Source organism: Agelaius tricolor, unplaced genomic scaffold, assembly GCF_023055355.1.
Source record: "Agelaius tricolor isolate 1412-34295 unplaced genomic scaffold, bAgeTri1.0.p SCAF_10, whole genome shotgun sequence".
NCBI classification, from domain to species: domain Eukaryota; kingdom Metazoa; phylum Chordata; class Aves; order Passeriformes; family Icteridae; genus Agelaius; species Agelaius tricolor.
In genome coordinates this window covers 12,564,322-12,708,500 of record NW_027269270.1, presented here as the reverse complement: position 1 = coordinate 12,708,500, position 144,179 = coordinate 12,564,322, and the positions used below count along the sequence as shown (strand labels likewise).

The following is a 144,179-nucleotide window of genomic DNA, read 5'->3' as shown; positions in this document are numbered from 1 at the left end:
CTGAAAACAGAAGCAAAAGAACCACCCACAGCATTTCAGGAAACTCCTGGTATTTAAAGGAAATTTGAGTCAGTGACTTATACACTAAAAAGCTGTCTCTTGAATTCTGCTTACCCAGATGTTCCTAGCTAATGATTTTTACTATTGAGCACATGCTGTCAAACTTACATATCAAAGAAACAAAACAATATTATAAGGTAACCATTGTGAGACAAAACCCCAGGAACTATAACTAAGGATGTATGAAGGAAGAGAGTACTCAAAAATAATAGTAGAACTTTATTCAAGGAGACACCAGATGGCTCAAGAAGAGTGCAGCAATGGAGGAATCTACCATTTATACTTTCTGTCTGAATGTGTACAACATTCTCAAAGAGGGCAATAAATGCTAATCTTGTGCACAGCATCTGTTTCTCTAATAGAAACACAGGAAAACTGATGACTTTTTTATTTATAGGGCACATTTATTGTGTCCTATAAATAAAAAAGTGTATTATTTTATTATGAATAAAAACTTATTAATGGTAATAGATTTTTTCTTTTTTTTTTTTTCTTTGCAGTAAGGCTGGATTGTTTTGCTTATCTTCTTTCAATAGGATTCTTTCCCCCTCAGTCCCATTTGGGGACTTTGGGAAGCATTTCCAAGGTCGTTACAGATGTGTTACATCTGCAATATATACCTTATTATTGCAGCCTGTCAGCCATACTCCAGGAGCTGCCAGGTTGACTCTTCACCTTAACTTCACTTCAGAATTCTTGTTTAGGCTAGTTTCTCCAGAATATAGAGCAAAACCAGAAAATTTGTATATCTCTTACTGAGGGAATAACTTCTTCAGTAATCCCACAGAGCAAAACCACCTCTTTTAAGTCTCATTTGTGAAATCTTCTTCCCTGCATTGGCTTGAAAGTGTTACTTCCTGCTAGTACATCCAATTCAGCTAATAAGGTCATGTGCTTGAAACAATTTCCCAAACTATCTAGAACTGCTCTCTAATACTTAGCCTTTCTTACTGCTGAATATTGTTGTTTCAAAGAAGGGTTAAAACAACCACCATTAGGAAACCAGCCTTGCAGATGACACAAATGAGGAGGAAGTCAGACCAAAAGTATGAAGTCAGGGCAAAGATACACACAGCAGGCCCATGCAACCGCCTCACAGCCAGCCCTGAAGCTGTAATAGCCAAAAGGTATTACCCACAAACAGGTCAGCTGCATTCACTGGGAGGGATGTAGGTGTAGAGCAGCAGGGAGATTACATAAAGCAGCTTTGCAGTGCTGTGAAAAAACAACAGAGAAATACTGATCTCATGGACTGAAGACAGGGAAAGAGAGACTCTCCACATCTGATTAAAAGCATAACTTTTAAGTCTTTCATTGAAACAGAAGCAACTTATTTCAGGACAGCGTTATACAGACTACATCTGTCACAACTAAGGAAAGGTTTTTGCCAGAGGGACTGTCAGTAGTCAGCTGGCAGACAGACATGATTTCTGGGATTAATGACAGCTAGAAAAGCATCACATTTTGTGGCAAGGAACATGAGACGGATGGACATGCAAAAGACATCAACAATTGCAGAATTAAGTGGGCATGGCCTTCCCTCTTGTGATGGGATAAAAGACTTGCTGAGAGGGAAGACAATTTCCATGCAGCAGAGTTAAAAATAAAGTGAGAAATCTATGTATTGCAAGGGTACTGAGGCAGTTCCAGGACACAGAGTTAAGACTATGTGGGTATGTACTTTAACTCACATTAGCTTCCTCTTTTTCATATCTATGCACCTGCAACTTCCTCATATGTGTCTTATCAAAAAGCAGGAAAGACAGTTACAAATATTTCTGGTTTGACCTCTTAACTATTTGATCAGAGATGGAGGGAGATTAGGGCCCTTAATGACACAAGAAGGAAGAGCTTCTGTTTGCAGAAACCACTGGCTAGCAGATAAAATCATAAATCTCTACCATTGAACAGGGTTTCACCAAAAGCGTGTATTTATCACTTGGTTATATATTCAAAACACAAAAAGTGGGATTTTCTCTGTTTGCTGAATTCATGCAAGGTCTTGCAAATAACACATTACTGAAGTCAGAAAAGCATTTTGTTTCTGTTCATATCTCTGAAACAGGCCAGTAACCGCAAAGTGCAGCCATCACTCTGGAAGGCAAAAAGGCTCCAAGGACACAATTGGTAAGAGTAAAAAATTCTAATAGCTAAGTGCTATTAAGGTGTGCAGATGAAATGTAGAAAGGACACACATGGTGCCTCTTGGCAGTGAACTGGTGCACATAACTCACTGGAATTAAGGGCACATGCAAGCACTGGTGCAACACCCTTCAGGAAAGGGCACTCAGGGTATGTCAACCAAAGGCTGAGAAAGAAGCATTCAAATTCTGATAGCAGCAAAAGTTTAGTGCCAACAGAAAATGATTAATTGTTCATATCTGTGATAAAACATCTTTTTTTCCCCCCAAACAACCAAAAATTGATCAAGTGAAAAGCTGCCAAAACTACACCCACAAAGATGATTTCAAGGACAAGTTCTAACTAGAATACTCATGCACTCACAGTAAGGGAATAATCACACTCCAGGCTACTTTTTTATGTAACATATATATCTACACACAAAGCTGAACAGGCTGAACTTCTCACAGTTTGAAATGTGGAATTCAGATGAAGTCCCTGTTACCACAGCTGATTCACCAGCCCTTAATTAAGGAGCCCATACCACACAAAAGCCTGATCAAGCCCTGGAATAAGGCATGGCACAGCATTTTTGCACTGCCAGGGTAAGGGGTGTGTTCCACAGAGGAGCATAGAAAGCTTGAAAGGGGCTTGTGTTTCTTGGGAAAGAGGAGCTAGGAATTAAGAAAGAACAGAAGAGCGATGAGAAAATTGCTGGAAAAAGAAACTTGCCAAGAAAATCTCTGGGAGCTATAGAAAACCAGTGACAGTAATCTGGTTCATCTGTTCTTTCCCCACATCTCCAGCAACAGAGATCTGGAAACGATGAGCTCACAGCACCTCTGGTATTTGAAGTGTATAATTTCTCAGTCAGCCAAGCTTGCATTTTCAGACTGGAACAATCTGACAGTATTTCCTTGGGACAGAGGCAAGAATATCCTATACAAATTCAGTAAGAATTATGCTGAAAGGATGAGACACAAAAATAAGCATTTTTAGTTAGAAATAGTTAGCAGTTTTAGTTAGAAAGCTTTTTTCCCCCCACTAATTTATACCAGGAGTTGGATGGCCCAGAGCAACATGAAAAGCTAAAAATTGTCACATGCACAGCACAGTCATTCTTTTTGTGGGCTTGGCATCAGCTCCTGCTTTATTTGTCACTTTGGTCCCAGCTCAGAGAGCACAGGAACAGGCAAGAACCAGCCCAGCAGGCTGGGGGGTGGCCAGGACACCCCTGGGGGTGCAGGGGCAGGCTCAGGAGAGCAAGGGCCCTGCCTCAGGGACCCCCCCATCCCTCCCTCTCTGTTTTTATCAAGTCCTGCCCATCTGCAAGTGCTGGGCTTCCCATGCTGAGACACACACAGGGGCACATACGCAGACACTTGTGAACTAACTTTTCAAAAAAGCCCAAAATGTGCCCTTAGGTCAGCAATCATTTCAAGAGAAGGGCTCTGTTAAACATTCATGTAACACCAGATCCAGAGCAAAAAGCAGCAGCAAATAACACATACTACTACTCACCAAAATACTACTTTGCACTACCTTTTTTTTTCCCCATGAGAAATTTTTTTCTGCAACACAAAAAAAATCAAGAGACCCTCTCTCATTGCACTGCTTTCTGGAACACAGGCTGTATATTAAATGAGAAGACCTATACTTTTTGGTGATTCAGAAATCACCTCTTGGACCACAGGGTCTCACAAATGGCTTTCAAGTGCTACTTATTTAAATAACATGACTGCCCAGAAAGGAAAACAGTGATCAAGGAGGATAATGCACCATTTCTGTCAGAAGGTGCAACTTTATTTGCTGCATATCAAAATTAACAAAACCATTTACCTGACCTTTATAGCATCATATATTAAAGTGTAAGATGTAGTTCTGCTTGGAAAAGCAGCCCAAGAAAAATGGTTTATCATTGAGTTAATTCTTTACTGTATTTACTCCATCTTTATTTTTCTCAATTTAGAAAAAAAAAATGTGGAAGAAGTGATAAAGGTGTAGGTTTTCTAGCCTCCACACTTTAAAAATACAGTAGGATCTTCCCACACTTACAACAGGATCAATACAGAGGGTAATGTGCTAACAAGGTTTTAAGAAATGAAAAGGTCATCCTTCTGTCCTTCTTCAGCTTTACATAAAATGCCATGAACAAAATCAGCAACCAAGTCTTTTCAGAAGAGGAGGGTTTTGTTGTCATATTTCAGCTTCACAAATCCTGTTATCACTCCATAAATGCATAATCCACACAACTGGATTTGAAGCTTCCCTTATCTGCTAGCCTGTCCCCAAGACAGAGGGAAGGGCTATGGAAGAGGAGGAGCCCAGGACAAGAGCATTGGTCCTCTCCAGCTCTCACTCACCTGGATCTTCCTTCTATGGAACAGGCACACCAGAGCAAAACAATAAAACACACAGATTATAAACAGAGAGGTCAATTGTGACCTGCAGAAGTCATCTTCTAACCACAAAGCTACCAATGCAGCCTCAGGACTGTAGGTATCATAAGGCTTGCTCAGGAGGTGTTTAAATAAGCTCTCAGTTTTTGTGCTGGCTCCAGTCTGAGCACAACTTAAGTTTACCTGAGCACAGAAATTCATCCCTTTGGTTAAAAAACCCAATAATTTAAGTTAAGTTTCAAGGACTAAATTTGTGAAGAGAGAGCTTCTTTCTGATGGTAGAACTTTGCCTTTTCATCAATAGAAGAGTTTTGCAGCTCCCAGGCATGAAGTAGCCAAGGAACCAAGGAACTCTGGAGGTCCCTATGCAGGAGGCCAGGCCACCAGAGCATCCTGGATCTGCTCCAGAAAAAAAGCTTTTTCTTCTATAAATGCAGCAACAGCTTTTAGTTACCAGAAAATTCTTATTAAACAATCTCATTATTCAACTCTTCAGCTCTATTTATGCAAAACATACTATTATGATTGTTCTAGCCAATGACAGAAGAAATCAGCTTGTTTCATGCAAGGCTGAAAACCAGGGATCAGGAGAATTCAAAGTGTGTAGACCAAGTAGACCAACAGTTGTAACATGTCAGAAAGGAAAGACCCTCAGAAGTTTTAATTACTGCACAAGAATCATCTCTGTCCCTCTTTACCCAGCAGTAGCTAACCACTTTTCACCTATTATTTCACCTGATCCTTTCTAAAAGCCAGCTCATAAAAACACAAAGAATTGATCAGCTGCAAGCTGTGACCCAAGATGAAATCATCTCATCCCCACAAGGTTCTGAAAGAATCATTGGAACACATTTCCAGGAAGAAATGTCAGCCTCTGTCTACTGAAGAAGGCTGCTTGCAACAAAGCCTGTCTCCCACTTAGAACAGCACAAGACCATCCACTTTTGTATCCCAAATCAGCATACTAGAAATCAGACCCAGTGCACTTACACTCTTCTGGAGCAAGTGAGATGGTCACTATACCTCAGGCTGACACCTGAGAAAATCCCACCAATTTACAGGATTTAAATACATGAACTGCATTGGAGAAGTGTTAGACAAAGCTGATCACTTCTGTCATGTTACTAACAAGACTTAGCTTGGTGCCTTTTCCTCTTTTTGTGCCCAAATTAAGTTTAGGAAGTTTGGCTACTGCTGTCAGGAGACTAACAGAAAACAGGATGGTTATCAGAGACAAATCAGAGCAGCTGCAGCTTCATCTTACATTATATCCAACACAGATCAGGTAATGCTGAATTAACTTGAAGCTGTAATGCAGAACAAGTACATTCATAGTGATAGAACTCTTGATGAGACTAGACTGATTGCAAAGACTTCAGCAGGTCAGCTGTAATGAAGCAGTTCAGCCATTATATTCCCTACTTTTGACCTATACTCCCAGTATATTTTAGAGTATATTACAGTCTGGCATTTTAATTGAGAAAATTAATCTGTTCTTACCAGCAGTAGAAAGGTTGAATGGTTTGCAACAGTTCAGTTTGCCCTGCAATAATATTCTAATCCATTTTTTCTTATCTCAACCCTGCACAAGGCTTGCACCCCTAATAGTAGAGAGTTTACTAACATGTCAATGGTCCTTCCTTCCCTTCCCCCAGCAGCCAGGGAAAATTATCCTACGATGATGAATTTCCCTGCTACATTTATATATGGTTACCTTTGGTTTTACTCTCCAAATACACCTCATTTTCATATGTAAATATTTGAAGGAACTACAATTTTATTTGCTAGATCTAAGATCAATGCTCTTGTTTAAGATTTTTAAAACTTGAAGTGATGCATTGATAATAAAAGAAATGAGACTCGCGCAAATAGGCTTAAGATCTAAAAGTATTGAGGGTTAGTGCCTCTGCCTAGTGTAAGTCAGCACACTTCCCTTGATAAAGCTCTTTTAGTTAACAACAGCCAGGATCCAGTCCCACCTGGATTGCCTCTAAAGTTGATAAAAGCGGTGCTGAACTCTGAGGCATGAGCCAGTGCCAAAGAGATTTCAAAGAAACTGCTTCTGTTTCCCAAAAGTTAAACTCTGATTCAAGCTACCCACTACCTCTTAAGAACCTTTTATTCTTTAATTTATTATTTAACTACCGTTTATTCAAGCATACAAAGTCCTTGATGAACTTGCTTGAAAAAATTGTTCATGGAATAGTCCAATAAATACACTTCTGTTTTGCAACGGTATCAAGGATCAGTAATTACATACTCTTACTCTGAAACATATGTGATACTTGATGTAAGAGTGAACACAGCTCTGAGCAGTCATTTAAGAAAGAAAGAGAACCTGTCAAACTAAATATCACAATCCTGTGTAGTCTGATCATAAAATGAAATACTACTGAAAACTGACTGAAGGTTTTGCTATACTATAGGATAAGATCTTGGCAAATAAAGCTGCTGCAAATGTTTGAAAGGATCCTATGCATGTGCTGAATCATGCAACAGTTTAAGGCACTTCCTTCCATTAACAAGCTGGGGCCTCTTTCTGTAACTAACACGCTTGAATTTTATTTTAGGCTGTGTAGGAAACATTCTTTTGCATCACAAAATACTTCAATACTGTACTTCACAAGAGGTTAGAATAAAGTTTACTTACTTGCTTGCTCAATAATGACTGAGAACATTAATTTTCTGGTGGGAAAAAGGTGCGATATTGCCCAGTATTTAATCTGCTAGCTGCATTTCAGCAGTCTCACAGCTTAACAAAAAACAGAAACTAAAAGGCTTGAGTCCTACTCCTGCAGGCAGCCTGTGCACAGTCCCACGCAGGAAGTGACAGTGTGTGCTAAGCTCCCAGCCCTCAGGATAGAGGCCAGGTGTAGCAGTGTGTCCAGCAGCTCCCTGCTGGCATTCCTACCAGGCATAAACGGAGCTTCAAGAAAAAGAGTTGCTTTTTGCTCAGATCTAGCAACAACAAACATCCAACCTTATCTACGCAAGGCAGTGTACACAAAAGCACGGTACAAGGCTACAGGAAAGTCATCTCTATTTCTTGCAGACAACTGAATGGGATTCCAGACAGTGAATGATATAGCCCTTCCTCCTTTCAATGTCTTCAGCTTAGTGAACAACAGTCTAGCTCAATTATTTGTAGATGATATATAAAGGCTATTGCTGAAGGACTACAGATCAGTTATCAGAAACATCATCTGAATATATACAATGCTTTCTGGACTATTCTAAGATTTATCCTTGTGGCAAGCTTATTTGCCAGATGAAATATTTCAAATAATTACACAACTACAGAAACATACATGGAAAGGTTCATTATAGATTATTTCATTTAAATTCACTCTTCATTGCTTCTCAGAATCTCCTAGGCCACTCAATACAACTATATAGCTCAGAAGAAAAGCAAGCCACCTTTTTTAAACTTTAATAGAAATAATTTAGCAGGTTTTATAGATAGAACATATCCAGAATTTATACACTCCTGACTACAATTTAGGGATTTTTTTCTTTGCCTTCTGTTTCCTTGATAGCCTCATGCCTACAGGGATTTTGTTTCTTAATTTGGGAGGGGCTGTGAATGCATGCATGCTGAAAAATACTACGCTATTTACATAATTTTGGCCATTGACTTCAATGAGAATGAGGCTAGAGCCAATAAGGCATGTCATCATAAAAGCAGCTTGCAAACTGTAACTGCTCATTCTTCCCACTCTTCTAGGAAGGTGAGATTAGTGATGCCATTATCCTCGCCTTACGCTGCAGAAAGAATTGTAACAGCAGCTGAGAGCCTGCCAAGGGCCTCAGAGGGAAGCAGCATTTGGACAGGGAAATAGACTCAAAGAAGCTCCTGGCTCAAAGGGCAAAAAGCACTTTTCATTACTCTGAAGAGAAAAGCAAGATTTAACTAATAATAAGCCTGTCAGGTGTTACGGTGGAAAATTAAGATAGGACAAAGACACAATAATAATATCTTCAATCATCTTAGTGGTATCTAGCTTTTTTAACATTCCAAAAAGCATCCGAACTTCTGTAGATAAAGATAATAATGTAATGAGAACAATGTACACTTCCACCACACATTCACATTTAATCTGCTGAGAACATGAAGGAGATGTCTTCACTTTGTGTGTAGGTGTAAGTTTTGAACATTTTAGAAACTTAAGCAACTTGAGTTACATGAGTCTGTACATAGAGTACAGGAATTAGTACATCAAGCACATGAATTACGTTGCCCATTCATATTTACATACATGCTTGGCTATGAATGTCCATAGAAAATGGACATTCATAGCCAACATAGCCACATTAGTGCCACACAAATTGCTTTGAGCACGTGGTTCAAAAATTTCACTGCTTTAACTAGGCTAATGTTTCACTCTTCTGTAGTCTGTAAGGATCTGAACAAACCTTTTCTCCCTTGTGCATTCAGATTTAAACATGAAATTAGTTATATTTAATCAAGGCTGCATTACTATTTGCCCCCTGAAAAGATGACAGCAGCATGGAAGGTTTATTCCTAATTTTTTTTCCAGTGAGTCAGCCTAAAATTAGTACAGTCCCATCCCAGAAATGCACAGAAATTAATACAAAGACTCCGTTTTTAGGCCTGATAGGAAGGCAAGTAAAACCAAACCTTGAAAATTGCATACACATACCTCAGTGTAAAAAACCTGAAAAGAAACTAGTAGAATTTTTTTCTACTGCACGTAGACAAAAAATGAGTTTCAGTGAGCTGCTAAATTTTAGAATAATTTCTAGGAAAGATACTACAGGTGAAGTTCAAAGAGTTCTGAAACCACTAAAAATTAGCATTTCCTCTTTACAGTCCACTTCCCTCTAAACACATTTCTTTTGTCCACTGATAAGTCAAAGCATGTAAATTCCTTTTTCAAAGTATGACCTTTGCATAGTTAAGCGGAACTGCCCCAGCAGCTCAAACAGAAGTAGTTGCAACATTCAGAATTTGCCATCTGACCAGGATTTAAAGATTGATGTTAGGTGGCAAGAGATGGGTCAGAGCTACCTACTCCAAACCAAATTAATCACCCCTCTGCAAAGGAGCTACCTACTTCCATATCATATTCAACTTGAGAATCTATAAAAACACTGGGAAGGCAGTAAGGGGAGGGACATCGAAGTCTTTGCAAGGAAGGAGGAGTTTGGCCATAGCTGCACCACTGGGGGAAGAGGGGATTCTGCAGTAAGGCAACCATGCACACATGTATAAACTACACTGCTGCTGAGCTGTAGCATTCATGAAAAAAAGGATGAACCACAAGTTAGGCATGCAGTCTGTCCCATATGGACCTCTGGATATTTAATGAAACAACAACACAGGAAACAAAACTAACCAATGAAGAGATAATGGCACATCAATTAATAGGAAGCAAAAACAAAGGGTGAAGGGATGTGCAAAAGAGCCAAGAGTGCCTGAAATTCCGAAGGCATTTCAGAACAGAGGAAGCATGCCTTGCCCTTGAGCAAGCTATAAACAAGCACATGTTAGTAGCATCACTGAAAGACAAGACAGAAAGCACAGTCAGGGAAGCATATTTTTGTATGATGTAGATCTCTTGTTCATACTACAAAGGAGGCTGAAACACCTGACCTAAAATGAGGAAGAAGAGGCAAAGACAGGGTTCTATATGTTCAATTCCAGGTCAATACTACTGAAAATGATTCTTCTACAAACCTGAACCCAAAGTAGCAAACAATTTACAATTAAGCAGATTTGCTGATATCTAAGCCTATTGCCTGGTTATGTAGAGCTAGGATGTATGCAACACAAAGACCAGTCTGGTGGTTTATAGCCAGATTTATTTCATGTTACAGCTTCAGCCACTGTGCATGCTAAATCTGTAAAAATCAGATTATAATCAAAATAAAAATAACAATCTTAAGAAAAATGTCTATCCTGAATTATGATAGCATAAGGTCTATAATGGATCAGATAAAATGAGAATCTTTTCATTGCTCAAGTACTAGGTTCAATCTCAGGGACTGTACTACAGACTGGCAATGAAAAAGCAGCTTTTCATCAGCAGGCTGCCTGCTAACTCCTGTCCCATCTACAGAGATCCTCCTTGGCCTTCTGCAGCCAGCAGGCCAGCTGTGCTGCTCCACTTCTTACTGGATGCATTTCAGTATCAGAAAAATGAAACACTGCCTGGAATAGAAACTGCCTGGGCCAGCATTGTCCTCTCACAGGCTGCTGGCCAGCCTGAACACCCAGGTCTAACACAGGACACTTATCACCTCACTTGCTGATAAAAACAGGCAAGCAACTTCAGTTGCACAACTCTATTCCACAACATTCCATTCAGCTACAGAGCACTGTGAGGAACTTCTGAGAAATGAGTGCCTGTCTAAGCCATGCTGCTTTGCCATATTCCTTCCTCTTTTTGGTAATCATACCAATACTGTCTGGCACTTGTATTGCTCTGCCTTGTGCAGAGTCATCTTGCAATTACACTCAATGCTATTTGCTGGGAGGCTGAAAGCTCCAGCTGCAGAGAGGCTGCACAGACCAGCTGCTTGCCAGGAGCAGAAACCTTGGAAAGTTACACAGGGAGTGTAATTAATGATGCCTGTTCCCTTGACCAGGAGAACACTTGGACCCAAGATATGAAGCAGCAATTACTGAAGTGCACTTGCAGAACTGCAGAAGGGAACTCTAATGTAATAATGAGCAACAATATTCTACGAACTGGGTACACGTGATGCATCATTCAAATGATTACTCACACTCATCACAGGCAAAGAGGCAGGGATACCACACACTCAAGGAAACAGTCCCAACCTGGCAGAAAAAACCCTCCAAAATATTTCTAATGAGAAAGGAGACTTATATCTGGAGATGACTGGGCTTCCCAGGACACTCTACCTTCACAGAAATAATGGCTCTATCTGTATCTCCGTATCCTAGAGATGCTAGAACTAGGCAGGTCTTGGCAGGAGCTACTTTTATACTTTCAGGATGCTTTAAAAATTACCATTATTATCATATCTGTGAGCATTTCTTGGTGCCAATGAGGTCAGAAAATGCCAGACAATGGAAGCCACACTTACTCTTTGTTTTACAGTCACAACATTTTTTTAAGACAGAGTAGACACCAAGAAAAAGAAAACTCCCACTCCTCTACTAGCCAGTGGTATAACTGTCTTTCATGTACCTCAAAATCTGGAAGGTACATGAGAAATACATCAGCAACTCAGGAATTTGAGTGCTCCAGGCAAGATGTGCCACTTATCACCAAATTCAGGGTTACTGTGCTGGACTGAATTATATAATTATAAGGAGAGAACACTTTCTGAAGGAGAATTCTCGAACTTGGAACCCTGAGTGCTCAGGGTGCTCACCGCAAACTTCCATGTTCCACTACAAGAGCTATTCCACTAGAGATTCTTTTCCTTTTCTTCTGTCAACCAGCATTCAAGGAACAAGGTGAAAAAGGGAAAGGTGTGGTTTCTGAGGAAGATGCTTAAGTTTCTCCAACTTGCTCTTGCAGTTTTGGGTATGGCGACAGACTCCAAATGTTGGAGAAAAAAAATAAAAATCAGTGGTGGAAGCAATCAAACCTGCTCAAGACAGTTATTGCATGTGATGCTTTTCCTAAGCTGAAGTACAGACTACACCAATCTAAAGATATGAGGTATAAAAAATATACAAAAAAGTGCACTAAAATCTCAAAACTAGTAGGTGGAAACACCTTCCACAAAGCAGTTAAACTGAGGCTGTGGGATTACTCATACCATGTTTGCAATGGCTTGGCAAGTTCCTGTGCACTTGGTGGTTTGAGAAGGGTCCTTGCCAGTCCTGGACACAGCCCCACAGCAGGATGTCTCCACATCTGGCAGTATTTACTATTGCTCTCCTGCCTCTGGCAGGGAAGGGAGGAAGGAATGGGGACTGGCACATGGCCAGGGCTCTTTGGCTGGCCTGAGATCCAAAGGGGGAATGGCTTTCCATCTTCTCAGCCACCAGCTCCAGCTGAGAGCTGCACTGAAACAGCTTCCTTTGCTGGCTTATCCCAACTCTGTAATACTGTAGTTGACATTAGAGATTCATTTAGGCACGATTGCTATCAGTGCTATATTGCTTCCATAAACACATCAAAAACCACACTAAACCAGTGCAGTTCTTAAAACCAAAGTTATTCAGAAAGGGAAAAACTCCAAACAAAAACAGCTAAGCCCAGAAGAACTTTCATTTATTAAGAGTTTGATAAACAAACCATGACAAAGGAGTGTATAGCTCTATCAGACTATAGCTTTTCTTGGTCTCCCAGGGTGAAAATATCTTGACTTGTCAGTTTTCCCATCTATTTATGCAGAAGTGAAAAAAAATAATACGGTAATTAAAAAAAAAAAAAAAAGCACAAAAGCAAAAACACCTATTTGGGCAGGGGAATAAGGGTAACTTCTAGTTTGCTGAAGGTAATAGGCTCTCAACTCTAGAGAAAGAGTATTGAGTGGCATGATATCCTGGAACAGAGAAGTTATAGAAAGTGGTGATTTACAGTACTTGACAAAGGGGGAGAGAGGGTGGAAGCAAGACCTAATTGGCATAGTTTGTCATTTGACCTTTCCACTTACCCACACTTGGGCTGATGTCTCTCTGAGAAGAGACAAAAGTTAGGTTATTTCTGATCTGCAGCGCTGCAGAGTTTTTCAGCAAATCGCCAAACTAATCATAAAACAAATCTCAATGGTCACAAATTCTTCTGGAATGCACCTGTAAAATATTAAACAATGGTCCTTACAAAGGCCCACTCATTAATGTACTCAGACACTACCCATAAAGTCTCAAGTTGGTAAGATTAAGCCAGATTTTTTCCCAAGTTTACATTCATAAACTCTGAGTGTATTTTACAGGTTTTACATCTGATGAGATCACTTCTTGTTTTCCCCTTTTTCAAAGCACACAAAACTCAGGACAAATTCCAACCTCATTTAAAGCCAAACTGGTTGGTTTCAGATGGGAGTAAAGCCTAGGTCAGAACTGGCTCTACTCCTGTATTTCCTGAATGAAAGAGACATGATCTCATCAGGGTATTAAAGATCCTTTATAAGATGAGTCTGCACCTGTCAAACACAAAGCTAGTGTGTACAACATGAACCACATACTACATGAGTCCTCACAGAAATGGCAATATTCTGCTCAACATTCAAATATAAGGAAACCCAAGTGCTACAAACAGCATACTGAAGTTTTAGGGCCGGGGTAATTTGACAAAATTACCTGATGTTGAAAAAATTCTTTTTGCTCCCAAGAAGTACTGGGCAGATTCAGTTTGGCCAGAAAACATTTACCATGATGATTCAGGCATGCAAAAGAGGTGGAAAGGCAGTTTTTACAAGGGCATGGATCTATAGGACATGGGGTAATGACTTAAAACTGAAAGTTAAGTCTAGGTCAGATACAAGACTAAACTCTTCACTATGAGGGTGGTGAAGCACTGGAACAGGTGCCAGCAGAGAAGTGGTGGCTGCCTCATTCCGGGAAGTGTTCAAAGTCAGATTGAATGGGATCTGGTCTAGTGGAAAGTATCTCTTCCTGACAGGGATTGGGAATGGAACTGGATTGTCTTAAAGTTCTATGATTCAAACTGGAAAGTTACTTGAATTGCCAAAATTTAATGCACTTCACACATCCATTTCAAAGTTTTATAGAAAACAATGTTTATAAGGTCTTATTTCAACATGTTCGCAAGGAAGTTTTTCTGCCAGAAACAATCAGATTTAATTCTCCCTTATATAAAGAAAGTTAATATTCAAAGGCAAACAAGTCAGTTATTGTAAAGGAGAGACAATCATACTGAACAATAACAACAAATAACAAATGATCACTTCAATGAAGGGTTGCAAGTTTGCAATGGATTATTTTTTTAAATAAAAATTAAAGAAAAATACAAAATCCTATAACAATTGAATCAAAATCAGTATTCAAATTAAAAAAAAACAAAACTGTTTTTGCTTAGCCAAGCCCCTTCTTCAACAAGATTAAACTAAAGTAAGTGCAGCTACTTTTTGTTTCAGATAATGCTGAATCAGATCTGCTGTCCACTCTAAGATAAATTGCATTTATTCCATCTAAAAGGAAGGTAGGTTTTGACTACATTCTTTCTTCACATTAAGTGTGATGCACTGCTAGTCTCATACAACACTTGGTCTCAGAGCAGCACAGATTGATATGGTCATCCCCCTCTGAAGAAATAAGTGTCCATATGTGGAGCTGCAGACAGGACAGAGGCAGAGAGGACAGAGCTGCAGAGAGGACAGAGCTGGCCAGAACACACAGGTTTTTCAGGCACATGCAGAGGAAATGAAGCTCTTGGCTCTGCACAGATTTTCACTCTTAACCAGACTACAGATGCACATTAATGCCTTTGCTGCTGTACCAGTAAGTGTCAGTATGGAGAGTCATCATCCCTAATTCCAGAGCTCAGCACAGTTATTTGTCAGATACTCTGGGTTAGCACCATTCTGTTTATTCAATCACACTATAATAACTGAGATCTTCAGTACAGTTGACTGGGCATTTATTTTGGACTTAGCATCTCTCATGGATCCAAATGAATAGAGACTAAGTACTGAACCACTGAAGGTACACTAATTCTTTGGAGTATTTCTGGTGATGGACAAAATTACTTATGGCTGCAATTTTAAGAAACAGGGTAGGTGATTTCCTAGTGGATCAATTTTGGGATGACAGCTTCCCATGATCACCTTTTCAGCTTCCACTGGGAAACTCCTATTTCTTCCCAGTCAGAAAAATGAGGTGCCTAGGACCTTGCATGCAACCTTGGGGCTAATACTGGCAGGGGTGAGTACTGCTCTTGGTGTCATATTTGATCAGCAAGAACTCCCATAGTAGTTTGATCCCGCTTCTTTAACATGATATCCTACTCAGTGACAAGCAGCTAAGCCTTACTGATAATATTTCTAGACAGAGATTAGAAACAGCCTTTGTATTTTGTGGTTTCAAAAAAAAAGCTTTCCCAGCTTTGGTCTTCTACATCCCAATTTATTTGGCTCCCCATGGCCCTTCCCCATGTTCACCAACAGGAAGCCTTGTAAATTATACAGATGTTAAATTGTCCCTCCTGCTTCCCTCTGCACTGACCTGGCTGCAGTACCACCTACAAGGCAGCCAGGTTACAGACCTGTCATTCTACCACACAGCACCAGGAACCACTGGGGTGATGGAAACCAAAAATCCAGCTCACATGTAAAGGCATTTAAGACATGGGAGAACAAGTATAGAGCTTTCACTTTTTATTATGCCTGACTTTTCCACCCCAATTCCTCAGACAAATTCCAACAGCACTGCCCTATGTCAATAGCTACTTTTACCTTGCACTTGACTGTGTCACCTTCACTGCAGGCTCACAAATTGATCTATGATTCCCTTTTTCTCCTGATAGTTAGACAGTAGCAGATTCTGAACACATCTCAGTTAAGCAGGAAATTCTATAGTTTGACATAAAGGCAGGGGTATCCCCCACAGAACACCTTCCCTTCTTTTATCTCCAGAGGGTCTCTGTTTTTCCCTACTATTTTGCCAGGTCTGAATCATCAAGTGTCTCAGTGTGGTGCCCTGTTATAGCTTTATCAGTTAAAGGTATAAATGCATTTTATACACAGTAATCCTCACAAATTCTCTATAACACAGGAGTATTATTCATGTTCCTTTTATTTCTACTCAAAAATATTTTATTCCTACTCTAATATAATGCTACACAAAGCTGATAAGAACAAAGCCCAATTACTATAACAGGACAACATGCTCAGAACTCGAGCAAGGCTGATAAGCAGCCAGATAACACACTTATGAGTAAAATTCCTGTCTTCTATTAAGTGGCTAATGAAAGTATCCAGGACACCTGTAGCACTTTACAAAGGAAAATATAAAAAGGTCCAAATACAGCATTTAAAAAAAAATACACAAACTCGTGGTGTATTAATTTGCCCACTTTGGATGTGGATTAAAAAATAGCAAAAAATAATCCTTTGATGATACAATCCTTATCTGGTTATATAAAACTACATAATGGAAATTGGTCAACAGAAGTATGAGAGATACAACAGGTGAAGACTGCTGAACACTCAGATATCACTGCATGCATGAATTATTTGTTCACCAAAACACATTATTGTACTTGGCCTCCATCTGTCCTGACTAAACAAGTACACTTGCAAAGTGGAGCAAGGCTGAGCCTTAGGAGAGAAGGTGTGGAAAGACTCTGGAGCAGTTGTTGTGGTCAGAGGCAAGCATCTCCTCCCAGAACTGCATTTAAGTGATTCTGTTACTGCAAATAATGCAGTGGGAGACAAAGATGCTGGAAAAAATAAACAATACCAGCACTACAGCTGTTCTGTTTTCTCCACAGAAGTGATTTGGACATGAAGATAGTGGTGAGAGGAGTAAGGCAAATGTGGACCAAAGCTGAGATTTGTATATGACACCAAAGTAATGACCACAAATAGCATCTGCAGCACAGCTTATGTAAGCAATACTATCCACCTTAACAAATATCCTAAGGGTTATAAAGTCTGCAACTATCATAACTTCTACTCTGAAGATTTGTTTCTCTACCTAACAGTGATAATTGTGCATATTTCTTCCTGTTTGTTAGGTAAATGACTAGCAGTGACAGACCAAAAGCCAATCATGACAAACCTTAAAAAAGGCTTGTGACAAATGGCAGCAGTTAAGGCCATTGGAAAATAATTCTACAGGTAGTGATGCTCTCTAGCTCCCCATCCAGTTTGCCCTCACAAGGTGTGGTGAAAAACATCCATCCCAGTAACAGCCATGAGAAAGACAAGCAGTGTTTTCCATCTAAAACTAGGCAGAGCAGCCAGCAGGCAGAAGCATTACAGAACACAAGTATGCTTGGTTTTTCCTGCTTTTTTCCTCTGCGACCTTGGCCATGTCTTTGTCTGACTCTGCTTCTCCTCTGCAAAAGTGGAGGTAACTACACAAGAGCTCATCAGAATTAACTAACTCTTGAGTATCAAGTACTAGATGGAGCCAGCAAGAAGTACAAGAGAAGGCTGGCAGGCTGCCTTTTCCACAGGATGGGGTAATGTCTTTGACTACATGTAAAGAAATTTTTAACAAGCACAGTGAGACACTGGAACAGACTAGCCAGAGAGGTGATAGAAGCCCCATCCCAGGAAACATCCAAGGTCATACTGGACAAGGCTCCTAGAAACCTGCTCTAGTTGAAGATATCCCTGCTCATTGAAATGGAGTTGAACTAGATGACCTTTAAAGGTCTTTTCCAACACAAATCTTGGTATGGTACTTTAAGCTGTAATTTCACTGCCCTTGGTGTTTTCTCCTCTTGTCCACTCTAAGATAAAAATCTGCTACTGATTTAATCACCAGAAAAGGAGAATCAGTTTAACAGGCAGTAGTTTAATACCTTGAGAGAGCTTAAATAAAAACCTCCCAATAATGAAGCACTGACTTGGGTCTAGTAACCTCATACTCTGATCTCAACAGGGTAAATGAAGAGCGAGGCTGCTACATGCTGGCCTTAACATCAATTTGTCCTCCCTCTCAAAGGTCTGCATTTAGGCCTCAAACACTCAGAAAGATGACATTTGTGCTACAGAACATAATCAGTATTGCTGTTTTAGGCATACCAAGTTGAGGTTTCTATGCCTGTCAGTGTTCGATACAGAGATGGTTTATTAAGGACAAGAGCTGCAGCCAGAAGAGAGGGCAATCACACCAGGGGCTTGCCTGCTCTGCAGCACATCCCTCTGTCCCCCCTTCCAGGCTCTGCCATGACTGCCCAGAGAACAGCACAAGACAAAGTCCCCACAGAAATGGGGCCTCTTCTGCACCCTCTTCCACAAGGCCAATGGGAACTGCTCAGACAAAGCTGCTTTTGGAGCCACAGCCAAAATCCTCACCTGAGTCAAATGGGAATGTGCCAATGACTCCCAAAAGGCCAAACTTCAGCCTTTGCTGAGACTATGAAGTATCCACAGCCTTGAGTCACTTCCAACACCACACTGATATTTGGAGGCTGCAGAAGCATGCCCATGTTCATTGTCCTGTATCACTTAAACTGTATCAATCTCCATTTTTAGTTCAAAACAATTTCCAGAAGCAGGATGATATTTTAAAATTTTATTTCATATTGAATTATACTTTAAAATAAATCCTTATAGTTAATTTTATAGTTACTATTCATATTATTTTATGACACAGGTCAAAGATAACACTAAATACAACCCATGGTACTGGGCCACGTCACAAGTTTTATAAACGTGTCAGATTAAGTCACACATAAATATTCTCATTTTTAAGGGTGACTACTGGTACTTAGAACTCTTGAAACTCCTTACTTTACTTTCTAGGTCAAAAGATTTCCTTTTACCCTCTGGAATAAGTCTTATTGTTATTTTCCAGATCAAATTATTTCTAAACTGAAGAACAGCTGCTTTCAATAACTTTGAGCTTCTAGTATGAAACTAAACCAGCTTCTTTCAACTATGGGATCTTTCAGGGACTGCAATTACTCAGAAACAATGCAAACTCTGTTTGTATGTTTTAGTCATATATAAAAGCACATTTCAAACTCAAGTGCTCTTTTAGTCAATTTAAAGTTTCAAGTGCCTTCTAATATACTTAATTTCAAGAAAAATTGTAATGTAACTTTTTTCTGTCTATGGAAAGAAAACATAATAACACATTCTGACTTCTAACACAAAATGTTTCCATGTAAATCAGCTCTATGTCTGAGATAAGAAATGGAAGAAGTTGAAAAAATCCAGTTTATTAGAAAAGGATACTTCAAATTTTGATTTAATAACTTGGAACTGGTAAAAGTTATCATTTTTCCTCCACAGCAGAAAAGTTGCTAAAAGTTTCAAGTTTCTATGTGACTCTGCTTTTCCAATACTTCCAGGTTTTGATTTATTATTATCCAGGAACAAGCTTCTAAAATCAGGTTTTTGCCAATAATGCTGTAGCCACAAGGAGGAACATTTTACAGAAGGGAGTCAGAGCAGTGCAGTGCCAGGGAAAGATGAGAAGTATCTGCTCAGACCTGAGCCATGCTCTGGCCATTAACAAATTTTCCATGAGCATAGGGATTTCCAGAGTAAATAAGTTACTTACTGGACCTGCAAGTTCTCCCACTGCAGGTGGTCATTTTCTTTTTTATAAGGTATGTCATCACTTTGAATACCAAATGACATTCTGTAACCAGCTTCCCATCCAAAACATTGGCATATGATTTTACTCACACTGCTTTCCCATCATGCAGCCTCAACAACACTGCCCTGGAGTTCCCAGGAAATCAGCTCCCTTGAGAAAAGGACTTGGACAGAATAGTGAAATCCCAGCTCCTTTGCTCACCACAGGCTGTAGCACCCCTCATTTCTTTTGACTTGCTCCAGCAATACCAAAAGGAGGAAAAATAATTCCTAACTTGCAAACCTAGTAAGTTAGGAATCAAAGCACTACACATCCATTTTGACTAAGTGGAAGAGCACAGGCCTTCTCCTTGCCTCCTAAGTGCAGAACACTCTTGGTACAGAGTGAAAAAATCACTGCCAGAGAATCAGAAACCATTTTGTAGGCAAAATAATGCATATAGACAGAAGTGTGCTGAAATTGAATTCTACACATCAGACCATGGTTTTATCTGGGGCTTCTCTCGTTATTTGGAACAACCCAGGAAAAGAAAGATCAGGGCAGAGGAGAGAAGGCTGGGCAGCATGCACAACAGGAAGAAACAGCAGAACATTTAGAGGAGGAGTAGTTTCAGCCAAAGCTGAAGAAGAACCAACCCCTGTCTCCAGGCTCAGACCCAAGCATTCCCAATCACAACCATCAGTGGCCACAGAGAACAGCCTTGCTGTGGGGACACCCTGCATCTCCCACTGCCCACCCCAGGGGACAGCAGCCACACTGCTCCCAAACATACTCTATAACCACTCACACAGGAACCTCCACACAGCTTAGTCTGCACTAAATCCTCATCAGCATTTACTCTGAGGAATTAAAGGATTACTTCACTAGAACTGCCTGAAATAAATACCCTGAAGACAACTTCTTTAATAGTTTACTAAATGAACAAGTCCAGTTTAGTTGATGCATCCCTAAGAGCTGAACAAGATTAAGCAATGGCCTCCTGATGCCCTCTCCTAATCCCCATCAACCTCACCCCAGCAGAGGCCAGAGCAGGCATCAGGCTCCTCCTGCACCACATCTCAGGCTCCACCAGAGCCCTCACCTGCCTTCCCTCTGGGGCAGCACCCAACCTGCCTCTCCTGCTTTTGAGCACCAAGAACTCCCTTCTGCTTTAGCCAGCACCAGCCCTAAGAGCCAGGCTGCACATCTCTCTGTCAGCACACTACAGGGCTGATCCCATAACCCTTTACTGCTGCAAACAGCTCTGCCAAGCTTTCATTTACACCAGGAGCCAGACAGCTCAGGAGAACCAAGAAGAGTGCAAGGAGGCACAGAAAAGGTTGGGCTCTTGCAGTCCAATTGCTGTAAGCATGCAACAAATGTACATTAATCTAAGATTCAAGCTCATTTGGATTTTTTTTTACATCCAAACCATTATATGAAGTCTGAAAAACTTCTAAGCGTTCTTTTCTTTAAATCAAGCGTAGCTTATGCCCAAATGCTTCCAGAACATAAACTGAAAGCCCAACCAAGCCAAACTCTAGACTGCAGATATTCAGCACCATTACTGAGATTATAGAGATTCCTAAATGCCATAGTTTGTGTGGCATTCAAGCAACACCAAAAAAAAAAAAAAACCCCACAATAGAGAGATGTTACAATTTACAATTTTTTTTAAGTAAAAGAAAATCTAGCCATCCTCTCACCTTCTTTGTTATCTGAAATGCACTTGTCCAGAAAGGGAAATCAACACATCCAGTGGAGTCATCTCAGCTGGGAATTGATTATTAAAATTCAGTTATTAGTGATCGCCTATCCTTTTAACCAATGTTGTCTCAATTTCATGGCATAAGCTTCAGACCAGACCACAGTAACTCAGATGACCACTCAATACCAGTCAAATGCCTTGAGGCATCCCTAGATACTTATAGAAGTTGCAGGAGGCAGAAAAGGAATGTCCTATCCAAGGGGATTTCTGCATGTGAACCATGGAGACCCCTGCACCACTGGCCTCATCTCTCCCATCTACTTCTCTTGTGTGGAAGGCCAGAAGCTCCATGCTCATGCTTATTCCAGACCAGGTGCACCTAAAGTTAAGATCTCTAAGTCCAAATTAACACTATTCAATCTGTCATTCATTAATGGAAATACACTAACTTCCCAGATGCTGTAATTCAACATAGGAAGGGTTCTGACTTATGGCTTGAGCTAATGCCAGAAGCTAAGGAAATACCCAGGCTCTCCAGGGATTCCATTTTGTCTCCTCCAGACAATGATCCAGACCTGGACTAAGCCCTGTGCCAGCTGTTACTAACAATAGCCATCAACCCAGCCACAGCCATGTCAACCATCTCCACAAATGCCCAGTGATAAAACAAGCAGAAATCCACACACTCTGCCCCACTATAAGAGAAGTCAATTTCTGGAGCCTTAAAAAAAAAAAAACAAAACCACTGGAACTCTAATGAATTTAGTGGTACTCTCCCATACTTGCACCATAATTACAGTGTCTATATATGCACTGTATAATAATATAAATTACCATAAAAATTTTGGCTACTCTGCTTCTTCCTACAATCATCAGGATTATGGATTATTCCTGTGTTATGAAAAATAACTTTTGGAACACATGGTAGTAAAAATAAAATATTAACAGCACAACTGCAGGCACTTTTTCTGCAGCTACAGTCTTTTTTTTGTATTTTTTCTTGGGTTGTCCCTTCAATAAATCTTTGAGCCAGTACAATATATCAGCATGGTCTTCATATAAATTTAAATTAAGAGAAAAAGTAATTCTCAATAATTTCTAATAGCAGCAGAAACATTTCATTTCCCTTATGAGGCTTCCACACAGACCGCATAGAAGCAAAACTGTGAGGAGCCAATTTCATCTATTTTGTTTGCAATTTTGAAACAAGAGGAGTTTTGGCATCTGCTGCTAACAGCTCAAGTTCACAACCATTTGCAGTTCCCCTTGAGAAGTGTCAGGCAGTAGCTACAAAAATGTTCTGTGGGATCTTGGAGATTTCAGTACAGGTTATGTACGGGTACTTTCATCACTTTTCATGAAGTGTTCTAAGTGTTAATAATGAAATCGGCCAGACCCTATTAAACACTGCCTGAAGTGACAGCTCTGCTATATTATTACAGTGTTTGCACAGCAATCATTCTGCAGGTTAAGTTATTTTAGGATGAGTGGTGTTCAAATTAAATATAGTCCCCTGTGTTCTTGTTTCATTTAAAGTCTACCACAGACTGCCTGTCTCAATATTGTGCAGTGTCAGTAAGTTTTGCTGAGTCTCATTTGTTTGTTTTGCTTTTACCCCTTAGTATTCTTTTTGTCAGGCAAGATGAGGAATTTGAAAGAGTCCTGCTGTAATATTTCACAGGTTTTCATAGCAGAAACCACCACAGAGCATGAATGATGGTGGAAACCAGGCTTAAATAATTTAACCCAAACAGCACACACAAACAGTGCACACTATCTTAGCCAATCTAAGTATCCAACTTCTTCTACAAAAGTCAGTGCCACATTGGGCCAAAGTGAACAAGGACAGCAAATCCCAGGTCTGTTCTATCCAGGTCTTTCTCTATAAGCGTAGATAACAGAGATACCGTATTTAAGTTCTTTAAGAACAGCTTCCATCTCTGCTATGTTATTAACATGGCTGTACACAAGTACTTACCTACTTAAGAGCATTTTTCAGAGGCATATTATCTCCTTCAGACAATTTATGGCATTAATGAGATTTAACTAATAGTTTTCTTGAAAAGTGAGCACACTGCAGTAGTTTTAATCCACCTATTTCTCAACAGGGAAATATTTAAAGTTGCAGTTTATACTCCACTTTCCCCAGTGGGTTGAAAACCCATAACAAAGATTAGCATTGTATCCATTATTAATACTTACTCAAGCACATTTTAATAAACACCACATACATATGCATATAAGTACATACTCTACAACAGCCTTTGAATGCTCATGGCAAGGTATTCCCAGAGCATACACTGATCCTGCTATGGCACCAAGTACATTTACTGTTAGCTGAGAGACAGTCCAATTTGTAGGAGCAGAAAGAGTACAGAGACCAGCAGAAGAACAAAGATGGAAATAGAGCAATGGCTGGGATGGAGGTCTGAAGGATGGGCCCTTCCTAAAGGCACTGGTGAAGAACAAGCACAGCCCACAGTGGGTGAGCAGGTCACAGCCAGTCACAGGGTTTATTTCAGATTTAACATGAAATAACTATACTAAGGCTGGGGTGGATGAGGGCAGAATAACAATATTTTTTATTACCATAAGAGCTAACAAGACTAAACCCAATGGAAACAATAAGAAGGATAAAAATCTCTCCCTAACACCTGAAGATACTCCAGCAGTGCAGGGACCACTACATTCAACTCAGCAAAGTTCAAGCAAATCAAACGCCAGCACCAGTAGTTTTTCAGAAACAGGACAGACCACAACCAAAAATACTCTGACCTGCACTCAACACTATAATTCCATATCTATACAGCCATATTAAAAAAAAATTAAAACCAAGCACTTCAAAAGACATTTGCTTAGGAAAGAGTTGTGGTATCCTAAGGCACTTCAGCCCCTACTTTTTCTATCAAAGCTACTCATCCATCATCCAGAACCTGACAGCCTCAGAGACATAAAACCACAATAACTTACCTACCCATCCTGTGGAAAGGAGCCTGCACAAATCTGAGGAGAACTCCATGCTCCCAGCAGCTCCTGTACTGCAGCCAAACCCCCACTCGCCCCCAGGCACTGGGAAAAGCCCCAGGCTGTGCCCATCCCAACCAATCAGGCTCTGGCACAGCTCATCACAAACAGCTGGGCAGTGGGAGCAGCCCAACCAGCCCCAGCTGGCAACCAGGGCCAGAAGCAAAGGCAGGCACAGAGCCCACACCTGAAGCACCACAATGCAATGGGGACTAGCCTGAATGTCAGACAGCTGGGAGCAAGAGCACTGCAAGTGAGCACAGCTGAAATGGGTAAAGCAAAGTGCTGTGTCACAAGTTTTACTGAGGCAGTAGTTTCAAAGTACATTCTGATTTTTTTTCCTTTTATGTGAAAATTAAGTGTGTGGATCTCTAAAGCCACAGTATGGAAAGAGCATGTGGATGCTCCTGAAGGAGCAGAAGGCAGAAAGGAAAAGGCAGTCCAGGGAATGCCAGGTGAGGGACACCAATAACAATCAAGAAACTGAAAAATTTGTGGCATTTTAATACATGTTAAATCACCTATTCTATGAAAAAGGACACTCCTACAATTCAAGATGAATAGCGGATTTTATTCACCTCCTTTTTGAAACATTGAACCATGGAAAGCTGGGCTTCAAGTGGTTGGGCAGGAATGACATGAAATTACCAAAACAGCTACTTCACATTTACCTAATTTGTATTTTCACAATAGTAAGGCCTTTGGAAATCATCTTAAAAAATATTTGTCTTGTGGATGCTCAAAGTAACACCTTAGAATGATTCTGCAGCTCTGAGCAGACAAGATTGTCACTCCTAGAGCTAGATTCCTTTTAGCTGTTATGAGATGAGGTTTCAAATTCCCAGCTAACTGAAAATCTTGACACACACCACATGTTCCCAGAGTCTGCCATGCTAGAAACACTGCTGAACATAGTAGGCCCCCCTCAGCTGAGTATTATTTAAGTCATGTGTAGATATTTGTAGGGTCAGGGGCCTGAGCTATAAAGAGCTCATGGGATATACTGTAATAAAAACTGGAACTAGCAAATTCTTACTTGAGTAGCATTTATGAAGATTTATTGTAAATATATGTAAACATTAAGTAATAAATGTTGTAAAATATCAGAATGTTACAAGCTTTAGCTGCTCTGTGTGAAAACATTTTACCTAAGATAGCTTTTAAAATAGCCCATGAATATCCATGCTTTGCCATCTGCTTTCGAATTGAATGATCCCTCGAAAGCAGCACCATAAATATTTCCACAAATGAGTGATCTGTTCACACTATATCCCCTAATGCTATCTTATGGCAGAGCAAACAAATAACTCACATGTCACATCACTGCACACAGCAACAATAAGGTGTACTCTGACTGGGTTTTAGCACATTACTAAGAACTGCATCACTGGTTATCTCTGAGGATCTAACCTGGCTTTTTAGAGACATATTTCTTGACAGCCTGTCAAGAAAGGCTGGAGATGCACACTGAAGAAAGAATACCTTTATCATCTCATTTCTTTAGACATGATGAATTCTAATCTGGGCTGAGTCTCAAAAAGATCTGAACAAAAGGATGAATAGGAAGTAGAAAAAGAGGATTTACAAAGGTGTTTTTATAAAATGAAGTGTTAAAGGCAGAATATGCAAAAGAAAATTTTTATGCATCAGTTATAAAATCTTCTAGTCTAGTCAGTATTTTAAAATATAAGAAATTAATTTGCTGCATTTATACAATTGTTAGCTTTTTCAAAATGCTCTCAAGAGTTTCTTTGGAGACAATGACAATTGTAGCAGCCAGACAAACGCACACACAACGTTCACTGAAGTTCAGTGACTGAAGAAAATATTTCCTGGTTGATGTTCACAAAACTCCAGGTCTCTGCTTGATCTTTCCCGCAATGGGTTCAGGCTGAAAAGGAGGCTTTGGCATCCTTTAGGCATTTTTTGTTCTGTCTGGCATTGAGCAGATCAGTGGGTCCTGAGGAGAGAGGTGCTGAACAGTGTGGGGAGCATGTTCACCCTCCCTTCGAGCTTTTGCTCTCCAAAGCCCCACTGTCAGCCAGGTTTGATGAAATCAGCAGCTTTGCCCTGGAAATGGGCTGCTTTGGGTGCCTACACAGAGGCAAGGAGAGCATAAAACGGTCCTTGTACCTGGTGTGGCAAGACCAGGGAGGTTTTCCAAGGCTCTGTAGCACCAAGTGCTGTGGCACCTGCTGAGTCTGCCCAATGTCTGCAGCTCCCTAGTGGGAAGCTCTGTGGGAAACCCCTGTTATTCCTTTTATTTTAAAGTAAACACTGAAGAAAGTCATGTGGTGGGGAGTGATGTCAAATGCCAAAGGGAGATGAACAAAATCAGTCTGGTCTACCCTTGACGCCACATCACTTATTGGTTTTTTATTTCAAAAATGAATGAAGTAAAACACTGCTTTAATAAGGCTCCTTTGTCAGAAATAAAGCATAAAGCATTCAGAGGCACAAGTAGGGAAATTATGAAGGAAGAGGAGTTAAAGTCCACTTAATGCAGTTTTCCTTATAGAAGCCATTCTTGAGACAGATGGCCTGGTCTCCCTCCTCTCCTAAAAGGAAAGAAATAGTCCTGCAGGTGGACAGCAAACAAAACTTCATCTAGATTGATTGTTTCAGGAGACACACCCTATGCTGTCAGGGCTGGCTGACTGACCTCAAAGCCAGTCCTTCCTGTGAGGAAAGACCTTTCCCTTTATGCTGCTGCTGGGGAGTGTCCTCTGGGGCTAACTCTGCCTGGCAATTAGGAAGCTGACTTTAACATCACAGCATCCAATGTTATTTCTAACTTTGCCCCTGGGTCAACTGGTAGCATCAAGGACATTACCTATTGGCTAACAAATAACAAAATGAGGCGTGGTTGTAGAAATAATAATACTCATACAATGGCACAAAGACCTATAGGTTGTAAGAAAATTAAGAATACCAGATGTTACTGTTCTTTCCAGTTGCCATGCAACCACAGCCACCCTGCTATGCTTCACCCTCCTAATCTCCTTAACAGCTAACTCTAAAACAAGTACAATTAATTCCCCCATGAGCAAGACAGGACATGACCCTGTCCTGTGGTTACAGGAGTACTTTGATTGTTTGTATGTAAACACTGAACAGATACAGCACCAGAACACAGCGTGGCACAGAGCTGGCATTCTGTACAACAAACACAAGTCATTGTTGCAAACCATGAACTTTGCTGTAGCACAGGTTTTTACAACTACTCCCAACTCCTATTCCTTCTGCTGCTTAGGAGACACTCTGCCAGCTCTCTGGTGATCCAGGCAGCCTCTTACCCTAGAAACCCAGATAGAAATGAGTGTACTGCACTTCAGCTGAGCAGCATGTAGAGGCATTAGGACACATAGAGCCCTCTGAAAATAGCTTTATGAATAATGATCATATTTTCTCTTTTAAGAGCAATGTCTCAGGTAATCTGCTCTGTTGTGGTTTTAAAAAAATAGCTTCTGTACCAAATGTATAAAAACATGATTTTTATAGCTGTGCTAAATCAGATCACTTCCATTATCAAAAAAATGGATCGTGAACAGTTGCTTCTGCTTCTAACAAATATTTGTGCATGTTTATAGAATTAGAGAAAGTAACCCTTTGATTCTGATTTGACACAAAAATCCCTTTGATTCTGGTTTGTTCTCATTTGCACCAGGCCTAGACCCATGATACTAATATTTCTACATAGCTTCCTGACAGTACAGAGCTGGTGAGCAGCCACAGAAATTATTCAATTAGCACTGAATACAAAGATATCCCAGGGTTTCTGATTCAGCATTTAAGATTTTATTGTAATAACTGTAGATTGTACAAGTGGCATGCCAGTTTTGTGCAATGTCTTATTTCACAATATGGGGGGAAAATACATGAAAGGGGAAAAAAGCCATTACAATTAATTTTCTGTGAATTCAAGCTTGGGGGGAAGCATGTATTTGCATATAAACTGTGTAGCAATAATAATGATGACATTTCATATTTCAAAAATTATAGCTTTCTGATATTTTTAAAGGTGTTCTTAAGTGATAAATACTTCAGTTAAGTACATGATAGATATGCTCTCAAACATTTACAAGTGGTGAAAATTCTCTGTGCATCAGCTGTAGAAAATACTGTATTGGAAAGAGGAACATATTTGGCTGAGCAGTAGGGTAGTGTTAAATGCTTTCTTTTTCACACCTCCTGTGAATGTCCTGTTCCCTCTCAAAACTTCTCATGATGGATTGCTATTCCTTCTTTTGGCCCACAGCCAGAAGTCACCACATTGTCCCAACATAATCAGATTTCCAAGGCCAACCTGTCCACTTTTGATATAGAGACCTTGACAGTCCTGCAAAAACCAGGAAAGAATGAAACAGCTACATGTGCCAGGGCCTCATCTTCAGAATACCAAAATGATATGTTGACTAAAGCACCCAGAGTACACCCATGCCTGGAACTCTTCTTCCAAAGATTTCCACCAAAGGCTTCCAAGGCATGGTTGGAAATGCAGCATATAGCCTGTTGTGTTGGCCAGTGAAGAGAAGAGCAGAACTGATTGGTTACTCCCAAAAAATATCAATAAGTGGAAGGTTACTTGTCAGTTTGGGGCTTTTAAGATGGAGGCAAGTTGGCATGGGCAGGGATGTCAGAATTTAGTTGGTCTGACAGGGAGTAGCATCTGAACTATGTTGTGTCTAAGTCAAATAGATCCTACCCTTGGCTTCATAGCACAAGTATGTACTTGTCCAAATTATGGTTTCATGAGCTCATCAGGTTTTTGGGCTTGCCAGTTTTCATGCACTGTTATTCAAAGCAAAGTTCACAGAAAAAGAATCATGCTGTCTGCATAAAAGCTCTGCATAGCTGTGTTCTAGAGCCAACTCACACTTCAAAGTCAGACATGGTCGTGTTAGGCTATAACTTTTCAAAGCAGCAAGCACTGGTGCCACAATTTCCTATTACTGTTTCTCAAGCACATGGAAATGCACAAAGTAATTTTTCAGTGTCATACAAACTAATACCCAAATCAGTTAAAACAATATTTTAACATTCTGATTATATACTTAGATTATTAATTGCTAGTCCTGTCCTCCTTATATTTTCCCATCTTGTCATTATCTTGTTATTGCAGTGGATGGATGATAAGGGAGAAAGACAGGCAAATCTGAGTGGTATTGTAGCCAGAGGGGCATTTAAAATATTGCTCTGCACCTGGGAAATAGGTTTAATTACTGCTGCTGTCAAAATGTTTTAATGTAAACAGGTTTCCTGATGGATCACATTTGCTTACTGAGAACTATCATCCCCCCAAACACAATCCACTTTATGGTGGGGCTTAAAAGGCAGGTATCATAAATTAGAGCAATGAAGCTTTTATGATTAAAGATGCTTCATCTGCTTTTAATGCCTCAAATTATAGAAACTATAGCAAGCCTTCATGTTAAAATTTAAATAGGATTAAGAGTCTGAAATTCTCTATAAAGTAGGTGTCATAGGCCTGATTCTTCCTGACTTGGTACAGACAAAGGAGAAAGGCAGCTCCTACTCTCTTTTGGGCAGTTTGGAATTGGTCTGGCTGTTGGTGTGCATTGCAGAGACTGAGTGCCCTAAGCTGTACACCAGAGGCAGTGATGGATGTGCCCTGGCAGTGCTGGGGCTGCCCCAGCCATGCAGTGCCTGTGGCTGGTGCTGCTGGAGGCAGCACAGCACAGAGCCTGCTCTCTGCTGCTCTCTGCCCTGCCCCTGCGCCCCAGGGCACCTCGGCACCTCTGGGACAGGCAGCACACCTCCCTGCACCTGCTCCAAAGGAGAATCCACCACCAAAATACCTGCACCCAAATTCAGAGATGATTCTGATTACTCTGTTGTGTTTGATTTATGTAAGCACCTTATCTTATTCACGCTACTCCTGGTAATAATTCTGAGAGCAGGTTTCATATTAAGCGGTGTTTGTCAAAAGTAGATTTAAAATCTGTAATTATAACATCTGCTTCCACAGCATATTTATATTCTGCTCATCCATTCAAGATACAGAAACATGGATCTTATTTGACCAAGCACCATTAGGTAAGGAAGCTCTGCTTTCAGATCTGCATATTACCTCAGAATTTAAAGGGGAAAAAAAAGTAAAATAAATGAAATTATTTCACGTAGGTGGTACATGAAAGAGGAACCTCAATTCATCTTATAAATTATTCATGGTGAATTATTCACTTGACTCATATAGAGACAAAGAAGGTGCTTTTTTATACTATAAAATCTACTCAGACTTAAAACCTGCATTAATATGAAGTAACATGTGATTATAGTTGGAGATGTACTTTTAAATAATTATTGTGAAATTTGACTTTACTAAGGACACTTACTAAGGGTGCACTCTATTCCCTGGTAAGAGCACTCACGTGGAAAGCATGCAAATGCCAAATTCAAGAAAAACTAAATGTCACACAACTTGGTAGACCAAAGTTCTTTCATTCTTTTGAGGGATGAAGCAAACAAGAAAAGTCCAAAACACTTTAAGGGCATTCCTCAAGATTTCTGATTTCTGTTGTGAGACCCCAACCTTCTCTGTACCTTCTGTGTGTACCACAGAAGACTTTAGCAACTGATTGCATTTTTGGCAATATTTACTAGTTCAGACATATAAGATCCTTATGCTAAATTATAGAAAGCCAAAGCCCTGATCCTTCCAGCCTTTAATCATGTTAACAATGGAACTATGAATATTCCCACTGATTTATGACCAGATTTATAGCTCAGGTAAGTGAAAAAACATACATACCTGCACATTAGAAGCCTCAGAAACATAAGATGGAAACTTTTAGTCAAACAAGGCCAGTATTTCAGCACTGAAACACTGCTATCAATCAATGCCCTACTGAAACAGAGTTCTGAATTCAAGACAATCCTTCTCTTAGTAGAAATCTCTCTCAGAGCTTCACTGCTATAGGAATTTGGAACATTTTCCCCTTATTTTTGTTATATATTCATTCATATTTGTACCATTTTGGCCTGCTACAGCATGTTAGGATCAGGACTGAACTTGAAAATACTCTAAGTTTGATTAATACCTCATTTTCTTAGCTGAGATCCAAAGTCACACATCTCACATTTGACTAAACACCCCTCTATCAGTGAAAACTCACCTCCAATAACTAAAATCCTTTGCTGATCAAACATAACTCTGCTAAATGAGAGAAATTGAAGTATTCAACAGCTCCAGAAACCTGTTTACATCTAACAGCACAGACTGGAGAGATGTAATAACAGCTTGCCACCTCCCTACCACACACAACAACTAGTTTTCATGATTATCTCATTTTTTAGGGAAATTATTAACACTAGGAAAACTGGATAGCTGGTGAAGCCACCTAGATGGTGGGATGACATGGGAAATAACTTTTCACTAGTGATGACAGCAGTAAACCCTTCCAAAATTAGAAGATTATTGACATATTTTGTCTTTCCCAGAAGGTTCTGGCCTACCAACTCAACAGTCAGAAACCAATGTCATACTTTACTGTCCCTCTCTCCAGTGAACAGGATGTCAGTGTAATATTGCTGGGCATGGTATGGGCTCCTCTTGCTCCAGTTTACCAGATCACCAATAGCTAGCCCAGGCAGCTAACAACAGATTATACCACACCATGTAAAATATTACCCTCGGTCTGCTATTAGACTTTTATGCTAACAGAGTCCATGTTTCCTGAGGAAATAGAAGCTAAAATTCAGTATTTTATGAATGAAGGGAAAAAGAAGAGAAAGTGTAGTTTTTAGAAAGTTTACCATTTAAAATGAAAACTGTACTTGCAATACACTTATAAGAATGGGGGTCAAATTGCAATGCCAGACTTGTTTAAAATCACTCGATATTCAAATTCATATGTTTTTTTCTGAATGTTAGGATACTTTATTTGTTTTAATCAGGGTCCTTTCTATTGCCTCTGTTAACCAGTGGGATTAAGGCCAGTATGAACTTTAGGCATGTGCAGTCACGCTTCATTGCAATAGCAGGATTGTCACTAAGAAGATTGATAAATTGATGCAAAAGAAACCTGATATACAAAGTTATACCCAGACCTCTTCAACAGGATATCAGATATTTTATTCAGTTCCCTGCATTTTTATCATTTTAGTGATACAAATTTTGTTCTGAAGACACCTTTCCGCTTCAACTTACAAATAAGATCTAAAATTACCTACATAAGATCTAAAATTACCTTTTTTATAATACATTAATATTAATAGGTTTGAACTTCATCCAGAGAATTTAGAGAACTTCTTATTTTCAAGGAAATAGTGTAAATCAGTAAGATAATTATCATTAAGTTGTGATGCTATTGTATTGATTTATGATATCGTTCAATTCTAGCAGAGACATGGCTCAGAATCAGAAATTCATCAAGTTTTTGAGTCCCAACCAGATGACCTTCTGTCTTTAAACAGTATTTTTGCTTAAAAGTATGCTTTTTAAAAATGGTATGCCTTAGAATTGGCAATTAGAAATTTTAATTATAATGCAGAGTCTTAGCATAATTTGTCTCACCTCACCTTCTTCTTTCTGCCAAGAACACTGCATCTTTTTCCCTTTCAGATATATTTCTATTAATTACTATGAATCGGAAGTACAAAGTCTTTTTATGCTTTACTTTCACCTTTCAACTTTTAATCCAAAGAATTAAATGCACTTACAAAGGATTTTTCCTTCAATGGACACATATTAGAGACAGGCTTAAGCTGCAATGTTTCCATCTGTACCTTCATTTTCTTTATAGGCACTAGGGAAACAACCAATAACCTGCATAATTTTGGAAAAGAAACAACTTCATGACAATTAAGAAGACAATTTCAATCACTTAAAAAAGGATTTCTTCTAGCAAAAGATTACTATAAGTTTCCACTCTTGAAATCCAAAATTCAGCTATGAGATCCATAGCTGATCATCTCCTAACCAAGGCAAAGCAGAGAGCAGGAAGCTCTGTGCCTCTGGTCCTTTCCTGCAGCTAAGCAGCCACTCTGCTCCTTCTAAAAGTAATCAAAAGGGATTTGGACATTGCTAGCAGACAGACATAGAACTGTCATCACAATATTAAAACACAGAAATAAATGTAGAACAATCTGAGAAAGTCTAGCCTTGAAAAATCAGCTTTTATCTTTCAGCTAATTACTTCTGGAGAAAATTTTTGATCAAATCTCATTTTTAACCTTGCTGTCAGTTGGTGAATTGGCCTGTTTTTCTCAAGTGGGTGTTGGCTGATAGCAATGTCTTATCTTATCTCATACATCTTCAAAGACTTCTATTTTTTAAAAGAAGACTTACATTGGGAAAGGACAGGAGGTGTTTCAAGATGTATGTGTCCCATGATGTGCCTCTCACAAAAAATTTTTTTGATTTATCACTGAAGCAACAATTTGAATGTCCTTTTCAGAAAGGACAACTTTTTGTAGAACGAATTGTTTCATAAATACCAAGAAAAGTCATTACTTTTGTGTTCTTAACCCAAAACTTCTATATTTTGGGAGGAAGTAGGGAAGGAGGGGGAGAGGGTAGGAGAATACTGATCAGCTAGAAATTATTACTAAAAAGAAAGATAATTACTTTTGCTACTGTGAGAGGGACAACAGCAAAATAGCTTTTGCAACGACTTTCTATGATTCATAGTTACACTGCAGCACTGCACACTGCAAAGTTGTTTTTACACTAAACATCAACTTGGACATGCTCACATTTTTTGGAGTGAAAACAAGTGTGCATTTTTCTCTAGAGGACTGCATTGTGGCAACATTTGCCTTACAAACGTGACATAGAATTTCATATAATTTGGGTGCTTGCTGGAGACTGACCCTGTACCATAGGTTTGAAAATTATTATGTATTAATTATGTTTACACACAGATTAGCAGGCTATCTAGTACTTACATTTTTGCTAAGAAAAATCTTCTGGGAATGTGAAACACTGACTTTGGCAGTTCCTTTACCAGGAGACAGAAATGCAAAAAACTGTGCAAGTTAATCTGCATTTGAACTCCGTCAAAATTTGGATTGCAAGTGTATATGATGCTTACCCAATTACTATTTTGCAAGGGAAGAGTAGAACCACAGTGTTAAAACATTGCACAAAATTCAAAGTTAGCAACTTTTAACAGTTAAAAAGGTGTCTTTGAAAGACCTTTCTACAAATTTTATAGCTTAAATAAAAAACTTAAAAACTTAAAAAAATGTGTGGATTATTTAGGCCTTTCTATTATTGCTAAGTAAGGACATTTTCTGCATGACTCTACGAAAATCCCTTGTTCAGAGGAAAAGTTTTACAAAAGGCAGTAAACAGGCACTTACCTATTGACAGTTACTTTTGCAGGAGGCAAACCTAGTGAACTCCCATTCTTTCAAAGAAAATTTCAGTCCTGAATACAGAAGTTGTATTAAAAGTTAAGATCCATCTCCTGTAAGCTGCAGGTCGTCTGCAAATATCCCCTGAGCCACTGTGTCCTTGGATCCTGCAAAAGAGGACCAGAAGCTTTAATTCATGGTTTATAAATATTGCTCAGGGTACTTGTCTTTTCAGTCCTTCTCTGTAATTTCTTCCTGTGTGAAGTTCCAAGAACCAGCTTTTTCCCACACAAGGGTCAGGGCGGACACAGAGCCAGAGCAGAAACAATGTCTGACCCTGGTAACAAGATGTGGCCCATACCCATGGACTGGAGATAGGCTGAGCACTAAAAGGACTCCCAGCATTTCAGATGCTGGTCCCTACCATTACCTCAGTGCCTCAATGCCCCTGAGCAACTCACTTGTGCAAACTGCTCTGGCTGTGACTGCTCAGAAATAGAAACTTAGACCATCACATACAAATTTCAGAATATTTTTATAACCACACTTGGTAGAAGCCAGATTTCTCATATTTTAGTGAGTGCTAAATATGATCCTCTCCATGGTCCTTGCTGTCAAACAGCAGAATGGTTACAACACCATTAGAAAACCCAGATATCCATCTCTATCATATTTGCTGCATTGCTGCTACCTACCCTGACCCTTCCAGTTAAGCTCAGGAAGTTGGTTGCAGAATAAACCTATTTTAAAAATTGCCATAAGTTTTATTCTAATAAAACACTTTTTTGTTGCTGTAAACACAATACATCTGAAAGGATATTTTTCTGAGTGACAGCTGAAAATCCATTATCTGTAACATGTGCAGCAGAAATTTCACATCCATGCTCATCACAGCATTAAGGGCCTGAGAAAAATCTATCCAGTTCAGTGACCTATTATCCATGCTATTTGATTGGATGCAGCAAATGCTTTTTCCTTAGGACAAAACTCAGCTTTAAAAATTTTTAAGATTTCTTTACCCTTTTAAAGGAAATACAAAAGATATGCTGTACTATTGTTGTATATCATGCTAAAATGCTATGGTGCAAATCATCCAATATGTATTGGAAAAAAAAAGAAAATTCTGTTTCCTGTACATCAAGGGAACCAGTACTTAAGAATGGTGAAAAAACTGGAACCTGCAAAGTATTTTAACACCTGAAATAGAAGCAGTAAGTTGCACAGTTTTGAAACACAGCAGCATCTGTAGATACAGGAAGGAACATTGTGGAATTTCAGAAGTCCCCACACAAGTTTTCAACCCACATTTCTGTCAGTATGAATGTCACAATGGACACATATGTCAGCAGCTTTAAGTTTTGGCCCTTCTACTCCTTTGCTTGTAACATAATACCTCTGCAGACAAACAGCCCAGATAAGAAACAGGGCAATTTCTCACACCCTTATTTCAGGATTTCTGCTGCCTTTTTTCCGTGAATCATTGCTCTGCCTGGATCTGAGCAGGCTCAGTGGGGGGCTGCTCTAAAGGAGCAGAGGGCCAGCCCTGCAAAGCACTCTTGCTTTGGCAGCATTTTTTGCTCTATTGTGTGCAGCAGCAGCTTGTCCTCTGACAAGCAGCAAGTCTGCAGGTTTTGCTTGCAGGGGGATAGAATATAAGTAAATAAAGGTAGTATAGAAAGTAATCTTACCCCCTAAAGAGTTGCAGCTGGGTAAATTATTAAAGATTAGGAGCAGGCCTGACTTTTACAGGCCACAGCTGTAGCTGATAATTAGAAGAGTGTTATAAAAGAGTGGATTGGTTGGATGAGGGAACTGGAGTCAGTTGGCTACTGTGAGAAGAAGGATGAGTCAATGCTTAGAGGAGCTGCCTATGAGAAACATCAAAGAGGTATGAAACTCTTGTACTAAGGAGCCAACAATATGAAATCTTTGCAATATGATGACGACATTTGTTGACTGTGCCTACAGGGAAAAAAATCCCAAATAGCGATGGTTTTGGCTGAAGTCATATTGGAAGGAGCCCAGATATTCCTCTTCTTTCCCCTACTGAGACGGGCAATGTGCACCTCAAGAAGGTGCTGTCCTTGTATAATGCACACAGACTTTGTAGTAGTTATTAGAATATAGAATGAAATTTTGGCAGTGTTCTGTATTGATTATGGATGAACTGCAATGGTATTAATGAAGCTGCCTTAACTACTGATTGCTTCCCATTGCATAAAATAAGACCATTCACAGTTAAAAGCTGTTTCTTCACCTTTCCTCAGGAGCCAGAATTATGGAGGTGCTTGTGTGCCCACTAAAATCAAACTGGCTGTTAATGATTGCAGTGCTCACAAGAAGTCCACTTTTATATTTAATTGTTTATGGCAATATATACCAATAAGATTTGTACCACTCCACTTGAACTTCCAGCTTTTAAGACACACTTTTCAAACCATGAAACCTATGGGTAAATTTTTCAGTGGGTGGGGGTGTACTCAAGAAGAGATTAATAAGACAAGAAAGACAAACAGGTTGCAAAAGGGATTTAAGGGATGAGAATATCAACAAGGATACAGAATCATAGAAACTTCCTTAAATTTCCCATTTAACATGCTAATAAAGGATATTAAGTACAGAAGTGTCCTGAGGGAACAAGACAGATGCAGATATTAAGAATGAAGTAGTAGCTAACCTTCAGGTTTTGGATTAATATGTGCTATGATTCAAGAAAGTCCATGGAAGCCCATCAACCACAGTCTTTACTCCTTTCCTTTCTCCAGGTCTACACAGCAAAGAACAATTTAATACTCAGGATAAGAGGCTTAAGTATTGGCTTTTTACACAATTTTACTGCTTTTCTGTCAGTACAGCTATGACTATTGCTACTACTAGTAAAGAAATAAAAGTTCAGATTTTGCTGAGTGTTTTGAAGTATTTAGGCAGACACAAAAAGAAAATCATCAGTTTCTCCCAGGGAATGTAATGGAAGAATCTAATAGAATTCAAGGTCAACATTTTATAAACAGATTATATAATATTTGTGGATATGACAGAAGAATGGAATGGTAAAGCAGAAAGTCAGAAGTGGCTACCATAAGACATCTTTGTTCAGTTAAAGAGCAATTTGTGATTGGAATGTAATCAATACTGGAATAGAATTATTTTTATTTATCCCATAGAGAAGAAAAAAAAGTAAGTTCAGGTAAGAAAACTGTAAAATTAATTTTCTCTACTGATGGTATTTATTGCTTTTTGTAACTAAATTCAAAGCACTTGAGAGTTCACCACTGCTATCGTATTCATTTTCTAGACACTGAAATTGAGATACTTGATGAGAACAAGTAGGTTACAAAAAATATATATTCAAGAAATTGCCAACACCAAGGAACAGATTGTGGAACCAGCAGGCAAGTGGATATAAAGAAGAGAGGGAGTGCACATGTAAGCCATACTAAGCACCCACATGGTTGCTATTTGTCTATTATCCTCCACACATAATGATCTCAAAGCAAAAAGGTAGCCATACCATCTCTATCTGATTCTTATTGCACATAATTGTTTACCTATATTTGATAAAACAGATTTAAATTACTGCTGCATTCTCAAATTGTTTCTCTGGCCTATTCTATCAAATGCATGGGCTAAATGTGTGTCAAGTGACAATTTTGCCTGGTTGGACCTAATGTGACTGTCAAACATATAGGCCATTTCACCAGTGTCTCCATAAGTAAGGAACACTGTTCCAAAGTCCCAAATAGCTGACAAGTGCACAAAAGGTATATTTTCAGTTCAGCAAACTTGCTATCATCACTTCTGGTTTTTGTTTATTATGCAAACTCAATGGCATTCAGTATTTCTGTTATCAATTAGCAATTGATAATTGCTAATTATGGAAGGAAATGTTATCTGATTGTCAACCATGGAATCAAATGAATTGAAAATATTCCATCAAGCATTTAATGAAAGTGTAGGAAAAAGGCAGACTAAAAATAACAATGAGTGTGTTTTTTGTGTTGAAAGATCATTGGTAGAAGTAAATCACACAAAATTCAGATCCTTATTGCTGAATCATCTCACATTTCATTAACCACAGCTGCCAATTGTCTTGTGCAATGTGAATTGCTTTTCCTAATGAAAAAAATCGTAGGCTAGAAATCAGTTTCACTAAGATGCAGTGTTAGAATGAAAATATTAATTTCTGAATTAATTCATGACAGAGGGCTTGGCCAACCTGAGCTAATCACACCCCTGGGGTCCTCTAATCCTCTAAAGCTGATTATCTCATGATTGTCACACCCACTGGGAGTTGCCTTTGTCATTAGCAAATTCAGACTGTAGTTAAAAAAAAAAAACAAACTTGTTTTGATGCTAAGGTTGGATAGTGAATAGCAGCTCCAGCTCTAATCCTTTGGCTGGCTGACAGGAGGAAATGTACTCTAGAATGTGTTGTTGCTCCCTCAGAATTACTAGGATTGAGGAAGAATGTACAGCTATAAAGTCAGGAGGCAAGATTATATACTGATAAGACAGGTTTGTTCCTCCAAACTTAAAGCAGATACCAGTAATAAATACAAGCTATTATCATTTTTTTTCCCCATTCATTATTTTGAGTTTGTTTTGAAGGCAAATTAGTATCAAGATGAAGCTATTTGTGCAGCAAAAATAATGAATATGGTTGTACAACACAGGTCTCATGGTGTCCTCAACAAAACCTGAATTCTATCAAGACTGTTCAAACTGCAAGTGGAATAGACAAATTCACAGGATGCATTTGAAACAACTGGAAGTGAACAAGTGACATCTGTCTCCAGCATGTACTTCTTAAATCTACTTACTAGACTACATCAGTAGAGAACTAAAGTCAAAGATTAAGGCACACTGCTGGGGCATTTACCCATACACAGCCCCATCGTGAAGGTGTCTTTCCCTGTGAGATAATTTTAGTTGTGTTCTGTGAAACTCATAATGTACAAACACTATAAAATTTGAATCTGTGTCAAGCTGCAAAATTGTGCAGGGAAGCTGGCACTGAGGGTATGATTTCAATTATTCATCACAGTTGTTCAATTTGCATTGTTTTTGTGCCCGCATTTCCAAGCTGCTGGAATTTGTTTGATACATTAGTTGTCTAACCACTGTATTTAAGTGCAGGATAGTGGCTTTCCACTCCCTAATCCAAACACTACTTGTGTCTCATTTGAACTGTTTACATTTCTCATAATGACTCTGTATTTGTGGGATTCTTTTTTCCTCACTGTTTGTTTTAAATAAAAATTGAATAATGGTAGGTGGGCAGAGGTGTGCCTTCACTTGCAGGTATAGGCTATGCTAGAATGTAAAATCTATTAATTTTTGCTGCTGGTATACGAGAACACTGCTGGTACTGCTTTGAAATTCTTAGAAATGCTAGTATGACATATTTATTTTGAATGCATACATACATTTAATGTCTCACTCAGCTGTAGTGTCCAAACTATACTGCAATATGGAGTGAGTCTGCTTAGTGAGATTCACACTTACCTCCTGAAGTTTGAATAGGAGATTTGAGACTCCTTCTGCATGAAAGCTTGGAGGGTGCAATAAAATATGTATTTTGTGAAAACATGTAACATGGTCTGCAATGTGCATAGCATGGCTCATGATGTTCCAGCAATATAAACAAGTGCAAGATCTCCTGTAAAAGTGTAATTGATTGTGCTTTGCAATTAATTTTGCACACAAACTGAACCTTAGGTGACTAAATTTGTGTTCTTTCTTGAATGAGCTGAGAAATTTTTATCAGGTAGGTTAAAATCTATTCTGCCTCACACCCTGATGATCTGCTCTCTGTCTATTGGTACTGCATGTATGCTGCTACTCCTGTGAACATTTGTACTTCCCTCAGGTGTGCTGCAGGGCCTGTACTCAATGGTCCGCATTGGATATGCATGCTGAGAAATCCAAGCTGCACAATGAGAAAGTGGCACTGGATTTCCTGTGAAGGTACTTATCTCTCTCACAAGGTACTCACAACATATACATACTATGAAATTTTCACTGTAAAAAGGACATCAAATTTTACCAAAACAAAGGTAGCACTGTAGTAAAATCGTGCTAAATACACAAAGATACAGATGCACACATAAACAATAAGGTCTTGAATATACCATAGAATTTTACCAAAACTCTACCTACAGTGGTGGCAGGATTTTTTCCTCAAATCTTCCTGATTCTGCATGAAATTGGAAATGTTATTTAACATAAAATATTTTAGGCATATTTTTGTTATAAGCTTTTAATGAACTTGACAATCATAATGAAAGTTTTATAAATTGAGTTGATTCTGAAAAAATTTACTATTATAATTTCAAAAGCAGTGCTGCTAATCTCCCCAAGTCTTTATTTTTCATGCAGCCCCAGCTCCCTCCTGCAAACACAAATAGAATCCTTTAAGCTTTAAGTGAATTACTCATGTTAAAATAGAAAAGCAAGAACTGAAAATGCAAGGCTTTATGCACATGGACCAAATAAAAACCAGCCACCACTGGCCACAGAAAACTTTTTTTTTCATTGTTTTACAGTGACAGAAAAGCTTCTATGCTGGAAATCATAGAGAAATACTAAATACTAATTTCTCTGAATTAAAAGTCATATTTCTCAATCAAGTTATCCATATATTCAAAATGCTGAATTTAAGAGGATGCTTTGCTATGGATTTTAAAGGGTAAGCTTAAAAACCTGAAAAAATCAAAATCTCTAGGATCATGTAAGAAATGGGTATCAGAGTATATGCAAAATCAGAGTTTAAAATAATGTATATTTTTCCTTACATAGCACTTTGATGGGTTTGGTTTTTTAAAAGCTACATATCTGAAGCAAACTATTTATTGCATCTTAATACACTGTGAAATTCTCACAGGAAATGAGGACATCTAAGTTAGTGTCATATGACAGTGAAAACAAGTGAGCTGTAAGAATTGAATTTACAATTGTATTGGTGAACCCAAGTCTTTCCCTGTACTTGCCAGTGATTTAATTCTTCAGCTTGTATTGTAAAAATTGTTTTTTCTGATTGCTTTAGAATCTAAATCTTCAAATGGTTTTGATCATTAAAACTTGTAAATCTCCTAGAAATTTTTCAAAATATTGATGCATTCTACACTCTCTTTTATTCTAGAGAGTGTAAAAGGTGTGTATGCAAGCACAGGTGCTTGTGTGTTAACACACTTTCCTCAATGTGTCACCAACAAATTGAACCGTCTGTCTTTTGAAGTATGACCAGGCTTTTTACAATGTAACTATGGAACAGGAAAGAGAAATAAGATTTTTAAAAACCCCTCTCCCTTCTTTTGAATGCTGTGTATAAACCAATAATTTAGCATGGAGGGAGGAAAGAATTTTGATAGATAGGACAGGTTTGGGCAAACCACTTTTTTTTCTAAAAGGTTTTTTTTTTCAACTATTCTTGGCATTATTGCAGCGCTAAGTCACCTGTTTGGTATCCAAGACAGAATCTGATCTGAATCATCTCTAACAGTTCATGGGTGAGCATGAAGAGATGGATACAATGTTCAGCCATGACATGTCACATTTCTTCACAAGGTGCCTCACGTAGAGAAAAGTCTTGTGATGAAATTGAAACATGTCAACGCTGTAGCGGACTGCATGAGTCAAATGGAAATCAGGTGGCAAAAACATCGTTTAAAGCTGCAAATACACTATTTTTATTTACTTATATTTATTGTGGCAAAACAGAGGCCTCACCAGAAATCAGGCTCACTCTGTGTACGAAACACATTTTCTTGGCTCCAAAGGAGAGGGAGAGCTTGATAGCTTATATTGCATATTCTATAGACAGTTATGTGGACCCTATTGGCTTCTATAATATTTTGAAAATGCATTCACAATAATATTCTATTTCCATGCTAGTAATGTCAGTGGGAGTCCTGGTAGTATGCTATTTAGGCACACTGAGAAAATAATAGGATTTACAATAGCTGGCAATTTGTTTTCTACTGCCACAATGTCGGCTTTTGTTACAGTCTTTGTAGCTCTTAGAAATTTCTTTCTGGCTATTCTGTTCATCTTTTCCACAGAAACATTTCTTCAGTGTGAATTGCTTCAGTATGAATTGGAGTGGTTTTGCTGCCATGAGTCTTTATTACTAGACCTAATACAAATAGTGCAAATGTTTTTTCCAGAAATAGTCATTCACATTTTTAATGTCTGTGGGGCTGATGGATGGTCTTGCCAGCAGTACTAGCATGCTATTTCAGAAGGCAGACAATATTGCCAAATCCTGGTAGAATGCTTGTTGGTTGTTCTTTTGTCCTTAATCACTTCCAGTTATTGGAGGCAGCCGAGCCTCCAGGTCTTCCTTTACCCCTTGCCAGGCCATTTTGAGGAGTTTTTTTCATATGTGATAAATTAAGAAGGAAGGTAAAGGGAAAAATAGTATTTGTCTATTATATCTTATATAGGCAACTGTAGTCCTAAACTTGTTTTTGAAAGTCCAGTCCAATCCCATGGCAAACTGACTGTTGCTCTGGTCACCTGCCACACAAGGATAATAATAATAAACTTTTTAATTGCTTACCATTTTCTTCAGGTTGATCAGTCAGAGTTGTCTTTCTAAATAAATGGCCATCAGAACTCAATCCAGCACTAGGACCCACAGACCTAGCTAGTTTCAAACCCAGACCTACCCAACTCCATCTATTGACCAAAAGATGCTTGCAGCCACTGCCCGAATCCTAAAGGAGTGTTTCGTTCTGTGGCCTCATCACCTGACTCAGCAGCCAATTTTTTCTGATGGACTTCTGATGAGTCCAGAAGTGTGAGGCTATACTTGGGGCTAGCCTAGTCAGATGGCATTTGGGAGGCTCCTAACTGAGCCAGCACCATGGGACACAGCCTTTGGTCCCAAGGCCAGGCTCCAGACAGGGGGCCCAGTGGCACAGTCTCACAAGTGCCCACTGTGCACTGGGGAAAATGCATTTAAATATTCTGTCTTTCCATACTCAAGATAGAAACTCATTTAGTAAAAGATGATTATTAGAAGTTAATTTGCTGTATTTTTTTCTGCCAAATTACCAATTAATGTAGCTGGAAAGAAGTATTTTACAGATGTATAATCAAGCCTTGAAAGGAGAGCTTCAATTGAAGCCTCTAACTATTAATGTATTAAATTATCATGATGTATCTTCAGCTGATTATATCAAGCACTCTTCTAGAATTTGAGGAAGTAGTAATAAATTAAATGATAAATTACTATTGATTATTTTTTAACTTATTATCCTCTAGATTTTGATATGAATATTGCTAGCTGACAGTGAGATATAGTGAACATAGGCAATGGTTTCAAACAGATACTTCTGCATAATAATTGTGTATTAGGGTTGCATTTTTCTCTATGCTCCATTGCTAGGTCATGATGATTTATGGCAATCCTTTTCAGGCATGAATGTATGCATATGTACACAATAGCAAGTTCTCTTCAGATGGAGGAAGAGAGTTAACTACAAGGTTTTAGTTTAATTTTGTTTATCCAAAACCACTATTAACACTAGGTTTTATTTAATGCCAAAAATTACTAAGATAGCTAACAGGTTCTATGATACCTAAAAAGTCATATTTGTATTACTACAGTAATTCTAACAAATATATAACATTAATTTTTGGCATAAAAAATTCAATAATTTTACAGTACATAAGGGTGCTTTATTGGTCATTACAAAACACAATTTCCTTTCAGATAGCTCCCTGAAGTTTTGTCTCTCAATTACAGAAATATTTTTGAATGCATTTTTAAAGAGTCACAGGTCGAACTATTTAAAAAGACCATTTAAAAACTGACTTTTGAAAGTGGCCAGCTACATGATTCTGTTTTCCTTAGCAAATTCAGCCTGGAAATGTAATCACAAATCTAGGTTTCACAGCTTGGTGGAAAAATACCTCTGCATGCTACTTATCCTAGACTGTCCATATAATCAGCTTTTAATAGGGAGGGAAAAGCACATGCCGAAGATTATTGTGTCTTCAAATGTCCATATAAAACAGAGATGAAATAATACAGAAAAATACACTTTTCATATGTATGTCTAGATTAATATTTGTATCTTCTTAAATTTTAGTAAATATTCAGAAACTGCATATACAAAGACTAGACAAAAAGATGAAAGTAAATGCACTGTAGTGTTTGTTGCTTAAGTCAATAATAAAGACCTGTTTTTTAGCTATAACCCTAAGAATTTCACAAAGAAAAAGTCATGTAGTGGAAGTATTAAAATGTCACAAAAGGCAAAAATGGTGTTGAATATAATTAGTAACTTTTGGATTTTAAAAAAGAAACATCTGAAATATTACTTAATTTTATGTAGAAAGCAGCATAAAAAAAAAATCTTCATGAAAAAAATGAAGGCAGCAGAATACAACTCCGAAAAACTTTATTGAATTATTAAATTATCCTGAATGCTTAACATGTAGAAAGCTCCTAAAGTAAATCGGAAGAGTAAGCATCAAAAACCACCAGAAGTCCTTCCTTGGTCTCCCTGTCAGCCCTTGGTTACCAAGATACATCACCTTAATGATCTCAGTCATCATCAGTAAACCTTAACTAGCACCTCTCATGATTATTTTGAATTTTAGGTGGGAAGCCATGAATGTAAAATCAAGTATTGTACATACCAGCACTGCTTTTTTCTTGCAATGTGTGATTATCACCTTCAGAAGCCATGTGAAAATGTTCTGGCCAGAAAGAGAAAAAGTAAAGCTAAATGACAATTCCTTAAAAAAAGGTTTGAGAAAAGCAGAGGAGTGATTCTAGTAAAAAATTAAAAGTTTGGCAATTTTTAAGAAGTCTGATGAGTCAGAAGAACATTCCTGAAAAGGTGTCCTATTCTACAGAAGAGATTTAAATATCTTCTGGTTAATGTGTAAAATCTTGCAAGGCAAAATTGAAGATATTAATCTTATTCAGTGCTTATTAACTTTTAAAATAATAAGTGGATTCAATGACTATCATCAACACTATAATCTGAATTCCTGTTTTCAGTACAGAAAGTGAAAAATTTATTTCCCTATACCAAAGAGCTTTATGAATTTGGGTAAATCAGTGAACCATGACATCAACAGTTCTTGTCATTTCCCTACTTTTTCCTGTTTGCTATACTCTCTTATACCTTTCGCTAAGTATGAAACAGTGGAAGAAATGAAAATCTTGAAAAAGTAGCCTGGCTCACAAAATATTATAATCTAATGTCCACATCAATAAAAATCAAGATTGCAATAGTTCCTGTGAATAAAAGCCTTGTGGATTATGGAATTAACTCTAAGGGCTTGGGACAGGCTGTTTTTCTGGTCCCAGTGGCCTTATTTCCTTCCTGAAGGAAATTACCTCAAAGCAGTAGTAGACATTCAAAAGGTTTTTGCAAAGAGCATGAAAAATGTATTAACTGCTCATGCAATGTGACACCTTACCTGCTGTTATTCATTATTATGTTTAGGAACATGAATAGGAAGTGCTGTAATTACAAGCCCCAGCCCCCAACAGACCCTTCACCCAAAGTTAGTGGAATATTTTTGTGTTCAATGGTTTGTTTTTGTTCTGTTCCAGGGAGTTCTGTAACCATGAGCACACTGGGAGGGATAAGAATCAGAAAGAGGAAAAAAAGAGTACACAGCATGGAGAATCATTCTGCAGCTGACATTCTAACAAGGGGATGACAGCCAGGCACCATTTAAAGCAACAAAACTGTTCAGGAGATATTGTGCACAGCGAAGAGCTGTGTATGTAGTTGATGCATGCAAATAAGAACTGAAGATTGCACCCTTTTCCATTATCTATAAAACTTAGATAACCATTTCTTTTAAACAATTAGATAAAATCAGGATGATCCATCCTGGCTTGAGGCAACCCAAAACAGCAGAGCAAATGTCTACAGAACTATTAGCTTGTTTCCAGCACTGACATTAAAAAATATTGCACAAATTTTTACAGAGTTTTAAAGGCATATTTAGGTAGTTTCTATTAATAAGACATTATTACAACATTGCTATAGCAACCTAAAAGTTATAGTTGAAAGAAATTTTTTAAGCCTTTCTACCCAGGTACTTCTAATTTTCAAAGCTTTTTGAAAATCCTTTAAATTGCTCACTGGTTTTGTTTAAATATTTCAAGTCTGTTGTTAATAGCAAACACTTTAGAAAAGTTTTTTGAGAGGATTGTCGTGCTTGAAAAATCAGAGTGTATGAATATCACACCTTGCATTAAGAGGTATATTCAGAAGATGAGGCAGTATTCAATGAAATAGGTATAAAGGCAGATATTGAAATTATAAGTAAGGCTGTAACTTTATGTCACCCTGGTTTTTTCAGATTTTCTAAGCCTTCTGGTGTTGACATTCTTGTAGTGAACTTTCTCACACACTTTCTGTAAATAACCCATTGTTTTGCATTCCTTTATGGAGGAGGAGAGAGTTGATGGACTGTTGGTTTGACCAGTGTCATTGGAGAGGTGTCACTGTCACCCTCCAATCCACTGTCACTTTTGGAAAATGATAAATGTTAGAGTCAGAAAATAAACTTCCCTTTTTTTCTTCACCTTGAGAATGGTGGTGAGCTTGTGTTCTTTTGTGTCCTATAGTGACAACTTTATACAAGAAGTCAGTAAATTAAAACTGTTAAATCCTTAACACCTGCAATACTGTCCTAAGCAGAGAGGTTAACACAGTACAGAGGGCAGTATTATATGACTAAAGCAGGCAGCATACACAACAATACAAAAGACTATGTAAGCACAGAGTTATTTTGGGAAACAATTTCTCCACTTGTGTGTACAAGCCCTTATGCTGACATAGGGCCAGACTTACTGTGGCAGAAATGCAGCAGAGATGAGAAAAATGCCCACAAGCCTGTCAGTGGGAAGTTTCCCCTTCAACAAGTAGTTTTCACTCAAAAGTAACAACAGTTTTCACCTACAGACCGGTATGCAGGGCCAAGAGCTCAGCTCTGTGGCACACCTTGGCTACCAGGTGAAACAGCTGTGCCTTGTCTGGAGGCACACCTGTGTGGAGATTTCTTCTCCTCCTCCATGAAAGGATCCATAGGCAAGGTGGAATAATCTTGAAAGCCCATTATTTTTGTTATCTGCAAGTGTACCTTGAGGACAAATTGGTCATTCTAACAGCTGTCATTTTCTTTTCTGGCTAAAAGAGAAAAATGTAATTTTCTCATGGATGTCAAATGCTTTAATTTTTCCAATCTTTGAGCCAATGTTGAATTGTGCTCTTCTGGCCACAGGGAGACAATCATGACTGGAATCACAGGAGTATATCTCCCTACTCCAGAGCAGAACTAACCTATTTCTGATAGATGTTTTTCTCTAGCACCTTCTCAGACACACTCCATGACTTACATGCTTTATTGTTGCATTGCACTTAGGAAGGTGTGGTAATCTTAGGGCTAGGAAGTTTTTCCTGATGTCAAACATAAATCTCTCTTTCTGCAATTATGCTGAATTTATCTCTTGAAGATAAACTACTGTGTTCAGCAGGAGATGATGTGTGGATGATGATGTGGTGACTTGTGAAAAGACATCATCACTCCTCAATGTGCTACTCTTACAAGACAGGTGGTTTATATTTTCACTAGAGATCATTCAGTTGAAAAGACATATTCATCTGAAGGAAATAGTCCAGATTTCAAAGAAATATAATTTGCTCCTACTGATTTCTTTTTCAGTTATACACAGGATATATTATACAGTATTGTATACAGTAAAATACAAATAAACAATCTCATGGAGGATTTTGTAGGGAATATTATCTGTTCACACAGAATAAAAATTAGGTCTTGAAGGAAAAATGCAAATTTTTCTTTACACATTTAAAAACTTTTTTCCATATGTACTGAACAGCCTACAGAAAAAGTCCCTTATAAGCAGATCCATACTAATAGACAATAAAGACTGGAGTGTTCTCATACATCTGAAAATTTTCAGGGCGTAAGTTCCTTGATTCTTTCAGAATACACCTAGAAAAAATACTCCATTCATAGCATTTGTTGACAAAAAATGATGATTTCCTATTTTAGATAAATAAAAATTTTACATTTCCTAAGGTTAAAGGTTTCTAAACACAGCTGTTTCTGGCATAATCAGAAAAGAAATACATATGGAAGAGACACCAACTAACATATTCTGTTTATTTCTGCTAAGTGAGTAGTTTATCAAAACATCTGACTTCTTTTCTTCAGGAAAAGATGACCACATTTAATTAGTTAAATGCTTTCTGCACAGCTTGTACTTGCTGGATTTTACACCTCTGGATATTGATTTATACCTCTGGCAAATAATGAATGAGAAATGTAGAGAAGAATATACAGGCTAGCAATGTTCATCTGTGGACTGGAAAAGACTTCAAACTTTGGGGACAGAAGGGGACTTAAGTAAGCTTTTACATCAGAAACAGTGAGTTCAATTTGGAAATCAGTCCTCAAAGAAAACAGTAACACAGGTTTGGCTGGGATAGAGAGGATGTGATCAAAGACATCAATATGTGATGGATGTACACTGCAGCAATGACAATCTCATTTTTAATAAGGGTACTGAAGCTGCTGTTGTTGAAGGTCTAAATTCAGTCATTGTCTCAGCAGCCCAAAGGGATGATAGCAGCGTGCAACACTGTGAATACAGTTAAGAAAAATAAAGGAGCTATTACATCCCAGAATCACAGCTACATTTCTGCATTGAGGCAATTTGGCAATTTAGTGACACCAAAAGCTGACAAAGCAGGAGAGGCAACTGACACACACTGACACAGAGAACCATTGGCAGTACAACTGCTCTTGGCAGGGAATGTGTATCCAGATCCAGACCTGCTGCAGTGTAATTGCAACTCCATGGAAATCAAACATTTAAACTGTGCAAATTGGGTCTGAATTCAATCTTTCAGGTTTTATACCAATTTTAAATGAGCCTCCTCATTTTTTTTTCCCCCAGGATAACAGTATTTGGTCTAAGTACTACCAACAGCATGGAAAGATGACAGTAACAGCATCTGGGATTCTTCGTGGTTCTGTGCTGCTCAAGGAAGTGCTCAATTCATAGAATCATAGAATGTTTTGGGTTGGGAAGGACCTTAAAGTTCATGTAGGTCCAACCCCACTTAGCGGGTCTGTCACAGACATCTTTTCATTAAAAATCTTTTCTTAGGATTTTTCCTTCTGAGAAGCTGAGAAGCTTCAGGAACAAAATGTAAACAATGGTTATCTGCTGCTGTGGAATGCAACAGGTGCATCTGTGATTGGTCTCATCTGCTTGTTTGTAATTAATGGCCAATCACAGCAGAGCTGACTCGGACAGAGAGTCTGAGCCAGCTGCCTTTGTTATCATTCTTTTCTATTCTATTCTTAGCTTAGCTAGCCTTCTGAGATGAAACCTTTCCTTCTATTCTTTTTAGTATAGTTTTAATGTAATATATATCATAAATAATAAATCAAGCCTTCTGAACATGGAGTCAACATTCTCATCTCTTCCCTCACCTGAAAACCCCTGTGAACACTGTCACAGAGGTCCATTAGACCAGGCAGCTCAGGGCCCCCTCCAACCTGGCCTTGAACACTTTCCAGAATGGGGCATCCACAGCTTCTTTGGGAAAGATGTTCTTTTGCCTCACCACCCTCATAGTGAAAAATTCCTTCCTCAGAGCTAACCTAAATCTCCCCTCTATCAGTCTGAAGCCATCACCCCATCTCCTGTCCCTTTATGCCCCTGTACAAAGTGCCACCCCAGCTTTCTTGTAGGCTCATTTAGGTACTGGAAGGTGCTCTAAGGCCTCCTTGGAGCCTTCTCTTCTCCAGGGTGAACAACCTCAACTCTCTCAGCTTGTCCTTAAAGGACAGGAGCTCCAGCCCCCAGATCATCAACTGGTGACTCAACAGGTATCATCATTACATTTTTTTCCTAGCTAAAATAAAAATTCCTAGGGATTCAGCTTTCACAGTAATCTACAAGGAGCTCCATAAAACAGGAATGTGTTGTGGGTTAATTTTCCACATGGAATATTTCACACAGCTTTTTACCTAGAGAAATAATCTTCAAAGGAAAAGCAAACTAATGACTGAAGATGCTGGCTGACAAGGACAGGTTTGTAAAAACAAACTGGTTTTAATTGAAAAGATTTATATTAACCATTTAGTTAACACTGACTCAAAATACAATACATGGGTGCCCCCTCATGATAATCTAGTCATGCCTTTTCCCCTGCAATCCTGTCCATGAAATTCTATGGTGTTCAAGAATTTTAGCAGAGTCAGAGGCCAGAGAGCAATTAAAATTAATAACTAGTCACTTTCTGTGAAGAAGGTTATATAGGAATATGCTTGCTGTCATAAGTGCTAATTTATCACTTACATGACACCTAGGGTATGCTAAATCATGAAAACACTGCACTAGAGTTAAAACATATTTTTTTTCTTCCTTTTCTTCACTCCTTCAACTAAGATATACGATGTTACTACTGAAAACCCATTCATATTTGGAACCAGATCAAGTCTGAAATACATTTAATATATTCTATCTGAGGAAAAAAAAAACTAAATAAGAAACCTATGCAGCCACGGTATAACTTAAACCAAGGCAAAATGTTACGAAATAAGAATTGTGACATCCCACACAGATGTAAATGAATAATTACACAAGAACATAGAGTGTACAACAGACTGCAGAGGATGCAAGAAATATTCCCATTTTACTCGGATCAATATTTAACTGTCACTAAATCCACCTAAGTACAATTTCTGTATCCTTGGTTTTAGTTAAGGGTCTGTGTGTGTATGAAAATATCTCACATGTACTCACTGCTCCTATGCACATCAAACAAAATAGGGAGACTTACAGGTGCATCAAGAGTCCTGCAGGAATGTTTGTGAAAAATTATCTTTATGAAACTAGAGCTTTTTATTTTTAACATGTTTTCTGGTGTTTTCCAGCACATATTCCTGGCCAGGAGTGATTCCCCACCATTTTTGTAGGACCTGGGCTCATTCACTGCAAGTCCATTTTACTGCAGATCACAGTGATTTCTCATCATTATGCATTGCACAGCTACTTTACTGTAATTCATGTCTTTTCAAGTGATTTAGGTATTTTCTGCTTTGATTTCAACTGGTATATTACTTATTTTTGCTCATTATTTCTTACAACATTTTTCACACTTGTAAGTTCTATATTCCTGGGAAACGCCTTTATTAAGGATTTCATAGCACCAAGTTAAGACTGAAATATTCCAATAATATGTTAAGGAATCTTCAACTTGCTACTGTCAAAACGCAGTGCAACTGAAAGCATGTGTTTTCTTTAATCTTCCTAAAATATAGGTAACATAGAGAAATGTTTAAAAACTATGGGAACCATATTTATAACTATAACCATTGCCTAATGTTCCACTGCAATATAGTGATCAAGAAACCCCAAAGATGATGCCTTATCCAAAATATTTATTATCTAAACAATACAGTAGATTAGGAAACAATTCCTCAGCAATTCTGTGAATATCAGAGTCCATTAAGTCTTCTTTCTATTAGAGTTGCACATTATGGCTGACTGGTTTTGATACTCAATAATATTAATGATATACCATAAGTTCACTTTTTATTGGCCACCAAAGAATACCCACGGGAGAAAAAAATTTCAAGGCTGCACCTGTGGAAAAACCCCAAATGAAACTCTTTATGAAGAGTCCACAGAAGAGAGAAACACAGACTAAGACTATAATCTCTGTAATACCTAATACATTGAGTCCCTCAGTTCTCTACAGGGATTTTCTACTATCTAGTAAAAATAAGATCAAACTGCATTCTTTCTTTTCAGATGAATATAAAATAAATTATTTTTTTTTATGTGTGGCCATCTTCTTTGATAAAACTTAAAGATGCTTTAAATCCTTTATTCCAAGTTTTGCCAAAGGCTTAAAATACATTTGTACAATATAATCACAGACATTTTGTTTCAAGAACCCAGTCCTAAAATCAGATGACAGAAGAGCTAACAAGGAGCAGTTGGTTTATTATGTTGAGAGGTGACAAGGCTGGACAAGCAGGCACTTAAATGGATAGAGCTGGAATGAAAGGTCAAATGAGACAGTGAGGTAGGTGGCCAACCTGACACATAAGCACTTAAGAATATCAAAGCAGACAAACACAAAGAGAAAGTAAGAAAGATGAAAAAAAAGTCAGAGAATAGAAAAAGAAATAAATATATAATGGATGAGAATATGAAGATTAAAAACTAGCTTTTTGGGGAGTAAAGATTGACACTACTTAACAACTAGACCCTCTGGAGGATATAATCTCAAATTATTTGCAAGACCGTTCATTCATCTTCACGCAAATTATGTGAAGAAAAAGAGGAGGGCATCTCAGAGGAGATGTTATCCACTCAGTCCTTCCACTTCTCTGAGGAAACAGCATCTGCTCAGCACTTCCAAAGCAAAGAAGTGAAAACTAGATTTATATAACAGCTGCAGATGTAGTCTGCCAGGAAGTCAAAGTAGTTCATTGCTTCTTCAAGATGTGAGTCTAAAAATTCACAGCTCCTGTGATCCACTGGGAGCATGTTGGGGGCTGTAACAAACAGTTTGAAGAACTCTCCTGCGGAGAATAGCAATTGTGGGAGCACAGAGGAATGATGCAAGCAATGGAACCTACAAAAGGAAAAAAATCTTTCTATTTCACATGGCATAAGAGAGGGCAGTTATCAGAGGCTCTGCATGTCATTGATATTCTCCAAGATGGAGCAGAGAGGGCAAAAAGAAAGAATGTTGCACACACAAACTGCAAAAATGAGAAGCTGTTCAGAATAGGTATTTGAACAATGCCAGAAAATAATCTTCAATTAAAGAAGCCTCATGCTCCAGAATTGCTTTGGGAAAGACATCATGGTGAGAGAAGTTAGGGAGCTCTGTGACAGCTGATGAGTAACTATTAATCAGTAAATATAAATAGTCACTGGCACTATAGCTAGTTTGGAAATGTTATAAAAATGTGAATAATTGTAAAGATTACAATTAACCTGATCTAACAATGAAAAGGTCTTGGTTTTATTTAGTAATTTATTGTGAGTTTAATGCTAATTTAAAACCTAAAAATGCAACTGAATTATTTTAATCCATTCCTGACATTGGTTTGATGAGGGCCAGAACATCTCATCAGCTCTTGCAGTCTCCTTGCTATTTCAGAACATTGTGGTGGGTAGTGCTGAACACGATGTAAAAGCAATGCTCTCCATAACTGCCCGTGCCCACCGTGCTCTTCACAGCCACGTCACTGGTGCAAGGCCCACCCTGCACAACTGTGGAAAGGCAGACATCAAGAGAGGAGCACAAGGGCTGCAGCTCTGTTTGCATCACCTACCCCTACAGAGCTGAGATCTCTGTTTCTCTGCTGCACTTTTCCAGAAAAAATGGCATAGTTTGACCTTCCCTATAACAGCAACAATTGAATAGTTCTCTTTTGGTGGCAGGACAAGTACATGATACAGAGGGAAGAGGTAAGGCTGGCATCTCATTTTCAGCTCTTGAAAAGAAATGAACTCTTTCCTTCAAAAGAAAATGTAAATTTTATTTCCAGAAAATAGTCCCACAAGGAGCCTGGGCAGTCAAGTCTGAGGCTTGATTGTGCTTCATGGAAATGGGGAGGGAGGGTATTAGTAGTGCTCCCCTGACTTAAAATTAGATGTGTTTCAGAACAATCCTTTCTTCTTCTAATTTTAAAACTGATTATTTTCCAACAAACTTTGAATTTTTAAATTCTGTACCTGTTTCTAAAATTACTTTGGCTAGATTACATAGCCATGCAAAAGACAGCCCAGAAGACAGGTTATCCTGTATTTCCAACTGGTGGTCTCAATAAGCCTTAACAATATGCACTGATTAATGGTTCCAAGCACCCTGAAACATAAATAGGAACTATTCTTATTTTACAGATGAGGGAACTCAGACACAGAATGGCTCTGTGACTCTGGGGTCAGAGTGCAGCAATGCTATCTATCTCATCTGCCAATCTCTGCTGCCCTTCCCACAGTACATGATCTTCTCTCACAAATGAATAACCAATATTACAACAGGCCACAATTCTAAATTCGCTCTTTCCTTTCCCCAGACAGGGTTTACCTGACTTATTTCCTCTTCTCACTCTCCATTCTGACCTTTTCTGCTTTCCTCTTTTCTTCATCGATGCTTTAAGCTGAGTATATTGTGGGGCTAGCAGAGCTAAAGGAACATGTTATACTCTAGGGTAAGGGCTTTGAATGTTGTGATCATTCCTCTCTGTTTCTGCAAGGGCCTCAGAAGTCTTCAATGTCTTCTGCTGTCATGAGACTTACCCTTGAGTTTAGGAGAAACACTGTTCACAATGTAAAGTAGATGGCAGGAGAGAACATTGAAAATAAGCTGTTCCAGGAAGTGACTAGAAAACAAAGCTTTTAAATTCAATAATGATATTCTGAAACTGACCCAAATTCTGTGGAGGGCCAGCCTACAGAGGGAAGCAAAACTCTTAGATTCCAGGCAACAGGGTAACTATTAGTGAGCAGGTATACCCAAAGACAGAATAGAAATCTCCCCTTTCTAATGCTTGGCAGAAAAGAGCTATTTATTTTTTAGTTGGAAGCTCTGTTCTATGAGGAAATGTTTCTAACTTGAGCACACTTCTGAACAAAATACAAATTTGCTTCTTCAGATATGATCCTGGGAATCTCTCAGCTCCTTTGGCAGGTGCTGAAGCATTCTGTAACAAAGGTGGACAGGCATCACCCCAAATCAGAAGTAGGCATTTTTTACATTTCCATGGAGTGCCTTTTCCCAGAAATCTGTCCATTTATTTGAAATATATTAAGTCCTGTGACTGCTGCATGGTTACTGCCCACCAAAGAAGGTTGACCTATTCTGCTAAGAATGCTCAGGTCTCCCTACAGTACAGTCCTTCCAGTTTCACTGCAAGTTCTCCCACTCATTTCTCATTTTTGTTTTTTTTTTTCAGGGGGCAGAACCAGAGATTATCACCTGCCAGCCCTGAGCCTCAGGCACAAAAGAGCTTCCTATTCTGCTGGATATTGCTTGTATGAACCACGCCTTTCGATGGTTCAGGATGACCCCAGCAATAGCAGAGTAACTGCTAAGAAAGGATGTAAAGAAAAGAAGTTGTGTTGCACTTTTAAAACTCTTTTTCCATTTACACATTTACTTGCTGTGTAGAATTCTGTGAAAGATAAATTTGTGAATGTAAAGACTACAAGAAGCCAATGAAAAATAATATGTAATTAAAAAGAGTTTTGTTTGTTTCAGGATTTCTTTATTGAAAGAGATATCAAACAAGTGTTTCAAGCCAGGGCTATATTAGCACCATAATACTTCAATGTGAAGATTGAGAAAGATAAGCAAATAGAAAACATCTATTTTTTTCCAGAGACTTAAAATGCACATTGCAAAATTATTAAATGGATATGCTGATACTTCTGATTAACTGGATCATTTTGGTTCTATATCTTCTTCATCCTTGATTTTATACTGAGACAATAAAGTACCACACCAATGCACCAGATAACTATATATTGAGTATTAGGAGATATCATGGGTAAAGCATTGAGGGGAGTTACTGGCTTTTCTCAAAACAATCTGGCCATCTATTTATATGTTGGCATTTAAACACTTAACTTTAACCTGTGCTCCAGTTCAATGCTAAATTACATTAATTTGATTGACCAAGATGTTCCTCTTAAAATTTTCACCAGCAGGATTAATACAGTCTACTAGGAAGAACATTACTATTTAAAATCATGATCAGCCTGACAGCAAAGGCCAGAAGTTCATTCTCACACATGGCTGAAAGAGAGACAAAAATAAGCAGACCTCAGGAATAATGATTTCCATTTAGCTAATTAATTAAAACAACACAAGGTAACTTAGGAATAAGAACACCCCTGAGAGATTTTTGGTGGCTTTCAAGATCATGGATACAGTACAAAGTAAAGCCATCTTTTGATGTTAGATGAGTGGAAGCAGCTTCATTGGCGTACTTTTTCTGCTGTTTTGAAGTTAGCACCATGTTCTTATTTGTTCTGTCATAGCACAGTCCTCTCTATTTTTATTTAACCCAAAAGCACTCATAAAACCACAGTATGTTAATATTCATGTTAAATATGAGTGAAAACATAACAAATGGTAGTAAATAATAACTGTTAGAAATTCCAGTATGAATAGGCAATACTACAGGTAGTCTGATCCAAGCAGAGCTGGCATGAATTAAGCTTGCATTTCCTACACTTTCTCACCAGTGTTGCACAGAACACAGGGGCATCATTTCAGCTCAACTCCAGTTGGAGACATTAAAATATTTTAAATTTAGGCTTTAACTGACACTTTCATTGGGCTAATTATATTTTAAACTTCCACCTCAAGTTCCTGCCTCACTGTGCCATCTTCATGAATAGCATAGTCTGTGATACACAAGTGCAGACATACAAGTCTCCTACCTGAAGAGATGGAGTAGGTTAATTTACATATTTATTAAACATTGTAAGTAAAAGCACAAGCTGCAGTACCACCCTGCATTGTGAAGGAGGACTCCAGAAGCAGTTGGGATTACTGCACTGGAAAACACACAGCAGTCGGTCTGCTGACATACATGTGAATAAAGGTAGAGAAATGACACAATGGCCATTTAAGACCAAAAGAATTTGAGAAATACCTTCATTCAGCAGTGCAGCTGTGCTCCACAGGGACACAGAGAACATCCTTGGTCTCTCATTCTCTGCTGGGAGCTCAGGAGAAACAGCACAGTGGCTAGCCAGGAAGGACACTCATCTACCAGCTGGCACCCAGCCACATGAGCAGTAGTGAAGGACTCCAGAGAGCGCCTGGTTCAGTTCTCACTCAGAAAGAGGGTGCTGCTCCAAATTCTAAAACAGAAATTCTCGTTACAAAAAGGAACAAAAGCTCAAAGAAGAGTTTGTTGTTGAAACAATGGGACAAGACTAAAATCAGACTGGTCTCACACCAGCTAATCATAACTTCTTTCCTGTGCAACGATTTCTGGCTGGTGATAGTAAATGAGCTACTTGAAGACAGTCACATCTTGACATCACACAGACGGGGTGATAAAAATTACTGTAACATTAAAGCAGCTCAATTCTAAGTTTGCACCACTTCACCACTCAAATACTTCAGAGAAACATGTCAACATGCTGAATGACAAACAGAAGGCTTCCACTTGCCCTGAGGATCCAATCCTTTCTTGATCTTGAGTTTTGCCAGTATATTTCCAGGGCCTGACTTTCCATCTTAAGATGGCTTTAGCTGCAATTATTTGAGACCTCACCACTCAGGCTCTCCACTTGTATGCAACTGCTCCAGCACAGGAGGCAGCAGATCAAATATGTGGGAATACTTTAGCTGAGGCTGTCCTCCCCTCTCAGCACTACCATGGGTGGAGATCCATTCTCCCACTGCAACTGGAAATGCTGGACACAAGTTCCCACTATGGGAACAAGTCCCACTGACCAGGGCACAAAAGGAACTGCTGGGAGTGCAGCACCTGCTGCTATTGCAGAGACTGCCCAGCATGCTCAAGTCAGGGCTGTGGAAGACCAGCCCTGCCCACTTATTTGCAGGGGTGATTTACCATGATAGGGCCCTGATCTGACTTTCCTGTCCCTTTGTGGGAGATCAGGGCTCCTGTACACGAAGGGAGTGTAAAAATGCAGATAGCTTTTTTGTTCCTAGTCAAAAAGCAAGATGCCACAAAGCTACTCCACAGGAGTCTTCGGTAATCCTGATCTCCATAAGCTAAAGAAGGTATTGCTTTTCTTTATTGCACAACAACATCAGTCAAGCCAGTCTTTACACAGTGCAGACATGATAATGGGAAATATATAGAGGCCTTACCCTATAATTAGGGTGCTTTCAGAAGTGTCCCTGGCTTTCCAGGCAGGCAAATGTAAAAGATTTCGACTCATCACTAGAAGGTGTGATGGCTCTCAGGAAATTTGTAAGATCTTTTTTAAATGCTGATAGGTCCCTTCCTCGATGGGATGTCAGAATTTGAAGAGCCTGATGGGGACTGAAGTGCCAAAATGCTTATAAGCTAGATAAAGCTATTTGTGCAATTGTCACCAGCCCTAAAGGCTATGAAGGAAATCTTTTACTCACCTAATGCCAGGGAAATAAATAGGTTAGTCAGACTGAGGCAATAAGGAGCTGTCCAGGATCTTTTTTCTTAATAACACACTCAGGACAGGCCAATTTAGTCATGTACTTTTTAATTATTATTTTCTATAAAAACATCCATCAGCTTATGAATAATGTCTGCCTCATGTGTATGTTTCTTTGTGACCTCAACTTGGTCAGGTGAATTTGACTTTATCATTATCTTGCCTTCCCTTGGCTGGCATCAATGAGGATATCAGCTCAATTACTACCAGCCTATTCACTTTCTGCTTTCACTCAAACTTTGGTCTTCTGGAGCCAGAGCTTTTATGGAGCCAAAGGTTTCCATTCTAAGCAGTCAGTAGATAGCACTAAGACATATGCTTGTGTGTAGACTTATACATAACTCAATCTGAGATAGTTTAGGAGTGGAATGTCTCTATTTGTAACAGGGAAATGTAATTTTCACTAGGCCTTCAACATTATTCACTATTACAGCTTTCAAAGCAGATTATCACACACCAAGAATGACAACACAATTTTACTGCACCCCGTGAGAAGAAAAGGGGCAGATTTCATACTGAAAGTTTTCAAGAAATGCTGATCTGCCAGGGTTGTATCTGTAGAGCCATGCTCTCCCTAGCTTATGATTTACACACTGTACTGATGAATATACACCACAAAATAATTTTATGGAATTTATAATGTTACTTATAGATCTATTGTTCTCAGGCTTTGGTACAGGTGAAGTCTGTATTTACATTTTACTCTACTGTAGTCAAATATTCAAGACACTGCACTAAAAATGAAATGCATTAAAGCAACTGTAACTACACATATCTATATATCAAGGAGAAATTTACAATTAAAATTTCAAGGGAAAAAATCCTCTTGCTTACAGATAGAATAATGCTTATTTATTGAGGGAAATATCCTTATGAAAGTCAAATTACTTTTGTCCAGTAGCCAAGAACAATTCCACTTGAATTTTTCTCTAATTTTTCTTGTTTTTCCTAAAGCTTTTCAAGTAAAATGAAAACTACAGCAATTAAAAGTTGTGAATACAAGCTGCTTTCCACAAAAAATAAAGTATGGATTTTTTTTACAGCACTGATGCTCATTTGACACACACAGCACTGAATTCATATGAATGACTTCAGGAACTCCAAAGGAGCCACCGTGTTTTTTCCCTTGCATCAATAATCCACACACAAGGAAAGAATTTACAAAACAGAATACAAGAACTGCATGTGAACACATACAAACATATCCACATAACTTTGTGCTTTGAAAACATGCATTTATCTGTTATGTTTTTAAGCACCTACTGCTAATCTGCCCATGAAAAACCAATAGCCAACTGACCATTTGGTTTTCCAGTGAGTAAAATACAACTGTCGAATACAATGTATGCTGAACAGAAGGACATATGGTCTACTTCTTAGGATTATGATGAAGACTAATTAATACAAGCAGTGCTTTAGTTCATGCTAAGTATTTTTCCATATATTTAGATACAACAGTATTCAAAGTTAGAAAGAATCCTAGCTAAACAGCTAACTCATGTGTTAAAAAAAGTCATCAAAATTCTCCTCCTGATTCTATTCAAGCATGCAAGGAATTCAGAGAAGGAAAGATATCCTGAAAAGTCCTGTAAGAATCCCAAGTTCCAGGCTTCAGGACAGGCTGCATTACAGCAGTCTTGAGATTATTGCTGAGCTACAGCAGCCTCCAAAAAGTCATTCTTCAAACAAGAACAACTGAAGCACAGCAGTGTTCTGGCTCTTGCCTTCATTTCTTCCGCCCAGCCCCCTTCCCATCCTTCCTCCACCACATTCCCATGCCAAACTTTCTAAGGTGGCAATACAAAACCAACAGATGGGCTAAACACCAGCTGACAAAGGCACCAGGAGGTGGCTTTCTAATGACTGCTTCCTGTCTGTTGTCATCTTATTGCAGGGGTTCCATACTCTTGTCTCCTTACCACAAAAGTTTCGTACCCTCTTGGTGTTTCTCATGGGCAGCTCTCAGAGCCCTGACTCTTTCTTCTTCACAAAGCTGCCAACTGACTCCAGTTCCCTTCTCAACCAGCCACCTCACTCTTTCATAGCACTCTTCTTCTCATTGCTTACAGCTGTGGCCTATTAAAGTCAGACCTGTTCCTCATCTTTGATAATTGGCCCAGCTGCAACTCCTTAGGGGTAAGATTACTTTCTACACTATCTTTATTTTCTTATATTCTATCCCCCAACAACTGTCCACTGCCACATTGACTTTTTATTATTTCTCAAAAAACTTACCTCCGCTGTTCTTGTAAATTCTTGAGAACATAAATGAAGTAGGGGGCTTTAGTTCTTTAGGGGCTTATTTTTCTTTCATAAACCCCAAAGAGTCCACAGCATCACAATGTAAGAATAATCAAAGTTATGGTGAAGGCACAAGAGGATGAGTTGCAGCTACTGTGGGCTTTCTGTACTCCCTTCTGTAAGTCACTACATCCCTTCTTGGCCCAAGATTTTTGCATCATCATCTGCTTTCCTACAACTCTCTGTTAAAACTGTTAATTATCTTGGGACAAGACACACTAAGTATTTGAGAAAGACCTACCTTACAAGGAGCACTAGTTGTTACTGTGACATTACCCACAAAGAAAAACACAACCATAATTTTATCCCATCCACTTAAAAAAAAAAAAAATATTCATTTCCTGGTTCTGCAGCTTGTCCCCATTTATCTGTAGCACTGTGGTAGGGTGCTGTAGCAGGGGTCCAACAGGGGCTTTAACACAACCTAGAAGGGAACTACACTTAGGACAGAAAGATGCATTTCTAGGTGTCAGTAAACCATGACTTTGTAATTAAAAAAGATCACGTACACAACTGTAAACATTAAGCAGAATTTTCAGTTGAGCTGCTCTTAATCATGAAAAATGTATGCTGGCCTTTTTACCACCTGTCTGCCCTTAAAATGATTGGGGCCAGGAGATCAAAATGCTTCTCACCTGGTTTTGGTCCCATCATTTGCCATCTAAGAGCTTCATATCAATGGAGGAGGCTCAACTCTAAATTCCTAAACCTAGAAAAATATGTTCAGATGTCTGTGCAGTCCAAGGCAGCTGTTCAACCTCTGTGTGCTAACAGAAACTTCATATCTGTGCTCTGACAGAACAGGGAGGGAGACAGATCCAAAAAGACACTGGGCTTCTGCAATAAACACCTACTTCTGAAACAAACATCTAACCATCTACCACCATTTGCAAACAGGGCTTCTAAACAACATAACCCAAAGAACACAAAAGCAACAAAACAGAAACAACAAAGGCAACTGACTGGGAAAATAATGTAGGCCTGAGCCTGAGTGCCCAGGACTTCCTTGGGAAAGCTCTGCAATGCCAGCTGCCCTTCCACAATTTGAGTACACAATAAACTGAGAGAGAAAACACATTCATTATTCTGTACATCAGTTAAAATTACACTGAAGTCGGATTACGAGGGATATGAAAAGTCACAGAGATGTAGATTTGTAACAATGGCTACTAAAATTGGCATTTTTCCCTCTCCTTCAAACTGTACCTTTCAGTGCAGCCTTCTTTCTGTGGATGACAGCACAGAAAGAAAGAATCCTTTCTTTCTGTGAATAACAAACATACCCAAGGAACATACAACCTCATAAGAACAAAGTGTCATCCTTTGAGGCCTGACGTCAAATGCATGAATATTCAATCAAATAAGTATCTGTTATGTCCACACATTGCTGTAGTAAATTAATTTTAATATAGTAAAAAATGCTGGGAAAAAATAAAATCTAGAATAGTTTTTCTGTTAGGCGCCATTAAATGGGCTTTCTTAATTTTCACTTTGTATCCTGAAAGCCACAAAAGCCACACATGTAGTAGCTGATGTGGTGTACAACTCTTGGCCAATCTACTTTCATTCTGTAGATGTACTTTCTTCTAGTACTTTTTTTTGTATGACTGCAAATTTTCACCTGAAATAATTTTAAAGACTTAATTTAATCCTGACTTTTAAAGTTCCAGCAAGCTTTATCTTGAGCATCATCAACAGAATGGGAGGAGGGGAAGGGGAAAAGGCTCTCAGTGCTGACTGATAGATTTTTGATATTGCTGTGCTTCCCTTTTACTAATTATGCCCAGATTGCTCATCATGCCAGATACTGTTTGTGCTAGGAATTTTCTACAGCATACCTCAGGGGCAAATTGCCTGTAGTGGTGAGCTGGGAATTCTCTATAGCCTACTTTAACAAACAAACCTCCAGTATTCCTCCACGTCATATCATTCAACCTTCCTGCCAAATCTTCAGCATTCTTTTCAACAGAGTTAACTTCAACTAACTCCAGTGAAGGATATTCCTTGACACTCCAATTGTTTATTCCCTCTAGAGCATGGTATATGCCCTCTGAGCCCTTGATCTTGCCCAAGCTAAGAAAACACAGTAGTTTTAAGTCGTTAGGCTGTTGATGATGAAAGCTATGCAGGCAAAAGCCCTTGTGCTGGACAGCAACTGTTAGTCTTGAGATTTCATGTAAATTTCACAAACATTTCTAGTAATTGTTAATTTCTTCTCTGCAGAAACCAGTTATCCACCACCTCCACCTCGTCTACTTTTCACAGATAGATAAGATCTTTATATTATAAAGAAACTGGATTTTAATGCCAGGGTGATCAGACTCAAAGATTGGAGTATTTACATTCTCTAAATTGGTGGATTGCTTTGGGCACAGTGTGAGAAGCTGTTCCAGCGCACACCACCACCGTGCATTTGGAACGGGCCAGAAAACAAACTACATCTCCATACCACACCACCTTTCTGTGACACCACAATTGCTATCAATTGTCCCCTTTCCTCCTTAAAATATGTGTGATTTGGTGTGCCGGCTGCTCGCGGAACAGCTAACTCTGGTTTTGATGCCGAATACTTCTATTCGGAGTGGTGAGGCTGTAGGGTGGCCGGTGTTTTTCCAGTTCCCACGTGTGACAAAGTGCCAAGGGCAGCCGTTTGTGGCGGGGTAAGAAACCACCACGGGTCCCGTACCTGCGTGTCCCTGCCCCGACCCGGGGCGCGAGGCACGAGCCGAGCCGTGTGAGGTGTGAGGCCGGCGAGGCCGAGGGCTCTGGAGCCCGCACGCCCCCCCGGCATCGCCGTTGCTTGGCACCGGCCCGGCGAGTCCCGCGGCGGCCCGGAGGCTGGAGCCGCTCGGGAGCTGGCTCAGCTGACGGCTGCAGGTGACGCCGGGCCGGGCGGAGCGGCCATCGAGGGGCGATCCCACCCCCCCGTTCCCGGGCCGCCGCTTTGTCCTTGCCCGGCCCGGAGCAAGCGCGCCCCCGGCCGCGGCGGGAGCGCGCCTGCGCGCGCCCCGGCGGCCGGCAGGCGGGAGCGAGCGCCCCCTCTCCCCTCCCCCGCTCGCCGGGAGCTCCGCCGGCGGCCGCGGGCGGGCGGGGGAGCCCGGGCGGGGCGGGGAGAGCCCGGGGGCGGCCGGGCCCCCTCCCCGCCTCCGCTCCGCGGCGCGCGCCCGCCGCCCCCCGCCCCGGCCCCCCGGCCCGCCGCGGGAGCCCGCGCCGCAGAGCGGGGCCCGCCAGCGCCACCCGCCGGCCGCGGGGCCGCACCGCGCCTCCCCCCGTCCCCCCCTGCTCCGGCTCTCAATGTTCCACACTGCCCGGCCACAGAGCCGCCGCCGCCGCCGTAGAGCCCCCCGGCCGCCTCCGTCCCCTCCTCGGGCGCCGCGGGCCCGGCCCGGCCCCCCGCCATCCCGCCCCTCCGACCCAGCAGCGGGACAGGACGCCGGCGAAGGTAAGGGAGCGGCGGGCGAGGCGGCCGCCGCGGCGGCTGGGCGAGCGCGGTGGGGGGAGGCGGGGAGGAGGCGGGGGGGCTGGTAGAGGAGCTTTGTTCTTGTTTTCGGCGCTCGCTGCCTGGCGGCGGCCGGGGACGCGGGGCCGGCCCGAGTTCACGCCTCACTTGGTGCACACGCACGGTGCGGAGCGGGGCCGGGCGAGCCGCCGCCCGCCGAGCCGAGGCGAGCCGAGGCGGGCTGGCGCTCCCCACAAAGCGCGGCCGGGCCGCCTGGATCCAGCCCTGCCGCAGCTCCCGCCGCTCCTCCTCGGGCCCCCCCCGGCCGCCGGGGCAGCCCCCTCCTTCTTCCCCCCCCCCGCCTTTCCCGATCGGCGGAAAAATGTCGGTCTGCCTGGCGGAGCTGCGCGGGGAGCGGCGGCGGGGAGAGCTGTGCAGAAGGTGCAGTTTGAATTATGCTTCTTCCCCCTCCGGCAGCTCTGTGGTGGCCAAATGCAGTTCTCGCTGCTGGCCATGTAAATAACCGGGGCTGCTGCTACCCCAGTGGCTTTAAATGCGTCGCGGGGCTTTTCCCCTTACTAAAAAAAGCCCTACCACCAATAAAAAAACAAACCTCGTTCCCCCCGTGCCAGCCCTTTAAATGCTTGGAGCAAGTGTACATTTCCATCTGAAATCAACCCAAGTGTTACTGGCAGTGTATTTTCTCGGAGAGAGGGGAAGAGGGGGGATCTGGCGTTTGGACCCAATAAAATGCTCTGCTCCAGTGTAAATATTTACAGGTTATTAGTGACTTTTTAAAAAACATTTTCAGTGAGGTCTGTTATTTACAGTGTGTCATAAGTTATTAATGTTCATTGCCTAAGTACCCTGTTAAATGTCTCATGCCTTAGAACAAAGTCGACAATTGGCATATTGTTTAAAGTATGAAAAAAATGTGAGTGGGTTTAAAAATTGGAAATATCTGTATTTTCAGAAATGTAAATATTGCTTTGTAGCTGTCAAACTCCAGTCCTCAGGCATGAGACAAGGAAGTATATTTGATTAATTTCTCACTGAAACTCACTTGTCACCTATTCAAAGTTTCCTGGAACTTGGGGAATGCCAAGAGAGAGTCCTGCCTTGTATGAACTCTCCCTCTTTTCTTCCCCAAAAAAGTTACACACGATGTCCAGTGGTAGGCAGAGGTCAGTGGAACTTGGGGAATGACAAGAGAGAGTCCTTCCTTGTGTATTAACTCTGCCTCTTTTCTTTCCCCAAAAAGTTCCCCACGATGTCCAGTGATAGACAGAGGTCAGACGATGAAAGTCCAAGTACCAGCAGTGGTAGTTCAGATGCCGATCAGAGGGATCCGCCTGCACCTGAACCTGAAGAGCAAGAAGAACGAAAACCCTCTGCCACCCAGCAGAAGAAGAACACCAAACTATCCAGCAAAACTACTGCTAAGCTATCTACTAGTGCAAAAAGGTAAAGGAGGGAGTGAAACATCCTGCAGTATTTTTGCACGGTATTTGGAGTCACAGTACTGGCGTTGCACTTGTCAGGGCAGAGGCATTCTTCTTGTAAAGCTATGTGGAAGGGAGTGAACTATTAGCTTGGGTAGTTGACAGGAGCCTGCTAAGCAGTGTTTCAATTAATCCAAGTCTTGTTGGGGTAACAGTTATGCAGAATGCTCCTATGTCTTTTGAAGAGTTGGTACAGAACTTGGTAACTTACAGGCAGACTGGGAGGGGAGCACCTCGGTACGTTTTGTATTTGCAGAAATGTGCAAGAGAGCTTTGGCACTTGTTTTCTGAGTTAGGTTTCCATGCCTGATTGTATAGGGTGGAGTCCTCCTGGAGTATTTTATTATGGTTGGTAAACTGATGACAGGCAATGCTGTCTAATTAAAGAAGTCATAAAACCCCAGTGGCTTCTCTGGGTCTTAGGAGAGCTTTTCATGATGATGCACAGGAGAGCCTTACGCACCATGAAGGAATGGGTTCAGTCTGCCATTCTCCTGGGAGAAACTTAGGTGAGTTTTCTCCCTTAGGATCTGTGGATTTAGACTGTGATGTTCTACAGGTAGCCTCTACCTTAAAGTATGAGAATCTTCAGGAACCTTGTTTGTTATATTGGTTGCACTTTCATTTGCATCTAAGTTTGTTGGCAGTCTGGCTCTCAAGATGTATACTCTTGGTAATTTTCTCAAAGATCATCTGTGAAGTACTCAAACTTTAAATTCTTTAATTCCAGCTGTCTTTGGAGATGAAACATAACTTTTCAGTCCTTTCCCTGGAGTTGCTTTTTTTGAAAACATTTACAAGTATCCTGTAGCAAGAAAAGTTGTAAAATAGCTGTAGTAGCCGCAAATTTTGCTTATTCAGCGTGACTGTTGTAGTTCTTTTACAAACACTTTAGTAATTTTGTATTTGACTTAAACTTAGAAAAGTCTTTTTGAAATATGTTAAAATTGTTGCAGAGAATGGCTGCATGGCTTTGATGACTTTTGAGCTTGTTAAAGAAACCCTTTGAAATAGGACTGGCTAAAGAGAAAAAAGTTTTGCAACTACTATGTAGCACTTGTAATTTGTTGCTATTTGTCTTTATTTGACAAGCCTAAGATCAGGTTTTTGACACTGAGCTTTCCCTTATTGTCTTTATTTCATTTAATTGTTGCAAGTCTAATTCCATGCATCTCAGATAGTTCAGTAGGCTGACTGAACTTATTGGAATTAATGCAAGGACATCCAGAGCAGTTTCTGTTAGCTCACCTTTTAACAACTGCTATTTGCATGAAATTTACAGTATTGCTCTTATGGGTCCTTTGTGAAGAGAAATCTTGATCTTTTTAAGAGGAGTTAACCATGTGTATTTTGAAATTGCACCTCTTATGTACCTGAATAAACTTGAATTGACAGGAAGTTTTCAGTACTAATTTTTCAGATCTTAACTCCTTGTGAATTTTTGTAAGAGAGTAAAGTTATGCACAGATTATTTCAAGTTATTGTATCAATTTTTATCACATAAATACAGCTACTGTATAAGGTTGCAGGAGGAAAGGCAGCAGAAGGTATGGAGAAAAGCAAAGTTGATCCAGAGAGATTATTCCAGTAACAGAGACAGCCTGGCAGATCTGCAAATCCACTTTTTAAACACACTGCAAAGTAATAGGTAAAATATTGTGAAAAGAATGTGTCTGCTGCCAGCACGGTTCATTTGAGCCTCAGTCACAGGTCCTGTAGCTCTGGTTTAAAGTCATTGTCAAATCTGCTTGTGCAGGCTCCCCCCCACCCCCGCCTCATTTGCATATTAGCTTGAAAAGAAAATCTCCCTGGTAAGAAGTGCTCGGATGTGAAAAAGAGTTACTTTCCTGAATAGTTGTGGGAAATTTCTACCCAGCTCAGCTGTAAGTGTTCTGTTTACATGCAGCGTGGAGCAGGAAAAAAGCTGCAAAGTTTCTCAGCTGTGGGATTTGGGTTATGCCTCTGAGAACAAAGAGGAAGCAGCCATGTTAGCATTACTGAAGGCAAAGCCAATCTTGCATTTAACTGCATGGTGGTAGAGGGCAGTGTAATTCCCTGATTTATTCTATAGACTATCTCAAATGCTTTGTGTCTGTTCTCATTTCACCAACAGAATCCAGAAGGAGCTAGCTGAAATAACCCTTGATCCTCCTCCTAACTGCAGGTATGTAATGGCTTCTTAAGTTGTGGTCAGTGGTAGGAAATTAATGTGCTCAGGTTAACAAAAGGCAAACTTCGTGTTTATGACAGGTGACTGTTAGACAGAGATTGCATACAGAGGATTGAACAAGCACACACATCGTTTGAAACTGAAGTTTGATATTTTGTTTGCATGTTGGATGTGTAGTTATTAGTGATTGATGTACACAGTGAAATCTGTTCGGTTTGTTGTTCATAGCTGGTCCCTGCCTTTGTGAAACATTAATTATATGAATGTCAAAATATGCTGAAGCTTTCAACTTAATGTCTGCATGTAGTTTGGACTCGGTTTTTGAGTGCTAAGTTTCTAGAGTGATCTTTTCATTCTGAAGTAAAGAACTGTATGTGATTTTTATATGCTTTCTCTTAGTATGTTGTTTAACAGATAAACTGAACTATTGCCTCTAAATTTATGTGTCTGTTGGTCAAAGTTGTAGTCTTTTGATAAAAAGAATATTTCTAAGGAAGTTCCCAACTTGGGAGGCACTTCTGTTTGGTTTTAGAAAATAAAATTTTAAGCATGGAAGGCTGAGTGATTTAGTTTTAAAGTGATGGTTTGGAATTGAAGCACTTGATCTGTAGGAAAGTTAGATAGTAGCACAGTTAGACGATTTCTTTAAATCTTTTGAATGTTTTACTTTTATTTAAAGGATATATAAAAATTCTCATTAGCTGTGAGCATCCAGTGTTCAGATTTGCAGTAAAGCTAGCTTTAAATAATGTTGCTTTCATTTGAGGCATCTCCATAAGATTTCTGACTGGAAGGTATCTTAATAACTCGTGTAACAGTGAGCCATGTACGTGTTTTTAAAATTTGCTGGAAATGCTTTCTGATTCTGTGTTGGAATTGTTTGGTTTTTGAATAGCGGTGGGTGTTTTTTGAATTTGATAAAATATGAGCTGTTCCTCTGTCTCACTAATCCATGAGTGCAGGGGCTAAACCAGAGCAGTGTTTTATTGAATTTGTGGTGAAGGCATCTTGTCCTGAGGACTGTGCTGTAGATTGCCTGTGGCAGTCTGATGTATTTGCATGTAGGGTGAGTGGCTCTGTTTGTTTAGGGTTTGGGGTTTGTTTTTTTGTTTTTGTTTTGTTGGTGGTGTGTTTTTTTGGTTTTTTTTTTTTTTGTTTTTTTTGGTTTTTTTTGTGGGGAGATGGGTTTGGTTTGGTTTTAAATAACTGCTTTAGATAACTTTAAATAAATTACTGGGATCTAGTTCTGTGTTGGTCCTGCACTTTATATTTGGACCATCAAAGGGGCATGGTAGAAGAGAAAGTATTTAAATGAAATAGAACCCTGACGCTTTGCTTACAGTTGCCAAAAAGATAATTGTAGCAGTTTCGGGTACAGCAAGTTACAGCTTTTAGAAAGAGAAGCTTTCACACTCTGCAGCACTATCTGATACTTGGCTCCCTGGCAGAGCGTGTTCCTCTCATATTAGCACAAGAGAGTATTGCAGAGCATTTTGCTTATGAGCTGGTACAGCCAGATGCCCAGGAATGATGTTGAGAATGATGAAAACCCCCCAATGTGTCTAAAATTATTCAAGTTTCTTTCCTACAGAGAGTAGGAAAAAAATGGGGGTTTTTGCTATTGAGGAAGCCAGTGCTACTGTTCCCATAGGTATTTTTAAGAGGAATTTAGTGGATTTACTCAGTAAAAACTTTATGATGACTGCATTTTTACCTTTTGCAAAATAAAAAAAAAAATCTCCCAAGAGAAACAAGTTTCTGTAACAGGAGATCTGGGTTTTCATGATAAACGGTTTGAACAGAGTTTCAGTGCCCTAAGTATTTACTGTTCCATTGAAATAGATTTGTTAGAAGGAGCCTTTCTGGTACCAAGAACTAAATGCAGCTGTGTGTTATGTGCAGAAACAGTTGGCACTTTTACTTTCTTATAGGGTGTAGTAGCACAGATTAGGCTATGGACGACACTGCAGACTGATGAGACCTCTGCACTGCTCATCATGCAACAAGCAGCAGAATGTTACTTATTGCATTTCTTGTGAAAGAAAAATAATTTGTAAAAAAAAACCCCAAAACATATAAAAGTCTGTATAATTTGGGCATATTTACATGTATTTTAAAAATAAAAACCTGGTGTCTTAAGTTCTCCCAAAACCAGTTTTTCATGCACAATTGTTTCTCTTCCAGTTCTAGAGCACAATCTTATCATTTGCAGTCCACATATTGCAAACTTCACAAGAATACAACTGGCAACTAATGCTCTTGGATGCTGATAGTCCTTCTGCTTACTCAGTTACATAAGTGATGAAAAATTAGCAATTTTTAAAATGCAGTAATGGCACATATAAAATGTTAAATGTTACTTTAACAGGATCTAGTACAAATACTAAAGTAGAAATATGTTGAGCTCTCTCATATCATGTTAAACACTGATATCTGCTGCCACTTCTCACCTGGCAATGCAGCTGCCCACAGTCACCCCATGGGAGTGACCCGAGGCTGATTTATCTACTTTAAAATGACACCGACTGGCTGCACTGTGATTCTCATGCAAAAGAGGTGTAGATTTCCCCAGCAGTTGTTTTTCCTGCAGTCACATCTATTGCTTTAACATCTGCTTTATAAAAATGTCAGAGCCCCAAGAAAGCCCTGTTCCTGGGTATGCTGAGCAGGCCTGGGCTGCACACTGACTTCTATTTTAGGCACTGGAATAGCAGAATGACAGGCACAGTAAAACTGACTTAACAGTAGTTTTTTGCTTGCCTGTCTCAACAAAAAGGATTGATTTCTGTTGATTTTCTGTTAATTGGACAGTGAACTGTTGAAAAAATCATGTTGTCATGTATCATGCTGTCATGTTTGTGAGCAGCGAATACGAGCTGCATCTCGGGGATACCAGCTGTAAAACTTAGTATCTTCATGCTGATAGCTTTACACTTTAACATGAGTAGTACTAAATTCCTGTGATTTTGGTGTGATTTTCAAGAAAGATAAAGCAACAAAAGCAATAAAATTAAGTTCAGTCTTAGGCCACTAAAGATGTTGGAGAAAAATCAGGTGCTGCTTTCCACTCATGTTTTTTCCTGTTCAACAGAGAGCCTGAAACAAGTCAATTACTGTCCAACATACACCATAGCACTAGGACACATAGGTGTAAACTGAGGACAGGTATTTTGTTCCATTTTTTCTTGGTTTTGCCATCTTAACTCAAAGCTGTGCTACTTGATGCAGTGTGCTGTATTTAATTTCTTTTGTGCTTTTAATAGCATAAAGCAAAGCTAAAAAGATCTTGGCCCTATTGCTCCTAGGCAGCTCAGTTTCAAACCATGGCTAAGCACTTATACACACTTCAAGGTGTGGAAGTGTGCCAAACCCCACTGTTACAGACTCTCAGGTAAATGTTGCAAAGATTTTGCACGTAGTGCATGGTAAATCTGGGCTGCAGAGATGCTCTTAAATAAGTTTGACATATCTGGAATAACTATTTTCAGCTCATAGCATAAAACTGTTTGGATCAGAGGTCACTGCTCTGTAGTTAAGGTTTTGTCTGAGGCTGCTGTTGAGACCTGCAGCTCAGGTGGAGCAGGGGGCTGCTGTCTCCAGCTCTCATTGTATTTCCTGGATTTTAGGGCTGGCACAAGTGGGGCTGTTCCCAGGGGTGTTGTGATTTGTAGCAGCTTCCTTTAGCTGTTCCTGGTTGCCCTGCTGGTCTGCAATAACAAAAATGTGTATTCCCAGTTTTCTTTGCTTGCTCTTCCTCATTTCCATTCCTAAATTAAATATTGTTCTTCTCTGTGGAAAAGTTTTTGAAGTTCTATTTAATAACACTCATGTCAGCTTAGTTTATAGTTTACAGCCCATTTACAACAAATCCACTTTCGTGTAAACTTTGCAGGAAATGAATGCAAGCACCAAACTCAGTGTATCCACTCAGAGCTTAATTCATGTGGTTTAAAAAGTGGTGAGTTGAAATAGTGCATCTTTCCCAGGCAAGCGGGAGAGTGTAAGTCTTTTATATCCTGTGCTGTAAATTGGCTTTAATCTCTTCTCTTTACTAAAGTGAAAATCAGATATTTGAAAGCAGATGGTTAAAAAGAAAAAAGTAAAGTGGAAAGGCCAGGCATAACACATGCCTTGGAGCACTGGTCAGAGAAACAACTTGTTTCCTTTGTAGCTGCTGGGAAATGGGCCTAAGGGAGAGCTGCTTGGATCACCCCAAAAGCTCCCTGCTCTGTCTCATTCTCCAGCCAGTGAGTGCCTGACCTTATAGGTCTGTTGGAAAGATTTTCCTTAATAGGGATTGCAATATTGATTCCTATTTATTTTTCAGGCCTTGTATGCTAATACATACTAATGTGATTTCTTGAGCAGTACTACAAAAGGTGGCAGTTGATGATTTTGCTGTTTGTAGCCTCTCCTAGACTTGCAAATAGGTTGATGGTTTATGGGTAGTTAGTTTTGAAATTACGTATATTAAAATAACAATCGTATATTAAAATAATTATGTATATCAAAAAAACAATATATTAAAAAAACAATAAAGTCCAAAGTATGTGGACTAAGAACAAATGAAAGGAAGATGTGTAAGGGGTTTGTTTTAACACAGGATTTTTCTGCTTCCTAAGAACTGCATTTGTCCCTTTCATTACTGCCACATCTTGGGCTAATTCCACCCTGCAGTGTTGCCAATGCCAGGGTCTGGAGTTTGACACAAAGAGGAATGCCTGCAAAACCCTGGCAGGCGAATGCTATTACTGCTTTGGTTATGGACCCATGAATCCAGATGTTTGTAACTGTCGGAGTGCGCTTGTTATTCCATCAGTGTGGAGCACTGCAGTGTGTTTAAAGCAATATTGTGAAGGTATTCCTCAGACCAGCAATTTAAGCTCTTTCAGTTGAGCTGTCTGAAACAATGAGGAGCAGTGAAAAATTGTGCTGGTGGTGCAGGCTCGTCCACGTGCAGAGGTAGCGCTGGATTTGAGCTAATGCAGCCTTGTGTTTGTGAGGAAGCTGCTGCAGCTAAGCTTGTAGAAGCATTCCTTTTGTTAACATACTTTGTCTGCAGTAAGGTTATAGGCAAATGTTTACTCTGCAAACAGTTGGGCCTGTTGAAGATGTTACTGCACAGCTGTGGTTTGCTCCAGTTGTGCCACAGAGGTGACTACTTCAGTCAGAAAGTGAAGCAGATTCATGTGATTACTCTGCAGTGCTCCCCAGGGAGGGGAAAAAAAAAAAAAAAAAAAAATCGTCTAAGTTTGCTTAAATGGTTTAAAGAGGTGATTCAAATGAACTCTGCTGGGTTTTTCCTCTCTCCTCTCAGAGTAGGCATTGTTCACACAAAGCTTTTTGCCACACACACCAGGATATGAATAAGCCAATCCATTCCTTTGTCTCTCAAATATAGTAAGTTTCCATCTCCCCTTTGTCAAAACCAGGCATTCTGTTGCTTTTATGAAATCAGGAGGAGAAAGAATATATTGCATGCAGCCAAATAGCAGGCCTTTATACAGTAGCACAAGTGTGTGCCCCTCTTCACATGTATGTTTTTTTCTTCCACTCAAGCTGTTGACTTTCCAGATCGGTGTAAGTCTCCCAGTTTTGTTTATTCTGTTGATTTCTTGTTGGGCAAATGTCTTCATAGTACTAAATACTGAATCCCAGTGGAAAAAAAAAAAGTCAATTTTTCTGGTTTCCACCTCTGCAGTGAATACCCAGTTGTGAGCACTAAATGGTTCCCTATAGAAGAGCAGTTGATTAAGATGTGTAAAAGATACTTACATTTAAGAGTATGTCCCCAAATGCTTGTGCTGAAGCTGAATGGGCAAAATTTTAAAAATTCACCCAAACTCTACTTGATAATGTATCTTGTGACACATTATGCTTTTTATTGTCTCCCCCTGCCCAGCACTGTCACCACTGAATGCAGTAAATGCATTCTATGTGAAAAGACAGCTGAAGTTTGCAGAATGGTTTCGAGAATACAACCCACAAGATTATTTCTAACACTTCCTTCCCTATACAGAAGTTTACAGTTAAAAAAATGCAGTAAAGAGGGTTCATGGCTCCTCTCCAAATATTTGAAGTAACTCTCAAATGAATATTGAAATTCTACTTGTTAGTATTGCCCATATCTGATTTATCTAGAATTATTTCTCCTAAGCATTTTCTTCCCTTCTCCTTCTTCCTTCCTTTTTTCTAACCAGAAGACTATAGTCCAGGTCAGAGTAGGAAAGAGTGGTGTAATTTAGCCCAGCAATCACAAGTCTGGTGTTTTTGTATTACTGTCCAGTTGTAGAAGCAACCTTTATGTTACAGAGTGGCTTTTACCTTATTTGCTGGTAGTGAGTGAAACTGCTTAAGTAAGAGGGATGATGCAAATTTAGAAAGGCATTTCAGTAAAATATTTAAGTGTTAAGTAAAGCCAGACTGCACTGTTATTTAATATACTTTCATTTAAAAACTGCGCTAGTGAAAGATTGTGTAACTCCTGAACGTTTTGAATTGTGCGAATATTTAAATTACTTTCTTTTCAGTTGAGACTAGATGACAGATCTACTAACTCAAAATGCTTCAAGTTATGGGGTTTTTTTCCCCTCTGCTAGTATTGACCTCCTGCAAGCTATAAACCAAGGTTTTTTATCAGCCCCCACACAGTGAATTTCTCATGCAAGTATTATTCTCAGTAGCATAATTAAGAGAGGGTTATGCAACACAAATCAACATATCTGCTCATGGGAGTAAGTTTTCATGCCTGCAGATTTGCAGGTTTGACACTTGTGTGAGCAGTGTCCACAGTACTGTCCTACCTGCTCTGAAACCTGTGTGTTTGTCCAAAGATTGTATCGATAGTTTGCTAGTTTATAATAGCACTACTGTCAAAATGAAAAGAAAATAAAATTTATGGTTTTCTACCTACTTTAAAGTTGCAGAAATGGTTCAAACACTTTTTCATTCAGCTACTGGTGTTAAAGAACTGATGCTCATTATGTCTTAAGTTTTATCTGGAAACAATAGAAAAGCCTGACCAGTTTTTTAAACACTTCTTTAGGTATTAGTGCAAAAATTTGTGAAAATGCCAAGTAATGGATCTTAGAGTTAAGGACAAATCTGCTTTTTGGATTTGTATAACTGTACAAAGGCCCTTCAGGCTCTGTGATAAAACTGACTAAAATATGCCATGTATATGTATAGTTCTTTCTTTTTACACTCAAGCTGTGCATTGCTCACCCCTGCCAGCCTGTCATACTTAGTTGGTGATCAATAGTATGTGTGGCAAGGTCCTAGCCCTGAATGCTTCCCCCTCACACTGACTTGCCTCTGTGTATCAGTTTCTCTACTATTATAGACTTGGGAGACCTACTTCAAATTCAGTTTAATAAAGTGCAAGTACAAGAGAATCAGCTAAACAGCATCAAACCCTTTATGTAAAATCACCTAATCCCTATAAAACTGATGTGTGGAGGTTTCCTGGAACTGGTGTAACTCGGGTTTGCATAGATGTGGAACATTTTGAGACAGGTAATACACAGATCATTAAAAATACCTTGAGCGTATTTTCTGAGTTCAGGGCTGGGTAGGCAGGAACAGGAATATCCAGCTGCCATCTCAGACAGGGGCATGTATACCATTAAGCTATCCAGGAGCTGTGCTGTTCCTTTACATTGATGCCTTACTTTGAGCCAGTAACTGCTGGTAATAAATGAGTCCTAGCCTGCTTGCATTAATTTGGATTAATTTTCCCTCTGCACAGAGTGCACTATACTGTTACCTAGCTCAGAACTGTGGCTGGAGCAGTTGTTAATTTTATAGCACTTACAGTAAAACAGACTGGCCAGACCTTTTAGGAACTCAGATACAAATTCAGTTGACAATGATTAAACTACCATTGTAAGCATTGCTTTCAGAAACAAAGGAGGGATAAGATTTTTTTTTGATGAAATAGCAAAGTGACCTGTAGTTAGCAGTGAGTCACTTTCATGTTGGAAGAATCTGTAGAGGACCATCTGACAGTCTCTAGTAATTGATGTTTTCCTTATTGATGAGGATACTGCCCTAGAGCATATAAATACTGCCTTTGGAGTTAACAATGGGGACCAAAGGGTTGTAGCACATTGGAGGACAGGACTAGAATGCTAAGTGATGGGGGCAAATGTAGGAAGTGACCTTAAAAATATTGTGTAATTTAATAATGAGAACTGCAAGGTACAGCGCTTTAGTAGGCATAATCAGCTGCACAAATCTGTGGGGAAAAAAAGACTGGATGAGGAGAAGTTCTTCACAATAGGTGTAGCCTCTTTGAGGATCATGTGCTTTGAAGGAAGAAGGAAAGAAAGGAAAAGATCTTCAGATATAGAAGAAAGTTGCTGCAAAGGAAATAAGGCAATTGTTGCTAGTCCAGGGTTGGTAATTATGACAAGCAACTTCAATTGCCATAATGAAGACCTAATATCAATGTAGGAGTACCTGGGCATAAAGACAGCATGCAAAAGGTGATGGGTCTGCATTGCCAGAGGTTTTTAAGAAACAAAGGACTGACAGGAGCAGTTTAGATATAGTTTTTTCTATTTCAAGCAGGAAATAGACTAAGTGACCTCTTAAAGACCAGTTTGACCAAACTAGCATTAACACTGGATTTAAATTATAATGCTAAAGGAAAGCTTGTGGGGAAGTGATTTTCATTTCATTTAAAAACTGTAATTTAGTCAGGGTTTTGTAGTATAATCATCCTGGAAGATATACAGGTGCTATGATTCCAAGAAGCAGCAACAATTATTTAAGAAGTCATTGGAAGTGCACAAATTTTGTGCTGTTGTCAGTCAAAAAAAGCAAATGTCCTGTGATTTTTCTGCTGATTTATTGTTCCCCTCTGTCTGTCTCACTCCCCCCCCCCCCCAATTTTGGCTTTAATTTTTACCTAATCTTACTTTAATTGCACAAAGTTGTTACCTTCTGCTAACTAGAAATTAACTAGGCACATGTTCTCAGTTCCCCAGAAGTGTGTCACCTTTGTGAGAAGCAAATAGCACAGTAGATCTGCAGTAGATCTTGAATTTTGATGCCTCATACGCTCTGTGCTTGGGTGCTCTGTGTTTGTTCCACAGGCCCATGAGTATCTCTAACACTGAGCTAAACAAAATCAAGAGGCATTTTTGTCCTTACACAGAGGCAGTTTGCAGTAGCTATGCAAGCACTAATGCATGTTGCCCAGCACCCCAAATGGATCAAGCACATCAGAAAGCAGTTGTGCAGTGCTGTCTGTGCCCATGGATCCTGGCTTGAGGCACGCTCTGGAATCAGAGCTCAGACGATTGTAGTGAAAATGTAAGCAGCCTGGCAGGTTTCCAGCTGATGAGTTAATGCTGCTATAAACTTGAGTAGTTCCTCTCTGAGGCATGCAGAAGGGTGCAGGAGCTGGGAAGGTAGCCAGCAAAGTCAGAGAACAGACGGCAAAGCTAAAGGCCAGCCTCAGGGATTCACAATGAATTGTCTTGGAGGTGAGTTCCTGCCTTGCCAGAAACCCTTCATGTATCTTCAGTGGCAGGGCTGGAAATCAGTAAGAAAATTAAGGCTCTCATTCAGTGCAAAGCCAGCCTGCCTTTTGGGAGCTTGTTTAACATAGCTTGAGCAAAGGTAGCTGTGCCCAGCACTCAGGCCACCCTGTGACTGACTTAGCAGTACAGGTGCTGCAGAAAGCCAAGGGTTCTCAATCAATGCTGGCTCAGTTTGTTGAGGTTGAAGCTGCAGTGAGGTGGTTTAGGTTTGAACTCAGGTTATCACTTCACTCTGAAGCCTAGACATGGAAGTCACCAAAATGTGATAGAGTGAATCAGTAGAGCATCAGCTGGTCAGATTTCATTGGACAAATGAAACGTGGGTGCTCTCCTTTCTGTAAGGGAAGGTTAGCAGCAGAAAGCTGGTTTTGTTTGCAATTTCAGTAAAGCATTTATGCTGTAAATGCTTTGAGCAGAGTGGATTTTAGAGGGTGTGGAAAGTGTTTCAATAGATCAGTAGCTATGCAATAGGAAAGATATTCAGTTGATAGTGATTCTTGCTGTGAAGGCTGCTATTGTGGCAGACCGGGCAGGTTCCTCCCCAAATAAACCCTTTCTGACTAAGGACCTGTCTGCTGTGTCCCCACTGCCTGGGGTTTGCTAATACTTTAGCTGCTGTTTGTCCTTCTCCCTGGTATCCCAACATCAAAGGCTTCATCCAGGCTGGAGGATCTGAGGGATGAGTGAAGGGTGCAGGGATGGTTAGCTGACACAGAGCTCTGTGTTGTCACTGTGCATCAGGGCCTGTCCTAACTTGTTCATAGGTACCTAGGCCATATCTGTATCTACTTCATTAATAGCAATGGCAAAAGCTGTAGTTGGACATTACAGATTTAGCAACATCTCCCTCTACAGACACCCTGAGGGCCCAAAGAACCAACATCCTTATGCAAATACCTGGTTTTCTGTTCAGAGCTTTGGACTTAGAAGGAAACGAATGAGTTTTGGTTTGATTTCTATAAAGCTAGTGCAAAGAGAGGTCTTAAGAAACTAAAATCGACTTGCATTGAATACTCTAAATCTATATTCACATGGAAGCAAATCTAAGTGATCTAAGTTACACAGCACAGCCTGCTGCACATTAACCACTGCTCTAATGATATATATTCTTATGCAAAAGGTAGAAATACTGTAGAACCTAAAATTCTACAAGCGTGATTAAAAACATTAATCTGAGAGGGTGGTCTTCACTTGATAAACTGTTTGAAGCACAGTCCATGGCTGAAAAAGTGTTTCTTGTCTGGAGTAGAATTTTGTATGATACCCATACAAGTTTTATACTGCCAGGTAGTGCTAGCTCCACCTTCCCCTTCTTCCGCAGAGTCTTGGATAGCTGGAGTAGTATGAAGAGTTGCAGTAGTAACCTGGCTGCTGTGTATTTTGGGTGTGATTTGCTTCTTCCTTTTTTTTTATAAGCCAGAATTCCAGGTGGTGTACTTAGTTATACCAGAGCAAACACACCACAACTTTTTTTTTTTCCAAAAGAAACAAGTTTCTGAAGTGAAAGGGACTTCATCAAAACAAAGCAGTGATTTGTTTGATAATACAGAGTAGCAAGCCTTAAATAGATCCATATGTGGAGAAGTCGGTTACTTTCAAGGTTCTCTGAAAACAAATGCAGTGAAAGCATTTTACTTTCAAGTGTTTTGTTTGGTTTATTTTTCATGGTAATACTGCGGACTAGTGTTATTTAAAGTCTTTGTTTTCTGTTAGACCTGCTTGGGGTTTTTTGTTTTAGGAATAGAAGAAGCAAAGTAATTTCTTATCAGTTACAAAGCCAGCTAACAGTAGCAGCTCTCTATACTAAAACAGCTGATGTAGGCTGAGCACCATGTGGTTCTCCCAGATGTAAAGGGCATTCTGGCAAAATTCCTGTTCAGTGACCAGTGTGCCTTACTAGAAATTAGAGAAGGTGGGGTCAGAGATGGAGAAAATAGAGACTGATGTGAGCTGTACTACTCTGAGAAATGACTTTTCGTCCTTCTGGATGCTGTTTATGTTGTTTGCATTGCCTCTGAATTTCTCTGCAGGCTGTGCTTGATATTTTTGCTGTAGATGGCTACTGTCTACTTTTCATTCAGGCAGGACTGTAAGAGAGATTTTGATAACTCTGGGGTTTTTTTTCTGACAAATGCAAGTTGATGTGCTTAATTTTTCTTAACTCCCAGATTCTGACCTTGGAAAAATAAGTATTAATAAAATCTCTTATCTGGATTGTCAGACTCAGCTGTGCTTGTACTCTTTTTGTTTTCAAACATGCGAGTAAGGAGACAGGAATGACTGTGAACACACCTCTCTCCACACCTGAGATAAGCTGGATACCTCCCTGCTAAAATCATCCATCCAGGCTGGGCAGCTTTCCAGTAAAGATGACACGTGCCCACCAGTGTGATAGCAGCTGGTTCCAGGAGGTGGAAAGATAAGAGTGCTGTTTGCCAATAGAAATATAATTTGGGTTTTCTGCTTCTTGAAAGTGTGTGAAGAACAGGTAATTATGAGAGACTGTATTGCCCAAGGTCCTAGTCCAAATCTATTTATGCCCAGGAGAGTTCATGTTTGTTAACTTTGAAAGAGCCATTGGCTTTTGAAGCCTGAATGAAAAAAAAAGGTAACTCTAAATGGTTCAGTGAGCAGTCCATGGAGTGCACTGAATGTTATTTCTGAAAGTAATTCTGTTGGTCTTTTTCTGCAGTTGGTTGCTGATCACAGACCAAGGGGTCAGTTCTGGTTAGCTTTGCAGTGGATGCCATAAGCAATGAATGCTTGACAAGTGTCTGAGAGATGCTGTGCTGCATCTGCTTGTGCTTTCCATATGCAACTCTCTGTTCCCTTCAAAGTCATCTGGCAGAGTGCAAAGCACCATGAGTCATCCTGGCACTGCTGGAGTGTGTAACTACAGCCTCTTAGCTAGGTGCAAGCCAGAGCCTGGCTTTTATCCAGTTTGGATGCAGAGCAGGACACAGGAACACCCATTGTGCTGTTCTGTCTTAGGTGGGTGGATAAACTGCAGTATGAAATTGCACCAGCTGCATGTGTTCCTAAGAAGCTGAAACCTCTGTTAGGAGTGAGCATGTTCCTGGGGCACCCCAGCTCTGCTCCAGGACCAGACTGAGCCAGGGCACCTCTTTCCCCTGCCAAGGAGCAGTGCTGGGCTCAGTGTGCTGGTGGTGCAGCTGTGCTCTGCTTGCAGCGTGGCTCCAGTGCCTGTGCTAACAGGCACTGTGCCTCTCAGTCTGTCAGTAGTTTCTCTGAGTTTTTTTCAAGCCTCTGAAGTTTTAATGGTGGAGTCTGGATCAGCACTGGAATAGAAATTTAGGGAAAAAGGTTTTCCTGAGGGAAGTTTGAAAGACAGAAGCTTTACTATAAAACCTTTCTATTCTCATTTTTCAATCTGCAGTAAGTTGTTCCTGATAGCATTAATTCTTCTGGCAAGCAGAGTTAATTTAGGTGTTAAGTCTTCATGCTGCTGTATGAATTAGAGATTTAATTATGGTCCAGGTGCTCAGAGCTTTGCCATTCTTCTATATGTTAAATATAAAGAAAAAATAAGTCTGAGTAATTTTTTGGCTTACTGAATAACTGTAAACACTTGGAAGCTGTGCCAAAGTATAAATAAATAGAGGATTTACTTCACAGAGAATGTTATTATCTACTCCAGGGTATTCTGCTTTATGGGGAGGATTACTGCTTTGCATTATACTGGGACACACCTTTTTACAGCTATGACTCTGCAGCAGATGATTAAAAAGTTTTCCTGTAATTCCTTGTATTTCCAAATTTACTTTTGCAATTACAGCTCATTACTAGGGGCCAAAGGTTGATTTGAGTTAACATAGCCATAACGAGAAACACTCTCTGATTCCCTGGTAGGTGTAAATAAACAGCCTACTTGTAGTATTCCTCTTCTTCTGAGTTACTCAGTCTTTTCTGCCTTACAGTTTTGTCAGTCCTTGAAGGTTCTCCTACTGCAAAGCTACTTAAGTATGTTTGTTTCTTGTCCTAAACCGGATTTCCATCCTCTTTTCTCCTAGCCTATAAGAAAATTTAATTTTTGATTGCAATGTAATTCCATGAAACTCTTTCCATAAATGTTTGTTCAAAATCAGGCTGCTATGAGATTTGTGAAAAACCCCTTTTTTTTACTGAGATTTCATAGGATATTTGGGCAAGGGGCAAGTATATGAAGTATGTTAAATAACTGGGACTTCTTTCTCTTCATTCCTCTTTTGTGTCTACATTTTTAATTACTGCCTTTCTGCTTTGTGGCCCTGAGTCAGAGGAAGCCCACCTTTCTCACCTTTTCCAGGAAACTGTGTATGTGTTTAAATGCTTTTCTGAAGGGAATGTGAATTGGCTTTGTTTCAGCTGCTACTAAACATCACTTGACAGAGCCTGTGGGATAATGTGCCTGTGTGTAATATACCTGCTGCAGCATTGGGGACAAAAAAAAATTTAGACTATACTTCTTTAATATATTTCACTATTAGAATGCATGCCATTTATGGATGCAATAATATGAAATTTTCAGATGAGGGTCAACTAATTTATTCTTGTAATTGTCCCCTTATATGCCTTCTAATTTGTGAGTCAGAAAAATGTGTGTCATGATTTCATTTTTCTTTTGGGCACTGCAGCTACCCTCAAGAGTCTGCTCTTCCTTAGACATGAATAACATATTTGATGCATCTCCTGAGGAAGCAGCCAAAAGTGCATGTTCTGACCTCATCTTTAAGCCTTTCCATTTCCTTTACTCACACTTAATGAAGTTACTATCACAGCCATTAAAGATAATTGTGTAAAAGTAGATTATGTAATTATTGTAGTTGTACTGGTTTAGTATAAAGTCAAGTATTGATTCTGATTCTTTATTTTGGCCCAGTATGGAAATGCTAGTTTGCTCTGATGGTTGGATTTGGAAGTCTGTGTTGGTTATTTGAGGTAGCTGGGGAGTTTGTTTCTGAGGAAATCTGAATGGTTTAGAGCACTTTGATACTTTTGTTTGAGAAAAGAAATTAATTTACATTGAAGAGACCCTGTTTTAATGTCTCAAAGGTTTTTCTTCTGTTTCTTTGATGCTTAGTACAGGGGATCATTTACAAAGGTTTTGCCAGTATCCCTCAGGTCAGTTGTGATTCACTGGTATCGATGCTATGGAGAGTTGTGCCTCTTCTAGATATCACTGGTGTGAATAGATCTACAAGTGGGTTCTTACACTTTTTGTAAGCTCTCTTGATGCACTGCACTTTTTGATTGGGGAAGCTACATATGCAATTCCCTTATTTGAATACACCTCTAATGTGGTTAAGTTTAGACTTAAGATCTGGAAGTAAACTCTTCATAGGGATTTTCCTGTAACAGAGCCTAAATTTAGCCTTCTTTTATATGAGCATAATTTAAGATCATGAAGAACCTACACTTTGTGGGAGGTTAGTGAATGAATGGGCTGGGGGCTGACCATGTAGAGGCTTTCAAGTCCTTTACTCAAGAAGGAAATGCAATTGATGTCAGCATGTTAATTTGATGGAGTACATTTATGGGAAGCTTTATATAGCTGTTGGGTGTTAACTTAAAACCATGTCTTCATTTGCTACCTTTGTTTGTTTGCTGTGTCCTTAGGTTATTTAATACAACATGAAGTAAATCACTAGAAAAATTCCGGGACTTTGTCTTCCAAACAGCTATTGTTGTCAATGTTAAGGGCCTTCATGTCTTAAACAAAACAGTCATTTTTCCTTATAGCAAAAGCATGATTTTGAGAGTAACTTACTCTTCATGTGTTACTGTGTACTTTTATTTTAGAACTGAATTATATCAACTGGGTCTTTTCTGGATTTTGAAGTCAAATCAAGTCACTGTGACTTCTGGAAATAGAACTGCTACTGTACAAAATCCTAATTCGTATAAAAAACATTCAGAAAAACATTTCAAGTCCGTGCCCACAATCTTCAGATTCCCTTTGTTTCTGAAGGCCACTGTGGGTTTGACTGCTGTATTTCTGTGTCTATGGTAGATCAGTGCATACAGTGGTGCAGTGCATGAGACAAGGTTGGCTTGGCACCGCTGAATTGTCATCAGTCCGCTCTTGTTACTTGTAAACTGTGCTTGGCTGTAAGCACACTATAGATGCTCCCTGTTTAGTGCTCAGGAACTCTTTCCTTGGAAATTGTGTGCCTTTTTAATGTGTCATGGCTCAATTATCACATTCATTTTGGCTGCCAAAATAGCCATATATATTGTCTAGCAAGTGACAGCCTGGGCCTTTATCTCTTTCTGGCTGTTTGCCAGCTGTTTAATTGCAGCCCTGTGTTTGCTGTGTGTCACATCTTATGGTGGTCTATTATACCCAGCTAAAACAATATTTTGAAAATGTTTCAAATGTAAACTAATTCTGTGAGACTTTACATCCTGTTATTTACATGATCTACTAGGAATGTAATGTAGGTCATTTTTCCCCCTACAAATACGAACATTTGTACCTCGGATCGTCTTACGAATTTCCAGGGCAGAGAGAAGACAAGATGGGGATGCAGAAATGCTTTCTCATCCCCTTGAGAGATGTAATTAAAGCTGTACACTTGTCATGCAATTTTTCATTTGTAGTTTCTAAGACGTTTTAAAAGCCAAATATTCTCTTTGTTCTGCCTTTAGAAAAGAGCAAGCATACAGAAACTGAGCTGAGATCTCAAAAGGAGTAGCAAAGCCTGTGAGCCATATTTCTGCCCAAATGGATACTTTGGGTGAAGGTGATGTTGGAGTTTGTGTGAATGGTGTTTCACTGAGGTGGAGAATGGTGCAGGTGCTGTTTGCACACAGCACATTTGGTTTGGCATCCACCTGCTTCCATCGGGAAACACCTAAGGCAGGGCTGGCTCTGTGTCCTGCCACCCCACCCCACCTGGGGGATGGAGCCACTCTGTGTGAAATCAGGATATGGGGGGGCTAAGCACTCCACAGCACTTAGGTGTGCAGGGAATCCTTGGGCTAAGTATGAGTCCAGTTTTAGCTACCTCTCTTGGTACAGATATTAGTGTCTTCCTCATTTTTTGCCTGTAGAGCTGTTATCTTGAGAGTTTCAGCTCCTGGATGGATTCCTTTGTGGTGCAAAATGATTTAGCCTTAAGAGCAATGAAGGTACATTAGCTAACGATCTTGGCTATGTCGATTTTTTTGGCAGAAACTTTGCTTTTCCACTGCTTTAAAAGGAAATAAGGATTTCTTCTATTGCTTGTTTAATAGGAAGAATAACTGTTTAACAAGAAAGACGTGATAAGAGTCTTGGTAAACAGCTTTGCAGTTCAGAGGAAGACAGAACAGAAGAGCACTGGAGAAAGATCCCATTTTTGTACAAAACACTAGATTTATAATTAAGTAGTAATGATTAACCTTAAAAAAAAGGAGAAAGAACAAGCTATCCTGTAGGCAGGATTAGACCTACAGGATTTTTTTCTTCTTAATTGGAGGGGAAAGGATCCCATCTAGCTAAAGCCATCTAGCATTCTGAAAGAGGCTTGCTATTAAAATGGGCTTTTTAAAAAGGAAATAAAATTATTAAGAGTGCTCCCAAACCTTTTGAAAAATCCAATATTGTGTGAGGGTAACGTACTCAAGCATGTGCATGTATGCTTTTTCTGGTTCATCTGCTAGAAAAATTGTGGTAAATAACCCCCTTTTAGCATATCTTTTTGAGAAGCTGACCTGTTACAAAGTGAGCATTCAAAGGTATTTGGGAGAGAGTTGTACATATATGGGGCAGCTGGAGTGAGAATGGTTGTGGCAGTTCTGCTGTGCTGTCACTGCATGTCTCCTCAGGACATGCATCAAAACAGTCACTAGTATAATTTTTTTTGTAGCATGATCTGCGTAATTCCAGTAGTTTACAATGTCACCAGTCTATCCAGTGTCAAAAAAGGCCACTTTGCTTGAGTTTCTGCTCGACAAAACTCCTCATTGTTCCATTAAGCTTTTGTGTAAGTGCTGTATTTAGCATGTTTTGCATATGAGTTTCTTACATATCCTAAATCACTTTACTTTCTGGTGAGTCTGAAGACATCATCAGCAAAGTTTTGTAGTATACAGATGAAGTGGGTGCTGAAAGGCAGCCTGCAGAAACCCTTCCTCTCTTCATGCTGCCTGGTTCGATAAGGCAGGTGTGCCTGTGTGCCATTGACACAGAGGTGTAGATTTTTACTTGATTTGTTAAGAAGTTTTTGTTTCTGAAGAGAAGTTCCAACGCTCAGTGAATAGATACCCTCTCATTGAAAAACACTTATGTGTTAGATGTGGTCATTGCAAACTACTAATGGTGGCTTTGGGGAAGTGAAGTTTCTTTACTATTTGAGATCTTCAAATATTCCTGGGAGTTAGATACTAGGAAGTTAAATCCCAGCAAAGCTTGCACAAAGCCCAGCTGGCAAAGCAGTGATGCCAATTACTCATCATGGCTGAACATTCACTATCTACTTGACAGCAGATATGAAGGACATGATCAGGACAGGTCACAAGATGCATAACCCATACACCACTACAGGCTGATCAAGCCTGAATGTTGAAATCATGAAATATGAATCAAATGCAGGAAACTGGTGGGAAGCAGGGTGAGAGCAAATACCCATGCTGCATTTGCTGTGGAACTGTTGCAAGGTAGTGTGGTGCAGCCGGGGTGCAGAACTGTCACAGACCAATGGTTCAGACTGAGTGTGGACCAGCTGCAGTACTGGTGCTTCAGGGTTTTGCTTGGCTTTTCATGTCCCTAAGCTTGCTGTGCTTCCTGTTTCAAGTCCTGTTTCACACGCTGCCTTCGTTCACCATTGGTGACTTTTTGCATTCTCTTCCTCTCCCATCTCCACAGCTGTGATTTCAGTAATTGAGACTAAACACTGGCCTTTCTTCAGTGGAATATTTCTTGTATAATCATAGCTACTTTCTTTGGGGATTAAAAAAAATAAAACCAACAAAAGAACGGAAAAAATGATACATCCTTGGCAGAAACATGCAGCATGTTCAGGGTTAAAGCAGACCAGGAAAAGGGACACTTCCCTTTCTTGTCAAATTAGCTTTGGTTTCTAAGATCCATCATGCTGGAATGCAGCCCTGAAATGCCAATTTTCTTGTAAGGAGGAAGCAGAGCCAATTGACTTAAACTTTTAGTTGCATCTGCTGGCAATTTCCACCAGAAGCTAATTACAGCTCACAGCTATCACCAGCAGATGACTGACTAGTTCCACCTCACAAAAAAAGAAAGTTTAAACCCACACAGGGGTTTCTTTTTCCTTGATATTGTAAGACTGGGATAGCATTTTTCAAGCAGGTATTTTACACATACAAAGAGAAATCTTCAAAATTTAGGTAAATTATTTTATCATCCAGATAATATTTCTATGTCTTTCCAAAGCTGGAGGCATTTATTGGGCTTTGCACTGTATCCCAATATCATATCAACACTACACATTGTCTGCATTTTTAAATTGTGATGTGATTAACCCAGCTCACTTTCTGTGTTGTCAGTTCTGGAAATTACTTCAAGATAAACAAAATAGCTCAGACCTTTTTGCTTTGTTAATGCTGCAGGTTTGAAAATGCTCATGGGTACTGAAATATTTGCACCTCTTGATACTGTGGTTCCACAAAAACGAATTTTGCAAGAGTGAACCTTTTCAAGAGTGATTCTTTTCAACAAAGAATGGAGCATGACTTTTCTTGGCTAGCATCACTAGATGGCGTTGCCTGGTAGTCGAACAGCTGAGAGTCTGAAAGTAGATTAAATTAATGTAAATCTGTAGAGTAATTTAAACATTTAAATTTTTCACTGTATATGTCTTAGGTGTTTTTTTCCCCTTTTCAATCATGCTTCTAATTGTTGAAGAGAGGGTGTTGTGCTGAAGTGTTACTTCTGCCTGTTGCAGCTCTTAAGCAAGTAGTGAGTGTGCTGTAGTTTCTGCTGGTTCTGCTCTTCCTTGGCTTGCTTGAGCACTCCTTGAAGTCGTGTGCTGAGGGATTGAGGCTCAGCCAGAGCTTGTGCTGCTGTTTCATGCATAGTTCTCTGTACACAATCAGCCTCTTTTAATGGCATGCTGAAATATTAGCAGAAGGACTATTTCGAGGATGCCAGAGCAGACAGGCAACAAAAACTCTGCCAGTATGACTTTATAGAAAGCTCCTGGTGCAACATGTGTTTCTAAAGTAGGATGTCCACTGTTATTACAGACAACATGAAAAAAAACCCAGAAGTGTTGTTTGGGGCTTTTATTCTGTTGTTTATTTTGTGGTTTAGACACCATGCCACATTTTTTTCTTCCTGGCTGGTTTCCTCTGTTTAGTCAGTGGTCAGTCATGCTCTGGCAGCAGCAGTAAGGTGACACTGCTGTGCCTTAACGTGGGGCATGACCATGCCTGCACACTGTCCTCTGGTGTGCTTTTTCCCAGGCAAGGCTGGAGGAAACCTGCCTTTCACATAAGTAGTGTATTTAGCTGAAAGCAAAAAGATGTCAGGTAGGTGGATTTATTCAGGGAGGATGGTAAGGTGAAATGATGAACCAAGGAGCTTTTGTTCAGCTTCGTCACCTGCCTCTTTTAAACTGTAAGTGAGAATTTGGCATAACCTACTCCCTTTTCTTAGTTCACTAGCACTTTTAATTTAAAACATCTCCTGCTTGACATTGCAGTTATTTTAAAATTCTTTCTTAACCCATTGCAGATGTCTTTATCAGTCTACTAAAAATCAAAGAATTATTGTTGACAGGAATTGGTATAACTCACTTGTTTAGTTTCTTAGTTTAAATAGTATTTCTAGATAATGTCAATCAGTTTGCCTGTAATTATACATTTAGATGTAGGGAGTGTGCACACCTCTGGTCATTTTAACACTTGTCTTTACAAAACAATATTTTTAAAGACTATGTGCTAGAATCTTAGTTGTAGGATAATGTTGAGGGTTTACAGTTTGGACACCTCTAAAGCAGTATCACATTTCACAAAAGAATGAGCAATAAAAAAGCCAAGTTAAAGCAACCAACAAACAGTAACCATATACCAGACACTTTTGATGAAAGTTGGTAACCAAAGCTTCTGTTTATAAAAGAGATTTAGAATTTGGTGCTAGACCTTATTTGAACAACTTTCTGGAAACCTGTGCAGTGTATTTCTGAATGTGAAGGTAGCTCTTTGCAAAGCCTCACTTCAGAGAAATGTCAAATAAGATCTGGGGGGAGAGCAAGGTTGTTTGAGAACTGCAGCACAATGCTTCACAGCTCCTCGTGTGCTGGGGAAGCAGTGTAAGAATTCCAGGACAGGAAAACCCTTAATCTTCTTTTACATATCCATGTTTTTAAATCAGAATAATGTGAGTAGCTATAAATTGATCAAGTCACTTATGAGCTTATTTTTCATTGCTTTATACCAGGGAATTGATAATAAAGGTACAAAATTTGGTACAGGAGAGCACTGGTGGGAAAGGTATATATTTGAGCACCCCAGCCAGTAACATACTGGATGAAGCACGTGCTGGTCTCCCGTTGAAGGCACTGGGTTTTGAGCACGTGCAGAAACACTTTCCTGAGCTGGGTCTCAGGGAGGGGAGTCAGTTAAGCAGAGCCAAACACAGAAAGAGGAGGGGAAACCAGCATGGTGACTGCCAGTGGGAAATAGCTATTCTGTTCATTATTTTACAGGGAAAAGCTCTACCTGTAGCCGTGCAATGCACTGCTAAAATTTGTACCAGACCTCAAAACCTCATCTTCAAATGCATCTGATCCCCAGTGCCTCCACAGGGGGTGTAGCCCAGTGCCAGGTCAGTGCATTTAGAAAGCACGGGCCTTGGTGCCTGAGCAGGGAAAGGAAAGAGAAAGCAGGGGAACTAGGGCCTGCCTGCTGTCCCCTTGCTTTGCCAGCTTTCTTGTTGCAGTTTCAGAAACACGCCATTCAGAGGGATAATATTTCTGCCACACCTCCATCCCACATGCTGTCTGCAAGCAGGAGAGGCAGAAATGTGGAGCCAGTAGTTTTGAGGAACTGCTCAGAACATTGCTATTTGGAAGGACAGTGTTTCATGAGCATAAAATCAAAGTACACATTCAGTGCCAGTCTTTTCACCTAAATTTTACATGAGGGCTGAATGCTCATTTAATCCTGTTTATTTGGGGGCATTCAGCACATAATACTAAATGTGCTTGATTTTTTTTTTATTTGCAGGTCACCTTTTAATGGAGCTGTAAAAGTAAGTGTAAACTGCACCTTCTTTTGTCATCAGTAAGTGCTGAAGGGTGTAATGCTCAGGGCAGGAGTGGCTCTGGGCTCACATGTGGGACAAGGATGGGCAAACCCTAGCACTACCCAGTAAGTAAGAGGGTTGAAAGGCATCTGGGCTCTTGTTCATTTGCACTGTGTTTGTACAGGCCTTTTCAACACTACAAATACTTCCTTTTGGTTTCTTACTTGGGATACTTCTTAGAGGCCCTGTTGTGCTAATCCTAACAAAGACATGTCCAGAAGGACAGTTTTTGCACTGAAGAGTTAATCTGCAATAGCTAAAAGTTCTCCTGCTTGGTTGGAAAAGAGATCTGGATAACTTATCTTGATGTCCTCCAGGTCAGACATAATTAGGAAACAGAGCTCAGGCTGCTGCCCTGCTGAGGGAGGTAGCACATACCCCTTTCAGAGTGTCTTACAGAGGAACTTTGTCCTTGGTAGAAGTCAATTAAGTACACTTTCCACACGATGGATGCAGGCAATTCCTGTGTTCCCTACCTACAGTGAAGAGAGTATGATCTGGGTGCACTTTGCATGTATGCCAGAAATGCAGGTATGGGCCAGATGAAGCACTCATAGATCTCAGACCCCCTTTTCTCCTCCCTGATTTGCAGCTATTGAATTCATTAGCAGTGGACATAAACAAAGGAGGCTCAAATTCACAGTACACTGTGAATGCTTTGGGCTGTAATCTGGATGCGTGGTGGAATAAAAAGTCAGGTCAGGAGTCAGTTTCTTTCTGAGCTGCCCTCTTCTGTCACAGGAGCAGATTATAACCCTGCTGCTGCAGATCCTCCTCATTCACTCCCTTCCTTGGCAGCTCCTGTGGTTGAATAGCAAATGTCTGCATATCTGTGGTGATGGGAGGAGATGAGAATTAGGATGTCTCACCCCAGAAGATCATCAGTCCCTTTCAGGCACCAGGCAGGAATGGGCAGTGTCTGCCCAGCTGCCTCTGTTCGGTGTGTCTGGTGGGCCTGGGTGCTCAGTACTGTTCCTCTAGCGGTTGTGTGATCACTGAGATCAGGATTAAATTCTCATTTCTTAAAGAAACTGTGTGTGTTTATTTTAAATCACAACTTTTTGGAAGCAAACCCAACTGTTTAACCATGGCATTTCCAGGAAGGTGGGAAAAGTGCCAAATGGAAGCAAATGTAGTTTTTACTGGTTGTGAGAAGCAGACTTGAAGATCTGTGTTACACGTGGCTGCCATCACTGCAGAAGTTGTCTTCCTCAGCACAGGGCTGAGCTTCCCTGTGTAAAGTCAGCATTGTAGGAAATCATATAAAACAGATCTGATGTCTTACCTCAGCACGAGACATGGGAATTTCTCTGTTGGCTTTTAATCAGTTGCAATAATAAAAAAAAAAAACACTTTGGCTTGTCCTCAGCACCTGAAACACACCTTTATGATTGTCAGTGATTTCATCCCAGCTGTCTTTTCAGTTCCAAACAGTTTGGGTGACTTTTGTTGAGTCTGTTCTGTGAACATGGAAGAAAGTCATGTTAAGTGCCAGAAGCTGGGAGCTGAGAAGGGCCTCAGCCCTTGTGCAGGCAGGGCTGTGTTGAGGGTCACTGTGGTGTCAGTGAGCTCTTACATGGAGTCATGTGCATATTTGAAAAGTAGAGACCAGACTTGCAGGCAGTATCTATCAGGGGGTCTGTCTTGATTTCCTGCTGGCTCTGGGAGCTGCTCTCCCTGTGAATGGGGGTGTGGCTGGCAGCATTAGGAGCAGGGCTGAGGCAGTGCTGCAGTGAGCTCCCCTTTCTGTGCTGCTGGCAGGAAGGCAAGGAGCACGAGGCACAGGTGAGCTGCCAGGCCTGACAGAGGATGCCAAAAGGCAGATCTCCACAGAGGCATGAATACTGTAAGGGAACACCAGCTGGCCTAACTTCATCTTGAAGGCTGCCCTTCAGTACAGAACTGTCACTGGATCCTGAGAGCTGTGTTAATGCAGCAGAGTCTAGCACAGCAAGGGCAGGATGGCCAGGGCGCTTGAGAGGGACTCCCTCCACACCCTGCACTTGTGTGGAGAAGACAACAGGAGCATCCTGGAGCAGGAAGACTGGGACAGTGTTTTCTCAGAAGGAGCTCTTCCCTTGCCTTTATCTTCCTGTGCTCCAGGAAAACATCAATACTCGAGTAAAGGGGTTTTTTTTTCTTTTTTTTTAATTAAATTAAAAAAACCAAAAAAACATTACTTAAAACAGAATGTTCAACTGGAGCTTGTCAGGAGGAAATACTCAAGTCTCATGCAGGTACAGAGAGGTTGGTGCAGGACATTTTGTGTGCAGAACAGTGTAATGACACTTGCATAAGATGGTCTGCCTGTGTCCCAGCTCGGACCCACTGTGTTGCGGCTTTATTTTTTTTTCAGACACTGTGTGAATCAACTCAGGAGCAGGAGGTTGAAGCAGCAAGACAGCTGCTATCCTCTCCTTGGAGACAGGGAAGTATCAGCATGCCACCAGACCTGCTTATATTACATGGGCAAAACATGCTCGGTTCCCTTCTTCTGTGTGTTTTTCATCTAAAGGTTAGAGCACAAGCTGAAAGAATAGAGACTTTGAAAGGCAGGGCCCTCTGCCTAATTATGCATTAGGCCCCTCACAGTAAACAAACAAGGAGGCTGTCCCCTAAGTGGTCTAACTGCTATTGTACAAAGCGACAAAGGAGTTAATGGTGCTCAGTTCCTGCTTTCCCTTAATGTTCACAGAGCTCCCAAGCACTGTCTCTGCCTGGAAGCCTTCTCTGTGGCCAGGGAGACACTTGCCCTGTTAGGTGCGAGACAAGGAGGGGGAGGATCATTGTTTCCAGGGAAAGTACTTTTGGCAGTTTTACCTGTGAGAGCCAGGAACAAGCTTGGGTGCCTGCCAGTCCATTCTGAACCTGTGATTTGGCAGATGTGAGGTAGTAGGAGGGAGAGCGCCCAACAAAAGTGGAGAAGCACACCTAAAAGATCAGTTTGTTCAGCTGTGTCCTCTGTGTCCATGGGTAGCTGAGGGCCTAGCACTTCTTTTCATGTGCTGACCATGCTACAAGGAGCAGCAGCCTGCTGCAGAGGGGAAGAGCAGATTGGCAGCCTTCTCCCTGTTTGGCCCTTGGCAAGATGTGTGCCCTCAGGAGTGAGCTTGGAGAAACACTTCCCTAGCAGAAGGCTTGACAGCAATTTAAATGGCTGTTGAGGACCAAAGGAACCTGCTTTTGCTTCCAGCACTGTGTGTTGGAAAGTAGCCCACCTCTCCAACAGTCTCATCCTCTTCATGTTCTCTCTGGCAGCTTCCACCGTGGTAACTCTGCCTTGAAACACATCTCGTGATCCTGCTTTAGACCAGAGAGTGGCAAAAGGCTGGTGTGGGTGGCATGGCTCTGCTTTGCAGTTAGCTGCAGTTAGTGGCCACGCGTGAGAATGGCACCTGTTTCAGCTCTTTCCTGACCCATTCTCCAGACAACTTGCTTTTCTGCATCATCCCAGAGTTTCTTGAATCTCTCTTATAACCCCTGGCTTTTAGTTGGAGGCTTCAGGATTATTTTATTTTTTACAGCTTTTCAAATTGTCCAGAAGTCCTGCTGGAATTCTTGGTTGGCTTCCAGGTCTGGCATAAAAATGAGCTGAGATATCCATATTCTCCACTGTCTTCTTTTTGTTGCTGGACAGGCAAATTGTTACTTGCCTGAGCTCTTACTTCCCTGCAGAGACCCTGGAGATGCAGGAAAAGAGCTCAGCAAGGACCTCTGTGTAGGTAGAACGGGGACAGAAGTGTCCTCCTGGCTGCTAACAGTGACAAATGTTGTGGGGAGAAGCACTGTCTGTATTTGTTTGCATTAGGAGGACAAGGAGACATTTACAGCGAGAGGAAGGAAAGCACAGTTTAAGCATATTTAATATTCATTTGAGTTTAAAAACCCATAAATGTTTATAATCAAATAGATAATTCAAATTTACTGAAGTGTACCTTCAACAAGGAAATATTGCAAGCTAAGGGCTTTGTGATTGCTTTGTTGATGGAGGATGGACTTGGCTGAGGTTATTACAGTATTGACTTGAAGAGGATGGATTCGCTAGCAGGGTGGGTGATCTTGTCTGGCCTCAGCCAAGGGAAAAAAATGAGGGGAGTTAAGAAACTAGTGCCAGCTTGTGGCATTGGCTGAGTAATCTCAAACAGCCATAAATAAATTGTAGCTTTAAAGTTATAGAAATATATGGTAAGGAAAAGGAAGGTTTCATTCAGTAGACAGGATAGTGGCAGTCAAGAGAATTAGTTTACATTTTTATTAGGCATTCTTATTAAGGGAATGGGAGAGCAGGATTTATTTGCTTCCTGACTCATAAGGCTTATTGGGGATGTTTCAGTACTGTGATCCTTAAGCATCTCAGACTAATGAAAAGATCATTTCAGGGCTCTTGAACTGCTTTATAGCTTGTGATAACAGAAAAGATGTGCTTATTTTGGGAGAGATTGTTTAACTGGTAAAGAAATGTTCTTAAGCACTGGCAGAGCAATATGCCAGCAGTTGTCACATGCATATGTAACACCATAGCTGAATATGGATCTAATCTGTTTACCAAGAAAGTAAATAATAAGATTGTGGTGTTTGCCCTTGCTCAGAGCAACAGTGAAATAACCTGAAGAGATTTTGTTTCTTATGCCAAGAGATTGTATCTTATTTGGAGAGATTGTAGAGGTTCTTACAGATTTTTCTGTAAAACAAATATTAATCTGAAGAAATTATAAATACATTTTTATCTAAAGCACTGGAGGTCTGATTCATTTTTAGTTTTATTGCCTCTTTTTACATTGTTTATTAATTCATTGACTAAACTAATTCATTAGTTATATATTATCAATATTAATAATTTAGTTGTTAGTTGTTAAATGCTAATTATTGTTCATTTATTAGATATACATTAAAGTATACTTTATGCCTTAGATAAAAGCACAAATTTCCATCTTTTAATGAATTTGGACCAAGTAAATAAATTCTTACTAGCATTTCCTAGTGTCCAAAGTGTGCATTCATTTAAAGCAACTCCACTGACATCAGTGACATTAGCTGAGCCTCAGACAAGACTGAGAAAAGAATTTGGTCAAAAGGACTGAAATCACTTGTTCATTTTAATAATTCTCTGCATAGCCTATGCCAGAAAAATATTTCCATACCAACTAAATATACCATTATATACCCTGTATGCATCCTGTGATATGCTATAGATTAAAATAGCTTTGCTGAAAGCTTCTCAACCTCCTCCATTAAACTTGGGAGGAGTATCTACCCAGAAACCCTTTAAATAGGAAGATGTCCTTAGTTTTGGATCTTCATTCACCTTTATTGCCTCCTCTCTCCTGCCCTGTTGCATGTTTCTTGGATTTGCCATCAAAAGCCATTAACAGCTCAAGAGCTAAACCTGCTCATCACATTGACATAGGTAGTGAGTAGTCCAACTTCAGGCTGAGAAATCAGCTCCTCTACCTAGATCTCCCTGGCTCCCTGAGGCTAGTCAAGGTCTCTGGTAAATCTTCAGAAATGGGGACAATAGGATCTCCTCCTGTAGTGTGTTCTGCATGGAATGTTTCTAAAATTGTTCCAGACAATGTTAGCTCTTTCCTCTCTAGGAACAGAAGGTAATACTGTGTATTTTGCTGATCTGATTTATCATTTTAAGGCTCTGTTTAGTGGACCTCCTGCTGCTGGCATTTGTTACATTTCCAGGATAGTAAAACTGAGCCTGTCTGGCTTTCATAACCACTAGGAAAAGGGTCCTCTCTGCCCCACTCCTCTCCACAAGTTCCCACTGACCCTCTGCTGACAGCTCCTCAACTCTCATGTGAATTCTCCCCATAAGTCTGGACCTGAGCACACAGCTTTTGTTTCATTTTTGGACATGCCTTTGTATGCTGCTCTTCTAAGTAAGAATCAAGATTGCATCCAGCTGCTCCAGACTATTTAAATTTTTCTGAAAGCATGTTTGTCCTGGAACAGCCCCACTGAAAGGAACAGAGGAGTGGGACATGCCAAGCATCTCCTTGGCAGCTCTGAACAAATCCTGCCTGATAACATGTTTCTGTTTGTTGTTCAACAGTGGAGTAAGTTTATTGAATTCTCAATGATCATAATTAGGCTTCAAAAGTTAACGTTGTGTCAGCACACAGAAAAGCCATTGAATGTTGCCTTGGAGTCAGATTTCAAGCTTGGTGTCGCTAGTTCCTGCGTGAGGGTACATCTGCCAGGGCAATGACATCTTTAATCTCTTCTTCAGCAGGTGTTCCCATCCAAGACCAGTAACAGCTCTAGTATAGAGCATCTTGTCCATCCTTTTGGTGCAGAACATACAGAGGCAGGCCCTCAGGTGCTGAGGAAGTAGTACTGACTCCTTTCCAGCCAGATTTTACTTTCTTTAAAATCCTGTGTGAATAGCTTCATTTGATGAACAGCTCCTTGGGATGCAGTGAGTCAACTGATAGAGTCCAGTTTATTTCATCAAATACCAAATTAGTCTCTACCTCAGCAGAGTTTGTTTTTAGCATTTCTGTGATTAAAAAAAAAAAAAACAAAAAAAACCAAAAAAACCAAAAAACAACTGAAAAAAAACCAACTAACCACAGAGTTTGAGGGTTTAGTTTTCAGTTGTTGGGTCTTTTTGGCTTATTGTTGTTACAACACCCGTGGGACCTGTTGAAGTCTGGAGATGGCATTTAACCTGGAAAATGCCTCACTGTTACAGAGTAGGGCACAGCCCAGAGGCCAATAAACACTGTACAGATAGCTTGAACTTCTCAGCATCACCTGTCTTATGCCAGGCAGGATTGATGTAGCATTCAGCTGGCTTGTTTCCAGACTTCATTTATGGAGTCGCCATGAAGAAGGCCTGCTTCTCCCTCCCTCAGCACTGGTGTGTCATATTCCCAGAGCAGAGTGTGGCACTGAGGTGAGTTTTGGGAAAAGCAACTTTAATATTTTTCCGTATTATTTGTGTGCACCACATGCCAGTAGAGTTTTCCTGCTGCTCTTTGCTCCTTACTCTGATTGCTTATTTCTGGAGATGGCTGCTGGAGCCTGATCATTCTTGAAGGATCTTGAAGGTCATAATTCAGTAGCTGTGCAGAAATCTCTGAGAATGTTTCTGTAGGTTTTAACTGTGTTGTGTGTGCTTTTGCCAATGTGTCTTCTGTGGGTGTATCTGAGCTTCAAGGCTGGGATACCCAGCCTCAGGTGTGTGAAGAACTTTCTTTATCTTCCAGGGAGAGTTGGTTTAGTTCAGATGTGCTGCTGCTGGGATCATTTTTTTGTCTTCTTCAGTAATGCAGCTATGTTTTGAATCAAAGTCCTCAGCTAAAGTAAAAGTACAGTATTTGAGAAAACTAAATCAAAAGAAATCAAATGTTTCTGTTATGTGTTTAAAAAAAAGTCAGTTTACAGTTTTATTTATTGAGATAGGGGGTGGATGAGATAATATCTTTACAGATGAAAACCATTCTTACAGATGGGGGTCTGCAGAGTAAATTATTCAATCCTTTGTCTTTTTGTAAATATTTGAGTATTGCCATGTATCATCTCAAGCTCTGATTTAGATACAAGTTGCAGAAAAGTAACATCAGTGTCATGTATCTGAAAGAAAGCCGGAGGCAGGGAAGCAGCCCTGTGCAGGGCAAGCGTTGTGGTCAGGGAACTGAGAGCAAGCAAGGAGACTCTCAGCATATTTGGCTGAGAACTGACTGTGAAGAAATCAGAGGATTTTTTATGTCTTACCATTTTTAGGCTTTCTTACAAAAAATGAGGATTTGGTACTAAGCTCAGAAGGAATGCAGCTGCTGCTGCTGCTGCTTGGACAACTTTACAAATATTCAAGTGTAAAACAATTGCAAATCTGAATGTGCAAACAGGCTAATTGCAGTATCTCTAAAACTGTACATACTACTGTCCCATACTATACAGTTGCTTTTTCTGTTCGTTTTTCAAATTGAGGATGCTGGTTTTAGCTGTTTTCATGTGTATTTAATACATCCTGTTATATTTTATTTCTTGTATATTTGCCTTATTCTTCTGTTATGACAGTGGCATGTGTTTGATATCTTTCCTAGCAAAAAGGCCTTGCTATTCTCCAAGACTTTTTCTTCCTTATCAAAGTTAATGATTGTATAACATGTAATTCCTTTTAGCTGTGGAACTGTTGCCCTCATAACTCTCTCAAGGGATATTAGTGGTGAACTCAGCTTGGCATGTGAGCCATAGCTGTTCTCTGGTATTTTGACTGGCAGGAAGCTGGGTACAGACAGTTTGCTGTATAAGTTATAGGTACAAAATATTTGTCTTACTAATAGGTGGTGTATCTGAAATTGTGAAACATTATCTAAGACAGAGTGTACAGTCAGGTAGTTAAAGGGAATGTCAGGAACTTGTAGGAGAGTTTAGACTTAAAGTTGTCATGTGTAACTTTGAATTTAGCATTACCTAGTTTATGAATATTTAATCATCTCCTCTAATATTTCCTTGTCATTTTCCCTTTCCTTTTTTATTCCTTACTATTGAAATATTTCTAGATTTAAAAGAAAGAGTTTTGAGGAGAAATAAATGTTGACAGGAGGAATATAAGCACTGTTAACAGATCAAAGTATTTCAGGTAACTGCAGCAAATTTGCATTGATATAGTTTTGAGATTAAGATGCAAACAGCTAGAAGCTGTTTAGACTCATTATCCTCTTTAGACTTAATTTATAGTAAAAACATTATTATTTTCATATTACCCAACAGACGTAAACCAGCTAAGAAGTATTTTGCCAGTATGGGGAGGGAAGGGTTGAAAGTGGAAGAATGGCAAAGAGGATGGTAGATACCATCAAGTGACCTTGCAGCTGGGAATGCCAAGGCCTGGAGAATAACAGTGTAGGAAACCATATATTATGCCTACTGCTGTTTATCCTTTGTTTTTTTGAGAAGAGGAATTTCTGTGTAGAGATAACGCAGGTGTTTACAGACACTTGGAGGCCCTCTCCCACACATGCTTGAGCTCCCTGTCTTGGGAGGGAGATCAAAACAGAGATCATAAAAAGCAGAGAGGAAAATCACAGCATGGTGTTAACCCATGTGTGGCCCTTTGATAAATGGGTGCAAACAGCAGCCCTGGTGCCCTGCCTGGGACTGGGCTGAGCCTGAGGGTGCCTGCACCCTCAATTTGGGTGTCTACAGCCCAATTTGGTTTTGGGATACTCTAGCCAGTGAGGTAGCAAAATAAATTTACTCGTTGCATTTCAGCTGTACATTTTTGGTTGTCCTCAATCAGTTGTGTGTGTTGATTCACACAACCATGTAAAAAGAGGGTCATTTGACTAGAAACTCAGGAAGAAAAAACACTCTAGTTCTCAGTAGTTGCTTTTAGTTGTATGGCATGCTCAGAAGTAAAGCTTTGTAAATAAAACTCCTCCAGTTTGAATATGAGTCTAAGGTGAGTAATTCTAAATCTAAGCAAGTTGGAATCAGTGATGGTGAATGACACTTTGGTATTGCTGTGTGTCTGATATGTATTTTCAACAGATAGGCAGCATGTAACTATGTCATTTATAATTAATGTTTCTTCCTTGAATCCGAGGGATTGTCTAGTGAAAGGAATTTTGTCCTCATGGGATGAGGATTGTCTTCATTGTAAGAAGAGTAACAGAAGGATTACTAGGGGCATATTCAAGGAAAGGACAGAAGATCTATTTGGAAGAGATAGGAGGCATTCAGCTGAGGCAGATGGAGGAAGAGAGGTAGAGAAAACGTATGCACATTCTGGGAGAGCCACAGTCAGTTTCTGTTGGCTGAGTTTTTAGTGAAGACATACTTTTTTTTGTTGCATTCCTGAAGGGAGGTTGAGAAGGCTGTGAATAGAGTGGGAAGGTGTAAAGAGCTTGAAAATTTGAACTATAAGGAGGCTGGAAACATACAGTCTGCAGAAGTGGTACATCAGTTTTGTGGACCAAACTTGTCAATATTAGTCAAACAGCAAATAGATAAAGCTGGAGGCAAGTCAGTGTTTAAAAGCTGGGATTTATTTTTCTGTTGGCTGCTTTCTGGTGCCAGATAGACAGCTATGTTTAGATTATTTGTGCTTGGCATATCAAATGTACCATGTTGTTTAGATACAACCCTTAGCCATTCCTGCTTCACCTTTTTCCTTGACTCTATGATCTGCTGCTTGGAGCTGTGCCCAGAGACCATTCAGAAGCTAAAATCCAGCCTGTGCCTGTTTGTTAGGCAGCACTTTATTGGAAGTGCCAGCAAAATTGCATCCTGGCTCTTATTTGGATTTGAGGGTGGAGGCTGACCTTCAGAGCATTAGGGATTTTGAAGGCTGGGATATTTGCAAGGTGGGTCCTTGCTGCTCCATTCCTGCCGCCTGGGGAGGGTCTCCAAGAGGCATCCCAATGGCACTCCCTCTCCAGAGCCTGGCAGGCTCACCCTTTTCAGTGCTCCACAAAGTTCTCCCCACATGACACTGCAGGTCTGGTCAGGATCTGTAGCTCCAATATAATTGAGCTGAGTGGATTAGTTTATGACTGTGTAGGCAGTAGATTTTTAAGTGACTAATGTAATTCTTGTTCGTAGGAAGGCTTGGCAATAACCACTTAATTGATCCAAGAAGCACAGAAATGCCAATCCGCAGAGTATATATAAAGGTTTCAAAAGGGAAAGAAGAACACAAAGAAGCATCATCAAAAACATATCACCATGACATGTTCCACTTCATACTGCTAATTGCTCTCTTTATACCTTGAGTGGTTTAGCACCTTTTATAAGACATGGATTGCTGCATCTTCCATGGCTCAGATGAGTCAGTGGTTATTGGGGTCATGCCAGGGGCTGGAGGTCTCTCCAGGGCAGATCTTGAAAGGGAGATGCAAGTTCTGAAGTGTTTGAGAGGCCTGTGAAAGTATTATAGATTGACTGCTTCAGAGCATGCTAGGTGATCTATCTTTTCAAAAAGCCACACTCGTAAAATTGCTGTTATAACAACTGAAATTTGTTAACATTAAAAAAAAAAAAGAAGATGCATGAAAGTGCTTAAGGCATTCAGGATAGCTTGGGGAGCCAAGTGCCCTGGAGGAAAATGGTGTAAATTTTCTTTTCTTTGTTTTTAAATATGCAAAACTTAGGATGGGCTCCTGAGAGCTGCCAAGGATTGCCAAGATTGACAAGGAAAGCTTATGGAAAAAGTCAGAAATGACTGATAGATCAGCTCAGCATTGACTGTCGTAAGGAGAATAATACCACATTTTGCAGTACTTCTCTTCATAGAATATATTCTAAACAGTTTTTTACTTTTAGTCTGATTGAAAAAAAACAGTGTTGTTGCTTTAGCATTTCATTTTTGACACCCATCTGGAAGCTCATGTGGGCCTCAAGTTCATCACAGCCATGTAGCTCAGGAGCAGCACTGCCTTGAATGAATGGGACTTCTTACTTCCTTTCTCCCAAAGGCACAGAGGATGTAACATGTAGTAGAAGGGGCCAGACATTTCTAAGTTTTGCTGCTTGGGCCATGCCAGCAACAGAAGGATTATGTCATTTTGTGCCTGCTAAAAGGACGGCTTCATGTCACCACAGTCTTCCTGAATAGTCATCCACATGTGACCACAGCTAATTCTATGTTTGCCTCTTCCATTGAGCCACAGAGGTGTTTTAGTGAATACTAGTGTTTGCTTTAAAATGTAGCTCAAATTAAGATCATGATTTATGTGTCACGTGGTTTAGGACGTTACTTCAGTTGAGTGTCAGTTCTTATAAACTTGATGTTTCTGAATGTTTTTGAATATCATCTACTAAGAACTATATTTTAGGTACTTAAGGTAGTATTTTGGAGAAGGGAGGTAAAATGATCCTTGCAACAGATGACCTTCAGCCCTCAAAAAGTACAGAGTATTGTAGGCTTGCTTATTGCCTAAAGTGCATGCATCTAAATACATTTAAAACTGAGTGCTGATAAAGGTTACTTATTTTTATAGTATGTAATTGACAATATCCACAGGGTAGAATTTGTACAAAATAAAAGTGAAAGTATTGCTTCCAGTTTTAGTCATGACAGTCTTTCTGCAGGTGGCATTCAGCAGTCTTGGTATTTTGCCCAAGGTGAAAACTCTTTTGTCCAAAGAAGTTTAAATAAAGCAATGCTGATGTTGAACAGGACATTGCCGCTGTCCAGCTACCAAAAATCTGTATGTCACCCATTTCTCTTGGCTCTGGGCATAGGATATGTTTCCTACCATGGCCCCTTCCATAGCACGGTAAGAGCATGGTCAAACATTTGCTTTGCAACCAGCTGCACATAGAGAGATGCTGCCAGCTGCTTTCTATGGTGTTTCAAAGCCCTCTCAGTCATGCCAGCTGGAGGATTCATGTGAATGGGGTCTATACTGGGGTCTATATTCCCACTTTGTACTGAGTCCATCCAGTTACTTGGTAAGTATCTCTGTGGAATAGGTTGTATCAAAGTGACAGTCTCCTGTGTCAGCAGTACCACAGGAACAGAAAGACTCAACCAACTCTTCATCTTTTTCACTGTATCCCCCAAGAGAAGACATTTTAAAGTCATTTCCATCCTTGTAAATTGTAGACTTGTATACTCAGTGCTCTGCAGAGTATATATCTTGCATTGCCACTAGCATGTATTTGGAGTAAAATATTGTGGACAAAGCTGTTGCATCTAAGTAAATGTCTGACTTGGTCCTTGGTTCTCTTTTCATCCTCCTATAAGATTTTATTTTAGGTTATTCTCAATAAGTGCAGCACTTGATTGGCCATATGCTTGGCAAAACACAGATAATTTACAACTGTTGTTTGTATTAATTTGTGTAGTTCTGAAGTTATTTTAAAAACACAGCTTAGAGGACTTCTTCCAGAATTAATGTTTTCACATAAATCTGGAAATGCCCATACATCTACTCAGATCTCCAGAAAAGTGCATTTAGTTCATTGGTTTCATGCTGAAGTGTTAACATTTTAGGTTGTTTTATTAGGAGAGAACAAAGAACTCCTGCCTTGTTGAAAATTTGGTACACAAAATAAGGATGAAGAGGTTCTAAAAGAGCTAATGCTAAGCATTGGAAACTGGATGAAGCTGTGCAGATTGGAAAGATTTCCAAGACATCTGGTAATTAGCTTCCAGTTCTTATAAGTCCTGCCCTGTGAAAGCTGCAGCTTGGAGAAGGAAGAACAGGAGTGAGATGAAGCCTAAGTCTGAAAAGCTGGATCTTTGTGATCACAAATTATCAGTGGGCTATGGAAAACTCTATGACTACTCCTTTGGAAAAGTAACTCCTACAAAAAAAGAAGTTCAGTATTTCTCCCATTGCAGGATTGTCTTCTGTTCTGACATTTGCTTGGCACAATGGGGAAAGGGAACAAGCTATCAAAGAGTTCTTCCTGGCTTTCCCTGCCTGAGCCAATGTGCCAGCCTGCCCCACACCAGCTTGCCATGCTCCCCAGCAGCTGCACCACAGCTGGGAGTTGCTGGGGCATTTTGGGCTGGTTCCTCCCCTGCCCAGCCCAAAATGCCAGAGAGGCTTGGCACTGCTGTCAGAGCTGGCACCTGGCAACCTTCTCTAGGCAAGTGAGGTAGCATGTGCAGGTGAAAGGGACCTAGAGCCAGGCCAGAGCCTGAGCCTTTTGTTATTATTATCATTATTGCTGTTGTGATTAATACTACTGCTGTTATTACTATTTGGGTTTTTTTTTTTTGTTTGTTTGTTTGTCACATTAAGGAAAATTTAAGCAAGAAAGAAAACTTGCCAATTTAGTTAGTTTTGTAAGTTGTCTCTTGGGAGTACTTATCTACACCTGATTAAAGGATAAGGGGTGTTTGTGGGGTTTCTAAGTTCATATGCATAAACCTTCAAGCACTGAATGGGAATTGCTGAGACCTAGTGCTTTGGTTACTTCTTAGAGACTTGGGAGACTACTTGTGTACCCTGTTCTGCCCCTTTCCTGTGCAGGTACTTTCATCAAGTCATTGCCCTGTCATGTTTATTATTCTTTGTGCAAAGCAGAATATTTATCTTGTCTGCAGTAAAAGTGGTTAAAAACAAATTATGTATTTACTACTTCTTTTTTTTTTACAAATATTTTATCATCTAAACATCAGCAGGTAGACCCAGCACACTCACTGCTAGTAAAAATACTAGTCTTTTCAGCTCTGAGTCTATTAAGTGCAATGAGCAGACAGCCTGTCTTAAGCTAATTTTATAGCAGTGCACTACTTAAAAATTAGGCATTTGCAGCAGAGAAAAGTTCTATTGAGATTTGTTATCAGAAAGAAAATTATTTTTCCTAGATTGCAAATGTAAGCCAATGTGTAGTTAATGGTGTTCACTAAATTATACTGACTGAAAATATGAAGGAAGTAGAGTTATGTATGAATATATAATACTGGGACATGTTGGAAGAGATTATACTTAATTTGTATGTAACCTGATGAATTTTGCTGCAGTAGACATTATCTCCACTGATAAATCATGCTTATAGCTTCAAATAAAAACCATACACAGTGTGAGCCTTTTTTTCTTAAGATCACAGCCATTCCATGTCTGTGTTGTAGCAGTATCTAATTCCTGAATTTGGTGCAACTTGTGCAGCTGCCTGAGCTATTGGAAAGAAGGATTTAGCACCCAGTGTCTGTGCTGTCCATGTGCTTTTGATTTGCCCAAGGTTGAGCTTCTGTATCCTGCTGCAGGCAGTAAAATGACACTTCCCAACAGCTGCCTCAAGTCTGGGCTGTGAGAGAAGATGACTTTTCTTACAATGAAGTTCCAGCATATCTTAGTCCAGGGGTACCAGTGGTCCAAGCTCAACAACAGAATTCCGTGGGGGTCGCAAATTCCCTAACTTGTCCTAAGCTTGTCCTAAGCAGTGGCAGCTCCCTTAGAGAAGGGTACAAAGCCCTGCTCCCAGGGCTAACCCAAACTGCTTCTTACACTACAGCTATATCCACAGAGAACATTTGCTTTGAATATTAAATTATTATTGGTAGAGGAAGCAGTAGTTGGGTTGAATCTGGCTTTTCAATAAACAGATTTTACTAGGTGAGACTTGTTTCACTCAGGTGTTTATTCACCTTTAGTTCCCCTGAAATGATTATTATTTTTACATTTTTCTTTAGTGTAGTACACTTTTGTGGAGTAAAATAAACTCATATCAGACATGGATTTATGTGTATTTGTATGCATGATGCTTTCTCTATTCCTTTGAATTGCTCTGCTTTTGGAGCTAAAGTTGGTATTCCCAGAGTGTTTTAATGCTTTTTATCCACAAATTATATTTACATATTCTCTGTACCAAGTGTTGCTTCATCTGTCTCCAGTCCTGCACTACACAAAGCAGATTCTTATCCTCAGCTGATTTGTTTTGAGACTCTCCAAGCACTCATATTTAACTAGTAAAGTGGACATTGTTGGGCTAATGTTTCAGAACCCAAATGGAGCCTGCCCTGTTCTGGTACAGGGTGGTTAATGCCCATAATGTTAGATCACTCCCCAGCTGCCATACTAAATGAACATTGTGGAACAGTGTCTGAGAGAGGATCCTGAGCCCTGACTTTATCCCTGCTGTAGCTCTGGAGCTGCACATGCAGAATATCATTCCAGCATGTGTTAAGCCAGTTTGGGTTGAGCTGCTGCAGCAGTTCTTGTGCTGGTGCTGGCATCCGAGCCAGTCTGCAGCCAGCTGCTGCTTCCAGGAGTCTTGGCAGCAGTCACCGGTTACTTCTCAACTTGCTCAGCACCACAAAGCAATTAATATCAAATAATAAATTAGTTATGTAAAAATTGTCAGCAATGATAAACTTGCCCCCTGCACGGAATGTGAAGCTTGTCATCATTTTGCTCTAAGCAGAGTTTAAAGCTCATAGCCAGAGTTCTGGTGTTCATTTCAGTGGAAAAAGGAAAAAAAAAGTGAAAAGCTCATTTAATCAACCCTCTGTGTAGGAAATTTTGTTGGCCAGTATGGAGACATAACTAAAGACAAACCTTCTGAACATTGAACTGTTGTGCTGAACAAGGTTCTTGAGTTTTGCCTAATCAGATTCATGCCCCTTCAAAACAGGTAACTACTTTCAATTCACCTAGTCCACATGGTGACCCCAAGCACGGTTGTAAAGGGGCTGGACTGAAGAAGGTGTCCATATTGCATGCAAGGTGGAGAAATTCTTGGTGTATGAACTGGGAAAGAGCAATTTTTTTTTGAGAAATACAGCCCGTTTCTAGTTACAGAGATTTGCATCAGACTTTTATGGCTTCAAGGTAGGCATGTGACACAGGGAGCTATGGCACAGCACCTTCTGGTTTGTTATGCTGTACAGTCTGACGTGGAAACAGATAGAGGCAAGAGGAAGAAAGTATTTAAAGGTAATAATGGAATTACATTTGGGAGAAAGCCTGTGCTAGAAGGTTAGGAAGACTGGACCAAGAACTGACTTAGACGCTGAAAATACAGACTTCTTTTGAATGAAAATATTCAATGCTCACTACAGGTTAACTTTCAGAAGTTAATATGAAACAGCTCTAAGTACAGAAGTGATATGAATGTATTAGAGGTCATAAATCCCCAAGTAGGTGCTTCTTATTCAGTGTATTAATGTGTGGTAATGGAGGCAAGGTTATCTGACTGACTGGTTTTGACTTTACTTCTCTGGGGCAAGCTGGAACTTCTTAGCTGAAGTTGAAAGCTGATTTTTTAGAGGAGGGGGAAATGCAACTTCTAGCTCTGTTATTATGAAGTGGTAGAGAAACCCAATCCTGGACACCCTGGAGGTGGAGGAAGAGGCTCCACTGTGGGAGCACCAGGCATGTTGGGTGTTCACCTTCTTGACAGCTGGGTACACACACATTTCAGTGAAGGTAACTTCTCAGCAAATCTCTCTTTCTTGGCCTTTCATGAAGTACCTGAATAAATCATGTTCTATAAATTGCACTTTATCCTTTTATGATATTAGAATCAAATTTTTCCACAACATTAACGCTGTTCACAAGTTTAATCACAGAGTCTGCCTTTGGGCTTGAATTATCAGGTGATGGTGATTCTCTAATTCACCAGTGTGCTTTCTGTCTTGAAAAACATTGTTTGTAGATGTTCCTTTCAACTTTTGGATGAAGGTACCTTCCTTAGAAAACAAAACATCATCTACAGAGAGGTAGAAGATTTTTTTAATACCTTGGTCACATTTTTAATACATTTGGAATTGCCTAATAATTAGGTATTTGGTGTCACTGGATAGCTGGAGATTTCATTTGAATAGCTTAGTTAACTTGCAGGCTTAGTCTGTTGAAAATTGCCCATTTCTTGTTCTTAGGCATGAGTATTTGTAAATTTACTACATTTTTAAAGCCAGTTGTATTTTTAGTTTAATTAGGTCTTTTAGTGAAATTGTTTTAACTTCTTTCTTCCACCATCTGAAGGGTGTGCATAAGGGATGTTGGGAACAATATGTTTTTCTCTTTGTTGACATTAAAAGTGTTACTGAAAATATTGGGAGGAAATCCTAAACTGGATTTCTCAGTGTCACTTAGCTTTGTGACATGAAGATTTTGCAGTGAAGGGTGGAGGTGGCTGATATCTGGGGAACACGTGGATGCCCCAGAACAGCTGAAGGACTTACTAATAATGTAAGCTCCTGAGGGTGAGGTGGTGGTCTGGGATCTGGGAGTTGTACATTGCAGTCATACTCCACAGCACACATCTTCTGGATGTATTTGTGGGTGGACACCTTAAACTAAGGCTTCACAATTTCTCAGGTACCATGTGACTCTTTCAGTGTGAATTGCTAGAATCACTATGGAGGCTAAACATACTGAAAAACAAAATATGTGTGTATCCCAAATGAGTTTTGTTTGTGTTAGGAAGTTGAGAGGGATCCTCTCTCACAGAAGAAAAGCAAAATTTTCCATGTTTGCTAAACCCAGGTTCATCAGTAATTTTGAGTGGAAGAAAAATAGGAACTGTGTACCACTAGATAAATTTCTTCTACGAAAGAAGTTCTTCAATGATTTGGCCCTAGTACAAATTGAGTTTTATATCAACAGCAAGAAAAAAATATTTTGACATTAGCACTACAGGTCTTTCAACATTGATGAAAGGGATCTGGTCTTTTACTTTATGCTAAATTAAAGCTTTGTTATTATGAACACATGGCGGAGTAGCAGGAAATGTTTCCCTTTACTGACTGTCCTGCTCGGGGTTTTATTAGGTAGTATGGATAATTTCTCCAGTGTAGGCATATGAGAGGGACTTCTGTGCATATTACAAGTTAGTTCATGCTGAACATTTGGTTTATTTTAAATTTCTTCATGCCTATGAGATTTCTGTGTTCAGAAACAACTCACATTTGGTTGTCTTTTGTATATTGCCTAGGTACAACTCCTGTCAAGAGCATAGACATAGAAAATCTGATGTGTTTTGTTACATGTTTAAGTATTTCTGTTGTAATTTAGCAAACTGTGTTCTGGTATTTAGTTGCCTTTTCAAAAGAAAAAATACAGGAATTCTGCCTCCATAATTGGCTTGGTTTGTTCTGGAAGATGGAAAGGACCTGCACAGACTTCTAACTACAGCAAGATAAGTCCTAGGAACTAGCAGGAATACAAGGAGGAAAGTAATCTAAAGCTATTGTAGCAATGAACCAATTTAATGGGGCTTTAGGCAGTGGAAATACTGTCAGCTTTCCAGAATACATTGCTTGGGTTTTCTGCATATTACAGCTTTGATGAAATTAACAAATGATTTGTTACTTAGCTTCCTTTGGTAACATGAGTGTATATTCTTCTAGTAATGGCAAGTTAGCACTGGAGGTTCTAGTGGTGTAAAACATGTCTTTCCCTTCAGGGTTTTTAATAGCAGAGCTGCACTGGCTGAGGTCCCCTGATGGTACAGTGTGACCTGAACCAAACACAGCCCTGTGGTTGCATTTCTAAGCCAGAGCAAGCAGCTAAAGTTCATGCCCTACTCTGGCTGCAGGAGGGCAAATGACACCTGATTAAGCATAAAGCTAATAATCCATGGATGGTTTGTGAACATGTATGGTTTGGCCAAGTTAGTTTAGGCTGGATCAGCACTGTGCTTGGAGTATCCATGCTGCTTTTGAGGAGCTCTCAAGTTGCACTTGCTTTGCATCGAACCATGTCCTCGGGCACAAGTCCTGCACTGCTTTATAACCAGCTGAATTATCAGGGGATCCATGAGGTAAAAATGGGTTCTTTTTTTTTTTTAATGCTGATTTCTAGACTTCAATCATAAGGACATTATAGACTTTAGGGAAGTGACACAAGGAAAGATTTGTACACTGAACTAGATCCTTAAATCCTCAATTCCACAGAGCCTCTGTGGATCTGCTAGAAGCAGTAAATAACCTTTTCCAGCAAACAAATGTAGCAGGTAGTTCAGTGGCAGGTAAAATAAAAACATTTGTAGCTATATAAAGAACACAATAGACTGGAACTTTTTCTTTGTAAAAAATTGCACATAACCTATAAACCTTAATAATAGTGAGCACCTTATCAAAATGTGTTTTCTGCACAGTTTTGATACATTGCCATAGACAGCCCTCATGTGTCCAACCTTAGAAAAATGCTGTAATCCTAAAATTAGGGCTATACTTGTAGCTCCTGCCAGTGAAACAGAATGTTTTCTGTGTCTACAGGATGTAGTACCCAGATTCTTTAAGTAGAGGTGCTTAGGTACTGGTACTGATAATATGAATGCTGAGAATAAGCACTGCAGAGAGCCTTGTAAACAAGGCATTGAAAAATAAAGAAAACATAAATTGTTATCCATGCTTGTCACAGGTCATAGAACTGAAAGCCACACACAAACATATGCCTTTTAATTAATGTTCATTTCCTTTCTTGCACTCTATAACCAAAACCACAAGAGTGCCTCCACACTTGGAAAAGATAATTAAGAGAAAGAAGGATAATTGACAAATTTTCTTCAAAATGTTGAAAATATCAAAGCAAGAAAATATTTTGAGCATTTTTTATTCCCATGCTCAACATTAAAACATAACTACTGGTAAGTGGTTTGTGCTCTCTCCAGGCCTCACTGAGCAAGTCAGACAGCTTGCAGTAGATAAAGATCCTTTGGTTGCTTGTGAGATTATTTTTTGTTCTTTAATTACCAGCAACATGACAGTGTGTATCTGTAGCTAGATAAAAAGGTAGTGTGCTACTAGATAGGGTTGTCTAGCTCTGTTTTCACTCACTTTCTCATTGCATGGAGGGGTGAGGAGGATTTTCTCAAGTACTGAGTTTAGCGGCTTGAGTTAGGAGCCAGGCTCCCCATGCTGTTGGTGAAAGGTCACCATAGGGAGATGGAGCACGTTGGTGTTAGGGAGTATTTAGATTTTCTGGGGGCTGCAATCACTCTTCTCTCTGCCCTGATTGTCTGGGTTGTCTGAGGGGCAAACATCAGCATCCACACTAGATATCCTGCATGGTATATATGAATTTCCACCTCTGTGATAAGTTGAAGTTACTTGAGCCTGGGGCACTTTTCTTCTGGAAAAACTGGAAATGAGTTCATCAAGCTCAGAACCTGAGATGGTGAAGCAGGCAGAGTCCCTACAGATGGAGTCTGTACATTTACTTGAATTGTATATGCTGGTGGGATCTGTCACAGCCCCTTTAGTATCTTGTGGTGTCACACTGAACTAGATAATTCAACAGCTTTATTGGAGACAGTGGTGTCCAAAACACAGCCTTTTGTGCTGGTAACATCCTGAGTGCCTTTCTTCCAGAAGGATTTGTAAAAGTCAATTTCCAAAGCTGGTTGAAGATTTCACAGAGCTTCACTATACTGTAGCATTATGAAGTGGATTTTTCAAGCACAAGGTTGTGGAACATGCCTGAGGCCGTTTTTCTTTCTTTACTTACTACCTCCAGTTGAAATAAGAAAAATCAAAAGAGATATCTTATCCCTTTCTTAAAGCACTGACTTCACTTACACTGCTGTAAAAATTACATAGTGACAGAGTTGTGGCTGAGCAGTCTGTGAAGAACTTCCAAGGGTTTTACTCTGGCTGAATCTCAATTTGAAATGAATGTTTGGGAAGGATGGAGGGAGGTCTTTCCTTATGTAATTCTCACCCCAGGTGCCCCATTTGGTTTGTTAGCTGCTGCCTTGATAATAATGAGTAGAGATCTTTTCCAGCCTTTACAGTTCTATGATTCTGCCAGCTTGGGTATCACACCTGAGCGTGGTGCCTTTAAGAGGAGAACATGAGAAAATATTCCACCACTTAAACTTGTGCTGTGTAGACACCCCCAGTGGTTTTTTTTGAGGTGTAGACCAGTACCTTTAGTTCTGTAATACCAATCACATTTCTCATAAGGCTTTTAGAGTCAGACACACTTCACTGTTGGAAGCTTCCAAAAACAAGCACACCTACCCCCCAATTTGCTATATGCTGTTGCAGACTCATATTCTATATCATAATAAAGCATAACACAGATTTATCATCAAATTTACCCAAATTACATTTTCCTTCATCCTTTTTCTCCTCAGCACAGTCTCAGGACTATGAAGTTGCATTCTGCTGCCAAACTTAAAATCTTGTGTTTTAGAGGAGAGCTGTTGATAGCAGTGCATTTAGTAAGTGCAGAAAGCAAAATGCTACCAGCATCATTGTAGATTGGAAGTTTCTTGTCCTAGTTTCTTGTCCTGCATTTCGTTCCATATGGACAGCTTCAATGCATTTTGATTTAATAAATTGTAACAAAAGCTGAACTTGGATTTCTGTGACCACTGCATTGGGAGTCTAACAGGCTTCTTGCTGGTGTGAATGCTGCTGCATCCACATGAATGCTCTTAACACTCTTCTGGAAAAGCTGTCCTTCGTGTTTGGGAAACTTGAGAGCCAGAGTTCAGCAGAGTTAGGTTTGACAGACCTGCTGTGAACCCATGGGCCCCTCAAGTTTAACCTCATGTCTTCTCAAATTTACCATCTGAAGTCACACTTGTAAATTTAATCTGTTCTGTGGACTAGCTTGGCTACAGCATGGTCATAAATCCTTTGTCTTATCTGAATCAGGTATATATCCCTCAGTGAAGTGGCATAATGAATATTTGCTTAGGAAGCAGATGCAGCCAGTTAACTCTAATTTATTTTTAAAAAGCAATCCATCTTTAATGTACGAAGTAAACCTCCCTAATTCTGCAAATAATATTTTGTCATTTCAATTAAATTGCTTTGTTATTTTGTCTGAGATTTTTTTAGCCCATATTATAAAAAAAAATAATCAAGTGGATTTTTAATTGAGAATTAAGTATTGGTGCCTTTACTGAATTTGTAATGTTCTGAAGCTAATTTAGGAGGATAGCAGGCTGTTAGCAATGGCCTGCACTTGTATGCTCTGTAGCCAAAGCACTGAAGTTGTCATTCAGACCTGTTTCTCCATCAAGATTTTGTGTTTTGTGGCTACCAGCTTATGGATGCCCTGGTTCTGATTTGCTAAGTGATTATCAGAGAGTTTGACCCTGGACTGGTGCTGCACTTAATCGTGACTGATTCATTGGGCTGGAACATGTCACTGATTTGATCCATCCATTTCATTAATTTGATTGAAATGCATCCAGCTGTTGGGGGTGTATGAAAGAAAGGTACCTGACATGCAGGGCAAGAGCACTAACCTCTGCATTAAACTATAAAGCAGTCATTAGGACATCTTATGCTGAAATTGATTTGCTCCACAGAAATTTGGTTTTCAAGCACAATACTAATTAGCTGTAAGCTTGATGAATGTCCAGAATTAATTGAAACATTTCAGTGCCCTGTGTGGGTTTTAAATGTTGTCATTACTGCCCCAATATTTTCAGTTCTTACACTAATTGGTTTTTAGGGAGTGTGAATAAAATTATCTTCTGGAGTGACTGAAGGTACAAATGGTTCATTGCTTTACCAAGAATGGACCTGTTTGCTTCTAGATTTCCCTTTTTTCCCTTTTTTTTTCCTTAAAATGTATCTAGTATTTTCCTTCCACTTTTATGTATGCATTGCAAATAGAAAGAAAGATTTTAGACCCAAACTTTATTTTTGACAGCACCTGTAGGGGTTTTTTTTCCCCAAGCTGTGCTCTGGAGGCCAGCATTCTATTGTTATCTACTTTCATTTTGGCAACAGGAAAATAGCTACAGCTTCATAAAATATTTTTTGTTTTTAATTAAATAGGATGTCATCCAAATTCCATGATTATTTTGTCCTGTTTATGAAAGAACTGCAACATTTGGCACATGAAATGTCTACAAGATAAAAAGCATCTTGGAAAATTATGAATTGAAAGTGAATTCATAATCAAAATTAGCATTTTTTTCCTTCAAACATGATCTTAATGTAAAAATAGCTAAATTTGTTGGGGGGGGGGGGGGATTGCAGATCTATAGTGCAGACTGCTCATATTCCTTGTCTCTAATGAGTGTCTCCATGTTTGACTACATAGTAAGGATGGATGTCCAACATGTTGTGTTACAGACTGCAAACATATGTATGACAAATACATGGGGTGGCATGGCATAGGAAGAGCCTTTTATTTGTTGGGAGTTTCCTCTGTGTGTCTAGCAGTTCCAGAAACCACAAATTCCCAGACTCCAGTGTGGTGCCATGCCCTGTCGCTCGCTTCATGTGCAATTCACGTGTGACAGTCCTCAGGGCCTGATCCTGGGCACCACAGAGGGAGGAGGATGGGGCTGCTTCAGCATGGCTGGGAAATGGAGGTGGTGCTTGGGAAACTGCCCAGGTGGGGAAAACTGAAAGGATCTTTCACAGTGCTGTGTTATTGGCTTATCTGCATAGATGTGATCAAGCCATTGTGTCTGCATGAGTTCAGTGCTGTTGCTCTCCATAGCAGTCAGTTCAGTAAGTTTGGCTCTCAGCAGGGTGGGTTCAGGACCTTTGTGGAAGGTTAGGTTAATTTTTATCCAGGCTTGCTAAAGATTTTTTTTTTGGTGGTTGTTCCTTTGGGGGGGCAAGGGGGAGGGGTTTATTGTTTGGTTTTTTGTGAGGAGGTTAGATGGTTACTGTGTGATAATAGCATTAGTGACAGCTCAGAAGTTGAGAAAATGCTGGATCATTATCCATTCTTCCAAACCTTTACTTTAATAATAATTATGCAGTAACCCTTTCCCTAGTGAGAAATGCATTCTTAAAATAAAATATTTTTGGCCCGTTGTCTCATTGCCGATTGCCCAGAGGCATAACACAGATATATCCTGAAGAAACAGTTATTTGGAACGACTGCTGCAAGAAGCTCAATTCCTTGTTACTTGATTCTCTAGCCCTTCCCTAGTTTTGCTGCCCAAGCGTGTAACATTTCACTCTAGCCTATGAAACAAGTAGCAATAAGTGTGTATCAATATACTTGAAAGCCACATTTTTTATGAAGGTGTGATCTGCTAAAAGCTTGGAGAAGACGAATGTGGTCAAGATGTAAAACTCCTTTTGTGTACGAATATGATGGCATTGAACAGGTGGTGTAGAAAAGGTGATGAAAGGGTGATGTGGAAGCTCAGAGCAATGGCATACTCAAGAAAGTAGATCTGGGGATATGTTTTGGACAGTGAAAAACCAGTAGTGCATGGTCATTCTATTTCATTGCTGTCTCTCCAAAGGGACAGCAGAGTACCCAGCTTTTGTGCCAGTTTAAAACATCTAGCCCACTGAAATCAGCTGGAAATTGGGCAGGTGTTAAAAATAATCAAAAGGTTTCTATTCAATAAAATGAATGTGAAGGAAATCCATAAAATGCCTCTCTCAAGGGTACATCTGACTCTTTCTTTTCCTCTCCCCTTTTTTCTTTACACAGTGCCGGTCCTAAAGGAGATAACATTTATGAATGGAGATCTACTATACTTGGACCTCCAGGTTCTGTATATGAAGGAGGCGTTTTCTTCCTGGATATCACATTTTCTTCTGACTATCCATTCAAGCCACCAAAGGTAAGGGTAAGGTTTTTATTGTGCTTATCATTTTTTCATGTGAGAAGAATACAGCAAGCCAAGTGACTGCACATCACTTTCTGAATATCAAATCTGTTTATGGTCTCTTGAAAACTACAAGGTCCAAAATCTTGGCTTGCAGTCTCAGAAAAATCCCATCTAATTTACCTCTTGATTACCACAGTCAGTACTGATTTCCAAACTTCACCAAGTGATAAATGAGATGATAATTCTGATCAATCAGGTAAGATTCAAGAAATTTTAGTTCTAGTAGAAGACAACACAAGACTTATGTTTCCTTCTTCTCATTCTAGCTACTCAAATATATGTATAATAGTCTTTCCTGTTATAAGCCAGATTCCATATTAAATATTATCAGTAATTTTTTTAAAAAATGAGGAAAAGCTAAAATAAGTTCACATAGGAAACTGGAGCATTATATTGTGACTTAAAATTGGGTAAATTAGTGTGATGAATTTCAATTATTTTAAAATGTCTATTTACTACTGCTAAAATCAGCAATCTTGTTTGATAATGTTTCTGAGCAAAAGCTCTTTTTATTAAATTAAATTCACCTTAAATTAAAATGTCAATTCCTTGCTCAGAAATACTGTGGACACCTAATAAATTGTAATTTATTAATGGATATGAAAGAATTTAAAGGTCATTCCCTTTTCCCCTCCCTTACTGCCAAATAACAACTCTTGACCAAGTCACCAGAAAAGACACTGCAAAACTCTCATAACTAAATATCTTTTACCACACAACATTCTATGACTTACATCTTTGGTGGCTATAACTATGTTACTACAGATCTAATATCTTTTTTCATTCCCAGGATGAATACAATATAAAGAATATACATTTTGTATTTCACACTTCTCTTTAACCCACAGCATTTAATATGTTCTGAATTAAGAATGTTATACTGAAGTGATGCACAGTTTTAGACAAATTCCTCATTCAAATCTTGTAGGTTTTTTTAGATCATGATAGCTTTTAAATTTTCAGGGTACATTGTGGATTCTACTCCCTCCCCCCCCCAGTCAGTATGAAAAAGAAAAATGTCCATATATTCTTGTGCTTTGTGTTGAAGCAGTTACATATAAAAAGCAGTTACATGTCTCTCACTTCTTATTTGTGCAGAAGGTTCACATGCTCTATCAATATTAGTCTGAAATAATTTAAGGATGGATTTAGTGAGTGTAATAGCATTGTTTTGGCTGTATATTATATTCTGCCTAATGAAGGGTAAGGACAAAGATTTCATTGTTAATTTAACAAGACTAATTTTCATGGTTTGTATTTAGGCATTTGAAAGAAAGAAAAAGATCAACTAATACTGCACATGCAGACAAATTCTGTGTACTTCCTCACCTTCAGAAACTACAGTAAAGTTACATTTGTGATTAGAATGTTCCTGACATGTGGTATGTTCATTAAATAGCTACCATACTACAAAGTAGGTCCTTGTTTTTGTGGGTACCATGCAGAGAGCTTGTGTGAAAGCAGTTTTATGCCCCTAATCTCATCATGGTAGATTTGTTAAAGGCAGCCCTGGCTTCAGAAAATAGTCACTCTTCTGTTAAACAATTGTGGTTTGGAAGCCAAGCAGAGAGGAGCTGTGTCTGCAGAAGCTCTGCAGAGCTGGGAGTCCCCCAGGCTGCTCAGAGCCAAGGGGCACCATATCTGGGCAGCACTGAATGACTCTTTGTGTCTCTTATGATGTGATTTCAGGTTACTTTCCGCACCAGAATTTATCACTGCAACATCAACAGTCAGGGAGTCATCTGTCTGGATATCCTGAAAGACAACTGGAGCCCTGCTTTGACTATTTCAAAGGTTCTGCTGTCTATTTGTTCACTTCTGACAGACTGCAACCCAGGTGAGGAGCTGACAGTTCATTGAGAGACTCTCGGTCGTTTGACTTAGTTGCCATGGAATGTAATTTGTATATTTGATTGCATGAAGATTAAATAAAATTTAATATTTTTTTAATTTGTGGTGAAGCTCTCCATATTAGATCCCTCTTTTAATGGTGTTTTTCACTCCTGTGACACAACAGAAAGTAAATAGCACTAAGTCCTTTTTTTTCCAAGATATGATGGAGAAAATAAGCTGATGTCATTCGAGGTCTGTATTGAAGGAGGTCCAGCAAAGGAGTGTTCAGTCCAGGAAAGGAGCAACATTCTCCTGAGTTATAAATCCTGCATGTTGGAACACTCCAGCAAAGGAGTGTTCAGTCCAGGAAAGGAGCAACATTCTCCTGAGTTATAAATCCTGCATGTTGGAAGAGGTTGCAGGAAGTCTCTTAAGACAGCAGTTGAAAGGCTTAATCTTGCAAATGTGAGGGAGGTGATGTTCAGAGAGAACTCTCCCTATTTCAAAGAGGCTTCCTTGATCCTGTGGGGAGGGGAGGAGCTCCATGGAAGCAGTACAGATTCTCAGCAGCAATGCGTGACCAGTGTCATTAGGCAGTGGATGCTAATTGCCTGCGGTCAGGGCAGGAACTGAGCAATCGTGCTAAGGGACCGTTCATTTACAGAAAGTGGTCACAGTTAGGGAGAAATGGATCAGCCTCTTAGGTACAAAGGCTTGATGGCTCCTGAAGGGTTCCCCTCGGTGTGTCCTGCAGCCCAAATGCTCTAACTTCCACTAGTCCTGTGCACCTCCCTGACAGGAAGGTGCTGGGCAGCTGTTGAATGTGTCCTGCAGGCAAAGGGCTGAAAGCAGGGCACCTGCCTGAGGCAAGATTCATTCATATGCAGATAACCACAGCAGATTTTTCGGTCCTCTTTTTCTGCTTGTTGTGCTTTGTTCATGTGTGCTTTCTTGGAAATGTCTTATATGATGAGAGCTCCACTATAATTCTGGTCTAAACTATATTTTGGAATGGATTATGTGTTTTAAAGTATGTTTTAACTTGGGGATTTCTGTTACTCATGGGATGGATTCTGATGCATTTTCCCCTGCCTTTTGCAGCTGACCCTCTGGTTGGAAGCATAGCCACTCAGTACCTGACCAACAGAGCAGAACATGACAGGATAGCCAGACAGTGGACCAAGAGATATGCAACATAAATGACAAACTACTTGTGCAGTGTGAAGGTGCAGAAGGCAACTTTGCAGTGTGCAACAAATCTTTATAGCCTTTACAATACGGACTTCTGTGTATATGTTATACTGATTCTACTCTGCTTTTATCCTTTTGAAGACTGGGATACTGCCCCCCCAAAAAGGTAAATGCTATCAAGAGTAGAAGTTTGTAGCTGTAGATTAGTTATGTTTAAAATGCCTACTTGCAAGTCTTGCTTCTTTGGGATATCAAAATGTATTTTGTGATGTACTAAGGATACTGTTCCTGAAGTCAACCAAATATTATAGTGCATTTTAGCCTAATTCATTATCTGTATGAAGTTATTAAAGGTAGCTGTAGATTACTAGGAATTATGTCATTTGTATTAAACCCAGATCTATTTCCAATATGTGGTACATGCTGTTGTGAAAACTGTTTTAACTTTTACCTTTGTCAGTTTGTAATGAAAGGATTTCCTTTTTCCCTTTGTAGCTCAGAGAGCACCCAGTGTATCATCTCAAACACAATAAACATGTTCCCCAAGGAGTAGTTTCTTTGTTTTCCTATTTTAAATTAATATTTTAATAAATTTAGTTATAGTAACAAGGCAAGGCCAATGTATCACAGATCCCTGTGGATAATTTTTAAATTAATATGCATAAGCAGAGGCTTGCTCTTAAATATTTAATGCACACCTGTGGATTAAGTTTTCCCTGTTTTGTTTTTAACAGAACAAGTGAAATTTCTAAAATTTTCTGAAATTTAATACTTTTCAGCTCTTTCTCAAGTTGAAGTGATCACATTTCATATGCTTACTCCAGAAGTTTATGTAGCTGGTTGCTTCAGGGCCAGTCCTGCTCTCAGAAGAGGCTGCTTCAGTCTTGCTACAAAGGTTTTTGCAGGAGGATGGCCAAGTTAGAGATAGTCTGGTGCTTTTTTTTTCTGAGTAAAGCAAGTTGGACTTGCTGACCTAGAGAACTGAGTTATCCATTGAAAAAGGTCTTCCAAAGCATGATTGAACACTGTATCGTCTACCCAGAAAAGAGAGGAGTACAATGAATTTCATCAGATTTATATGACATAAAAACAGTTGTGGGGGAAATAACCTTTCTTAGTAAAAATGAAATCTGTAAAAGTGTTTTAGACTACCTTTTCCCCCCCTTCACTTCCTGCCTTGGAAATTTTGTAACATCTGTAAGTACAAAAATACAGCTTTATAGTACATACAGTTTAAAAGGTAGAGTCACTAATAGTTTTATAATTTAAGCTTTTATAGTTTGCCAGTCACAGTATGGATTATAAAAAAATACACTTGATTCCTTTAAATGATTTTAAAATTACACTTAATTTTAAATTTTACAGTCTCCCTTACTACCTGGTGTTTTTGAAGATAACATAGCACTTCCATCCATAAGATGCTCTGCTCATTTAATATATGAAAGCTGAATGTTAAGTTTAAATATTAAATCAAAACAAAAGATACTAAAGATTTAGATCTAAAATTAACCATTACTATACAAGTCCCTGGTTTTTGTATCACGTAACCTTTGACCATGAATTGTCCACCCTACTTTAAATATTTCTACAGATGCCTGAAGGTGGCTTGAAGAACTGTGTATCCCAAATATCTCAACCTAGAAGCCAATCTCTCTTGGTAGCTACAAGATAGCTTTAGAGTTCAGGTTAAAAAGTGCAAAAGGGAATGAGAAACAGGATCTGGCAGGTGAATATGCCTAAGTCAGGTAACAGACTAATGCCAGGAGATGAAGTGCTGGAAATCACTGCTGAAGGTGACCAGAATTTCTTGTCATGTCATTGGATGTGTGAGAAATAGCACAGATTGGCAATGAAACAAGGGGCTATCACATCCGGGCTGCGCGTCTAAAGTCTGCTCCCTGCTGACCATTAGTGCACTCGTGGGCCACAGGGTGCTCCTACACCACTCCAGTGACCTTCCAGTGGAGAGCAAACTATGGAGTTCTTGCACTAACTGTGTTGCCTACAGAATTTACAGATATTTATATCATAAAATATTCTGCTATTAAAATACAGGTTTTAATTCTAATTTTAATGTATTTTGGGTTTGTATCGTACCTACAGCTTCAGATACCTAGGTGTACAAATGGGATGCCTTGTTAGTGTTGCCCCATCTTGCCTTCCTTGCAATTGGATCCTTTACACTGAATTCCCATCCTCTTTTTTTTTTTTTTTCTGTTGGTTTGTCATGATTCTGTTCTTTTTTAATGTAGATTTTTTTTGTGTGTAAATTTTATATTTACTGAAGTAAAGGTTGTTTTTGTGTAAACATTTAAACTTTAAAAGAAAAAGAAAAGAAGCTAATTTTGTTTCTCAAGTTCTCTCTGCTAAACCATGCAGTAGAAAGAAATTTGTATTGTTAAATAAATCAATTAGTTGTTAAATGAGAATGTGTGTCTGTTTTCATGGGGAGGGAAGAAACTCCTGCTGGAAATATATCCAAAGCACTGGTTGTGAACAGCATCTGTTGTTTCAAACTATTTCCTTCCTGGCTGTGCTGGGGTGAATACTACCAAAGAAAGGCACTAATACTCTTTCACAGTTTTAAGATAGAACAGAAAATTATCACCAGTCACTGGGCTCTGTATTTGGGAAACAGTGAACTGAAATGACATTTTCATGTAAAACTGAAGATACTGCACATGCCCTCTTCTCCATTTTGGATGGGCTTTTCTTTTTCTGTTGTCTTTGGGATTTGAATGGGCAATGCATGCATCTGGCTGGGAAGCTGCCCAAACTGGGTTCCATGATGATCTGGCATAAAGAGATCTGGTGTGGAAACCAGTAGTCCCAGCCTGTGACACACCTGAGGAACAGAGAGGGGCAAACACCTCTTCAGCTGAGCTGGTGGCTACATTCAGAGCAAATGAGAAGGGATGGGTAAATGTAAGTGTTTAAAAAATAAAAATGCTGCATATAATGGAGAGGCTAATAAATACCAGCCTTGCTGTTTCTGCAATAACATGTTCTTGGTGCCTCAGTGATGTGTGGTGTGCCTGATGTAGAGACAGTCTCACTGATCAATGCTGAGTAGTGATTGCTCCAAGTCTATAGCCAGGAAGGGGAGGGAGTCATAGAAAACAAGACCACAGGGCAGCCCAAGCCATGGGCCAGGCTTGTGCAGCTTGGTAAGGAAATCAACTGCACCAGACCTGGTTCGTGCTCTGCTCCCTTCCTACCATTTGGGGGAAAAGGAAACTCTTTCAGGCTTTGTGGTACACCAGTTCCTGTTCTGTACCAGCTTATTTTTGGTCATTGGTATTGCTGAAAATGAGACCAAGCTTCTTCCTTTCTTCACCTTCATGTGTGAGAACCAGATTTGTGGCCTCTCAGGGGTGTTCTCACCTGCCTGGGCCATGACAGGAAAGCTGCAGGGCTGAAGAGCTTTGCAGTGGCTGGGTGCTTTCTGAGCCACAGGGCAGCCCTGGCTGCGTGGCTTCCCCAGGGCCCTGCCTGAGTGCCCTCAGTGCTGCAGGGGAGAAAGCTGCAGACCACAGCAGCTTCTACAAAGAGGTTTTGTCTGCAGAAGCACCAAAGGAAGGATTCCTGACTCCAGGCTGAAGAGTGAATTCCACCTTGCCTGCATTTTCTTCAGCAAAAATCATCAATGTACATTTATGTGAAAGCAGGAAGGCTTGTGCAGGAATTCTGGACTAAAGCAGTTGCAGAGGACAGGGACAGTAGCATGACTAAAGTGCAATTTGATTCAGCCATAAACCAGCATTGTATTTTGGCAGCCTGTGCTATAGCCAGGGAAACAGATGCATTTGAGAACTTGGCACTGCTTTATGCACAGCGTCCCTTTGACTCCTCCTTGGTGGCACCACTGGCATTTGTGTTGCACAGTAACTTCCAAGGCTGAGCTCCCACTCCTTTTCCTTCACTAACCACTCCTGACTGAAGGTGGCTGCAGACAGGTTCCAGGGCAACAGGAGGGATTATGTGAGAGCACTGGTTCCAAGAGGAGAAGCAGGGCATGGCTGCCTGTACTGCTGCCTGACCTTGCAGTGAGAGTTGGACACATTCAAGTGTTCAGCTTAGAGGAGAGAGCAGATCATGTACTTCGAAAATAGTGGCTGGAATATTTGCAGCACACTGGGGCTTTTCCTTTTTTAATCCTTAAAAAGGGAAGCCTGCTTCAGCTTGTCTCTCCCCATCTCTCTGCATGCATGTCTCTGGAGGGCAGCTATGACTTCCTCTGTTGCTGGGTAGAATAGATGGCATCCAACATACTTGCAACAATTTGGGGATCTTTAAAAATAAAAACTGTAAGGAATGGATGGCACAGTATGATATATATATATATATATCTTCTTCCTTCATGGGAGGCTCTGCATCTAGAGGGATCTAAGATGTGGTGGGACCACATGCATGAATATAAATGCATAGAGTCTTCTCCTTGCTATCGCTCTTCCACAGCTGAGGTGTGGATGGCCCTATCTATTTATATGGTGTTTCCAAGTTTGTTCTCCTGGATCCCATTGATGCTTTTATGTGTCATTATTATTATCAGCTCCTAGTAACCTCTTTTTTTCCAGGTTGGAAAGTCCTCATTTATTTAATCTCGGTTTATATGGAAGATGCTCTGAAGATCCTGGTCACCCTTGTCTGTACATTTTGTAATTCCACTCTAGCTAATTTAAAGGAATGAGAGCTCCACACTGCATGCAAAATATGAACTCAAAGTTCATCTGGAACAGTGTTTTCTGGTTTGGTCTGTTTGCCTACTAGTTCAGAATGCTTTGCCTCTTTGACCCTTAATGCTTAGCTAATGCCTTCATTAAACTGTTGAGAGAGGCTGGGATCTCTTTTCTGAGCAATAGCTAATTTAACCTTTTATGTAGATCTAACAAATGTCTTTCCCAATATCTACTGCTTTATATTTATCAACACCAAATTAATATCTGATCTTATCTCCCACTTCTCAGAAACATGAAATCCTTCATGAATCTTGGCAGTAAATTTTAGCTTAGTCTGCTTTGAATATTGACTCTGTGTGCGCTACATGCACCAGGGGTGGTAGGTAACAGCAAAAGTAATAGCAAAGTGCAGTGGACAGGTCTGGCTGCCAAGAAGTGATGGGTCCCTGAGGACAAATTATCATCTGGCTTCTGAATGGCACAAATGAAAGCAGCTGCCAACCATTTTCATCAGTCTGGGCTTTGTCTCCCTCTACAGAACAAATGTCAGGTCATTATTTAAAGAGGAACTCAGCGTGGGTAAATTTCCAGAGTGCTGAATGAGCTGTCATTCTGGAGATTAGTTTTCTGGATATCATATAGGTAGACGGGGTGAATCACAAATCTTGTGGGAGACCATTCCTCTGAACACAGCCATTGGATGTTTGTCTGAAGGATACAGTTGGGTTGGAAATCTGCAGCCTAGCATGTGTTCACAGTGCCAGGCAGCAGTAGTGGGGCTGCAAATGTAGAAGTGATAAAATGGGAAGGGAATGAAGCTACTGCTGAAGTACAGCAGAGTGTGACGGCATTTCTTACACTCAGGAAGGCAGCTTTGTGCAAGTGCAGAAGTTTAGGGTTGTGTTTATGCATTCCAGCATTTTAAATGTGTGTACTTTTGTGAAAATTTGCACCAAGTAGAGACTGTTGACCACATGCCACTGGTAAATAAAGTTTACCAGTACTCACAGTTCCTAATTTATAGGCAGTAGACTTAAAGTGACAGACAATTTTAAAATTGTAGTCAGTTCTGAGGAGCAATAATAATACACCCTATACTATTCTGCTCCTACCTAGGTTTCCCTGTTAACTGGGAAGCAAATGTGTTGCCTTTCACTGGAACGATAAGTCATCACAGAAAAGTGACATTTTTATTCTACTCACTATTACATGTTTCTGTTTTCAAATAGCTTTTTTTTCATCAGTATGGATTTGATGAAGAACTAAAAACATTAAGGCATCAGTTAAGCTTCATTCATTGATTCACTGGATATTTTACTGCATAAATAACCTGAATTACATTTCTTAAATGAAAAACACTAGTGTCTGGATCCAACCATATAGAAAAACTAAAGTTAGGATAAAACAAGTCCAGTGCTGGCCTCGTTTAGTCCAGCTAATTTCCTACCTTTCCATGTGGGAAGAAAAAAAATAAATAAATAAATACCGAGCCAGGGAAAGAGTCAAACCCTGTGAGAAGTTTTCCCTCGAGTCGCCTTTCCCAGACGCAGTTGTAGGGGCGGGTCGGGCGCCGCGAGGTGGCGCTGCCGCACCGGTTACGGCCGCCTGCGCCGGGGCCTTCGGCCGCGGGCTGACGGAGCCCGCGGGCTGACGGAGCCCGCGAGTGCGCTCCCGGGACGTTGCCGCAAGCCCCGCAGTCCCGGCCTGTGCGGGAGCTGCGCGCCCGGCTCCCCTCGCCCGGCAGAGCAGTGGGAGAGGCTGCGAGCCCGCACCGGCACCCTGGGTACAGGAGGGCGACACCCGCGGCTTCCCCTGCCCGTGGGGACGGATGCCTGCGGGAGCGATTGCTGCCTGTTCTGCTCAACAGCCACCGCACGTTGCACTCTAAGGACAGACAATTCGCTTTAAAATGTACTTTTACCCCAAAATTGTTAAAATCAGAAGCTGCAATAGATTAAGTGAAGTAGCTGCTCCTAGCCCCATACTGCATCTCTCTCAAGTTCATTAATCTGCCTAGCTCCACAAAGTTAAATAGCACTTACGTAAATCCAACAGCTCTAGGGAACACGAGGCGTTGGTGCACTGGCCGGTGCCTGTCAACTTGCTCATTCTCTCGGAGTGTCTCTTTCTCCACAGACAGACGGACCACGTATTTAGAATAGTGGTGCAGCTGCACTTAGATGCCACTGCTTCCAAAGAGCAAGCTGTTAAAGAAAATAAACACACAAGTTAAGAGATATTTTCTATCTCTATTAGCTATCTTTCAAAGTTAAATCTTTGCAGATGGATAGATTTAGTCCACATGGAATAAAATATCATGTTCAGTTTCTATTTTGTTTAGGAAATTAAATATTAGACTCCTGGCATCAGTAAGTTATTTTCTCTTTTTTATCGGCCATATTCATTCATATGTCCCACTCTAAAACCAGGTCTTGCTGTCCACTTGTCTTCTCTCAGTAACAAAGGACTCTGATGGCGCTGCTTCCTTTCCTCCTTTGCAGCCCATTCTGCTGCTCGGGCTCAGAGTTCATCCAAACCTGTGGCATTTGTAGGGGGACTACTGCTCTGTAGGCCAGCAAGGCTTTTCCAAGATTTTGGCATGTATTTGGCCACTTGAAGGGTAACCTCGGCTAAACATGGTAAATCAGGTAAAGCTCACAGCGGTGACTTGTGTCTCTCTCAGCTTTCAGCTCCAGTGATACACTTGCCTACTCAGCCATAGTGCCTAACGCTGTTCCTGTTTACCCCTCCGGCAGCAGTTCCCCAGTGTAACAAATGGAGTTGTGCTGGTCTGGCACTCTCTGTTTAAAAATGACGTATGGTGAAGTATTTTAAATTTACCAAATTGCTAATGATTTTCAAAGGCTTTAATTGAGTGATTATAGCAGCCATTGATTTTTCAGGCTTCAACCTACGCTATAATTCAGACACTGCGCAAAGGAAGTCATGCACAATCGGATTTAGCCATCATTCACAGTGAGGCCTGTGCAATTACCATTGCAAACATCAGATATTGTGCTTGCCTTTATTAACTTACATCAAGAACCTGTAGTGAAGCTGTGAAATAGCAGTTGTCTTAAGACATTTCCTGTGGTAGGGTTTTTATTAAAGACATTTACATAGCCATAAACTGCAAAGGAGGATGTTTGATGCAAATTGATGAGATTTATGTTTGAATGTGTTGTATTGTCTGCAAATGTGCTGGAAATCCTACAAAAGTACTGCTACATCCACAGACTGCATTGAGAGGAACCAGCACTGCCTGGCTGTGGGCCTTTTAAGCATTTAGCAATTTTGACAGCCAGCAGCAGTGCTTGAAAAGCTGGTTAAAAATGACCGGGTTTTTTCCAAACAGGCCAGGATTCAGGATGGAAGTTGGGCACAGAGTAGTGCTGTGGGAGGTCTCATGACACTATATCTCCACTCTAGGCACTGCATGGCCTATCTGCCCCATCTATCACACTGATAAGACAATTGCTACTACATGAGAAAACTTCTTGCCCACTCCCTTAGGGTATTGGACTTTGTACCTACTGTCAAGGCTGGCTAGACTTTAGGAACCTTCAAATTTTCAGTTAGAGGAGGCATTTCAAAGAAAGAAAGAGCATTTGGCAACCCAACTCAGCTTTTTGTATAATGGCAGTCATTCAGAGCTAAGGAACATTTGCCACACAGTAATATAAAAACACTCACAAAATTATGTCCCAGTGTATATCACAGTTGAGATAGCTACAATACACAGAGTACCACCATACAATTTCAGAAGGCTTTAAGCACTTGCCCACACCGAGTATCATGACACTTCAGAAGGCTTCAAGCATCTGCTCTTTCTCATTCTTCAGCACAACCTTTTATACCCTCATGGTTCATGCATTGCACCTGTGTGCCCCTCATGTTGATGCATTGCACCTGTGTGCCCTCTGTTCCCTTTGGTGATTGGTCCATGCCCCTGGGCACTCCCTGGCTCATTACCTTCAATGCTGGTCACCTGCTTTTCACGGCTGTAGCCCACTGGGGATGAGATTCACCCACAACCCCACTCCCAATTACCCAAACTGTGTACCTCTAAAATGAGAATCAAATGAAAAAGGTATTTGAGAGCAATTTGACAAGCTGTTCTTTGGTATTAAAGCCCCAGCTCTTCAGAGATGGTGGATGAGGTCCTGGCAGTGTCCTGGGATGCACACATGTGTGAAATATGAAGTCCGGACTCAGGAAAGTTTAAAATTCCACAAGGTTACTACCTGCTCTCACCTTCCAGAACTGACTTTTACTGTGAGGATCTGACTGTCCCTTGGAATCTAAGACTAATGACTTTTTCATTGTAGTCAACTGAGAGAACTGAATTAGCTTTTTTCAGGTCTTGTCCCCCTGTTATTTTCACCCTTAAATTTACAGTAGCTCTTGCTTTCATTGTTGTACAATTGACTATGTCGTTCCCAGCCATTTTTAGTGATGCATTGGGAAAGAGGCTTTGGGAGCTGCTTCTGCTGGTTTAAGATCAACTAATTTACTGTAGCAAGTGCCAAGCAGGCTGCAAGCACCAGATGAGTACACCTTCCTCGTGGCATATGCACCAGTACGAGATTTTTCTCCCAAGACCATCCTTCCAAGCCTCACTAATGTTTTCTTTACTACCCACTTTAAACATTTTGAAAGAAGAGTTAATTTCCTTCAATTTGTTATTATGAAATACTAACGTGAAGGTAGCGCTTCAGTCTTAAATTAATATAAGGTTAACAGTCACGGCGGCTGAGTGATGGGGAAGCAGAAGTGGCTCTGGCTGGCATGCAGAAGGTCCCTGGAGGACATCACACTGGCAAGAATTATTGCCTGAAGGGCAATTACATTGGCAAGCATCAGCTGGAGCACAGTGCACCCTACTTTCTCACCTCATCATGCCAATTCATGCCGCCAGCTTTGTTCTGACACCCATCCTCTATCACAGGAGCAGGTGGCAAGGAGCCAGCTCTGCTCAGCATGGGAGTCTGTGCTCCTCAGAGGGCCCAGAACTGAGGGCCAGCTCAGCCTCGACTGTGGCTACAAAAATCCAACACAATGCAAAGGGCAGAAATAAAGCCCAACTGAATAAAACCCAAAAGCTTGGACTAGTCTAAAGAACTTTTATGTGAGTAAGAGGAGCAAGACAGTGGGAGCGAAGAAAATAAAACACATTCTGGAGCTGGACCTGACTAGTGACAAATTGACAGATGGACAGCTCTACTCATCTTCCTCCTAGGGGAAGGGGTGGTCATTCAACTGTGAGACAAAGGACATGGACAGCAAGGTGCAGATTTCCCCATCCTGGCTTCCATCCTGCCACCTGCTGAGACAGTTGCGGTCCCACTGGGCTTTTATTGCTCTCATCCCATGAGGGTCAGGGATGGGGTTGGGAGGCAGACAAAGCCTGGCCCTGGGTTGGAGAACTGTAGGATGGAGGCCACCAAGGGAGAGGCCGTGCTGCCCCAAGACTGGTCTCTGCATGAGCTTATCCTCTGGTCCCTGCCCAGGTGTCTCAGGCTCAGCCTGAGACTAGGGTTAGGGATAAAGGACAAGGGCTAGGGATAAAGCTGATTCTGAAACTGTTGGATTATTGCAATCTTTGTTTAATAAATTAAGAAATTATGGGAAGACTGGAAGTCTAAGATTGAGTGGCCACAGAAAGTACCTGTAAATGAAAAAGAGAAGTACGACAGCTCGACTTGTTGCAGACAAAATGTTATTTTTGCAGAGCTACCCTGTAGTAGTGCCCAAAATATGCTTTCATTTTGCTCCAGAAACCAAGAATATTTTGAAAAATAAAATAAATAAGAATCAATAGCGCAGTTAAGTCATCATCCCTAAATGTTTACACACCACTTACTGGCACTTTGCTTGCCCTATACATCTTTTTAAATACCTTCAGCATTAAGAAATTAATGTTCTTTTTCTGCAAGACCTCCACCTTAGCTGAAAATAGGGAGAAAAAAAAGTGGTAAGAACAGAAAAAATAAGTGTTTGACTTTACACGTATGTGCAGTGAATAGCCCAGATGTCTTCCATGAAAGATTTGAACATCACCATCCAAATTTTTCTCTTGGCCCTACACCAGCTGCACCAAACCCAACAGACACTGCACTGCTGCAGATGTGGGGGATTTGAGCCTACACTAAATGAAGAAGCAATCATTCCACATATGTCAGGCATCACAGTGTTGAATCATGATAGGAAGCCCTGCCAGCCCCACTCTGCCCCACACATTCAGAGGCTACTACCATGCACTGAGGACTAAGGATTGTACCCACTGAGAACTGCAATTTCCAGCCCCTCTAGCAGCTGACAAATGAATGACAGGCCAACCCAACTCATTAAACCAGCAAACAGGGAACATGGGGAAAAAAGATGTAGTTTTGTGCAGCTGCCTTACATTACATCAGCTCAGTGTGGAGTCAGATATGTGCTACAGCTGGGTGAAAATGGGTGAGACTGCATAGCTGTGAGCAGGGGCAGGGACACAGGATGGGTAGGAAAGTATCTGCTCTTCTTAGCAAAGTGAGCTGCCCTCTTCCTGCTGAGTGCTTAACTGCTTGCTTAAATATAAATCAGTCCTAAACTGGGGCCTTTAAGCTGTTCAAGATGGGGACCCTATCTTCAGATTTGAAAGTGCTCTGCTCCTATCAAACTGTGGTTATTCTTTCCTTTCACATTGCTTTCTAGTGATATTCAGTTGCATTCAATTACAAATAACCTTGGAAATCTGGCACAGGTAGATCTTCCTGATTGGTTATCAGGAATGTCGTATTAAACATTACATTATCTCCACTCCTTTAACAGATAAGTCCATTATCTCCTGTAGGTCAATTTTCCTCTCTACTGAATGCTTCTGTCTCATGATGGAGAGGCACATGCTAGAGCAGGCCTTTCTAAGGCCTTATTTAATACCGTCTGTGGTGCTTTAGCTCTCTCATTCAGACTTCATGACTTATAAATGGACTCAAGATACATGGTGAAATAAGTTGTCTTTCTCTTCAAATACAAATCCTGTTTTATTTCATTATTTCTATATTAATGATATTTATTTGTTCTTATTCAGACAGAGTAATGTCAGCAGGGCTTACTAATAGCTCCAGAAAAGTGCCTTTTTCTTTCCAGTCTTTAGTAGACATATAAAAACACAGCTGCATTTTTTTCTAGGCTGTGAGTTGCATATTTTTTCACAGCATCAAATATTGCCTTTTTTTTATACCTGTAGCCTAGAAAAAAACTAGCAGCATAGTCTCCCAACCTATTTTAGCTCCATATATGCCACTATTACCTAAAAGTGGATTTGAATGTGTACCTGCAACACATGAAAAGGCATGATTTCTCACTCTTGTTCACTGTGGATTGGAAAATATATTCAGCGTCCATTCCCCTCACTCATCACTTCTAGGTACTGGATAGTGAGTTCCAGTGGACAGTGATCAGTAATACACACTGCAGCTACCCTTGGTTCACATTTCACTATTTTTGTTTCCTATTTGTCAGGGGACCACAGTGCCAGGAACTCCAGCCCCCAGCACAAAGTGCCAGCTACTGTAGTGACATACTCAGAGATGCTCAGCACCAGGATATGAGGGAGAAGCTTTCCTCTGAATGCATAATTCCAAATTAGTTAGGCTCTCACAAAAAAATTCATGCTCAGGACCTGTGTGTTCCCTTTGGGAAGAATAGCACTGCAGGAGCTGAGGAGGTGGGAAGGGAAGCATGCAGAAATGAGCACATTAAGGGCTGTGCAAATAGAAGTCAGTACAGTTTCAGATTCTGAGAGGACTTGAAGATTAAGTCATTTGGATAACAAACATCAAATAATAAGTAGCACCAGGTCCCTTGCCTAGAATTTCAAGTACAGTCTTTCCCAATGTTCACATTAGTATGTATTTTTTTCTCAATTCTGAATAATCTAGCTCCAAATGATCAAATTTTATGTGAGGTCCTGTTCCAGCCTATTTTTTCAGATGCATTCACACCAGCTAATTTGGGGAATGACCTGGTCAGTTTGGGCTTTTGAACTCAAACCTCCATGCTCCTGTGCATGTCATCTACTCCAGAGTCAATTCATTGCTAATTAGCACAAATCACAGGGACCTAACCTTTGGAAAATACTGCTGATGCACAATGCATTTCAACACAGTATCCAGCACTGAGATGTGATTTGTTGGGAACACTGTTATAAATATTCTTTTGCACAAGAGAAACATGGCTAAGAAGAAAACCTTATCTAATCCTGTTTTATGCCACATGCCAGATTAAATGTATCAATTGCTATCATACAGGATCCAGATGTAAACATGCTGTCAGCTTTAAACGGTATTTTAATTTTATAAAAATATAAACCCTGTGGCTGAAATGTTTTTTCTGGTTTCTCTTTCCCATGTTGAATTAAAACATCAACAGCTGTGAAAGAATGTTTCCAACTATGCTACAGGATCTTATTATTAAAATGCTTTCCATAAATAATGTCCAACAAAAGAAAATTTTGAGTGCTCTGCCTCTGCTGCACACACATGAACAAATATCAGGCTTAACATTTCAGAATTCCCTTTCATCCCAAAACAGAATTATTGTTGACATTTCAAAAGTAATGGAATAGAAAAAAACCCACAAACTTTACAAATACCAAACGGAATTTTATTGGGCAGTGGTCTGAGAGAAGATCAAGATTTTTCATTTTGGTGTCTCCATTTGCATGTGTGCCTTCCAGGGCACCACCATCAGCATCTGAGCAGCCAGAACAAAAGTGGCTTCATCTGATCAAAAGCACAGAAGAGATTTTCAATAATTCCATGAAAGATAATATTGATGAACATCATGTGTTCTTGCAAAAATTTGGTTACATCAAACCTATTTTTCCTCAATGAGGAAAAAAAGATCTTTTCTGAAGATAAAGCAGGGAACAGTTCATAGTGCAGGGATGGTTAGAGACAAAAGGTTTTGCAAATTTTGTGAACAATGCAAAACCAGACCCATAAACCTCATATCTCTGTGAAATTTTTCAGTAAATACATATGTACACTTCATAGGGCGTTTCCCTTCACCACTGTTTTGTTCTCATCCACACCTATGTGAAACTAGAATCACTTCCCCCAAGCTGTTCTGCTTTAGACATTTTCATTTTTCTGTGCATGAATTTCTTATTTCCTCTCTTTACGTTTTGTATTTATCTATTTCTTTAGTCCCATTTATAGAGTCCTCCTTTCCATCCTCTTTCAATTACACTGGAGATTTATACACTCTGCCATTTCAGTGGGGAAAAGAAATGTCCTTATTCTATTCTATTCTATTCTATTCTATTCTATTCTATTCATGTTGAATTTATAGCTACTTTGCAGTAGGATGCTTTTCATGGTTCTTTTTAGCCCAAAGGGAAAATATAATTAACCAAGAAGAAGTGTCAGGCCCTGATCTGCTGTGCATTTGAGGGAACACTAAACTTTGCTGAGGAAAAAGACCTCCTCATCTCTACCAAATCAAACATGCAAGAGTTTTCTTCCTTTATAGGCTTTCCATATCCCTCCCACATCTTCACTCATCAGATGAGGGCTTGTGTTCCAGGCATAGCCTCTGATGTGTTCCCTATTTGGTAGAGCAGAGCCCCAGCAAACTGCCTCAGGACATCTGAGCTCTCTCTGTGCATGAAGTCCCCTGGGGAAATCCACCAGCACACCTCATACTTCCATTGAGCATTTACCAACTTGCTGCTGCCTACAAGGCAGTTAATAGCAGTCTCTTACCCACTTGGTGCTCTTTTGTAGGATCCCCTTTTCATGGTGCAGCTCCCATTTCCAATATAAGTTATTTCAGCTTTTGGGTGCAGCTGTTTGGGAAGGGTGCATTTTTTTTAAACTGTATGTATGAATAAAATCTGGGACAGTTGCATTCTGGACCCTAGAGAAGACAAATACTTTAATTATAAGAAAATCTTCTAGCTCATCTTTGCTATGTTTGGCTCTCTGAACAAATGTTACTCCAAAGAAGTGAAAGTGCTCTCACATTTCCCTTCAGATTCAGGATTTCAGTATCTCCAGCTATGCCATTGATGGCAAATCTCAAAGTATCCTGTTCTCACCAGAAGAATCTGTTGCAGATAAGGCCTTGTGCCATTCAGTGACCTGCTTCCCTGACTTCTCTCATTCCATGATGGCAGCCCTGAGGCTGCCATGGCTGTTTGTACCTGTGTGAAAGTCCTGTCCTAACTTAGAGGAAAAGGGATGCAGCATGCAAAGAGAAACTACTGATAGTATCATCTGTGAAAATGAGGCCGTTTTTGGCTCTGTGCATATGCATATATTCTTCTTCATTTTAATAAGCAGAGTATTTCTTACCTACTAAATATTTGGGGCTGGGTCACAGTGGCAATTATGACAGACATTAGTGTACTGTCAAGAGAATCCATGTACCAACATAGCTAGCATGCAAATACAGACTTTGGGGGGAAAAAAAGAACATCTTAAAGCCAGAATTTGCTGACTTTGAATTGGCTATTTGGGCTAAATTGGAAAATAAGCACAGAAATGCCCCTCCTGAAGATCTGTCTGGAGATTTGCTTCTGGATAACACAATCCAGAAGATTGTGTAAATCTCCAAGTCCTGTTCCCTTGCCATCCCTGTTTACAACTCATCCTGCAAAGGGAAAATTGTAGCTCCACTTTGTGATGTGTAGGGTCTCCTTCTGACCTTCCCCCATTCTGCCCCACTCACACAGCTTCACTGTCCCTTGGCCTTTTTAAAGACAGAAAGAGGAAAAAGCCCTCTCTCAGCTTTCCCCTCCCCTTCCCTGGCAGTGTCCCAGTGAGACACAGAATATCAGCTGTCCCAGACCTCTCTTGGGGCAGCAGCACGCTGGTGTGCGGGGCAGCCCTCACCCCTCAGGCACTGGGCAGCACACAAAGCCCCCTGGTCAGGGGCAAGATGGAAGAGCAAACTCAGGCTGGGTTAGGCTTTGGATACCCACAAAGTGCTCGTCCCTCTGGGAGGCTGCCAGTGCCCAAAGTGGTGCAAGGCTGCTCTCATGCTGCCTCTGTCCTGGCAGCAAACCCCCTGCTTTGTGTGCTGGTGGGGCTGCTTGAGCAGTTTCATCTGAGAAACCAGGGAATCAAAATTAATCCTGCTGCTTCATGGTGTTATATTATTTGCCTGCATTTGCATGTTTTCCTATGTGTACCTCCCTATAAGCAGACAGAGTGTAACTTTCTTTTAAAATTGGTTTGTTGTAGATAATAATTTTTAGTAGATGATAATTTGAATAGACTCATAGATATTCAGATCAGTTAGGGCTGGAAGGGGTCTCCAGAGCTGGTCCAATCCCACCACTGGCTCAATCTGGGTCAGCCAGAGCCAGTTGACTGTCCACCCAGCTGGGCTTCAAGTATTTCTAGAGATAGGGATGCTTCAACTTCTCTGGGTAACCTGTTCCTGTGTTTGACCATCCTCACTAGGTGAAGGTTTTCTGTTGTGCTTAAGGGGAATTCAAGTGTTCCAGTATTTCAAATAGTGTTCCTGAAACATGCAGCTTTCAGTTGTCAGCAGAGTGTCAGGTGGAAAGGGATGCACACCCTGAAAAGCACAGCTGTGGTTCACTCAGTAATACTGAGTGAAATATAAAAGCTTTACTACTGAGAGCTTTCCAAATTGAATGTGGTACATTCATTCAAAAGTTCTCTGTGTACATAGGTCAAGAGGAGGATATTTTCTTTACTCTGTCTTCTATCCTTTGTACAATTCCTAATGCTCCCAGCAGCTCAAAAAGATCTTAAAGTTAGATACTGCTTCTGCTTGTTATCAGGCCATTACCTTGTCATTCTGTCACAGTGGCAGCTGAATAACTTCAACATGACTGGTACAGTGCTATGAATATGAAGATGTTTTAAAACATTCCATACCACTTGCATGACATTCTGTTTCTTCTTTCTACAGATTTGATAATAATTTGAGAAAAAACACACATTATTTCCCTCAACTAAACTGGCAGAAATTACCTGGTCTACTATAAAGTACAAGTACATGTCTCAGCTAGTTCAAAAGTCCTTAATTTTCCTTTTAGATCCATCTTACACCATTTTATCTCTTTCCTAATCATCACAAACAGCCCTGCAGATGGATCAGACCCACTAATTCCACCAGAGAGGTTGTGCCATGGCCGTGCCCAGCCACAGCTGTCCTAACGCACAGAGTCAAGAGCATCTGATCACTTTGTTTCACTAGGAAGGATAATAAAGCTTTCCTGAGCAGCAGTGTTTACAGCAAGTGAACTATGCGAAATCTCTCCCCTCAACTGCTATTACACAGCTTGCAACCTTTCGTTCAGGAGATTAAGTTTGCATCTCTTCAAATTATCTCTTTGTAATTGGAAAACTTTCGTTTTGACAGAGACAATGTGGCAGCCTCCCTGCGAGCCTCGCTACAAGCCAGTGCTGAGTGCCATCTGGAGAGCTGATGCCGAAGTCAAGCAACAACATCCTGTCATATTTTATCTGGAACTTTGGAACAGAACAACTAATAGCATCTTAAGCTTCATTTGTCTGGCTCTCTCATGCTCTTGGCAGAGGTCATAAGCAATGGTGGCTTTGCTGATTTGCTGCATCAAAACTAATTAGGTTACAGTGCTCACTGACAGAGCCTCTCATAATGGCATAAAAACCTCGGGCTTTAACTTTACTCATTATGTCAAGGTAAAGTTTCACACTCATAAAACTTGCACCTGTATCATCTTCTCAGTCATAATTTTAACATCCATTAAAGTCATAATTTTAGCATCCATTAACAGGGCTTATTCAGCTTGACAGGCTCCTATATTTCACTTATCAACTCCTAGACTTCACTTTTCCCTTCCCTTTTTAAAAATGCTGCTGGTGAGAAGTGGGGCTCATGGCACAAAGGCACGTGCCTGACATTGCAGATGCAGAATTCCAAGCACAGCCTCCTTGCCTTTTACATCCTTGAGAGCAGCAAGAATGCCCCAGTCTGACTAGATGGGCTTTGTATGTCAGTACACTGAGAACGACTCCTGCTTCCTCTGAAGAAAGCCTGGTAAGGTGACCTTTTTACCGAGCTTATAGGAAATCTATTCTTTTACCAGACACTTTCAGTTTGACATATTGAATGAGTCAGTTCCAAAAATCTGAGTAAAATTAAGATAACCGTTGCACAAGGTTAAAATTAGGGCAATGCTCTGGGTAAAAGTCAGGGCACATCTTAACGGCTCTTAGTTCAAGAGAGAAACCAGCAGGAAAGAAGATTTCTGTCTGCACTGAGGGAAAAGAGAGAAGTAAGGTTTAACAGTTTCCTTCTTCAATGTTGTAAAACATGTCAGCGGGGGGCTGTGGCAGTAAGAGGAATTGTGCTTTCTCACAGCAGGGAAGTGCACTTCACTAGACTGGCTACATTGATTATCAAGATGAGGCCGTCTTAAAGAGCAAGCACAGCACTTAAACGTATTATAATGTGTGGAAAAATCATTATTAAAAAAGACAGCACTGAGTATTTGCTCTAAGACTTTCCACCTGCTACTTCTTGCAGGGGCTATGGTAGTGGGAAGAGCCTATGCAACTCTCTTTTTTACTTGTGTGATAAAAATATCAGCTGAGTACTAGGGAGAGCTGACAATTTTGCGCAGCCTGGATTTTGCTGGACATTAATGCCAGATTTGAGAAAGACATAAGAAGTGTGTAAAAATGAGGGTTAAATAAGGATTTATTTATATATTTCTCTGTTCAAAGTGGTTACCATGCTGTTACTTAATATTTCTGCACTTCCTATTTATTGATTTATTTACTTTTTCCTTATGCCTTTTTTTTCAAATGTGGGAACACCACAAAACCCTTGAATTTATAGTACTCTTAATTTCCTTTTAATTGAGAAAAAGGTTCTGAATTACATTAAATTGATAATTACAGTTCAGAGCATTTTAGATAGCACTGCACCTTTAGATCTGTCTGAGTTGCCTTAATAGAGAATGCTCTGGGTAAATGAAATCTTCATACCCTTTCTGTCCTATTTAATGTATTTCATACACTATTTTTTTAAAAGCGTGGAAAGTTTTTGAGCAACATACATTACAGTGTCATAAAATGGAATATATGCTGTTCACCCCCAGGAGCATTTCCAGTTGGGAGCTGTGTCTTTCTGAACATGGATGTACATCAATGGTTGTGACCAACCGTGTGGATGAGTGCTATATGATAATGAACAAATGCAAAGAAATCAGACGTGGAATACTGTGTACATATTAGGATACTTGATTACCTGAAGAGACAGGATATTTAACAGGGAAAAATCAGCACATGATTAATGATGTGGATGGGCTGCTTTCAGACAGGAGACTAACACAGGCAAAATGTTTAGGTTGACAATGCAGCATTTAAGGAGATTGTAGCCATCTGAGTGAAGAGATATTTGAGGATATTTACATCCCCAACATCCTATACACATAAACACACTCATTGCTTTACCAACTTTATCTCATATGCCTTGTGATAACAATATTAATTGTATGCATAAATATGTCCAGGACTACAGCCACATAATGGAGAGAAAGTAGTCAGCATGACATACACAACTCCAATTAAGAAGTAGAAATTAAAGGAATGAAAATTAAGACTGAAAATCAAGAGAGCTCTTGTCATGGAAATGTTTTCCATAGTTGTTGAATAAAGTTTCATTGTTTGGCTTTTAAAACCAAAACAAAGCAACCAAGTTCTTGATAAAAACAAAACAGCAACCCACACACCCTAAATGGATCAGGCATTCACCAACTGTAACCTCTACATCCACGTGTGTGTCTCCAGACTGATGTTTTGCACAATCAGAACAAAAACAATACCTTTGCATATATGCTTGGTAGGATCTACAGGTACGGATCATTTAGTCCTTTGGGAATATACGAAGTGCTATGTTGTCACAAGACAGTACAGCAGCTAGCACTTGTGAATAGGGAACTTAGCATGAACTGGTAATACTCCCTATCTCTAGTCTGAAGTTTTTTATTTACTATTATTTGATATAGGAAACTTAAAATTCCAAGACTGCTCTCTTGGGACAGAAAAAATGAGCTGAGAGACTGCATTGTGGACTAATAAATATGGCCTTATTTGCATACATGCAGTAATATCACTAAGGACTTGGGGGAAGAAAAAACCCAAGTGGCTGTTTTATCTTTATTTTGTGGATTTTTTAAAATGGAGTTTTAAACCAGAATGATATAATGTGAACCAAAATATATACGGCTTAGATTTCAAAAATACGCTTTCAGAAGAGAGGCATACTTCATTTCCTTTTTTGTTAAACCGCTCAGCTGAAATACAAGCTTTAAATCTGCTTACCTCAGGGAAAAGGGTGTTGTCTAAATTTTCTTACCACATTAGAGGGGTTTGTTGTGACAACACATGAACAGAGGCTGAGTGAGGCTACCGCCTATTACTCAAGCCTGCTTCCAGTGCAGGAGTGCTGTGAGGACCATGTGTTACAGCTGCTTTGTCCTATGAGGTAACTTAAAGAGGGACATAATCCAGCCATAAATTCACAACGTGAATTCCCTGCTGTAGAGTAGCACTGCTGGATATAAATGTGCCACAGTCAATCTGTGCAAAGGCATAAAAGCATGTTGGAAAAGAGGGCGCAGGACAGAGGCACAGTGGGATCGTGCTGAGGCTCATCCTTGCTGCTATGTGCGCACCAGGGTTTTCCCTCTGCCTGTGTGCCTGGGACCACACCATAGCACATCCCACCCAGAGCTGCCCTCTGCTCTCCAGTGGGCAGAAATTACCATGTGAGAGAATGGTCCTCTGAAAGACTAAAGGTCTGGAAACTGAGAGGCTTCTACTCCAGCTGTATTTTCCCTTGAGTTCTCATGTTACACAGGAGCAACTCTTCCCATCACTAATGTAGTACATGCTAATGATGTGTGCCAAAACTTGTCTCTTTCAGTAATGGTTTTGTATCTCCCAGGTGCTGCAAATCTGTAGGAAAGCTGAGTTCTTCAGATCATTGTCCTTCATGGTGGCAGGATTCAGTTCTAGCATACATCTTCAAATTAAAAACCCCCAAACATTAAGAAGCTGATAGTGGTTACAATTTTGACACCACTAATCAAATCCAGAGAGTAGTTGCTGTCACTGACAGAAAGGCACAGGGCAATAAAAATGGAACTGAGAAACGGAGATGTGACTTAGACCTCAGCCTTTGGGGATGGAGATCATCAGGTTCCCTGCATGACAGCTGCAGTCACCTTCTGTTTCTTATTTTGCTAAGTTGTTTTTCTGCAGTTGGAGATGGGTGCTGAAGAGACATTGCCAGTATCCAGCCTTTCTGCCAAAACTGGAACTGTCACCAGCGTTGTGCAAACTTGATTTGGCCTCTGAGCATGCTAAATCATGTTTGTTCTACATTGATAACATTCAGTTTATTTAACTGCCTTCAAAAGTCTGTCTAGATTGCATTCTGTTGAGGGATATCTCTGTGTGTGAGCATGATAGGAAATCAGCCAACAACCCAGGGTTCAGTTCTGGAGAAAGAGAGGCCCTTGTTCCCCAAGAATTCATGACATAGGCAGCCTAGATTAATATTGGAGTTTCATGCTTCTTATAAGGACTTAGTTGGGACTGCAGTGAGTTTTCTAAACCCACTCAGCTGGCAGCACTACAAAATGAAGAACATTATAGCCTAGAGAACATACTAATAATCTCCTTAAATAAAACACATTTTGTTTTCAAATGTGTTACTTCTATAGTCTGTTAGCCTGGTTTAGAATCTTGTAGACTGTGTTCAGAGGTTGGTATTTTCCCATGCTCAGCAAGAACAAGTTTTTTTTCATCTAGTATGTTAGTATGTTTGAGAGATATGTTCTGTTAAACAAAGGACCGTGCTCCCACACCCTGTAAGGAGAGGCAGTTCAGATTGCTAACAGTACCAGAAATGTAGAGATATTTCTGCTGTATATCTTCTAAAGATCTGAAATAAACATCATCTAAGCCAGCCCAACTCTATTGCTTGGAGGGAATGTGATGTCTCCATCTGTTTTTATGTTCCAAACAGAGTGCTGAAGCCTCTGAGATTATGTCACTAAGTAAGATCCTGTGGCTGCAGTAGGACACCCAGTCATTTCGTGAAGGGAGGTTTTATTTAGCTCCTGGCATTTCCAATAAAGACCCAATTGTTTCAAAACCTCCATCTTTGGAGGACATTTCTTCTTTACTTTTGTAGCTCAGCTGCCAGCAAGCTCCTAGGCCTGTGAAGAGGCAGAATTCAGTCAGTGTGTTCACAATATGGAAAGTCACTGGCAAGGCAGCAAGGATTCTGTTGAGCACAGCACCCTCTCTGCCCATAGAATCAACTGTCACTCTTATCAGGGGCAAGCATTTGTTCCTATATTTTTGCAGTGCAATGTGCATTTTCTAAGGCCTTGTTCTGAGAAACTGGAGGGTAAACCAGAGATCTTTTTCTCTTTGTCTCTGTTGTCTGATTTAAAAAGTAACTTTCACCCTTTTTGAACCTCTGGTTGCTTTTAGCTGCTCTCCATCTCTGTAAATAGTTGACAAGGTGTAGAAACAGAGTAGAAACAGAGGCCATTGAATGTTGTTGCTGTTCTTTCTGCCTGCATGAGAGGAAGCAGGAGAGAGGCAGCTCTGAAGTTGTCATGGTTTCTCCTTTAATTTTTTGTTGCACTGAAGAAGATTTGGGAGACTAAACAAATAAGTCTGTGTTAGGGGAACACATAGGTAAATCCAAACTAGACCCACTTAAATGCCCTTTATGTTGATAAATGAAGTTGCAGTCTGCTGCTAAAGCTTTATCTGCAATTGCCTTTATTCCCCTGTGTGTCCCTCTAACACAAGAGCTGACAAACTGTGCTGGAAAGCCACATATTTTGCCTTCAAAAGGCACGTGTAAATGTCACCATAGCAACACAGAAAAGCAGAATGCTACTTTTTAATAGTGGTAGTGGGGAAATGAGGAAGAAATAAACAGAGGGAGAATTAGGGGTTTACAGAACACACAAAAAGAGACAGTTCTAGGTTGACAAAATGAATAGAAATTTGCCATGAGACACCTGAAGCTTCTTGCACGAAAGTTTGTCTGAAACACAAACAACTCCAGTGAACTAGGTAGCATATCTAAAAAAGTCAGAATTGTTTCATCTCCTGCGCGTTATATGACAGAAAATCTGATTAACCAGGGGTCAGACAGACCTTGGGCTTACCCAGGTCTATTACTGGAAAAAGAAACTTCTAACTAACAAAATCTTTCATTTTTATAAGCAGCTTGGGACATTCCACACCGCTGTCAAGATTTGAAAGTTTCCACTGAAACTGCTAGACATTAAATATTATAAATAAATCCAGGAGAGCAGATGCTAGCATATCTATCTCTGACTAGACCCTTTGGCTGAGAAGTTTTTTCTTCTGTTTGTGTCTTCTCTGGTGATGTAAAAGATGTCCTATTATGCTGTCTCAAGGATAGGTTTTCAGTGGTTTTATCAGCGTTCTGAATAAAAATGGTTTCAGTAAGAAAAAGGAAAATTGAGAAGGATCCATTAAAGAAATGTAACTGTGTTAAAAATACTCCACGACAATTTTGTTCTCATCTCATAAGAAAAAGCTGTGCTTATTTCTGAACTACTGTTGAAGGTATTTTACTTAAAATGTTTTGTGTACATCTGTTTGAGTAGGTGGTGAATCTGGGTGCTGCAGACTTGAGAAGCTGCTGTCAACAAACCCAAGGAGACAAGAAAGAGCCCAGGGCCCTTTGGTGATTGGCAGATTCAGTCACTTAAAAGCTGAGCCCAAAGCTGAAGCCTGAGCAGAGTCTGTTTCACAGAACCATGTGAATGCCATCGGAAACTTTTTTCGTTTTAACTTGTTGTTGAAAAATATCAGCCATCTGAGGACAATTCATTTCCAGGACTTTATATAACATGCAAAGTACTGTGAGGGAATATTTTTAATGTATTTGCAGTTTGCTGTAGTATCATAGAGCAGGGAGAATGTCTTAGCTTGTTTATTTCCATTCCTGTAGCCTATACTGTAGATACAGATAATACCATTCAAGAGGAAACAGAAGGTTGCATTTTCATTTGGAGTTGACAAGTGGCACATTTTTTCCCAATTTATGAATGTGAAAAGCTGTACAGAAATAGAAAAATTTCTGGCTGCCATATTTACAAAACTAAAATGTTATTGCTAAATGCCTTAAAAAAAAGTGAAAGAAATATCTATATAAAGAAATCTTTCAGGCAGCTTTTGCTTCTGTATTTCTGTCTTTCTGGGGGATTTCTGCAGGTCATCTGAATGACCCATAAGAATCTTTCTAGACCTTCCTCTTCTTGTCCTCCCCTAAGTAACAGATACCCATAAATGCAGGGAAAGGAAGTTCTCGCAGGTACTGCAGGTATTTTGGCTAGAACAATTCACCATTTCTTCCCTTACTCTGCAGCTATTGGCTTATGGTTAGGGCGGCTGGAAATCACAAAACTAAGATCGAAACAAAGCTAACACAATGAAAGTTAAGCACAAAAGTCATAGCACAGTCTTCTTAGTCTCTTTCATAAACATGCTGGTGGTTGTAGCACTAACATTGAGTAAGAAGTCAGGAGCTCTGTTCACCTAGCAGGAAAGAAAATGTTACCCAGTTCTCTATAAAGTCAAGAATTTACTGACCCATCCTATTTTCCTTATATAAACAAATTGATTTTTCACCAGCCGCAAAATAGCATGAGGCAATTAATTTTTACTTAATTATTTTCTAGTGTGGAGAGATGCAAATTTGCAAACCTGTCCTGTATCCTAATCACAAAATAGGCATTAGTATCACATCTGCTTGCTATGTTTCTGACCACATAACCCTCCAGAGTGCCTTATTTGCCATGTTCAGTGGCACTGGATGCAAACAAGCTGTGGTTTTCTGGGGAACAGGCAGACAGTGACAGCCACTGCAGCTCTAATCTGGTTTTTAGAGCAGAACACAGCCCTGGAAAGCCTTTTTCATGTAAGTCACCCTATCCCAACAATGTTGCTGGGTTCCCAAGTCAATCATAAACTATTTCCTGTACACATAAATAAACTGTAACCAGTGTTCCCTTTCTCATCAGGAAGTTCCCCATCCTGAAATGTAGCTGCAGTTATTTCCAGTGGGAAACCTTGCTCACACTTTTAACACTTGCTAGCCCCTTTGTGTAAGGGCAGATCTGGAGCATCCGGGGCATGGTGCCTGCTCAGGAAAGTCAGTCATGATGCCTCACAGCCTCAGGGAATGCTTTCTGGCTACTTTCACAGGTAGAAAACACAAAAAATAAACCAAGGAGAAGTGAAAAACAAAACAATCCTCTACTGCTTCCTCTGCTCTAGCCTCAGATTGTGCCACTTGACTTCCATTTTAATATTGGGAAGGCTGTGGATAATTTTTTACTATGAACTATTTAGTTCTCCTGACTTTACAGTATTGAACTTGCAATCATAAATTTCAACTGGAGTTTGTATCATTATATTCTTAATTCTGAGTCCAGTGAGGGGAAGTAGATATTTTAAAAGACCTTTATGAAAAAGAAAGGGTTTCTTTTAAGAGCATTGGAAATGGAATCACAAAAGTCTAAGGATATTTTTGAGAATGTCACCTTGGTTTCACAATATACATCTATGTGTTGAGGGGTGTCTATGGCAGGTAGGTAAACACATAAAACAAACTGTACATGAACATAGCTGTATGCATGTTTTTTAAGGCTTTGGAAATATGATCATGTCAAGAGAATGTGTCTCTTCAAGAAGGTTAAAAATGTCTCTAAAATTGCTAAGAAAATGGATCTTTGAACCAAAATCGTAAGGCTGAAGCAGAGATAGGAAAGCAAGACTGTTTTGCACAGCCCCCTGTGGAGGGGGATATTCCCAGGCAATGTAACTCAAACATATTTTAGTGCTGCTCCTTACTTTGTGGCACATGAGTGCTCTGGCCACTCCAGCAGACTGTGCTGCCATGTACTCCTGTACTCCTCACTACCACATGGTCCCAGGGTCCATCTGGAGTACCAGCACAGCACTGGGTGACACAAAACCATTGGGAGCCTGGTACACAGCACAGAGACAGAGCACTGAAAGAACCATAGCAGTGTTTGCAGCAGCTCCTGCAGCCCTCAGACAGCCTCACTGGGCAGAATGAGTGGGAGAAAATCCACTCCTCCCCCATTAGCTGCATGAATCTTAATTGCTTTCTCTTGTAGAGATACCAAATATCTTTGTAAGCAGC

General features: G+C 40.1%; 1 protein-coding gene and 1 long non-coding RNA gene across 2 annotated transcripts; one reads left to right on the top strand and one right to left on the bottom strand.

The window, feature by feature from the left end:
- Positions 1-34,810: 34,810 nt before the first annotated feature.
- LOC139593638 (uncharacterized) lies at positions 34,811-64,268 on the bottom strand. The gene is made up of 3 exons (XR_011680359.1): positions 64,015-64,268; positions 57,506-57,716; positions 34,811-34,965 (listed from the first exon to the last, which is right to left on the bottom strand). It is a non-coding gene; the product is annotated as an uncharacterized lncRNA (long non-coding RNA).
- Positions 64,269-64,495: 227 nt separating this feature from the next.
- UBE2E3 (ubiquitin conjugating enzyme E2 E3) lies at positions 64,496-120,680 on the top strand. Its single transcript, XM_071434811.1, has 6 exons — positions 64,496-64,770; positions 66,029-66,231; positions 68,383-68,433; positions 115,047-115,179; positions 116,917-117,064; positions 118,162-120,680. Exons 2-6 carry the CDS (start codon positions 66,038-66,040, stop codon positions 118,257-118,259), a joined length of 624 nt encoding a protein of 207 aa, XP_071290912.1. The 5' UTR covers positions 64,496-64,770; positions 66,029-66,037; the 3' UTR covers positions 118,260-120,680.
- The last annotated feature ends 23,499 nt before the right edge of the window (positions 120,681-144,179 follow it).

Coding starts and splice junctions, on each gene's coding strand:
- UBE2E3 (XM_071434811.1), top strand. CDS start 66,038: ATGTCCAGTGATAGACAGAGGTCAGACGATGAAAGTCCAAGTACCAGC. Junction 66,232..68,382: donor CTATCTACTAGTGCAAAAAG/GTAAAGGAGGGA, acceptor TTTCACCAACAG/AATCCAGAAGGAGCTAGCTG. Junction 117,065..118,161: donor TCTGACAGACTGCAACCCAG/GTGAGGAGCTGA, acceptor TGCCTTTTGCAG/CTGACCCTCTGGTTGGAAGC.